The sequence below is a fragment of the Nuphar pumila genome, chromosome 5, assembly GCF_984573655.1.
Source record: "Nuphar pumila chromosome 5, dmNupPumi1.hap1.1, whole genome shotgun sequence".
Classification (NCBI taxonomy): domain Eukaryota; kingdom Viridiplantae; phylum Streptophyta; class Magnoliopsida; order Nymphaeales; family Nymphaeaceae; genus Nuphar; species Nuphar pumila.
The window spans coordinates 3,626,429-3,744,399 of record NC_143253.1 but is presented as its reverse complement, the minus strand read 5'-3'; the positions used below and the strand labels follow the sequence as shown (position 1 = coordinate 3,744,399).

General features: G+C 36.6%; 2 protein-coding genes and 2 pseudogenes across 8 annotated transcripts; 1 reads left to right on the top strand and 3 right to left on the bottom strand.

Moving 5' to 3' along the window:
- Positions 1 to 22,560: 22,560 nt before the first annotated feature.
- On the top strand, positions 22,561 to 46,727 carry LOC149836511 (protein DGS1, mitochondrial-like). 5 transcript variants are annotated; one of them, XR_016431799.1, is made up of 15 exons: positions 22,561 to 22,869; positions 24,869 to 24,983; positions 25,116 to 25,319; positions 25,762 to 25,893; positions 26,027 to 26,200; positions 27,676 to 27,855; positions 28,627 to 28,727; positions 41,296 to 41,385; positions 41,686 to 41,758; positions 41,844 to 41,872; positions 41,974 to 42,097; positions 43,661 to 43,771; positions 45,948 to 46,048; positions 46,268 to 46,457; positions 46,567 to 46,727. XR_016431799.1 is itself a non-coding variant. In XM_090005389.1 (14 exons), the coding sequence occupies exons 3-14, from the start codon at positions 25,143 to 25,145 to the stop codon at positions 46,389 to 46,391; spliced, it is 1,431 nt and encodes a 476-aa protein (XP_089861515.1). In that variant the 5' UTR covers positions 22,561 to 22,869; positions 24,869 to 24,983; positions 25,116 to 25,142; the 3' UTR covers positions 46,392 to 46,727. The 5 variants fall into 5 exon arrangements, 1 of the variants encoding a protein (XP_089861515.1); XR_016431798.1 differs by having other exon boundaries at positions 27,661 to 27,855; positions 46,576 to 46,727; XR_016431797.1 differs by having other exon boundaries at positions 27,661 to 27,855.
- Positions 46,728 to 62,732: 16,005 nt separating this feature from the next.
- On the bottom strand, positions 62,733 to 69,675 carry LOC149836510 (protein NRT1/ PTR FAMILY 3.1-like). The gene is made up of 4 exons (XM_090007027.1): positions 69,479 to 69,675; positions 69,142 to 69,359; positions 64,332 to 64,897; positions 62,733 to 63,792 (listed from the first exon to the last, which is right to left on the bottom strand). The coding sequence occupies exons 1-4, from the start codon at positions 69,594 to 69,596 to the stop codon at positions 62,877 to 62,879; spliced, it is 1,818 nt and encodes a 605-aa protein (XP_089863153.1). The 5' UTR covers positions 69,597 to 69,675; the 3' UTR covers positions 62,733 to 62,876.
- Positions 69,676 to 79,021: 9,346 nt separating this feature from the next.
- On the bottom strand, positions 79,022 to 83,972 carry LOC149836509 (exocyst complex component SEC15A pseudogene; annotated as a pseudogene). The gene is made up of 2 exons (XR_016432027.1): positions 83,687 to 83,972; positions 79,022 to 81,408 (listed from the first exon to the last, which is right to left on the bottom strand). The product of XR_016432027.1 is annotated as an exocyst complex component SEC15A pseudogene (transcript).
- An 11,950-nt stretch (positions 83,973 to 95,922) lies between these two features.
- LOC149836508 (transcription factor MYBC1 pseudogene) lies at positions 95,923 to 99,113 on the bottom strand (annotated as a pseudogene). The gene has a single exon (XR_016432026.1). The product of XR_016432026.1 is annotated as a transcription factor MYBC1 pseudogene (transcript).
- Positions 99,114 to 117,971: the final 18,858 nt, after the last annotated feature.

Genomic DNA, 117,971 nt, shown 5'->3' with positions numbered 1-117,971 from the left:
TTTTGGGGACATTCACATTTATGAGTTGCGAAGTTCATTTCTTACACATTTGCAAATGTCCTACACATTTTGGGAACATTCACATGTATTCTCCAGCCTATGTCATTTTCTTAGTGAGAGGTGGTGCACACATTTTGAGGGCATTTGCAAATATAAACATAGAATCAAAATTTTAGATACGTGGGAGATTTGGTCAAATTGCTAGGTATTTTGAGAAGCGCATCATTTTGCAAAGACAATAGGGGTTTGAACCAGCTTCGTCAACCTTGTGGCAAGAGACATCCCCGCGGGTTTTGAACTCCTCGCGTTAGGGGTGGGCAATGGGCCGGGCTGCCCGATGGGCCAGGCTTGGCCCAAGGTTTTATGCTTGGGGCCATTAGGCACCGGGGTGAAACCCAGCCAGTTATATATGTGGGCCGGGCTTGGGCCAGCTCGCGGGCTACCGAACCGGTTCGATGAGCCTGAATTATTTATTAATTTTTAATATTATAAAAAATAAAAAAATTTAAATATTTCATAGTAACTTGGTAACTATTACTATTTACTTAATTATTTACATTAATTTTATGAAAACTAAAAAGATAATTAATTCATTGCATGAAAAGTTGAGAACTTGTTAATTATTACTATTTACAAATGGATTTGGGTCGGGTCAAGCTGAACCCAGCCCGCTTCACAGCCGAGCCATGGGCTTCTCTTCAAAGCCACTTGTTACGAATAGGGCCAAAACCCGACCCATTAGTAAACGGGCTGGGCCATCTCCAGGCGGGGCCGTACTTAAACGGGCCCAGGCTGGCCCGATGCCCACCCTACCTGGCGTCCGGTACGTTAACTTGGTGACATTCATAATTGTTCCTACTAGATTAGCAAAGCCCTTGCCAATGTCCATTTTCTTATTAAGAGTGCATTTGTGGATCAAGAAAAACATGAGGTTAACTGTAATAACAGATATGAAGATTACCAAAAGTGCAAATCATAAAAAACTGTCCAACTTTTGGGTTAATTTGTTTAACAGCCTACTCTTTTTAATATTTTTTACAAGAGACACTCTTCGTCCTAAACGAACTAATTATATTTAGATTTATGTTGTAAAAATAAATAAATTACTTAAATGCCATAAAAATATTCACTTATTATTTTAACAGTGAAAGACAAAAAAGTAATTTAACATTTTAGGAATGTATTTAAAAATAAAAAAGGAGGTTAATCGTAATAACGGATAAATGTTGTCATGGTCTCAAGAGCTTCAATTAGCGTCGGATCTCGTTTTTGTCCTTATCACTAAATTAACTTTTCGCTTTGTTCAAGGAATGCACCTTTAAATGCAATTATGCCTTGGACAAAAATGCCCTAGTTTAGGTCTCACAAAGTGCTACCAGTTAGGGGGTATTTTTGTCACTTTGTCTTAGGTCCCACAATGATGTTATTGACCACAAAAAGGGGGTTATGCTAATTAAACCATCATTCAAAAGGCTGCTCAAAAGGTTTTTTGTGTGTGTGTGTGTGTGCATAATAAGGCATTAAGGCCCCTCAAAAATTTAGACAGTGAAAGTGTTTGTGTGGTGAAAGCCTTCCCACAGGGCATGGCTCACAGTATAATGTATCAAGAGAACCAATGTCACATGGACACGCTATTTCTTGCTGTGTGTCCTTAGTGACACGTGCGAGTGGACGTGTGGAGGCATTGATTCAGATATGGATCGATAAGGTTATTATTTTAATAATTTTCAATAGCATTTGTTTTTAATAATATTTCAGTAAAAAATCATTGTTAAATATTAAAATATTAAAGAATGTCTTTTATTGATTAAAAATTAAAAGTTTGTGTGTCTTTGTGTCCCAATTTTGAAAAAAAAATTGAAATTGCAAGACCAGCCCGCATCCCGTACGCTCGAGTTCATGAATCTTTGTGACATAAAAGAGAACACATGACCATCCATCATCTGCATTTTACATACATGGCCCATGTGATCATCCATACATGGCCATCCTACCGTATACAACTTAACACTTCTCTCCATTAATCGAGTGCCCTCTATCAAGAAAATTATTATAGATGGACGGCTACAGGAATCCCTCAGTAATGGAATATAAAAGCATTTCTCTATATCACGATTCCTCTTTTTGATCTAATTAGGGCATTGATGCTTATGTCAAAGGGCTGTGTGGGGCCACACATTGGGAGGTGGAGCACCGATGTAGAATGGCAATCTACTCACCCTTGAACATTTCTCAGCTTTAAAGCTTGAAACAAAACCATGTCATCATGGGACCCACAAATTTTCCACCTTAATTTTGGCTTAAAAAAAAACAAAAAAGAAAAGAGACTGCTTTTCTTGGGTCAATGATGGGGGATTGATATGCTTATTTATGGGATAAAGTAGAGGGATGATTTGCTTGTTGCCCTAAACATACAAAGACCTGTCCTACAAACAAAATGGAAGGTGGGCCAGGGGAGAGCAGATTCTGTCAAACGCTGGGTGAGATTATCATTCTCACCCACAGTTTACACCCACCAACCCCATTTTACATTTTGAGTGTTGCCATGCACCTGGCTACCATCCATCTACCTGAGCAGGTTGTATGTTCTCCCCGGAACACGGTGCCGCGTGTTTGGGGTTCCGAATGAGTGCCACGTTGGCACTCATTCGGCTGTTTATGTACAAAGGAATATCTTGGGATCCGCAATATTTCTTCGTACACATAAACAGCCGAATGAGTGCCAACGTGCCACTCATTCGGACCCCGAACACGCAGCCCCGTGTTCCGGAAGAACATACAACCTGCTCTCTCCATCTACTGTTGGGCTCCGCAACTGAGAGGCTAATAGTCAAAGATGGAGGGCGACCAGGTGCAGCATCACACTCGAAATGTGCAATGTCTTTTTTTTATGGGTAAGCTGGGGTTAGGCAGACCTCTACCAGATATCTCTTAAGCCCCATGTGGCAGAGTGAGGGATTCGAACCTAGGCCTTAAACTTGGCACAGGACCCCACTTACCACATGTGATATCACCTCGGTGGTGCAATGTCAATGCACCTTATTCGCCTTCCAAAGAACAGCAGTTAGGTCTATAGTTGCTGAGTTTTACTGATTAAACACAAAAGGACATTCATTTAGCTATGTTCATGCCAAAATGTTCTCTCTCACACTCTCGCTATTTATCTGACATTTAAGCCTTTTATATTAGCGTTCGCAAGGCTGAACCGAATAAAATGAGCCAAACTTTTTTAAAAGCAATAGCATTTCTTCAGAAAAACAATATCATTCATAAAAGATTTTTTTTTTTTGAAAGGCAGGCAGACCCCTACTAGTTATTATTCAACATACCACTTGGGTTTTGAACCTGCAAAATCCCACCACAAAGAGACGTGCGCTGAAGGCTCCTACCAACCATGCGGAGCCCCTGTTGGTATCCATAAAAGTAATTATGTGTAAAAAAAATGCATTTTTTTAAGAGTGTTTTAGATAGAAATTGTCTGTCTAAGATTGTCCCTTGGCATTTTAATTAGTTGAACGTGCTAATGTTAATGTAAAAGGTTCAACAACACACACACACACACACACACATATATATATATATATATATATGAGCCACTAGAATACCATGACTGAAAATATGAAAACTAAAGCGTACGTGAATGCGAATTTCATAGGTTTTTTTTTTTATCCTTTTCTTAAATCAGACCGTATGAATGTGATTTAATACTTGGTTTTAAAGGGAATGGCTCTTGAATCATCTAATTGCGATGTATATATAAGTAGGATTTTTTAAGGCTTGAAATTTGACAGCTTAGAATTTTTTTAAATATTCAAGCATCCACAAAATCATGTTTTCTCATCCAAAAAGCATGATCCAACAATAGATCCCTAGCAAATAGATCATATTGAATGCATCTACATGGTCGGATTTACAAAAAAAAACATGGAAAACGCCTAGTTCATACTCTAGTTCTCATATTTCCAGTGACTCTCTCTCTCTCTCTCTCTCTCTCTCTATATATATATATATATATATATATATATATATAGAGAGAGAGAGAGAGAGAGAGAGAGAGATGCGGGGGGGGGATTAGTCGGAGATACTCCTAAGCACATAAGCAAAATGTTGCGTGGGTGCACTTTCATTCAAAACACAGCGTCGGCATGCAACTTAACAAGCACAGCACATGCACCCACATGAATCACAAACAAACATGATAATAAAAGCTTGCAAACAGAAATGTGATATGCATATCACACATTCGATCGCATGCATAAGCAATGCCAGATATTATAGGGCGGTTCTGTGTCTTTTCCAATCTGCCAAGTGTTCCACTTGCACAACTCCCTCTCTCAGTTCAGGTGCAATCACATTGCGTGTGCCGCTGCACCTGATCTGCCTTCCATCTTCTGTTGGGCCCCACAGCTTACAAGATGTATCTCAGAGATGGACGGCAGTCAGTTGCAACAGCACACTCAAAGTGTGCAATGTGATTGCACCTGTTACTCTCTTTCGCGATATATGCCCATAATTTGTTGGAACTTGGAAGCAATTACGTGTCTTTGTCTTCGTGTCCTTGGTTGGCCTAAAACGTTGCCCTAAAAATATCTTAAATTAGTGAATCTCCTCTTTCTTTAACTTTAAAAACTACAACATTAGTTATATAGTCTTTTTTTTTTATTTAAGTCTAACACTGGACCAAGATATCATAATTGAAATGAAAAGAAACACTTCCACAAATCGTTATCATATCTTACCAACGGGGCTCCCACTGATTGGTAGGAGCGGTCAGTGCACGTCTCCTTGTGGTGAGACGTTGCAGGTTCAAACTCAAGTGGTACGTTGAATAATAACTGGTGGGGTCTGCCCGACAAAAGTTTAAGACGGCAAAATCTCGACAGGAAAAAAACTCGGGAGATTTTGAAAATTTTCATAATTCTTGCTCTTTTTTTTTGGCAAAATCTCGGGAATAAAAAATAAATTAAAAAACATAAAAATTATTTTTTATAAGAAAATATAAATAAAACACATTTAAAAATAGAAATCTCGGGTTTTTCATGATAAATATCTTTTAAAAATATAAATATCGTGATATTTGTCATCGTTTGAAAATCTCGCAAGAAATTTTCTTTTTAAACTTTCAGGCAATTTCTCGCGATATATGGGTAAATCTCACAGTATTTGTCACAGAGAGTCTGCCTAACCCCATCTTGCCTTAAAAAAAAAAATCGTTACTATATCCTAGTTGTCGTGAAACGACAAAATGGGGCCCTTGCTACAATCATGGTACTAAAGGCCACTGACTTGTTTCTTTCAAAGTAACAAGGCACCGCTTAGTTTAGAGTGTCCTGGAGAACTCTAAAACTTTGTAAATTACAGTGAATTTTCCTCTGACCGTCAACATTTTATGTCATATACTACATTAGATCATGCTCAATTTCTTTTGTTTGATTAGAAGTAGTTATCTAAAAAGGATGGGTATCTATCTTTCACCTCAATGTTGATGACATCTCTTTATCTTTCATTTTTATTCATTGTATCTTGTTACAAAACATTGGCAGGGCAGCCCCTCTCAGCTCGATCACATATAATGCTACCAGTCTTATCAGAGTGAAGAATCTAAAAGAGAAGAAAAGGACAAGTGTCCTTCTCACCTTAGCATGTAGATTCCATGAATTCTTGAATTTATTTCACGATCCATGGTTGGCCTTTAGATGGTCAAGGAAGCAATACTGTTGGTCAAAGATTCAATTTCCCCCACCTTAGGAAAGGATTTTTTCTCCCAATCATGTATGCCTTTTCCCCTCATAATTGTCAAAACAAGTATGAGCTCTAAGCTGTAAGTTGGTCTCTTGCGTCTCACTTTTGCATATTCCATTAGAGCAGTACGTGCAGTGTCACTTATGAGCCTTTATTCAGCTTGATTGTTTTGTTAATGGACGTAACTACATTGTTCTTTTTCTGTTTGAGTGCTCAAAGAGATTTGAATGGTGATCATATTGAATTCCTTTGGGAAACACCAAGTAGTGGCTGTTAAAAAGAAGAGAATAGATCAAAAGTTTAGTCCATTAATCTATTAAAAATAACTATTAAAAGAACCCTTGCTTTTGCTCCAACTTTGGGTATCTGGGCTCACTGATGGGGATACCTTTTTCTAATACACTTTATAAAAAGCTTTGAAGAAAGATGGAATATACTTTAGAGAGCTTTTTATTTTTAACAAGGATGGAGTGTACAATTGTTTGCCTGTCCTTAAAAGCACTGTTTTTATGTACTTTATTTGCTTAGGAGAAGGAAAACACGAATTAAATGGATCCTCAGTGGATCCCATATAAAACCTCAATGATCGAGAGAGAGAGAGTCCTGATTATTATGATTGCACCATTTGCCCGGAGTGCAGATACAGTCTTATTATATTATGGGTGAGAAACTTCTATAATATAGCAATATAATGGGAAAGTGCATGTTAATTATGCCACATTTTGTGTAATTAATTGTATATCCAAGAGTTTTCAAAGGAATTAGTTCTTTAATTTGTACTAGCTAATCAGGTGATGCCTAATTAATAAAGTAGTGCATGAGTTGCTAGGTAAAGGAGAAAGGTCCACTTCGGCTATAGAATTAGATGCAAACTTGGAAAGATGTTACTCAGAAAAACGACACCCTTTATAACCATCAGGTGATACAAAGAATCTGAACCTGACTCCTTTGTGGAAGTTTACACGCTTCCAACTCTTGTTGATATTTGATCTGCTTTTTTGTAGAGGAAACTAGAGGATAATCCTCACGGGATTCGAATACGAGGCTTACACCATCAGAACAGCGAACGTAAGTATAGCAGGCTTACCCAGCGTGATTAGGTCTCTGATCCAGAGGGTGGTTTCCCTGTCATTCATGGTAAAAACCTAACCATCCAGCTATCTCATTCGATCATGGTATTCCATCTGCTTATGTTTAAGAGTATACAGCTGCTTTCACTCTCACAAATCAATATAAAACCCCTACAACTTTTGCATGATAATTAGAAGAAATTGAGATCAGGTGCAACACTTTAACTGTGCTGCTGCACCTGATCACCCACCATCTGCTGTTGGGCCCCACAGCTGACAGGATGTACACCAAAGATGGTGGGCGATCAGGTGCAACAGCACACTAAAGGTGTGCAATCACATTGCACCTGATCCTCCCTCAAATAGAATACCAGTTCTATATATGTCACAGAGTCATGCCGTTTTGTGTGTGTTTAGGGACACCACCTAGCATGACATGTCCTGCCCTGGCACATGCGCACAATATTTTATTATATTTTAAATAAATTTGAATATTTTTAGTGCTGTTTTCAATTTTTATACAGTAAAATATCAAAATTCTGCAAAAAAAAATCCAACTTGCATCATGAACTCGTATTGAGTGGCGGTTCGTGTCCGTGTCTTTGTGACATAAGTTCATGTCGACATAGGATACAAAACGTGAAATGTAATTTAGCTCATCAAACTTGAAATAAGTGAAAGGTCTGTACATTCTTCCTGATGTGCTCTAATTGTTTAAACTCTTTTGGTTGTGTTGGCTGATGGTGATTATTTGGGAATTGCCTATTTGCTTGCCATCCATCAGCATCTTATCGTCTTTTGAATTTTAGTGTAAGTCAATGTCATAGGCTTTAGCAATAGATTGTGGGGTCTTTAAAAAGTCATTATATGCCTGCGTAGAGAGAGAGAGAGAGAGAGAGAGAGAGAGAGAGAGAGAGATTCATTATTGCACAACAACGAGTGAGGGTCCCATAATGCTAGTGATTGCTCAGTGTCCATGACCATTTTCAAATAATGGAATTGGACTTCTCAATTCCAAATCACGAAAGCCACAAACTGCAAATTGGTGCCGCTACCCTGATGTCTGTGCGCCACGTCTACTTCTCAGCATTTTTCTAAACATATATAAACAAGCCAGAATGGGATTAGCTGATCAACCGAAGACTACAGTGAGCATGATAAGGACCTAAAGCTTTTTTTTCAACAGAGAAAGCTGGGGTTAGGCAGACCCTACCAGTTATACAACCATATACCATTGGGATTTGAACTTGCAACCTCCCAGCACAAGGTGGTGTGCACTAACTGCTCCTGCCAGGCAAGCGGAGCCCCCGTTTGTAAGATAAGGACCTAAAGCTACCATACACCAAAGCATACCCATATATCATAAAATGAGTCTCAAGCTCACTAACAACTTTTCTTTTTAACCAACACTAAAAAATTGTGTGTATGAGGGAGATAAGGGGGTGGGTAGCTGAGTGCGTATACATAGAGAACTTACGCCATATAAAAGAATGATTACAATCCAATAGTTGCAAGGATGCCCTAGAATTTTCCAAAATAACAGTAAACGACGACAAAGCAACCAGGTGTTTCTGCCGGGTGCGGTTTCTTCGGGTTATAAATCCAAAAAAAAGGTGGGAGGAGAAGAGTGGTATGGTGACTCTTTTCGGCTAAATTACTCCATGTAACTCTGATATTTGAAAAGATGTTGATTTTATCATGATATTAAAGAAAAAGAGTTTTTTTTTCACTTCTCTCTCTCTCTTCACTAGAGAAGGGAGGAGAGGAGTATGATATTGGGACTCATTTTAGCAAAATTGCTCCACGAAACAAATATCAATACCTTGGAAGCAAAGGCGTAGCTAGGGGGTAGCCCAGTCCTGCCTCCCGAAACAGTTAATTTTTTTTTTTAAAAGCCCTGTCCTAGCCCAGCCCTGATTCCATATGAAATAGATTTTTATCCATTTTTGTAGCCCAGCCCAGCCCTGACTGCAGCAAATAGTTTGATTTGTCCATATGAAATAGATTTTTATTAATAATTGTAGCCATTTTTTATTTTATCTCAAAAAAAATTTTTCGGGGGCGCTGCCCCCGAACCCCCGACTATCGCACAAATAAATTTTTTTTTACTACACCCCTGGTTGCTCCCCCCCCTCACATGAATCCTAGCTACGCCCCTGCTTGGAAGTATCTTGATTTTATTATGATACTTTTTTAAAAGATGAGATGTTATGGTTCTTTTCTTTCTTTCTTGTTTTCTTCATTAAGAAAAGGTGAAAATATCATATTTTTATCCTGATATTAACATGATAAAAAAAATATAAAAATTTTATCATTTCTTTTAGTCATATATATGTTTTTATAGTTTTAAACTTTTATACATGCCAATATTTTCTGAGATTTCAGAAGACATTTTTTTTTGCATTTATCATGACATATTCCTCATCTTTCTTTTTTCTTCGTGGGATCAACACCTGAAAGTGGCCCCACAATAATTTTTCCTTAAGACTCTGTACTTATCGACTCGATGTGACCTCATGGACTTCCCTTTGAGCTCTGAAGTTTTCAAATATTGCGGGCCATTGATTTTTCATGCCATCGAAAAACCTGCTTACATAATAGCACATTTTTAAATCCTGTTCACACTAAAAAGGCCTTGTAGATCACATCTATAGAGTTTAATCTACAAAAAAGAAAGTAAAAAAAAACTTGTGAAAAAATGGTGATCTTTTCTGCTCATTATGGCATAATGGATCTATGACCAGATCTCCATTTAGACCCTACAAAAAATCACAGTTGAAGACGTTTTTTTTTTTTTGCTTAATCTTAACCTGTAGATGTGTTTGTTGGTAATTTTTGCCTACAATGATGACAACTCATGGATTAGCTGCAGTTTGGTACCACAAGAGGGCTTATCACGAGAAAATATTGGCGACACTCCAGAGTTAGGTATTCTCTAGTTGAATCTCATAGGTGTTGGCTTTATTTGATCAATTTGACCACAAGAATGCGTTCAACATGGTCCACCTATTAGGAAATGTGCTTTCTATTGGATGGTTTCCACGTAAAAATATTATTTTCTTAATAGTGAAATTTTCATGCATTGTAGACCGTTGAATTTTGCAACCTTTAGAACAGCTTGTACAATGAGATAAAACGATCTAAAATATGTTTTTGATTAAACAAACAGTATAAATCATATCCATAGGGATTGATCCACAAAAAAGCCAAAAAAAATGCGAAGGAATAAGCGTTTTCTATTAGAGGGTACAGTACAGTCGAGGGTAGCAATATTTTCTCATTTATGAGAAAGGATGTGAATGCCTCGTGATGGTACATTATTACTATTAGTAAACATAGAGTGATGACACAGCCAAAATTTTGGTACTGCAGAGGCTTACAGAGGGAATACAGAACACGGATCTGAAATAGGATGGGCTCCATCGTACATTCAATCCTAGCCATACAAGGATGGCTAGGATTGAATGTACGATGGAACCCATCCTATTTCAAATCATGGGATCCGTGTTCGGGAATACAGACGATAATATGAATGAGACTGTATGACCAAGATGGTGCAAATGATGATGGAAGCAGTGACCGATTCAGGTGCAGCAGTACACTTAAAGGTGTACAATCACATTGCGCCTGATCTCAATTCGGTAGTTTCAGTTAGTGATACATAAACATGACTGTCACAGGTTGGTGGATAATGATGACACTCTGCAAATGAGGAAAGGACGACGCGTGATGCCGATGGTGATGGTGGTGGTGGTGCAGATGAAGGACAAGTTTGATGATGCTGATGATGAAGGGGAAGAGCGCGTTCATGTTGCCCTAGGCTGTATATATATACTTTTCACCGAGAAAGATGAGGTCTAAACATCCACATTCGTTTCATCTATAGGAATCCTTCACTATGTCAAAGAATATGCCAAAGGTTTGTACATAGGCACGTTCAGCTTGCAGATTTGTTTAATCTCCAAGCATATATCCTTCACTATGTCAAAGAATATGCCTTTCTGATAGTAGAGCAGTGACTCAGCTTAGCAAAAAAGAGGGTCATGTTTTGGTGGCTTGGAAGTCTCACAGAAAGTCATTATTGCAGGTATGGCTGACATGGCTAAAAGAAAAGAGACTAGCCATTTACCTCATTACAATGTTTGTACACTGGCTTAGAGAAGTCGGAATTACCCAACTCATTCTGGGGATATTTCTACCTCGAATAAGGTGAGTCAGCCAACTGATTCATAGTGGCTTCTATCCAAAGATGCACAATTGGTTCAGATGAGTTATGGTGCAACAATGAGAGGATACAACAAAATGGCTCACGTTTCATCATTAACGGGTCAGATAAACATACCCTTGGATGAATTGTATCTCAATGAATACCTGGCCTGTCATGGTTGACAATCAACAGAAAAGTTCTCATATCTAATTGAGGTGCAATCCAAGTGAATCATTCAAAACAGCAATATGTGCAATTTTCTCTCTCAAAAAAAATCTCTCAATCTCTTCAGTCCATCGCATTAAGAAAAATAAAAGCACAAGAGAACCTCCAGAGATTATAAGCATCAACACTGACATCTGATCAGTCTCAGGTAGCTCCATTCATGCTCAAGAGAAACAGCACTAGAAAGTGAGACCACTGTATCCTTGGGCTTACCATGACGTGCAATGAGGCCATCTACATGCTGATTTCAAGAATCAGTTAAGAGTTCTCGTATTTTCTCTTTATATGCAAACAGAATATTACTGAAACCTAGTGTTCTGTTAATTTTGCCCTAATTTTTATATTTTTCACATTAAATGCCAAGATTTGGTTGATCAGAAAACCTATGCTATCTTAAGATTTCGTGTGCTGAGATACAGCCAAGACCAATATATATGACTATGATGCATATATGCACTATCATCATTATCACCATCATGTCTATACGTATGAGAGAGAGAGAGAGAGTCTGCATGTAATTGTAATGTGTACAATGAAATGCCCTTGAGGAGTCTTCCCAAAATTATCTTATGACCCCGCTGGGATACTCAAGATAAAAAGCTGACATAAATGCTAACCATTAAATGCATACAAGAATTCTTCTCTTTATGCCATGTGCAATGCATCTATATTTCTTTAAATTCAATTTGATACCGATTTTTTGCTCTAATTCAAAATCTCATTGTTAATCAAACGAGTACTTTATTATGACAAAGACCATTTTACCTTTTAAACGAATAGGACATCTCTCTCACTCTCTCTCTAAACTGTGCTACCCACCTGTCCAACGTCTTTGCAACTTTAACACATATCTCCCTATCTTTTTCTTTTCTTTTCCTCCCCTCCCGATCCTGTCATATTCTATTGCATACTTTTATACACTTTATTTCTATATATATTCATCGTTATCCATGCTTTTCACTGAAAATTTAAGGTTTAGAGTACTTCGTACCTTTTCTAACATTTGCTCTCATGATTTCCTTTTATCTATTTCTGGTCTACTGGAAATACTTAATTCATGATTTTAAGTTGTACTGTACAGGTAATTTGTCATGATTCCTTAAAAACTATAACGCCACCCAATTTAAGAGAGAGAATGAGAGGAGTCCCTCTCTCTCTTTCCCTCGGACCCAAGGATTTTGGGGGAGGAAGAGGGAAAAAAACACACCTCTTAATGCCTCAAGTGAGAAGCCTCTTCCTCTCACCCACGATCTCAATAATGGGGAGATGGAAGGGCCTCCATTAAGGAGGGAAGTTACAAGTGGGCCTCTATATAAAAGGCCCACAAGCCCCTCAACTCTCTAGCTTTGTTGTGGGAAGGTTGAGAAAGAAGAGAGAGAAAGAGGAAAGGAGGGAGACGATAGTAGAAGATGAAGGCAACATGGGAGATCGTGTTCCAATGACTGATGAGTCACCTCTAATTCTCCTTCTTGATTCTTTTTCCTTCTTTTTGAAATATGACGAGACATAATGAATTCTCTATTGTTGTGTTTGCGGCCTGACCTAGTCAGCCCTTAGCCAGGTTAGAGTCCGACCAAGCGGGGATGAGATAGAAAGTTTGCCCTCTCTGTCTCAGCAGACTGATGACCGACCACCAGTCCAGTCGATCTAGGTGAGCCCATTCGATCTGGTGAGAATCGAGACAGAGAGTCAGGGCTCTCCACCATGTTTGTATGGACATCACCTAGCTGACTCAGTCTGGGTGAACCCAGACCGAGCTCGAGTGGAGATGATAGAAAAAATATATATATACCAGACAAAGAGCTAAATATGTCTTTGTTGCAGACCGACTCAGGTTCGAAAGGTTGGGAAAGAGAGGATTTTCTCTCTATCTCGACCCTATTTTAAGCATGAAGACTTACTCGATCTGGGTTCACCTAGACCGAGCCTGGTTATTGGCACCAAGTTTGGTCAAGGTTGGGATGAGACACTCTTTGTCTCAACACTTGGTTCAGACCAACTCGGTTTGGAATTTTCCAGACCGAGTCCGGTCACTGGTGAAGTGAGACAGAGAGCATTAGCCTCTATCTCAGTTCACCCCAGACCAACTCGGTCTGGATAAAAACCAGGCCAAGCATGATCTTGGTTAGGGCCTCACTAGCCACTTAAGTAGGTTCAGGACAGACTCAGTTTGATCAGACTGAGTCAGTCCTGAAGGAAACATCCACGAGAACAATATGCAGGTCAGGTTTGGGTCATGATTGTTGTTGGGTATCCAACCCAATCCAAATATTTCATATGTACTTTTAATAAAAATATTTTTCTAAAATTAAGAGATTTCGGGTTTGGGATTTCATTTTCATGACCAGACAAAACCTGAACCCAAAAATTTGTTATTTGAGTGGGTTCAGGTGTACCCTAATCGGTCAGGTACCCGAGATGTTGACAGCGATAAGTAGGGTTTTCAATAGGTCCAATTTGTATTGGGTACCCAACCGACCCGAGCCCAAATTCCCGGGTATGGGCATGGAAAGTGCTAACCAAAAAAATATTTAGGCTGGGTTTGGGTCATGATTTTTGTTAGGTACCCGACCCAAACCAAACTTGAGTATTATATATGAACTCGAGACTGGAGAGTTGAACACCATCATGATTGTTTGTATGGAAAACTAAGAAAAATAACTTTTTTCGTAAGTACATGATGAGAATGGAACACATGACTTCATGTTTAACGTACAAAAAAGATCGTATTGTACAAATAATTTGACCCAATTCTCTAAAAATCGTACAATTTCTTATATGCTTTCAATGTCCAAAATCAGAAATATCCGACATCATTAGGACCCTTTTACCCTTCACAATTGCGTATTTAGGCATTATTACGATAAAATTGTACCGCCCGTCAGTTAGGTTCAAGTCCCAGTTAAATATAGAATCATAGGTTTCTTTATGCGGACCTCACGAACTCATATGAATTTATTTAGACCTAGCTTTCCTTTCGACATCTATTTCCAACTCATTTGCATACATGTGTTTCAAAATCTCATGAAGTATATTTGCAAAAATTCTACTAATCGGTAAAAACCTGACAGTTTTGCAAAACTGTTTTTCCATATATAAACAAGTCAATATGATTAATATAGAATTAAATATAGTTGGTTTACAAGAAATCAGATAACTTGAAGTTTAGTAATTACAAAGTTACAATCAATACATGGGTTTCATTACAAAGTTATGAGTCAAAGTTTAACTTAAAGTTTAACTTGATCCATCCAATTACAAATATAAGTTTAACTTGATCTATCACAGAGGTGCATAATTGTCAACAACTCATCTAGCTGGATAGACTATTTCGGCATCTCTATAACCAATGTCTTTACCTTTTCATTGTCTTTCATAACCTTGGAAGCTTTTTCCTTCACGTGCTTGTAGAACTTGATCATATGATTTCTTATATATGTGACATCTTGTTGAAAACAAGCCTTTATTAGTACTAACTAACTACAACAAACATCTCAAACTAGTGAACAACTGACATATAAATGCATACCTGTATGAAATTCAATCTTCAGTTTTTGCCTAAGTATTGCATATATTGTATAATAAATATATCATAGTCAAACCTATAAAATGAGAAAATACCAAGTAAAAATATATACATGTACGAAATGAGTTAACTAACAAAAGCAAAGTAATTACTCGTTCTCTTGTTGAGGAATACCTTTTATCCTCTACGTCGTCCAATCTTTATAACAATCAAACACAAAATGCGCTAAAAAAATAAACTTGCAACACATATGCACAAAGATGAGATAACAAACATATACACAAAAGCAAATACATTATTGAGTAAGTTGTGTTATCATACTATTTGTTTGAGATTTTTATTTGTTAAATATATGTTCGGCATAAATTTGTACAACCTAAAGTCCTTTTCTTTCATGTCCATTTTCCAATGAACCTAGTGCTTGTTGCCCTAGTTGAATTAAGAGTTGTATCATAAATCTAGTGTAACGTCATTATGCATGTCAAAATTTATTTGTAAGTATGAAAAGTTATGTAAAAACATACTTTGTTAGCATTAAGAAAATGATATAGCAAATTGTTGTTTTCCAAGCATTCAACTGCCTCACCTAGCTGCCCTTTAGTTGCGACCATTTATTATGAACATACAAGGTTTACCAGTTAGTTTGTATTAATCGAGAATAAAACAATATAAATATCATTTTTTAGACACATAAAAATATGAGGTATGGTAAAGGTCTTCGACAAGTTGTCTCTTTCTCCATCCTCATTATGAGTCACTTGAAGTATTTTTATGAATCTTGCTATGCTACATAGTAAATCCAATGTGATAATAAAAGAATAAACAAAATAATGTGCAAACGTAATAAAAAACAAACAAACAAACATGCAAAGTTAACACTTATGTCGCTTTCCAAGAGATTGCTAAACTCATACTCTTTCAACTCTAGAGTGTTCTCTTCTACAGTTTTTCCTTTCTCATTAACTTGTTTTTAATAAAAAAATAAATTATATACGATTAATATAAAATATACATACATAATTCGAGATATTGCTTATACATGATGTACGATCGGTTGTTCATTGTTGTTCGAATCTCGAGGTTGTGTGAATTCCTTTGTAGTGCAATAACGTATATGGCTATACATCTCAAACTACCTAGATATACACACAAAGAAGCAATTAATAAAAAAACACTAGATATATACACAAATAAGCAATGAATTAAACAACATTGGATATACATACAAAGAAACAATTAATTAAACAACACTACATGCATATAGATATTATTATCCGTGCTTTCGCCTGTTGTAGCAAACATCACCTCATACATTGCACATGTATGACACAACATACTTGTGTTATGTTCTTTGTCTAATAACTTTAGGTAACTCTGTTTTGCGAACCACTTTTGGTGGATAGACATCTATAAGAGTAGATGAAGTGATGTGTCAAACATTATTCACCATAAGGAAGAAAAAATATTGATTATATGTAGCTCAATATGATACAACTGTGAAGAACTTATCGCAATAATTCTCTGATAAGTGGCCCTCATACAAAATGCATGTGATCGCATGTTCGCAAGGAATTGCACTAACATACCATTATTAATAAGAGCACAAGTGTCCCTGAAGATCAACACTATAACTGTGATATCAATCATGGGCTTCATACCATTGTCAGAGGCAATACACTACTTGTACATGTATTTGTTGTGCATTTTTCTTCAGTTCCTCTAGCGTTTCTTTTCCCTTCGGCACCACAACACCCATCATATATTGCCCCATAATCTAGTTTTTGTCAAAAAGTTTCATCAATATGAGATGAAACTTTTGCTGACCCCAATTGTTTTGGGATGAAGGCGTAGTTGTTGTTGTTGTTGTTTGTAATATGAGATGAAACTTTTCAATAAGTGAAATTAGGGGCTTGTCATGTATGACAAGAGAATCCACGAATTGAAGAAAACTGTTATATTAGATGTTAAGCAACTGGTAGAAAGTGACAATCAACCCAATGTTTCAGATGCATATCAGTGACAATATAATTGTATGTATCTATGCTTTGTTCCTTAATTTTGTCAAGAAAATAATTATATTATTCTTTCATGGTTGCTCGAGCTGCACTACACCAAAGTGCACTGAGTGGTTAACCATTTTTTTTTGAAAAGCTTTTCGTCAAATGCTTCATGCAAAATCCAATACGACATGTAGGTCATGTATAGGGGACATCATACTTTAATCCTATATACGTATCTAAGACAACTGTCAATATTCCTCTATCTCTAAACTCGTCAAAGTGTATGATTTTATGCTTTAGACGCTCTAGAAACCATGCCTATGAATCATTGAATTTCTTATCAATAATTGCAAGTGTTATAAAAAATATCTCACTACAAGGATCAATAGTATGAGCCCACAATAATATATCCGCGTATCTTCTTTTTCGGAACATATCATCTATCATAAGAACTGGAAGATATCCTTTCAAAAACCCATCGATGCTTAGCTAGAAGGATAAAAATATATACTAAAATTGATCTTTCTAATCGGTCTTAATATGCCCTAGTGATCACTGGTTAGCCTTCATTAGATGATTCAAATAGGCTCGAAGCATCTTGAAAGACTCTTTAAATAAACTATATAATACAATCTTAGTGTGTTCTCGTCCACACTATGCTTATTTGTAAGTATCCTCTACACCTTCATCGTGACTGATGTCATTCATTATTTCTCTTAGAGTTATTTTTGAGTTATCATATATGTGTTCGTGAATAACACTTAAAATCTACTTTGAAGGTATTTTCTCTACTACAAGATTGCCCAATGATCTACCACATGTATGCTCGTTATCATACAACTTTACTTGAAATATACATGTTTCACGTACCTTCTTGCGATGGATCTTTCAGGGACAATCAACCATCCTATGGGTGTTCTTCATTATGCATATGACAGTGGTTCTGTTATTGCAGCTCTTTAAGAATTTTATTTTATAGTTATTCCTGATCACATGATATTTCAGAAACTCGCAGCAGTGATGAAGATCGTTAAACCTTTTGCCCAAAGCAATTTTTTGATCGTTTGAGTATATTGATAGCTATTGAAATTGTTCATAATCATTAAGTTTTTTATTACACAATTGCTCATACAAATCATATGTCTCTACTATAATGCTTTTTAATTGCTCTTCATTGCATGAGAACCTATTGAACGAGAACCAAGGGTTTACATTCTTAAATGCATTGGTATATTGCTTTCACCCACCCTTATTTGCCCCATGTCATCACTGTTTTCATCCTCTCTTATCGACATGATATACTCATCATCATTGATATCATCCGATCATTCATTGTCAACATGATCGTTGCTATCACTAATTGACTGTTTGGTTGCACCAACTAAATCAAAATTCATTGTATCTATAACTTAATTTTCTTCCATGTATTTTCAATGTTCAAGATTAACTATTAAAATATCACATTCATCATCACACCTACATCCCAACCATAAATTACATCAAAATTATCACTTATACTTAGCATTGTCGTATGTTCAAAAAGGTTGCATGTCATTCAAATTATTATGATGAAGATCAGTGACACTTCTGTGTCCATGTGGTTTCATATCTTTTGCAGTGATCTGTTGATCACGTATAATATCAACATCGTCCATTGTTTGGGACAATTGGATAATCAGCAAATGACTCAACTCGATAGATGGTTCCTAAGATATATGTACATTCTCCATGAGATTTACATCATTCCATTGATCAATTACTCCTTATTTAATTGCCCATTCATTGACTTTGCATACTTTCAAGTAAACATCACTACTAAATAACATCGATTCTACATCCTCCTCCTCAACATCTATTCATATTTCTTGGTTATTTAAGTTTGAAGAATAACTATACCGAAGGCTCAATAAGTCTGTTGTATATCCGGTTTTATGAGACATCAAAACCATACATTTTTTAAAAGTAATATTTTTGGAGACCAATATAAATTTTCAATTAGTGTAATTAGACCTACAATATTGTACTTTAGCCCTTTCAGACACCATCATTGCTTGCCTATAACGACCATGATGGTGTACTTTAACCCTTTCAATGCTTGTGCACAGTGAACCCTAGCCTCATTACACCAACACAAGAATAACAAATATTAACTAAAGGACAAATAAACAATCATAAATTATATACAAAACATATATTTCTATTAAAAACCTGTAAACATAGTAAACCCCAAACAGTAAATCCGGTGGCTGGGGAAGACGATGAGAACATAATGAAATATACAAAATATATCTATAGCAACAACTAAACACAAATGTGCATGTGAATATTCAATGATCATGAGCTGGATCTGTTCACACCCCTGATTGTAGGCTACCATATTAAATAAAAATATGCATGCATATATTGTATGGAACTCACCTTTCAAACCTGTAGATGGGAAAGTCAATCACAAGGATGATACTGCAACATTCTCAGAATGCAAGAATCACCCCAATTAGGGTTCTACAGAAAAGTTCTTTACAGATACAAACGAGAAGAAGAAGCCCTTGAATAAAAAACGAGTATATATATGATTCAACAAAATAAAAAATATTAAAAAAATTCACATATAATAAAAATTTCATAAATATTTAAGTAGGATATTTACAATTTTGTTGTTTTCCTTTAAGTGGAGTTTCACACATAAATTTATATAATTTTGAAAAGTATATGAGAAAAACTAGGATATTTGCGAGAGGTATTTCACAAATATATTTATGTGAAATATTGATGTATATGCAGAAGAGTAAGATATTTATGATTTTAGTGGTTTCAGTTTTATTAAAAATTTGCAAATAAATTTATGTGAGTTCGTGAGGTCTGCATAAAAAAATTTGCGATCCTGAATTTAAGTGTGAGTTGGACCTAGCTGATGGGAGGTACAATTTTAGCGCAATAAGGCCTAAATTTATAATTATGAAAGGTAAAATGGTCCTAACGATGTCAAATATTTGCAATTTTGAATATAAAATAAATAAATAAAAAATTATAAGGCTTTTAAAAAATTGAGTCAAATTATCTGTATAGTACGATCATTTTCGATTTAATGTATACCCATCAAACCATTTTTACTTAAGATGCACAATTTTTAGTAAACTCATAAATGAGTCGAGGAGCTAAGGGAAGCATCCATCATTTCATATTCCGCTGGCTAACATACATGAGCTCCTTGTAGCTCATTTAAAGAGTCAAACCGGGCTTTAGGTGAGCCCTCTTTATTGATGGTCAAATGTGCGTATAAATGATCAAGTTGAATTATATTAACCAAACTCAAACCCCACCCAGTGCCCAACCAAGGGCAAAATGAAGTGTGTCAACGCTTCAAACGAGAGGTTTTACAAGACGCGTAAGCGGCCATTTCGGGTTTTCTTGGATGTGATTGTGGATCAAATCCAAGTATTAGGCCCAAGATCCCTAGCCAATATAAATCAGGTTTGAGTTGTTATTTCAGACCCGTATTTTTTTTTTTAAATTTATAACTCGAAGAAACCGCACCCGGCACAAAGATCTGTTCACGCTAGCTCAGCCTGCCATACCTATAATCATTGTGCAGGCAGCCCAAAACTCCGAAGCTAGGACCCCCTGCCCCTGGGGCCTATGGTATGCATTGACTTGCGCAGAGGGGCAACACTCATGAGGATCAAACCTAGAATATCCATCTAGCAGCCAAAGCCCCCACCCCACTACGCCAACCCCACTTGGGTGGCTTCAGACCCGTATTTGTTATCAGGTATTATGCACTAAATTATGTGCGAATCAGCTAAGGTATATATGAAGTGGAATTGGTTAAGATGTAAATAAAAAAAATGTCTACATAGGTTTGGTTTGGAACTGGTTGATGCCATAAACAATCAGGCTTTCAGTTGGATGAGTGTGACAAATATCGACGATATTTTGAAAAGTTTAAAACAAATGATAATTTAGTTGTAACTTTAAATGGCCAAAAGTACATGGCATTTTCAAAATACCGTGAATTGTCATTTAGGTGGGAATATCACAGCTTTATCTCAATATGCGTGTTTATATCAGCGTGAATAATTGAAATTATAACTACATTTTGTTGTGTATTACTTAATGTGCTGGCAACTTTTTTTTTTCCTATAATATCGTCTATTTTCAGTTTATTTGTTGTTATTGAGGCGTTGCTGATAAAAATTAGGGATGGCAGTGGACTAGGGCGGGTGCGAGGGACAAGCTCAAATCTCCACGGCCGCCCCATCTCAAATTTTTTTTCTCCATCCCCAGTACATTCCCGTGGCGGGTGATTTTCACCTCCATTCCTTGGTTCTTTCTCAGTTTCATGTCCTCCATCCCCTCCCTAACAGGGATCCCTGTTTATTTACATATATGGTCCTTCTTTAGAGCCGTTGGAGGAAGAAAGGAGAGCAAAGAGACCCATTTTTAAGGTTAGAAAGTAGGGATGACAGTGGACCCGGGGAAAGCGGGGCCCCGCCTCACCCCGTTTGGACCGGGGATGAAGGGTATGAAACGGGGCGGGGACGAAGGTTAAAATCCATCCCCATCCGGGGGTGGAGGCGGTGATGGACATGCACTTTTCCCCACCCCGCCCCATCCCCACCACGATCCCCGCCTCATCCCCGCCCCGACCACTTTTCCCTGCAATATCCCTGCCCTGCCTCATCCCCGTTTGAACCGGGGATGGAGGACATGAAACAAGGATGAAGGCAGGGATGGAGGATAAAATCCATTCCCCGCCGGGGATGGAGGCGGGGGTGGAGGATAAAATCTTGAGGCGGGGCGGGGGTAGACCTTGTCCCCCGCCCCGCGCCACTGCCATTCCTATTAGAAAGTAAGAAATTAGGGTTAGAAATATAAATCTAAAAATATGTATGATGCAAATATTATTTTATAATATAATAAGGGTATATTAGTAATTTCATTAATGGGGATCAAAGATGGAGCAGATGGGGGCGGGGGCAAACATAAGTCCATCCCCGCACGGGTTTTGATTTTCACCTCCATTCCCCATTTTGTGCCCTACTGACCCAGCAAAACCAGATCTGGTTAGTCATTTGGTTATGTTTTATAAGCAATGGGGTTGGATTGTCCATCAGATTCAGATTCAGATTCAATCCATACTGGAACGGATGTTTCTTTGTTTACCAAATTTAACTAATCCGATTTAAATTTGATATATATCTGACCCAAACCTGATCCATTGACATCCCTAGCATTCAACAAAGGGACATCACACCTGATTGATAATTGGATTCAGGTTCAATTATAAAGATTACATATGATCGAATATGGGACCAAATCGGGTCTAACGAATTGATCCGACCTTTGACACATAAACAGTAACTTTCACCTGACTCTACCACAGATCCTGCTCAGATCCGGAGTTTCACTGAGTCAGTCGGGTCGGTTCAGGATCCCAATACGGGTGCACACTTCCAAAAAACAGATACAATATTGGTATAAACTTGATCGGACCCGTATCCGACCCGTTTTTATCGGAGGACGAGATAGCGTCAAAAAGCAGCGACCGCGTGAAATCGAGTTCCATATCCGATCCGTTCAGGGGTGTTTCGGTAATAATTGGGAAGACTACATCCCATGTGACCACGTTTTGAAACCACCATCGTCCGTCACTTCAATCGCCACCGTTCATTGTAAAATGATGACATCAGCACATTTAGAGGACCCCACTGCCTGCACAACGAATGCTGGTGACTGGTGATTTCAAATTTTCATAAAACATAACAAATAAAAACGTGTTTTTTCAAATCATTTTGATCGCGTCCTCTACAATTTGCCCTAAATTCAAACATCCGGATTCCCACCCGACGGGGGCGGGCACTCTTCGGAAACTATGGCGTCTTCGCCGGAAAATCACCCAAGCGGCTTGAATTCCGTCAAGGATATAGTCTCCCTATACGCGAGCAACGCCATAACGAGGATCTACGGCTTCCTCCCGTCATCCGATTCGAGACTCTTGCCCGTGATCCAACGCCTCTACCGCCCGACGAGATCGCGCCGGAGGAGGAGGACTCCCGGCCTCCCTCTCCCACTGCCGTCCAGATCGCTCGAACAGCTCAGGTAATGATTTCATCACTTCTTGTTTTCGGCTTCGAATCGGAACGCTGCATTTCTTCCTTGATTCCATGGGGTTTGGATCGTTGAGTTCTTGGGTTAGGGCTTGGCCTTCTAGTCCGTTTCATTGTATCGTGATCGTGTCTCGGATTTTGTTGCAAAACGTTTAGGGTTTTGGGTTTTCATAGGGAATTCTGAAGCTGCTGCAGTCGTAATGCCGTGTAATACCAACTGATGCATGTTGGAAAGTGTCCAAGTTTAGTTGTTCTGCAATTATGACTGGATTTCTTGAGGAATTCTGAATCTTCTGAGGCAATGATGATTTGTAATACTAACTGCTAAATATTATGAAGGTTTCTGATTTTAGGTCGTCAGTGATATATATATATATATATATATATATATATATATATATATATATATATATAGAGAGAGAGAGAGAGAGAGAGAGAGAGAGAGAGAGAGAGAGAGAGAGAGAGAGAGAGAGAGAGATGCCATATTGATAATTGATAAGTGATAAATGATACGTGCTAAATGGGGTTTTCTGCCCTTCGGTGTTTTTTTTGCAGTTCCTACCCCATAAATGTGTTGGGCATGGTAGATTTACGAGGAATCCACACCTGGATCATGTGTTTTCTATGAAAAAAAAATGATATTTGGAGCCTCAAAAGTTTACAAAGTTTCGAACCTTATAAAAATCCACGTATGTGTCATGTGTCGGAATAGAACACTTCAAGAGCTGATCCATATAAAATCAAGTACATAGATCACATCTGTACAGTCAGAATTTAAAAATAAAACGAAAACCCCCTGAAAAACTCATTTAGCACTTATCATTTAACACCTATCATTTCGCACCTACCCATTCCTCTCTCTCTCTCTCTCTCTATATATATATATAGATGTATGTATGCATGCAAGCTACCCTCGTGAGTAAGGATCCTCCTAGTTGGAACTCATAGAGAGAGGTTATTTTGACCAAATCTGACCCTATGGATATGTTCAACATGGCCAAAATAGTAAGAAACTAGGAAGTGTCACTTAAATTGTATTTTTTTTGACGTAAAACATGTTCTTTGAAGGTTAAAATTTCAGTTCATTGTAGACCATTGAGTTTTCAACCCCTGAGAAGTCCGACATGTACGTCAGAAAAGCATTATCTAAGAGCTGATTTTTGTTAAACCAAAAAATGTGTATCAGATTTAGAGGGTCAGATGTGAAAAAAAAGAGTTTCTCACTAGTGGGTTCCTTACCCCCATGAGGGTAGCAAACGTTGTCCATCTCTAGAAAACACAGTTGTAGGTGTTGCTTGATCCAAACTGCAGACATGTGTGCTGCTGCACAAAGGCCCTGCATAATTTAAAGCATGGCCTGCTTTTCGTTGGCCTAAATTGGTATTACTAAGGCTTTGTTTAGTTGCTGTAATTTTGGAAGATAGAGGTAGTCATGATAGACTCCTACAGTTGCTGCTGAATCTTATAACGCTGATCAAAATTAACTAAGTGATTAGTGATTTGATCAAGCATTGAGAGAATCAGTTGAATCCTGGTGGATTTGGCTTATTTTTCTTAATTCTATGACTGGGTTTATCAAGTCTAATGATTCCTGAGTCAACTCTGGTTGTGGTTATGTGTGATAGAGATTCACTTGTCTGACCCTTCTGATGATTCCTGAGACAACTTTGATTGTGGTTATGTGTGATAAAGTGCAACTTGTCTGACCTGGAGACATTCTGTTAATTATATGACAAAAATCTTTAGAATGAAACTTTAAGATCTAATCTATGTCAAAACTATCTTTCAGTTATTAATATTAGAGTTGTAAGAGGTGCTTATTAGACACAAGGGCATTATCATGGGAAAAGAGAGGAAAACACCTTTAACAATGTAATTAACTATGAGACATGAATAATAAAATGAACTAGGTGATCTAGTGTGTAAGGAACATGCTATATAGTGCATAACTAAACTAAAATAAAGAAATGATCCTTTGTTGTTTACTTTAGGATCCAGACGGAAACATGAAGAGCCTTGCAACTTCTAGAGGAAATTCAAGAGCGCATGCTTTCATTCTTACACTGCATTCGGAAGAGCTGATGTTTTTGGCAGTCACGTGCTGAGGTGCTTTTTTTAACACCCCTACTTGAGTTCCTTGTTTAAGGGATTTATGGATTGTTTTTTCTTTATTTTTTGTGGTATAACTATGTTGCTAGGATTTCATATTGGATGTCAATCATTTCCCTTATTTTTCAGGGGACAGATGCTCAAAAATCATACTTTATGGTCTTTGAGAGGGGACCATGGGCTTTTGCTGAAGAAACAATTAAGTTGATACGTGGATGCATGACAAAGGGACCAACTATAAAACATCTTGCATTTTCTGCCTCTGTTAGAATTTCTGAAAGAGTTTCTATCTTAACACATTTGCAGCATTGGCTCGCTATGTTTTTAGCTCTGGTTTGTTTGACTCTATTTATATACTAATACTATCATTTTATTATTATTATTATTATTATTATTATTTGTTCTTTATGCTTACTTCTGGTTTATATGACTAACCTTGACATTTTGAGTAGTGCAATTTTATTTTAGTTATTTTATTTCTCTAATTTACAGTTTAGATCATACAACCTCTTTGATGTTCTTCTCTTAACTAAAATGAGTAAATTCTTTGGTCTTTCTTGCTCAGTTCTTCTCTATAGGATTTATTTTTTGTAGTTTCCTAAAATTTATTGTTGCAACCTGGTTCTCTTGAATCATATATTTTAAGAGAATCATATATTTAGAAACTCATATAAGTTGCATTTTTACATTACAAGACCACAGAGTTGAACTAGTTCTTTTATTAGATAGGATTAATTATGTGTATGTATGATTCATTGTATTGATTTACTTGCAGTTTTACATGGAAATTGACTCATTCGGGGAAGCATTGACAAGGGATCTTGACGAGTCATTGCCTTCATTGCTAGTTACTATCAATAACCTATTTGCAGATCTACATCAATATTCTTTACATGGAATTGAAAAGGTTTGAGTGAAATTTTTATGTTTTTCATTGTGGATTGATTAAAATACGGGACAATTTTTTAATAGCTTTATTGCATTATGATGGGTAAATTCTTGCTTTAAATGCTTAATTTTGTTTTATATCATTTTTGCAGAGAGATTATCCAACATATATGGAGAGGGTTGATGGTAGTTCACTTGCTCCAGAATTTGCTAGACTACCTCAGGTTTTGCAAGAGAAGTCTCAGTGGACAGATGTTGAATTAAGAGATGCTATTGATATAATACATTTAAATCTTGATAAACTTGATGCCTATGTGTCTCTACTTGTAAGTTATCAGTTCCTGCTGTCTGTAAATCGTTCAAGAAGTCCTTTTTCTTTTTGAAAAGTAACAAATTGCCACTTTTAAAAATGACTATTTGACATTCTTGTTTGGTACCTTGTGCATAGTATTCTTGATCCCTTTGTTAATATAATTAGTATATGAAGTTGTTTTCACTTTTTTTTCCTTCATCCATGAGTTTCTACATATTAATGGTTCAAATGCCAAGTTTTATTGTTATGCATCATGGATGTTTTTCATGCTATAAGTTTCGCTTGGAATTATTTTCTTCAAGTACTTTAAGATGAATCCTACTACTTTGATTAATGATAATTTTCATGCTTGGATGTGAATTTGTATAATATATATTTGCACAAAGAAATTTTATATGTTTGCAAGATGAAAAATTTCTATTAGCACTAGCAGTCCCATTTTGGTCTTTTATAGTGGAAGTCATATTGTTAACTAAGCTTCACCCCTTTGTATTTTCCTTTTCTTTCTTTATTTTATTGGCAGCCTGCTTTGATTTATGCACTGTAATTGTTTCTTGTCATTTTGAGTTCTGACTCAAGCCGAAATGCCAAAGAAGGAAAACCATTAAAGGGCCAACATTGTTTCTTCAATTCTTCCCTCTATTTGCAGCTTGAATTTTTTCCCCTCCATTAAGTGAAGGGTAAACAAGATACATAAAGCCGAAGAAAAATAATAAATGCTAGTGAAATCTTTATTATCAATGAAATCTGGTAGGACCCTTTTCTACTATACCATCATGTCAAGGACAAGCATGAAAATGAGATCTGGTGGGTTTTTTTTGCTCCTAGATCACCATATCAAAGGCAACCATGAAAATAATTGATGGCATGAACAAGAGTGAATGCAAGGAACAACAAACTGTGAGAGGGAACTAAAGAGATTGGAGGTCAATTAAGCTTCTTTTATACCCTAAGCAGATCATGTTTCTAAGATTTAATTTTTCATCATTATTTCTCTATAAGCTTGTTGACATCTTGATTGTTTTATATTATTTGTCACATATTGCATTAGTTACTCCTGGCTTGTTTGCAAGTTTTGATCTGTGTGGATCTTCTTTTATGCTTATGCTTCAGAATGAGAATTGCTTCTGTTATAAAGTTTGTGATTGGATGTCTTCCTTTCTTTAAAAGCGGGTGATATAAGAAAATATAAAATAAGAACTATTGAACTATATTGAAGCAATATCTTAAAACTCAACTTTGAAAAGCTACCCATATATAGTGGCATGTTGTTGAAGTTTGTTTGGAATCCCAATGCCTTTTCTTTGTCATAGTGTTGAGCTATTCACTAAATTAATATTCACTGGATACATGTTAGCAACATTTTGTACTCTCTATTAACTATCACTTGGCTTTAAAAGACATGATAGGTTTCATCACCTCTTATTCCATTTTGAAGCATGAACTAAATTGCTTTTTTCTTTTGCTTTGAAGATTTCAAAACATCAGAAGCCAAAGAGAGTAACTTTATATTGGCTACGTTATACATGTGGAACGGTTGGGTTATCCTTATGTTCAGCATGGCTTTTGAAGCATAGTAGTTTAATGGGAAGTTCTGATATTGATAATTGGATTCGTGATGCAAAGGAATCAACTACTGCATTTTGGAAAGATCATGTAGAGTTTCCAGTATGTTTATTAACCTCCTTTTCTCTTTGTTTATGTCCTAATGTTTAAGTTTGCTAATTGTTAAGATGAGTTTGCAATTTCTGACAAAATATGTTACAAGATTTGGATGGTTGTGGGAAGCTTATATTTCACTGTTGAAACTTTTGATATGTGATAAAATGATTTCTTGTACGTTATTATTGCTTTGCCTCTTAAGTGGTACCTTATTCTTCTGTTATTTTTTTTACATAAAGGTAATTATTGCCAGTTTTTTCTTTTGCACAATTTTTACATTACCTCAAACTGTTCACTTGCTATATTATATGTATAGGATTCTGGTTAAAAGGTTCAAGTATCTATTTTATGTTGTCTGACGGCATGCTTGGTTAATACATGTCTATCAGACAAGTTGTATGTTCAGCTGTAGATCAATATTGCTCTGTTCCCAAAAGTGTAAATCTTTCTAGATAATGTTGTGCGAAGAAGATTGACTATAAGCTTTCTAGATTTTACATAAATGGTGTCCATTGCTAAGAAGATTACTTTATGCGATTATTGACTACAAGCTTGTCAGTTGTTGGTTTATTTTTTCTCAAAAGTGTTTCTTATTATGAAAAAAATGATGTGTTACTAGTGCAATATTTAAACATTCTTTATTATTATATATGTTCTGTCCTTCGCATCATTTCCTTTTTCTTGATTAATCTGCATTTTACACTATTGAAATAATTAAATTTAGGCTCTTGTTTTATTGTATTACTTATGCTAAGTATGCCAAATGCCACTTGCCAGCTTTTGTCTATTAGAGATGAACTTTTTGAAACATTCAAAAGGCGGCACAAAGGTGTAATGGAGTTTGAAGAAGTGCAAATGACTGCAGATACTCTTCATAGGTGGGTTCTTATATTTCTTGTGCAATTTTGGTTCCATGGATGTTGAACTTGCTCTTTTTTATCTTGATCGTGTGTCTTCACTTCGAAATTGCTGATAAAATATCAAAGTTTTGTTAAACCTGTTGGAAATCCTCTTCTTGTTTTGGTCTCAAGTTTCTATTAACATGATTTTTAAAGGCTGTGGATCCACATGTTACTAATGGATCCTCGTTTGGTCCTCATGGATGTCTCTGTCATGAAATACAAGAAATAACAATACGTTGCCACTTATGGGCTTTACAAATACTCAAAAGTGTGTAAAAACATGGAGCACTCATGGGTCAAGTACAAGCATACAAGCATAAACCCACAAATGGGCAAGAGACAAAGTAAAAAATATAAACTTGTTATTGAGAGAGTGCTTAAGACAAGCATAACTATTACAAAGGGATTCAGACCCTATATATACACAACACACACACACATAGAGCCTTGGGGCTATCCCTTATGGCTAGAAATAGAGCCGTAGGGGAGGTCTCGACGACTCTATGGAACAAAGTGTGAAGACGCCTCAGAAATAAGTTTCATGCATAAGCAACAAACAAGAGAGGAGAGGAAGAGAGAAAAGAGAAAATGTAATTCCAAAGTGACATCTTACCCATTGTGGGTGATGTTTTTTGTATTTATTTACTTAGGTATGAGAAAATACAAGAATACCCTTGATTGGATTGAGTATTTATAATATGTTACATCATGTTGTGATACAAGCTGAAGAGATCCCGATCAGATCCAAAACCCTATTCTTAACATGCCCCCTCATACTGAACATGGTGTAGAACCATGAATATTTTGGATTTTAAATGCCAATATCGATTCACTGGAAGTGCTTTGGTAAACAAATCTGCCACTTGATCTTCTCCCCGAATAAATATAGGATGAATCTCCTTAGATTCAAGTTTTTCTCTGACAAAGTGTTGATCTATCTCCACGTGTTTCATGTTTCTATGCTGAACTGAATTAGTGAAAATGAAAACTGCATTGCGGTTGTCACAATATATCAAAGAGCTGAAAATGCATTGATGTAAACTGCATAAAATATGTTTGATCCAGGTAACTTCGGTAGTGACAGCTGTCATAGCCTGATACTCGTCCTCGATGCTAGATTGAGCAATTGTTTTTTGTTTCCTGCTTGCTCAACAGACGAGGTGAGAACCTAAATAAACGCCATAACCTGTAACAATTCTCCTTGTCGTTAGATCATGTACGCAATCAATATCCGAATATGCAATCACTTTAACAAAATGATGAGTATTCACATGAACCGGTTTCATATAAATAAGTCCATCAGAAAGAGTACCTTTGATATACCGAAGAATTTGTTTCACTGCTTCCATGTGCTTTGTTTGAGGCTTATACATATACTGAGATACCTGATTTGCAACAAAGATTAAATCGGGTCTAGTGAAAGTCAGGTACTGGAGAGACAACTATACTTCCGTATTTTTCAGGGTCTTCTAAATAAGTATCATTTGCTGAATATGCAGTGAAATGCATGTGAACAACCATCAAAGTATTCACTGACTTACATTGTAACATCCTATTACCCTACAAAATATCACGAGCATACTTTTGTTGAGAAAGAATAAGACGATCTAATTGTTGATCCACCTGCACTCCAAGAAAAAATTAAAGAGGTCCCAAGTCCTTCATATGAAACTTCCCATGCAATAACTACTTTAACTGATTAATTCTTTCAACACTATTTCCCATAATAATGAGGTCATTAACATATACTAGGATAATAATGACGTCGGATTGTACCCTCTGCACGAATAAAGAATAATCACAATGGCTTCTCTCAAAACCAAGAGTTCTCACAACAATACTAAAAGTGTCAAACAATGCTCGAGAAGCTTGTTTAAAGCCATAAATAGCCTTTCTCAATCTCAGCATACAGGTGTTTTGGTCTCCTTCTGAATACTTAGGTGGATGCTCCATATACACTTCTTCACACAAGTCTCGTGTAGGAATGCAATTTTAACATCTAGCTAAAATAGACTCCACCCATACAACACGACTAATGATAGGACAATCCATATCACAGGATTGGAGGTTTTATCAAAGTCCAAGCTATGCTCCTGTGTGTAACCCTTAGCTACAAGCCTGACTTTAAATCGTTCAATGTTGCCATCTGATTTCTGTTTTATCTTATATACCCAATGACATTAAACAACATTCTTTGTTTGCTGGTCTAGGAACAACCTCCCATGTATGACACTCATGAAGTAGAGTGATTTCATCATTCATTGCTTCTATCTAGTGAGAATCTTGACCGTCTTAACAAAAGATCTGGGTTCTTGTACATGTTCAAGAGCTGCAGCATGTGTAAAAATCCATAGAGAATGATTCATAGCTTACCTATCTAGATGGTGGATTTCTCACTCGAGTAGACATATGAATAGGAGCATCGACTTAAGGGCCTGTGGTTGAACTATTGTGAATTTGGGATTGAACTGCAACCAAAACACTCACATTTAAAAGTGCATCTGCTATATGATTAAAGGTTGTTTCTGTGGGCTATTGTGGCTGATCTAAAACAGGAGTAATGTCAGACACACTTTGCTGCACAAGTACAACATCTTGTGGCTGCAACGTGGTGGCATTGCTGGCTGTTGTATTATGATATATAGTTGACTGCTGTATCGGTTTGCTTCTAGCATAAACCTAACCAAAAGAGGAAAACTGGTCTGCCGTTAGTTTGTGAGAAGTAGAAGCAGCAGTTGTGTTGAACGAAGGTAGTACAATAACATCACGATTTCCTGCACTTGATACTTTATGTGAAGAAGGCCAAAACAACTGCAACAAATTGGGGTTAGACGATTTCTGCTGGCTGTCATATATATGCTCATTGAAAACATGTCGTGAGATGACAACTTTGTTAGAGGCATGATCAAAACAACCTTCGTTATCGTTGTTTTGATGATGAATTTATCTCTCAGGACATCTTGAATAGCAACGAACTTCGAAGAAGTGAACAAAGCAGGACTAGCTGAAAAAGTAGCAGATGACTTTAGGGCTTCATCAAGCAGGTACAGATTCCCACATCGCCTTTCGTCAACGAGCGTTTGATTCATGTGAATGCCCTTCACAGAAACAAAAGATAGAAAAGTAGACAAAGGAATTAATATCTTGACATAACTCGAAAACAAAAATTAGATTTTTCTGAAGATTAAAAATGTTCGATAAAAGAAGATGACCGCTATTAGTAGGAATAGTGTGAAAAGTCTTACACACGTTCAAGTTTCCAAATAACTTGATATTCAAAACATATGCCAACACAAAATAGCATAAAAAAGCTTCACACCACAAAAGAGAACAAACACATCAAATGCATTGTGTCATTAATATGAGGGGATAAAACCCCTTCTTGAATTAACTATTACAATAGGCTCATTGCCCTTATTTATAATGCATTACACCTTGAAAGAGTCGTTGGGCTATTCCCAATGGCTCTAATTAGAGCTGTTGGGAATCAGCCTAACGACTCTTATTTGACAGATTGCTTACAGAAAGGGGACAAAAAAGAGAAAAAGAAAAATAAATAAAATGATAAATTACAGAAATAAGTAAATAAATATTACAAGAATATACATATATATTTTAAATATGTATTTATATAAATATACTTGGATTCATGTGGAAGACCCAGAATGATTTTCTTTTTTGGTTCATATCGCCGACCCAATTGTTTTGGGATGAAGGCGTAGTTGTTGTTGTATTTATATAAATATACTTATACATATACATACTCTTGTATTATGAAGAGTATGTATATGTATATATATATATATATATATTCAAGTATATACATATATGTATTATTTTCTAACAGTCTCCCTCAAACTTACGGTGAAATCACTGAAAGTTTGTCAAGTAAAAAGTTGAATCTTGGTGAGCACAATGCCTTGGTGAATAAATTCGCAAGTTGTTATTATGATGTCACATAGGAAAGATCAATAGTCTTCTTTAAATATTCTTCATGAACAAAATGATAATCCATCTCTATATGCTTAGTTCTTTCATGAAACATATGATTTCGAGCAATGTATATGGAGCTCTTGTTATCACATCATAATCTTGCAGGGTTTTGAAGATGAATTCTCATATCTGAAATTAGTTGTTGGAGCCACACGATTTTCATGGTAGTAGTTGTCATTGCTCTATATTCAGCTTCTGTAGATGATAGTGACACCTTCTATTGTTTCTTCCACCTCCATAAAATTAAAGATTCACCTAGAAACACACAAAAACTAGTTGTTGATCGCCTATTATTTGGATCCCCTCCCCAATCAGCATCAGAATATGCAATATGATCTAAGGAGGAAGAAGATGATAGAAAAACTCTCTTATTTATTGTGCCTCTAATGTATTTGATAATTCTCGTCGCTGCACTCATATGAGCTGATGTTGGAGTGTGTTGAAATTGACTGGCTACATATATGCTATGTCTGGTCTTGTAATACTCAAATACATAAGAGATCCCACGATTTGTTTGAAGGGAGTTGGATTGTCTAAAGGAACTCCATCATCAGCTCGTATCTTCATTCAAACAGTCTCTGGGGTGTCAACAACTTTATCATCTGATTGTCATGACCTGTCAATAATATCTGAAGCAAACTTTGTTTGTGACAATATGTACCCTCTGTTAGAGTATGATACTTCTATACCAAGAAAGTATGTTAGGAACCTAAGATCTGTCATTTCAAAAGAATTTTTTAAAAACTGTTTTACTTTCTTGATTCTTTCTTTGTCACTCCCTGTAATCAACATATCATAAACATATAAAAGTAAAATTATAATACCTGCAGAAGAATTCTTGATAAATAAAGCTGTATCAGTATAGTATGATTTAAAACCATATCTTGTAATAACATTATTAAAAGTATTAAACCAAGCTTTAGGTGCTTGTTTGAGACCATACAATGCCTTTTTTAATTTAAGCACTTTATGTGAAGGAATTATCAATCTAGGTGAAATATCCATGTATACTTCCTCATTAAGATTCTCATTCAAAAAGGCATTTTTAACATCCATTTGAAATATATTCCAATTTTTAATAGCTGAAATAGCTACAAACATTCGAACAGTGGTCATCCTCGCAACAAGAGCAAAACTTTCTTCGTAATCCACTCCATATTCTTGAGAATATCCTTTGGCAACTAGCCTGACTTTATGCCTTTTCAATGATCCATGACTTTTGGTTTTTACTTTAAAAACCCATCTACATCCTATGGTCTTCTTTCCAATGGATAAATTTAGAATTTCCCAAGTGTTAGCTTCTTTAAGAGCGTCTAATTCTATATGCATAGCTTTTATCTATTCGTGTAAATTTTTTGCTTCATTGTAACATGAAGGCTCAAAATATGAATGAATAGCTATAAGACATGCTCTATGTCTAGGGGAGAATGAGTCATAAGACACAAATTTATTTGGAATTCTTGAGGTTTGTTCAGATCTATTAATGATTGTTTGTTCTGAAGGAATTTCTAATGCTTCATTGTTACTTTGATTTACACTTTCATTGGTTGCATTTTGATTTCTTCTAGCTATCTTTAATAGGAGATTCTACATCACTATTTTCATCATTAGACAATAAGTTTAAATAAGAAAGAATAATCAAAATTTATGTCTTGTGACATGTTTTCTTCAAATCCACTTTCATTTTCAACAAAATTAACATTTCTTGAGACAAGAAGTTTATCATTTTTGATATCGTAGCATTTGAATCCTTTTTTGTTTCAGAGTAACCAATGAACACACAAGGGATAGCCTTAGAGGATAGTTTATCTCCTTTATCATTTAAAACATAACATTTACAACCAAAGATTTTCGGTCTTTGATAGTCAGTTTGATATTTGAATAAATTTTCAAAGGAAATTTTATTTGACAAAGTTTTTAAAGACATCTTGTTTATGTGGTATACTGCTGTTAATGCAGTTTCAACCCAAAGATTTTTAGAAACATTTCTAGCAATAAGAAGGGTTCTTGTAGTTTCCATAATATGTCTGTGTTTTCTTTCTAAAATTTCATTTTGTTGTGGGGTTCTAGGACATAATTTTTGATGTAAAATCCCTTCATTTTCTAAAAATTGTTTAAACTCATTTGACAAATATTTTCCTCCAGAGTCAGTTCTGAGAATTTTGAGCTTACTTTCAAATCAATTTTTAATCATGTTATTAAAATGTTTTGAAGGTTGCAAATACATCTGATTTAAACTTAAGAAAGTAAATCCAACAATATCTATTGAAGTCATCGATAAATACAACGTAGTAGGAGAATCATCCTTTAGAAGCAATAGGAGCATGACCCCACACATCCGAATGAACTAATTCAAAAGGCTGTAAAGGGTAAAAAGTTCTTTGACCATAAGGCAAGGCTGTCATTTTACCAAATAAACATTCTTTACATTCAAAATTATCTTTACAAAGATTCTTGGTAATCGGTACAAAATTTAATTTCCTTATATTTGGATGCCCAAGTCTATGATGCCAAGTCTGTATATCTTTTATTTGAACAATGTTACAAAACGATTCCTTTGAAATACAAAAGAAATTTATATAATAGAGATCTCCTTGCCTAAAACCTTTCCCAATCAATTTTTCGGACTGACGATCCTGCACTCAACATTTACTTGATGAGAAAATGACATCATATCCATGATCAGATATTTGAGAAACTGAAAGTAGGTTAAGATGAAATTTTGGTTTAAGTCTTATTTTTGGAATGTAAAATTTGTTATATTTTGACAAATCATTTTTAAAAGTTTCAACACCCTTTATTTTCAAGGCAGTGCCATCGGCAGTGAAAACAAAAGATGCATTCGAATTAGGTTGACATTCGGATAATATAGACTTATGTGGGGTCATATAAAAAGAAGCTCCTGAATCAAGAAGCCAAGAGCACATACCACGAGTAGAAGAGGATGTAATGGTTGCTCCTGAGGTAGATCATTTGAGTAATGATTGCAATGCTTCTGTTAGTTGAGATAATGATTCGGTGAGGTCTTTGAGATTCAGAGTATCCTCATCTTGTTTTGATGATGCAACGACAATACGTTTTTCTTGAGGCCTATATTTGTATCTAGGACATTGAGGCCTAATATGATCAGGTTTATTACAGTTATGGCAAATGATTTTTGATTCTTCTATATTCTTGGTAAAATAAAGAGGTTTATATTGCTTGATATGATGCTCTGGTTTTGATGCGGCAAGTGCGCAATCCTATTCTTGGCCATTGCTAGAAGTAGCAAGTACACTAGCATTTTTACTCATATTTAGTTTAGTTTCTTCTCCACTAAGCTTAGTGAGAATCTCATGAATAGGAGGAGGAGATGAAGATAATAGCAAGGAGGCCCTTGTTTGTTCAAACTCGAGTTTCAAACCATAGAGAAAAGCGAAGAGTCTATCTTCTTCAACTTGAACTCTTCACATTTCTATACACTTGCCTTCCCATTTGGGTTGGGCAAGTTGGGTCCATATGGAAGATAACTCTATAAAGTAATCCCTTACATTTTTATCTCCTTGTTTGATATTTCTAACTTTTTCTTGGAGATAATACTTGTGGGCCATATCTTTTTCGGTAAACATACCTCTAAGATATTCCCATGCTTTATTTGCCTTTTTGTAGCATAATAGGTTTGAGGCAATTTTTGTCACAACTCCACTTAGCATCCATGAAAGAATTTTTGCGTTTTTCATTTTTCATTCATCAAATTTCTTGTAGTATTCTTTCATGACTTTGTTTCTTTCGTCATGACTAGTCTCAATCCCATTTTCACCTAATGTAATTTTGGGAGTATGTTCAAGAATACTACCTCTTATGAATCCCTACAAACCTTGACCCTTGATGAATGTTCCCAAGTGTCCCGCCCAAATGTTATAGTTGCTTCCTTCAAGTTTGAATGGCGGAATAAAGTTGGAGTTGCTTGTATTGCGTGAGAAAAATTCACCCATAGTGAATTAGAAGAGAAAAACTAATCACCACCACGAAGGAGAATAAGTATGATTTTCGAGGCAACCCACCAATGCACGGTTGTGGAGAATAGGTACGCTTTTCGAGTCAACCCACCAATGCACGGCTTGATCATACACCAAGCTCTGATACCATGTGAAAAGTCTTACACACATTCAAGTTTCCAAATAACTTGATATTCAAAACATATGCCAACACAAAATAGCATAAAAAAACTTCACACCACAAAAGAGAATAAGTGCATCAAATGTACTTTGTCATTAATATGAGGGGATAAAACCCCTTCTTGAATTGACTATTACAATGGGATCATTGCAATTATTTATAATGCATTACACCTTGAAAGAGTCGGGCTATTCCCAACGACTCTAATTAGAGCTGTTGGGAATCAGCCCAACGACTCTTATTTGAGAGACTGTGTACACAGTCAGCTATAGAAAGGGGACAAAAAAGTGAAAAAGAAAAATAAATAAAATAAAAAATTACATAAATAAGTAAATAAATATTACAAGAATATATGTATATACTTTAAATATGCATTTATATAAATATACTTATGCATATACATAATCTTGTATTATGAAAAGTATGTGTATATATATATATATATATATATATATATATATATATATTATTTTCTAACAAATAGTGGCAGTGCCCACACGAGTGATATGGTTATGTGTAGGTTTGTTTGATAAAAACCAATGTTTCGTTGACCATTTCAAATTCCAAAATATTTTTACAAGGTTCTTCACACGCATGACCAACTTCCCATTCTTTAAAGGCCTTTTTGTAGTCCAAAAGAACCTTCTTTCTCTTTTTTCCTTAAGAGTTTCTTCCTTGGTTACTCTTCTTCCCCACAAATGGATTTAGTGAGAATAGGTTGAGGTTCCAGCAAGGAACCATTAATATATTCCCACAAATCCTTGCCAATCAAGATTCTTTTAATAGCAGTAGCCCACCTATTATAGTTATTTTCATCAAATTTAATGGGAACAACTGTAACCACTTCCTTTTCAGCCATAGTACCAAGAGAGAATGAAAAGAGAGATAAAAGAGGAGGTAGAAAGAAGTGTTGAAGACTAGGGGTGTCAACGGGTCGGATCTGGTTCAGACCCATGCATATCCGTATCCAAACTTGACTAAAGAGTACCTGGACCAGACTCAGACCCGGGTCCTAACGGGTATCTAAGGATAAGAACCATACCCATTTCCATATATAAAATGAGATACCATATCCGGATTTGGTTCGAAACCCGATTACCTGGATCCAATTAAAAATAAAACATGGTAACCAAACCCGAATCACTTAAAAATTATCAATAACCAAACCCGCCCAATAAAACAAAGATGGATCCGATCCACAAACTGAAGATTCAGTGGGTGGAGCAGGTTAGCCCAGTGACTGACCTCCTACTCCACGATCTTCACTGGATTCAAGTGTGTTAGGTAAAGCATTGGGAGAAGAGGGGAGTTGAAGGGTTTCTCTGATTCTCTCCAACTTTGCAGAGAGAAAGGGAGAAGAAGATTGGGAGGCAGGAGAGGGTTCTCTCAAACTTTGAGAGAGAGAGACTCACCTGATGTTGTGGCCCATGGGCTTGTGAGATGTCGTCTGACAATGGCGTCCAACCAGCTTGATGATGAGCGCATAAGCCAGAGAGAGAGGGTCCGAGCAGGGGATCTCCCTGCGTGGTTGAAACGAGAGAGAGTGAAGGTCCGAACGGGCAGCAGAGGCATCTCTGTGTGGTTGAAAAGAGAGAGAGAGAGAGAGAGAGAGAGAGAGAGAGAGAGAGAGAGAGAGAGAGAGAGAGAGAGAGAGTCCAAGCATGGGATTCTCGATTTCTCCCAGCGTGGTTGAAACCTGATCATGTCATTGTATTGTTAAACTGTAGAAGGGTAAATAAAGAAGCGTAAAACTGGTATTTCATAATAGTTTGAAATGGCTGTACTGTGAAAGTTCACACAAGAAATTGCAAAATGCTTAAATGGCAACTCATCATAATATTTTCACTATTCTTTCTTCCCAAAATAAGCTGTTATCTTTTTTTCTCATTTTTCTCTTCTCAAAAGGTCACACCTAGGAAATAATAAAATGCTTAAATGACAACTCATCATAATCTTTTCACTATTCTCTCTTCCCAAATAAGCAGTCATCTTTTTTTATGTCTCTCTTTCCAAAAGAAACAACTATTAAAAATGTTACCTATTGACATGTCAAACTGATGCTACACCCTCCCACGACTTGACATGTTAAAAATGCAAAGTAGACAATAATGAAGACCCGATCGGGTCTTCATTAGGCACCAAACCTGGACCCGGATCCAGTCGGGGTTCTTTTAATGCATTCCAGACCTGTTTATTTGTAAGTATTAGGGTCCAATTATTTATATTGTTAGTTTACTAGCCGAACCATAATGAATCCGACCCGGTTTAAAATCAGACCTAATGTTAGAGGTCCATACCCTGACTCTATGGGTCAAACCCGACCCGTTCACACCCCTATGATGACTCGCTTTTCTGAAGCAATAAAGTTCATGATCACTCGTTCCTCCTTCACATATCCTTGATGAATGCTCCTTCACTTCAAATATGCCATACACTCTGATACCATGTCATGAAATACAATAAATAACAATAGGATGCCACTTATGGGCTTTACAAACACTCAAAAGTGTGTAAAAACAAGGACCACTTATGGGTCACGTACAAGCATACTAGCATAAACCCACAAATAGGCAAGAGACAAAGTAAAAAATATAAACTTGTCATTGAGAGAGTGCTTAAGACAATCTTAACTATTACAAAGGGATTTAGCCCCTATATATACACAACACACACACAGAGCCTTGGGACCATCCCCAACGGCTAGAAATAGAGCTCTTGGGGAGGTCCCAACGACTCTATGGAACAAAGTCCATAATGTCCTTTAGCTTTTAGCTAAAGGACATTATGTAAAAACACAAAAGAAAAATAAAATAAAGGACAAATGTGCCCATAATGGGAACAACATATTACAAGTAGGGAAAAGACTAAAATACCCTTAATGGGTATTACCGATTACAACATTATAAATACCTAAGTCACATGGACTCGGCTATAAGGTCGACGCACCAGCGTCGACATGCCCCGACACGGGTGCGGCTTCGGACACGGGGCGGACACGGTCAACCAAGTGTCGGATTCGGTCAACGCACTGGGGCCGAGTCCGTCTACATTTTGGACTTGGTCAACTTTGACCGAGTCTATTTTGTTCATTTTTTAGGGCAAAAGACGTATAAAACTAAAAAAATTAATCTTTTTTATATATATAGATTTTTAAATATATTTATATAGCCGAGTCTTATTATTGTTATATATATATATATACATATATATAGCCGTGTCCCCGTGTCCAAATTTTTTGAAATTGATCCACACCCGCACCCATGTGACATAGATAAATACATATATATGTATACACAATAAGTATATATATTTTCAAAAAAAAATATATATATATATATATATATATATATATACTTTAACAGTCTCACTCTCTTATATTTTGTGAGATCAATGTATCGTGTAATAAAATGTTTTACTGTCTTTATAGTTTGTTCAGAGTGATAACAATGATAATGTCTTATGATGATGATGATGCTTAGTGGGATACTTGCATAGGGAATATCTGATGCATTTTCTGCTTGAGAACCTTGTGTGATATAATTACTGGTTCTCTTTAAAGGTTAACATACTAGTTGCTAATGTTATTCAGCAGCAGCAGCCATCAGGTACTTTGATGTCTAGCTTTCTCTTTAAGATTATTCCTGACTGTGACCTGGTGTAATATAACAATACTTTATAAAAGAAAATTTTGTTGTTTTCTTTTGGCTTCAACAATTTTACCATGAATTCATGTAACATCTCATGTATTACCTTTTTCATTTTTTTATAATGTCAGAAACTATGGGTTGCATTGTAAGGATTGCTCTTGTGACCCTACATGATTTCATTTTCCTTTAGTATTTATAAAAATAAAGGTCTTTACAGAATGTCTTTTACACTATGGGTATATGTTTTCAATCTTGCTTCAGATGTTATAAAAACAATATTTGCTTCTTGCTGCAATGCTAAGTAGAGAAAGGGTGAATCTAAAAGAAAATAAATTTTAGTTGTTGTTTGATAAGGAAAATTTTGTTAGCTGATTTGATGTGAATACACCTGCAGTCTTGCACCAGTAATCATTGAGATTATAAATTTTTTTTCAGAAGTGTTTATGATCTGCTTTGTATTATAGTATGATTATAATTGTGCATTTGAGCAATAAGTTTACATCATTAATGTATGTGTGTTACCGGTAATGTGTTTCAAGATTATTGGGTTTTATACACATTATGTAATTATTCAAGAGCTGCTAATATCCTTTCATTAGATAAGCATTATTTTCACAAACTTTAGTTTGATTACAAATTTCATGTGCATCTAGTGCATGGCACACACATGTATATGCACTAACATATAATGTAAAACTAAAGATAGATCCCATCATCTTATTATCTTTTTTGTGGCTGACTTGCAGAATGTTGTTGGCTTTCTGTGAGAAAACAAAAGGTCAAAAGCTTCCAGAGGATGCTTCTGATCATGAGATGATGGAAATTGTGATGACCAGGTGAATGTCTTTTTGTATAGAAATCCTCTAACAAATACTTAGGCTGTTCTGCACCTCTTTTGATGTTGTGCATTTGAAATAGCATGCACTTGATTTTACATTGTACTTTTGAAAATAATGTGGAATCATTGCCTATACTTTTTTTTTGCTTATATAACTTTTGAAAATATCCTGATCCAGTCACTTATTATTATGTCTTTGTATTGGTTTTCTCTCTAATAGTCTAATGAGAATGGCTATTAGAAGATGTAGGTTGACATGTTTTTTGATAAAAGGCTAACAGGTAGTAGTGCAGTACAGGTATGAGAATGAGCTCATGCATCCAATTCAAAATCTTTTGGGTGGAGAGCTTGCTGAAGCTTTGCTAATTCAGGTAAACTTCTTTCGTTGTGCGACTAAGACTATGTTTTACATTTTTATGCATTCTCTAATATTTCACTTTTTTCTTTGCAGATCAGATACAAAAGCTAAAACTTGATATTTATACGTAAGGCTAAACAACGTTTTTTGTCCTTTTCTTTTGTGATATTATTAGCAATTCATTAAAAATTTTAATGGTTTGTTGCTTCTCAATACTTCTCCAAACAGGGCAAATCTTGAGATAAATCAGATTCTTAGAGCCAATGAAATGAATTTTGCCATCCTTGCTGCTCTGCCAGCCTTCTTTTTTGTACTCATTTTGGTCATGGTGGTGCAACCTTTGTTCACTCAGGTTAGTGAAAGTTTAGTCACAAGTTTGATACAAATGAAATTGAAGTCTCAACTTGTTGGTTATAAGTGAAACTATGTTACATGTAGGCAGAAGCGGACAAGGGCTTAATATGAGCATGAAACTTGAACATACAATTTTTAAAAACTAAGACACGCGAACACCAGAAAAATTATTATTTAATTAATAAAACATATAAAACATATTTATATTATTGAAAAGTTATTACAAATTATTAAAAACCATTAAGAATATAAAATAATGTTCATACTTGTCATAGCGTGTTCACATGGCATGTCCATGTGTCATGTCCCTTTGGACATGGGGCCCTAAATGACATGTTTTTATGAGATGGATATGAAGGTGTTTAAGTAACCTGAACAAATGTTGTGGAATATGAAAAAATAGTCTGCTAGTGCATGCATATATAATATGGACAGGCGTATGCATGCAAAGATACCTGTTAGTTGCAGATTTGTTAGGCGTATTCACACAAAGTTGATACCTATTAGCTGCAGAATTATTAAGCATATTCACGCAAAGTTGATACCTGTTAGTTGCAGATTTGTTATATATCCATCCAAGAATAGGCGTATGAAAACTTGTAATTTATCATGCTCTGCTGGCGCCATCCTTTAGTGGTTGACATTCACAGCGTTTTTACTTTTTAGCAGTATGCTTGTAATTATGTTGTATTATGTAACAGCCTATGTCACAGGGATTCGGCTAGGAGGGTGCCGCACCCGCGTCGACGCGACTCGACGCGGGTGCGGGTGCCGCACCGGGTGCGGTCAACTCGATCCTGGGTGCGTTGACCGCACCCAGGATCATTAATGTCCATTTTAAAAAAAAAAAAAATTGCCCAAATGGGCTTCGAATTTTTTTTTAAAAAACTTTATGCTAGTCTGTCAGCTGCCTAGCATAAAGTAAGTTTTTCAGTTTTCACGCACAGCTGTGCTGTCAGCACAGCTGCTGACAGCAGCTGTCAGCACAGCTGCAAAGTTTAAAAAAAAAAACCCCGCCTATTCCCCAACCCCCTTTATATATATATATATATATATATTACTTATTACTTATTACATTTTTGCCCCTGCCGCACCCCCGCACCCGGGTTTTTTGGAAGTGCCGAATCCCCGCACCCGCACCCGCGCCCGCACCCGCACCCGCACCCGCACCCATGTGACATAGGTAACAGCCCTAATTATGGCTCTGTTCTAGGTGAGATCATTATGTGATGCCCAACACATTAGAGCAAAGCACTTACTGTTTGTGTCGGGTCCCTCTCCTTCCTCCTCATTGTCTCTTTTACGAAGTTGTTAGCACATGCACAAACACTATAAAAAATGTGCTGGAAAATATTAGTTATATGTATGTCAAATTTGGCAGTTATGCTCAATGTACTGTTGTATAATACAACAATACATGTAAATGATTGGTCACATAAAGGTGAACACGCATAATTTTTCTGACCTTTTTAATGCAAAAGATATAGGCTGATGTTGTTGGATGGCTTATCTGATGTTCTTCATTTTCTAATCTTTAGAACTTTATTTTTGAATTCATCAGGGCAAAGGGGCAGAGGGTAGAGGAAGAGTTGCTAGACTTCAACGCAGGCTTCTTGTGGTGGAGGTTGAAAACTGGATTATGCAACATCAAAGGTGTCTTGATGAAGAACTGGTAAAATTTTAAACTTTTCTTTTGCTGTTAAGTATTTCAATTGAGGGAAATGATGTATTGATGCAGTTACAATTGTGATAATAGTGAAATTTAGCAAATGTGAAGTTTGCCTTTCCCTACATACACATACACATACACATACACATACACATACACATACACATACACATACACATACACATACACATACACATAGTGACTTGAAAATCTAAGAAAAGAAAAAGCTCATTGCTTATCACTAGTTCGATTCTTTAGTTATAGTTCTAGTCTTCTAGATCCATTTGTTCGTTATCATTTCCTTGTGTGGTACTTTTTCTTATAATTCACACATAATTTGAATATCCTGTTTATAGGTATAGAAGAACAATTTAAACTCTTATTTTATATCTTTGCTTTAACTTTCAATTGTACATGGTAAATATTATTGTGGGAAAAAAAATGCTTAGAGCAGAGATTAATTGAGAAAAATATTTAATTAACATTAATTGAAGGCATACGATAGAGTACCTAGAGAAGTTCTTTGGTGAACAATGATGAAGAAAGGTGTTTCTCTCAAGTACATTAGTATAATTAAGGATATGTATGAAGAAGTAGTAACCAATGTCCGCACTTGTGGAGGGGTGACAACCAATTTTCCTATAACGGTTGGGTTACATCAAGGATCTGCTTTAAGCCCTTTCCTATTTGCTATAGTGATGGATGAGCTTACGAGATCAATTCAAGAAAATGTGCCGTGGTGTATGTTGTTTGCTGATGATATTGTTTTGATTGATGAGTCTAGAGCTGGGGTTAATGCTAAGTTAGAATTATGGAGACAGACATTGGAAGCAAAATGTTTTAAGTTGAGTAAGAGTAAGACAGAATACATGGAATGTCGGTTTAGTAAGCAACGAAGTAGTGATGGGAGTGTAGTGAAGCTTGGTGAGCAAGAAGTACCAGTGGATGATTGTTTCAAATATTTGGGATCTATCATTCAAAAGTATGAAGAAATTGATGGAGATGTAAATCATAGGATAAAGGTTGGGTGGATGAAATGGAAAAGTGCAACTGGAGTATTGTGCGATCGTAGAATGCCATTCCGGTTGAAGGGAAAGTTTTATAGGACGACTATTAGGCCCGCTTTACTATATGGTACGGAATGTTGGGCTGCCAAGAGACATCATATTCAAAAAATGAGTGTAGCTGAGATGCGTATGCTGAGATGGATGTGGAAATACAATAAAAGATAAGATTCAGAACAAGGAGATACGTAAGAAGGTAGGCGTTGCACCCATTGAAAATAAGATGAGAGAGAATCGTTTACGGTGGTTTGGACATATTCGGCGAAGGCCTAATGATGCTTCAGTTAGAAGGATGGAGAAATGGGAAAATATATTAGTTAAAAGAGGTCGGGGTAGGCCTAGGAAGACATGGATGGAGGTGATAGGAAAGGATATGAATGCTTTGAACCTCACCGAGGACATGGCATTGGATAGAAATGATTGGAGGAGAAGGATTCATGTGGAAGACCCAGAATGATTTTCTTTTTTGGTTCATATTGCCGACCCCAATTGTTTTGGGATGAAGGCGTAGTTGTTGTTGTTGTTGTATTTCTTTACCCCAACTGCAATCATCTTATACCTAGAAGAATTGCCAATGAGACTTCAGGTTCTGTCTGCATGCTGATTGACTACAGGAGGTAGCTTCAAATTGTCATCCCTATCTGCCACACAAGCAAAATGAGGAAGGACAACAACAAATGGCTGTTGCTTGAACGTGCGTACATTGTCTAAGTAGAATATACTCTGAATATTTATTGAAAACAGATATCATATCATCAACTACAACTTCTTTCGGGTGTTTGATGGCCTTCTCATTGCCAAATAAAGCCATTCTGACTAATGAATGACTTATTTGTGCATCCATATAATTTTCCTTGTTGAAATCCAAATTCTTCCTCTTTATCTTGTATAAAACCATCCTTAATTTCTAAATGATTGGTGAATGTAAGTTCAAATTTTAACGGGCAATTCCACGCTTCTCATTATGAAACCAACAATTGAGAACACCACTCTTGATGTTGCACAGCAGGCCTATCAATAGTTTGCATTATGTTACTCTTTAATTTGGTGATTTACATGCTGGAGATGGCGTATGTGATGTGATTATCCTTATTGATGATTGCTTTTCTGTGTAGGATAAAGATGCTCGATGGACATACGGCCTTGTTTTATATTCTTTGGATCACCTTTATAAAGTTGTTGAGAGGCATGCAAAGAAAACTGGAGAATGGGTCTGGTAAGTGCAAAGTCATAGGTAAAAGATTTTATCAACCTTTGGGATTCACAAGTGCTTTGTATCCAGTGACCGATATGATCTAGTCATCATGCTACTTGGCTAGTGACTTACCCATTTTGGTTACGGGTAATGCTTTGCACGCCTGCGTATTGTGAAAGTCTAACCCTTTGGTGTCTTAAGTTGAGGCTATTAGGTAAAGCTGATTTTCTGGCATTTCAGTTTGAGACAGGATATTGTGGATTTAGGGAAGCCTAGATTTCACAAGGTTGACAAACTTGCAATAACCTCGCGCATGTTTCAAGTATACGACTGCCTTCTCCCTTCATCAAGGAGCCTCCGATGACCTAATTGGTTGCTGCCTCAACATGCATTTTTTCCAGCCCCAGTTTGGGATCATTGTATGAGACAGGTAAAATTTCAAATAGAATAGTACATGTTCAATTTTCTTCGGTTCTCTTCTTCCACATGAAGAGCCTTGAAGTATTTCCTTTTACTTCTCTTCATTCACTTTATTGTAGCTGCTGCAGACAATATATTTTTCTGGCTCCAGTTCAAAGTTGCAGCACAGATCCATTGGCTTTATTGTAATTTTGATAGTCTTGTTAGCTGCAATACTTTGCTCCTTGTATATGGGTTAAAGACATCAATCAATGATTAGATGTGATTTAAGAGCCCGAAATTCATTCTTGTCTGACTAGAGCTGTATGGACCCTGAACAGGACACGAAGCAACCTGAGTGTGGGCTGTATACCAAATCATTTAACCAGAGTCACCAATACATGTCCAAGTATATATAGTTTTTTTGTTTTGAAAGGCAAGCCCCATGTGTCAGAGGGATTCGAATCTGGGCCTTCAGCTTGGCACAGGACCCCGCTTACCACATGGGGTACCACCTCGGTTAATTATATATAGTTTTGCTTGGGAGTAATGCCGTCGATGGGTTACAACCCAACTACGTCAGCAACATACTCCGTTCAAATAAAAGCTAGAGCTCCAAATACAATTCCCAAACATCATATTATTTGATAAAGTATAGCAACATGTCATTATACAGCACAAGATTAAACAATAATTAAACTTTGAAGAAACACTTAAACTAAAATGCAACCTAAACTACACGTCATTCCATAATTTAAACTGTAAAAAGGAGGCACTTAAACAGAAAGTAGTGATCACACAATGAGTTCACACATACGGTTTTGATAGAACTCAATTTGTTGAGTTTCACATGAACTAAATAAAAATTCAATCAAAGTGGTTATAATTACATTTGAGGAAGCATTGAAAGGCATTCGTTTTCACACTTTTAAGCTATTTAATAAAAGAAAAGAACAGAAAAGAGTATACTTTGGAGGAAAAATAATACTGAATTCAAAGATCTTTTTTCTTTATCATAGTTCTGATGTCCTAAAGTTTCTGGCAACATGATCAGTTTCACGGACCAATTCTCGTGTGGGAACTCCAGAACTTTGTTTACCTTAGTCATAGTGTATATGACTTTGTATTCCATCACCACTACTAGTCTCACTTGATGAAGGTGTGCGTAGGCCCCAATATACCATAACTCATGGCTCCTGTGTGAGATGTGCGATGAGGATTGGCTGTAACTGACGATCGGTTGCATACAATATGATCGTAACTGCTCTCACCATTCTTCATGCTACATGCTTCTTTTTTAGTGCAGCTTTGATCAATAGCAAAAGTATTTTACCAATGGGGGCTCCGACTGTTTGGTAGGAGCAGTTTGTGCAAGTCACCATGTGATGGGACGATGCAACTTTAAACCCACTGGTGTGGGTAGTTGAATAACTGCCTGGTTGTATAGCCACCATTAGGGCTTGTCTAGTAGAAAGGAGGGAGGACAATCCCCCAGCTTGATCATAAAAAAATAGCAGAAGTATTTTGTACTTTATTGAATGCATTGCATGTTATTCTCTTAAATAAGTTATTCAAGATTTCACACATATTGCTTCTATGACATTAAAAGTTTGAAAAATGATGGTATTGTCCTTGCAAAAGGGCATGCTTTTAGAAATGCCTAATAATTTGATAAAATTTTCTGCATATTTGAAATCTTGATGCTCGACTTTTTAGGATATTTGTGTCATTCACACATACGAATTTGCTACGGTTCCTGAGACATGTAGGTACACTGTAGAAAGTTTGTAACCTTTCAAGGAGATTCTGCGAATTATGACTTTCACGAGTATAACCTAAAGACCTTAAGTAAATACTTCTCAAGGAGCTTTGCTAATGTGTGTGACATTTTCTGGTACTTGTTGCGAATGTCCCTGGCATACTCTGATGAGACTTGCACAAATATAATATGACATATGCAAATGCAATACAACCGTCATGAATATAACTAGTGAACCTCTTTTAATTAAATACTCCTCAAGGAGGTCCTCAAGTGTCTTTTGACATTTGCAAATACCTATTGCGAATGATCCTGACATCGCACTCTAATGAGACCTTTGAAAATATGGTACGACCTTCGCAAATATAACCTATAAACATCCTTTAACTAAATACTCCTCAAGGAGGTCCGCAAATGTATGTTAACATTTACAAATACCTGTTGCGAATGTTTTTGACTTTCACATGCTTGTTGATTAATATATAAAGTCATTGCAATGTTGTTGTTTTTTCGTTAGAACCTTAACTCTTTTCTCTCTAGAATCCTAACCCTTTTTCCTTTTTACCTCTCCTCTTTGCAGCTATTCCTATGAAATCATCTTGCAATATTTCGATGAAGTTGCAACATCTTTTTGGTCAACTTTCATATCTTTTCGTTAGGTCTTAAAATAAGTTATATATATTGTTATCTTGCATTTTTAATTTGTTTTTTTTATAAATATATGTATTTAATACAGCCTGTAGTATTTATTTTTACTTGTTGCCATATGTTTGCTTGTATTTTCTTTAATATTTGATACCCGGTTTTTTGTTTAGGATTTACTATTTTATTATATTGTTAAGAATTATTTAGTTTTATGTACTTATCAAGAGTTTTTTAATGAAATGTTCTAATATCTTATGTCTTCTATGTGTATCTTTGGTCTTTCACGATATGTCATCTAAAGAGAAATGTCGTAACAGAAAGAAAACCAAACTCTCAACCTAAAGTAAGGACTCAATTATGGTAAGATGTATAATGAAACAAGTTGTGGGTGTATATAATCAGTTATATTACATGTATGTGTTTATATTCAATTGCAATTAGCTATGAAAACATGTTGATGGCAACCAACCACATGGATGTGAAGCTTTAGATCTGTTCAAAAATGATTTTTTTATGAACACTTTGTTGGTCAATGATGTAAGTGTTAGGTTTGCATGTTTATTTGTTTGTTTGTTACGTTTGTATGTAGACTTATTTGAATCTAATATGAATGTATCACATATGACGACTATATATCACCTGTTTAGATTCATAGAAAGACTTATTTGAAATCACAATCAGGACATGACAAAAGAAAATGAACAAACAAATATCATTTACCTTAGTGAGTCTCTAAAGTGACAGTCCTCATAGTTTTCTACCGACTAAGAGAAACTAACAAATTAACAATTTTCACAGCAAATGGTCTGATGTCCCAATACAAAAGAAGGGGCTCATTCTTTCTTGGAAAACCAAAACATGTTGTATCCTTTTGAGGAATGTCACAATGTATCCTTTGAGTAACATTGCATGCTTATATTTACGTTTGCACCATATACGTGTGTGTTTATATTTTGAACTCGATTTATGTTGCATATCTTAATTTCTCTCAACTGGAGCAATCAACACTGGGTTTTGTGAAAGATGACCATGAAAGAAAATAAGTTCAGGCTCTACAATGCCATAGAGACAACATATAATACAGATAAGGACATAAAAAATGTAGTATGAACTCACTAATTCAATAATATTTTTATTTTTCTCTCATATTAAATACGGTTAATGTTGGTTAAATTTTTTGCAGAGTGCTTTTGCTACGATACTTTGATTGAATAGCCTATCTCGTGGATGGTATTCCTCAACAAAAAAACTAAGTAATTTCTTTGCAGTTGTATCCAAACTCAATATGTATGTGTACATGTTGACTTTGTAAATGATTGTTACATGATTGATTGCGGTATATTTGTCTTGATGTACATGCTATACTTGGGTAGAAACATAAAACTCAGTTTCACACACATGCATATTTATATGTCATATTTTGTTGTGTTCTTACCATGTAAGATAATTAGTTGTTTGCTAATAACTTTTTTTAGGCTAATGCAATAAAGTGCAAGGAGCGTATGATCAAATACTATGAGAAATTGAGGAAGAAGAAAAAAGAGAATGCTCAAAAGAGGCAGATTATGCGGCGACGAAGCAAAAATGACTGCAATACAAAACAAAGGCAGAGGAAGTCAAACCAATTACCACAAAATGTTAAAAGGCCAAACAAAAGGCAAAGAATCAAAAACAAAAGGAAGCAAAAGAAGAGGCACCAAAGAACCTTTATGAAAAAATTGACATGAAGGAAATATGAGCTTTTCTAAGTTGTTGACAACATTGTAATTTGATGCTTTATAAATTATTTTATAAATTACTTTGATTATAAAGTTATACACTTTTACTGTTCATTGTTACCTTTATATAAAATTTATTTTGATTACAAAGTTATACACTTGTAAAACCTATAAGTTTTGGATATTATTAATAAATAAATAATTCATATTTATCTTTGAGTTAGAAATGCGTTTCTATCATTTAAATCTCATTTATTGGTGTTTAAATGCTCAATTACTCATTTCTGGCTAACAAGGATAAAATTGATATTTTTAAAACTATTTAAGATATTTAATAATCAATTATATTACTTCTAATTAAAACCATGTTTTTGAGAGTTTTATAAAATATTGGTGTGATATCATTGAAATTTAGAATTTACTAGATGAATTTAGCAAGTTAAAAATCTTAATTTTTAATCAAAAGTACTATTTAAAATATTTAACCTATATTTTACGGTAACCAAATTTGGTGAGATGGAGATGTTGGTATATGTAGCATTTTCTGCTCAGCAGTTAATATTTATTGGTTGTTCACCACATCTTTCTGGATTTTTTAGGATTTCATATTTTTAGAGCTTTTGGCATTTTTTATCACGCACCAAGTGTTTGGTGCATCGTTGCTTGAGCGGTATTTGCAAATTTTAAAACACCTCGGTCTTTTGGATTTCAATTTGTTGTTCTTCATATTATTAAAGTAAAACACCTTAACTGAACTTGTAGAGAGCATGTTTAGACACTAATTATGTAAGCATGATATTTTTGCGTTAAATATTTAAATGAATTATAAATACAAGTTATGTGGACACGTCGTACTTAGTTATGGATATCTAGGGTTGCTATGTATGCATAAGTTGCTCTATATGTTTAACTGATTTGAGTGTAGGATATACCAAAAAATGTGATACTTATGCTAAGTATCAAAACATCTATAAGTCAGTGTGCATTGAATGCAGTGCAATGCAAAATGCAAATCAGGTAAATGCCCATGGTAAGTACGTGTTGCAAATACATCACCCAATAAATTTATTTTATAGTATGCAACACCTTCATGCTCACACACTTCACTTAGTTGTGAATATCTAGGACTTGTGATTGTAGTTCAGAGATCATTCTTGTCATGATTGTAGTTAGCAGAATATGGAGTATGTTTGCTACAGGTAGACTTGTCTATGGGTTTGAATGCCCATGCACTTATAAATATATAATATGTAGGCAGTGTGTGCCATCATACTTTGGTTCGCGTATACTTTGTTGCTTTGTGTGTTTGTATGAATTTGATACATGGTGCACATATAACTATTATGAATATGTGCAAGTTATGTTCAATGCATATTGTGAATATTATATATATTGTCTTGTCATATGATGAACTCATTTATTATTGTATGGAAGAATGCATGTAAATGTTATAAATTGTTTTGAACTTGTATGTTTTCTTTGCTTGAGAAACATGTGTGTATGATGTACGGTGAGATCATCAATAAGATTTTGACCTACCTTTCTTATACAATTATATCTAAAGTGATACATCGATTCATGTAGTTTAAAATGTATATATGACTTTTATCTCGTGTGCATAACTCAAACTATATAGGAGTTACATATGTTGAGGTTTAGTTGCTTCGTATTATGAAATATGCATATTCACGTATGCATGCATATAACTCATGTTTTGTTTATGCATGCTTCGAGGTTAAATTTATGAAATGCAATATTTTTTGTGGCGATGATATGATGCGTAGGATAATATGCTTTTGTATGATATGATTTAAATGCCACATGATATAAAATTATGAATGCATACGATAAATGTTTAAGTTCAATAGTGAACTATGGTTCATGAAGCCTTATTGGTTAAATATGTGATTTTATGATTTAAGTGTCATATGAAGTGATGTATGATGTGATGCATATTGATTGTATATATGCTTATGCTCATGTTGGTGGCTATTGACACTAAGAGTGATCAATTGTATTAATGCATGTATCATAATAGTTTTCACTAAATATGGTACTCATTGAGGAACTGTTCCCAAAAGATTCTCTGTGAGGGTGTGCATGACTAGATCATGTAATCTGGCTAGAGCGGTAAGTCTCTGTGAGGAAGTACATTATCCAACAACGGGTAGCATGTGAAGCCAGTATATTTCTGTGAGGAAGTGCATTGCCCAAGATCCGGTAGATCATCCGTCTAGGGCGGTAACTCTTTGTGAAGTTGTACACTTTCCAGACCAGGCAATCCGACATGAATCTTGTGAATATTTATATGATTAAATAAAATGTTATGATGAATTATGATGACAACCAGAACACATCTACAAATGGAAGACTATGCTCGCAAATATATGTTATAGTTAGCAAAAGAAGTACATCTACAAATAAAAACTATGTTCGCAAAAGAAGTATATCTACAAATATAAGCATGTGTTTGCAAAAAAAGTACATTTGCAAATGGAAGCCTATGTTCATAAGAAAATATATCATAGTTTGCAAGAAAAATATATTCGCAAATATAAGCCTATGTTCACAAATATAAGTCATAGTTCTCAAAAGGAGTACATACTCAAATACAAACCTATGTTTGCAAATATAGGTTATAGTTCGTAAAAAGAGTATATTAAAAAATACAAGTGTATATTTGCAAACATATGATTTGAATGCTCCGACCTTTAAAAGTCTGCGATGAGGATAAGGTTTGCATGTTTGCATCATATATTTATAGATATAATGACCTTTGCATGTTTGAAAAATGGCATCTGTAAATACATGTAGTTCATAAATATTTTATGCGAACTTTTCGACCTTCGTAACTCTCGAAGATGGACATCTTTAAATACGTGTCTACATTTGTAAATATGGTTTCAGGTTCACAAATGTGTGTTGATTCTATGTGAACCTTTTATTTGTTAAAAAATAACTTTTACACAGTCTTATGTACAAAATTCTTGAGGTTTGCACACTCTAATACGTGAATGTCATCCAATTGATATGGTTAAGTCCTCAATTGTGAATATCCTGAGGTTCACACATTTTAATGTGCAAATGATGTTCAATTGATAAGGTTGTTCTTAATTGTAAATGTTGTGAGGTTCATACGTTTTGATGTATGAATGTCATCAAATTGTTAAGGTTGTCCTCAATTGCGAATGACTTGATATTTGTAACTCTGATATGCGAATGTCCATGGTTTCACACACTTTGATGTGTATTTACATTTATACATTCATTAAAAAATGAACATGTTCTTACATATATTCTTTCCATTCATTCAAAAATGAACTTGTGCATCCATAAAATTATTTATTCATTTAGTTAAAATGAACTTGTTCATCCATATATTAAAAAATGAACTTGTACATCCATACAATCATGTATTCCTTTATTCAAAATAAACCTGCTCATCCATACATTTATTCAAAAATTTACAGTATATATATTTCTATTACAAACATTCATAGTATATACATTTTTGTTATAATTTGTATATACATTCATACATTAGAACTCATCCACACATTCATAATATATATATTTAAACAATCAAACAAAAGTTTTTACAAACAAAAGAATATACAAATTATATATGTTTGTTAATGTATCTATATAATAGATATAAATAGGTGTAACTATTGTGGATGTTGCAGCTACTTCCCTCATTCTCTTAACTCAAGCTCTTTATCCTTGCTATAGAGCAGTGTTGCCTAAGTTTGCGAAAGCTCTTGTAGACTATGTATAATGACGTCTTTGCAAGAGCGCTAGTTATCCTTTGCTTCAAGCAGTTCCTACAACTTAAGGATTTCAGTTATTGCAAGAGCTAAGTTTGTACTCTCTTCACTTGCAGTCCTTTGATGCTTTTTTCTTCTTGCCCATATTTGTTTTTTCCTCGTTTCATATTATATATATAAGTGTACAAGGTAATAAATTTTCATTGAAAGTAAATTTATAAATAAAGTTAATATATGTATAAGTGCATTATCATCTCGACAACCATCTTTATCATGAAATTGTTTGGCAACTGATAGTGTTAGTAAGTACATTCTAATGGCGATGGAGTCTCATGGAATACAATTTGATGTCATAATTTTCGGCGTGCCCATTTTTAAGTTCGAAAGAGAATAACATGGGGTAATTATTCAACATATCATTTAAACATGTTGACTCTTATGCTAACGACAGGAGGGTGACAAGTTTGCTACTGAGCAGGGCCGTACCTGTGTTTTATGGGGCCTAAGGCGGAGGGAAAAAATGGTCCCCCTATTAATAGTAGGAGTTCTGGGGGCAGGGCCTCGAAATTTTGGAGCCCCTATTAAAAATGGGCGCCCTAAAAAGAAGCCCCCTATTAATAGTAGGAGTTCGGGGGCAGCGCCTCAGAATTTTTTGAGCCCTCTATTAATAGTAGGAGTTTGAGGGCAACGCCTCCAATTTTTTGAGGGCTCCTATTGAAAATGGAATCCCTATTAAAAATGGGCCCCTAATTTTTTTTTGGCCCAGGGGCCCTGAGGCCCAAGTCTCATTGGCCTCTTGACATGTCCGGCTTTGCTACTGAGCATACCCAAACTGTCAGACAACTCGGTTGGCTATTTGGCATTGAAGTTTATTCATATTGTGCAACCAAATGTCCTTCTGTACGAGGTTTGTAGCTTGGATAACCACATCCATCTCTACATATTTTTTATAAGCGCACCACGTTACCTACAAAATAAAGTTTCATTCAAGATTAGTCTTATATTGTAATATTTATAAAAATGTAACCACTTTTTCAACATATACTTACGTGTTCTTTGGTCAGCATGTGAAACTTTTTTTCCTCTTTCTCTCCAACACATGACTGGTTCACTTAGCAATATGTGAAAATTGAGAGGTTGGGTCACGTCCAAGGGGCCTTCTAATGGATATGTGCCCCCACATCAAAACTTGCAATGATCAATACACAAAGATACTAAAATCATGTTTTCATATTAATCAAATCAAATCAGTATTCATACCTCCAACAACACCAACATGCTGGTCAAGTTTTTTTTTCATAATGCTTTGGCTCAATGTTGCTTACAAGTTCACAAGTGAAGCTGCTCTCCATACAAATTCATTGACGTGATCCAGATATTGTAGCAATTGCACATATGATACATGGATCAACTTTCCACCTTTGTCGATGAATAATTATATGCCGAAGTAGAGCAAGTTAACTCATTCTCTGTCCTAAGACTGACCTTCCCTTTAATACATGGTATCTTGTCATTTATTCTCATGGTCTTGCTGTTGTCATGTCTTCCTCAGCTATGACAATTTTGGCCTTTCACCATCAAATGCATTCTTAGGTGCTCTCAAAAAAACTTTACATTAATACTTCAAATATTCAAACTGAGGTGCATTCACTGGCTCCCCATAGCACTATAATTCAGAGATGCATGTCACATCTTTCAAGGTGATGGTCATCTCAAAAGCAAAGATCTTAAAGGTGTTAGTTGTCAAATTCAATAACTACACCATAGAATATACAATACTATGACAAGTTTGTCATGGTGTGACCTCTAAGAATTTTTGAATATGCATTTCAGCCAGTCCTTCGCTTTCTCTGATAATGTTAAAAACCATGAATTTACTTGGAAGCAGTAGAACCAATGCACAAGGCATGTTGGATCATCTGACTCATGAGCTTATGAATCCTGTAATCTCAATAAAATTTGTATGAAATCAGTCAAATATTATAATTCATAAGAAACCATATAACTTAAAATTAAAATTTTGATATAAATTGACATTTCAAATTCAAAACGAAGCACACAATTGAAATTCAAATTTGCATCCAAATCTAAACTCATCATTCAAATTTTGTTTGAAGTTTAAAATTCACAATATAAAATTCAAGTAGTAAGTCTTCAAAATACAAATTTAAACTTAAAATTTTAATTTAAAGATAAATAAAAATTCAAATTTAAAGTCACAATTTAATTTTAAATGCAACTTTAAAATTCGAAAATAACATCTTCAAATCCAAACCTACAATTCAAATTTAAATTCAAATGTAGCCTTATAATTCAAATTATAATCTAAGCAAAAAATTAAATTTGAAATTTAAAGTCAATTTCAAAATTAAAATATAAATTCTATATTAAAATATAAATTTAAATTCAAGTTTCATATGAAAATCTAAACTCATAACCAAAATCAAATTTAAATTCAAAAATGAATTTGAATTCATCTTCTAAATTCTAGTCCAAGCCCATAATTACAATTCAAATTTTATTCAAAGTTTAAAATTTAAATGAAAATCAAATTCAAACTCAAATGAGTTAAAAGTCCAAATTTAAAGCTTAAAATTTAAAATCCAAATTTAAGTAGAAACTCTTCAAAATAAAAAGTTTGTAATCTAGATATCTTTTTTGTAAAATTTAGTTGTAATTTCAAAGCCAAACTCATAATTCAATTCCAAGTCTAACTTTAAATTATAATCTTACAAAATAGTTATCTTACACATTCAATTTATAGTATAGAATTCATTTGAAATTCAAATTCAAATTTAAATTCATGCACAAATTAATCAATGATTTGCAAGAATTAAATTGGTCATCTTACAAACATGCTTTACACATACATACATATATGTTAATTTAATGAATATATGTCTATAATCACACTAGTTATCCTAAAAAGGTGCTTCACATGTATATGATAAATTAATCAATGTAATTAATGAATTGCTTATTGAAACTAGTAAACTTACATACATGCTTCACACTCACACATTTAATATTTTAAATATTGAATTATAAAAATTAACACAAACACATATATATAATAATTTAATGAATGACTGAATATAACATTGAAATTGATCGCAAACACCTTACAAGCATATTGCACACAATAACTAATAAGGAAAACACCTGTCCACAAGCACCAAACCTTGTTTGCCGCTTTGACCTTTTTCTTTTCCCAAACTTTTTTGTTCTTTAATTTTAACTTATATATTATTTCAATTATTCAAAGTGAAACTAACTTAGCCAACATAAATCTAGTGATCACCAGAATAAAAGAATGCCATGGAGTTTGGATATTCTAATATCCAACTAATTAGACCTCATAGAGTAACCTCATCATTAATAAGGTTTTGATTCAATTTAGAGCATCTCAACTCCAAAACTGGATCTAAATTAGAAATTGGGCACATGATTTCTCAATATCTCATGTAATCGTACTCAATAAGGCCTACATTGAATTGAATCTTGTCAGATTAGCATATATAGCTAGCAGGATCTAAATTTGATATTAGCTTTTTCTATTTGAATTTAAATCTGATCAGGTTGGCTTCAATGATGCCTACAATTGAACAAAATTTAACTTGATTAAAACGTACCTTCATATGTAGGCAAAAGAAGCAACTTAGATTTTTTTTATAATTTATTAAATTTTAAGCCATGAAACACATTGAGGCTTACGCCTTGGTACGCCTCAAGTCTTATGCCTCGTTCGTATTTTTTAGAAACACCTTAATACGCCCCACGCCTTTAAAAACCTTGTTTACACCATACTCAGATTTAATTAACAAAAAAAAAGGACTTGATTATTCTATTGACACCAAGAGCATGTGATTTTTCTTTTGTTTTAATGGCGAGAAATCCACCATGATAAAGCCTTAATTAGTAATGGTAAGGTTCGATGTAGTGAACCAATTCTATAGTGCTGCTCCATACCTGTTAGTTTGATTACAAGGAGAATCGAACTCGTGTCGACTTTCGGGACATCTGAACATCCCAATGCTCACCCTAACCAACTGATCAACCTCGCGGAGGATTATGGGGTTTTCTACTTTTTCTTGGGGAATCTACTTTTTGTTTTTTAATGTAATCTCTAAACACAAACTTTCCCATTTTGCAAAATGGATTTTAGATCTCTTGAACCGAGCACCAATTCCCTAATTCAAGGAACCAAATAGTGTCAATGGGTCGAGTACGATTTAATTCTGAATCATACCGGATTGGTAGGGTAAGGGTTTGGTAACAAAGAAGGGTTTCAATTAACTATCTAAGTTGGACCCCTGCGGTCAAAATATCATCCAGAGCCGAGCATGGTTGTGAAATTCTATACCCGACCCAGGTTGGACCCAAGTTCTAATTAAGATCCACAAATTTTCAGTGTCAAAAATACAAAAATTATATTATTTTACCAGGCATCGCCTGTTTATGTTTTATGTAATCCTTATAGGACACATATATGTATGTCTTTGTTATCGTAGATGTGATTGGACCCAGTTCCATACCTAGTACTATTTCTTCAGAATTGGATTCGGTTTTAGATTCATCCGGGTCTAGTGAAGATCCTACCTATTTACACACCCATATAACCAAAGCAGTTAGCTCTTTTACTGGGGGCGAAATTGGAGTTGGGTCTTAAACAAAAGACCATTACATTTCGGTGCAACCTGACCCATATTGGTGACCTTATTTATACGTAAGTCAACCACCTGCACAAATCAACCTGTTCGACAGCAACTCATCTGAAGTACGCTTGGACGGTCTTAGGCATCGATACGCTTCACCCTTGAATCGGCTATTTTTAATAAATATAAAAAAATACTAAAGATTATTTTTTATTATTATTTTAAGATAATTTTAATGGCTTTAACATGTGTGATTGATGCATAATAAATTTTTATTATTTTTTGGGCCGATACAGAATGATTCATCACTTGAGTATCAGTATGGGTCGATACAGCTGAATCGGTGGCCAAACGATTCAGGGCTGATACCGATACTGACAAAATTGGTCTTAGGCGATTCGAACTTAGTTTATTCAACTAGATCAAGTAAGAGGCAATGGAATTCAAACCCGCGACAGGTACGGAGCAATATTGGGACGGTCCACTCTCCCGAGTTTAACACTATGGGGTTATTCGACTGCAAGAAGTTATCTTGTAGACACAGCAACTTTTTTCTCCTAAAAAAAATGCTGGAAATAAAACTTCCAGCCAATGCAAAAGAAGGAAGTTCTTCTCGCACCTTGCTGCCCTCCATCAGTTGTTAGGCCTTACAACTAACAAGCTATCTGACAATGATGTATGGCAACCGGACGCAGCGGCATACTCAAAGTAGAGGTAGACAATGGGTCGTGCTTAGGCCTATAAATTAGGCACAGTATTGACCTCAACCGGGTTTTTGGCCTGGCCCGACTCGAAGCAGGCCGACACGGGCCAGCCTGACTTAGCCGGTGTGTATATATATATATATATATATATATATATATATATATATATATATATATATATATATATATATATATATATATATATATATATAGAGAGAGAGAGAGAGAGAGAGAGAGAGAGATCAACATTAGGGATGGCAGTGGACCGGGGGAAAGCGGGGCCCCGCCCCGTTTGGACCGGGGATGAAGGGTATGAAACGGGGATGGTGGCAGGGGTGGAGGATAAAATCCATCCCCGCCGCGGAGGCGGGGCGGGGGTGGACGTGCACTTTTCCCTGCCTTGCCCCGTCCCCGCCACGATCCCCACCCCAACCCCGCCCCGACCACTTTTCCCCGCAATATCCCCGCCTCGCCCCGCCTCATCCCCGTTTGGACCGGGGATGAAGGGTATGAAACGGGGATGGAGGCGGGGGTGGAGGATAAAATCCATCCCCGCCACGGAGGCGGGGCGGGGGTGGAGGATAAAATCCATCCCCGCCGCGGAGGCGGGGCGGGGGTGGAGGATAAAATTTTGAGGCGGGGCGGGGGTGGAAACCTTGTCCCCCGCCCCGCCCCGCCCCACTGCCATCCCTAATCAACATTACCACTCATGAAGATCAACAAAATGTTGAACCCATGAACCGAACAAGAAAGAAAACAGAAATAAAAAATAAAAAAATAAAAAGCTAAAGAAAAAGAAACTACAAAGAGATAGCAGCAAACAACAAAGCCGAGCTCAATCAGGATCGGCTGAACTAGAAGGCACCACCAATGAGTGAACGTTGATCAGATGGAAGGAAAGGTCTCTAAGATACATACACAGAATCACATATGCATCAACCAAGATTTTATGGACAAGAGAGAGAGAGAAATGCAACCATCCTACTCCCACGTACTAGAAAACATGGTTGTAGGTTGTACCTTATCAATTAAAACTTATGGATGTACTCAACATAGTTTATTTGATAGGAATCATGTATTTTAAGTCATGTAATTTTGATACATTGTGAGCCGTTGATGAGACAACATTTTATAGCCAATTAGGGTCTGTGATAAGACCCAATATGGGTAGAGGGCATCACCCTTTAAGATGGTATTCACTTGGCCAGTTTTTGGTCACATAATGACCAGAAAATGGTAGAGTATATAGGGCTGCCTATACACATGAGTGTACAGAACCATCTCTCTCTCTCTCTCTCTCTCTCTCTATATATATATATATATATATATATATATATATATATATATATATATATATATATATATATATTCAGTGCAGTCTGCTTGCTAGAGATGACACTCTGGATCCTGTTTCTTGAATGTAAGATCACGATCTTTTTTTGTCATGAAATTTTTGTATATTGTAGGTTATCGATCTTTAAATCACTTGAACATGTCACAGTCGCATGATCCAAAGTTCATTTGTTTACTAAACATCTATTTAAATAATCTTTATAAGGTTTCATTGATAAGAATTACTTAAAAAAAAGTTTCATTGATAAGAAACTTAAAAATATTAAAATCTGTGGTCTCTAGTACATGGAAACAGATGCACGTACTCGGTGCACCGATCATTACTATCTCGAGCTGATACTCTTTTACCAAATCAGACCAAAGTGCCCTGTTAGGGCATATATCACTGTCATCGTTTAGTAGGCTATCAATGGGTCATATAACCAACCCACAATCCATATTCTTGGGTTTGGATCAGGTACCCAAACAATATTAAGAATGTAGACCCTATAGAAGCAACCCAGCCCACTAAACATACTAACTCTTGAGACTTGTCACGTATTGTATGTTTGGATTCGTGGAATCTGATGGAATTGGATTCTGAATATTTCATCAAAATTCATTGTTTTCCTCTTTTTAGTTAGACATTTTGATAGAACTGAATCTTGATAAGATCCCCACCCCAATGCAAACACACCCTAGGGGTTATTTGAAAGCCTCTGTTTTCAGATCCGGGAGATTGATCACAGATCATTTGATCTGAAAATTGATTCCTCCCATTCTCCCCCTTCGGTTCTCAGATCACCTCCCTCTCTTGTTTCCCTTAAATTAAACTCGGCATCTAAGAGAGGAGGTCAGGTCCAAGGGGCCTGTCGACCAAGGCACCTTGGATGCCGTCGATCAAAAAAATGAATGGCACCCAAACTCTGGATGAGCCCACAAAATTTTTTGATGCCGTTCACTTCCTAGTTGAACAACATCAGTGACTGAAAAATGGATGGTTGAATTTCGTCCAAAACAAAGACATTTTGAGACACCCTTAACCTCATTTTTTGTGATTTTTGGTATAAAATATAAATAATTATAAAGAAAAAAATAGAATATGAGTGTTCTTTGTATTGCAAACCAAATATTTGGACATGCCCACAAGGGCTCCACCTTCCTGGTTAGGGACAATTGTGGTTTGTCACCTGACATGGGATGACCACAGTTCAAAATCCATGAGGGGCATCTCTTGCTGCGAAGTCGAAGATGAGTGTACTTGTTGGTGGACATGGGAGACCTTAAAGGTTTTACCAACCAGAGGCCTGCTAATATGTGGTCAGTAATTGCCCATGGGAGAGTTTTTCCCTTGATCTAGGCCAAAAAAAACTATTTGGCGACCCGGGGCCATTAATTACATGTGCCCATCATGGTTCCAACTTTTTACAGAATCAATCTACATGTAAATTAACCATAAATCCCCTCATTAGGAGCAGCTAGTGCACGTCACCAGCTTGTGTTGGGACGTTGCAAGTTCGAATCCCAACGGTATCGTTGTATAACTGGTAGGGGTCTGCCTAATCCTAGCTTGCCTTTCAAAACAAAAAAATAAATAAATCCCCTAATTATACTGGGTTTTCAATATCTTAACCTTTTTTCTTCTTCTAATTTTAGGTGGATGTAACAAAAAGACAAACCCAATCATTGAAGCTTAATCTGCCAAACCAAACAAAAAATCAAGCAATTTTCTTATCTCCGTCTCTCATTGTCTGCTTGAATTTACCAAGCCCATGCATATCATTACATGTACATCATTGTAAGCTAGGATCATCCATGATGTTACTCAGGCCGAACTGCACCAGCCTCAGGGTCCTCACTCGATGGCTCTCTACACGTGTCGGTCATCGCGAGCGAGCTCGACATGTCCATTATGGCCCACCCTGTTGACCGGCACAACGGCCTGGTTCTCAGGATTCACCACCTCTAAGGGCTTATACCTATAAAACAATGCGCATACTATGTAATATCCCAAGTTAACAATCTGGATCACTGTTACTAACCAGTAGTAGTACTCCAATTTACCCCTATTAAGGTTATAGTTGGGTAGCCAATTCCGCGTCTTACTAGTATACTTGTGAACTAATGTTACTAATAGCGTACTTAAGTAATTTCCAGCCGAATACGAGATCCAAAACAGCGCGATCCCGATACTTCTCATACTTTCCGGCGACTGGTCGTATAGAAATTCCATGTGACCTACCATCAAGAAAGCTTCAGCTATACCATGAAGGCTATACTGAGGTACCAACCAAAATACACTAATTGGTATGGTTGAGTGTGGCTGGTCTACTAGCCCAGCCTCAGCTGCAGCTGCTTTGCGCTTGACCTCGACAAATCCGGCCACACCGGTGCTCAGAATGGACAAGGTCATGCCTATCCCCATTCGCCAGAAGTACGACAGTCGGCCGGATTTGCCAAAAAACTTATGCATGATTGGGAGTATGATCCGGTCATAGGTGGCAAGGGTCAGTACCAAAGAGAGTATGTTGAAGATGTTCATAGAGGCTGGGGGGGTCTTGAAGGACCCGGACATGTGGCGGTCCATGGTTCGCGCCTGTTGGATTGAAAATGTAGTTTGGTGAGAAGAGGCAGTGATGATCAAGATGGTAGCTGCCCAGATGGGAAGTGTTCGGACGATCGATTTTAGCTCTTCGACACGATGGACGGTGGAGATTCGCCATGGCTTGGGCTTGCCAGCTTCAATGAAGTCGCCTTCAGTTATTATGGCGGCTCTATCAAAGAACCTGCATATATTGCATGGGCCAAAAGATCATTGGCACTAATGTGGTTCCCGGAAACAAGTAATAATCCTGATTTTTACTTTTCCATAATTTTTTATTATAAAATAAAAGTTATAAAATTATTAAATATTGGAAATTTTGAAAAGCAAAACCTTTTTCCCAACAAAAACACAATATTATGATATTTTCACAAATGATAATATTGTAATATGAGAAAAAGCAAAATGTTTTTTTTGGCAATATTTTTACCAATAAAAAGTAATAAAATTGTGAGATGCACATTTAAACGATCATTTTGTGGTAATTTATAAAAATATCATGAAATTTTATATGTTTAAACAATCCATGAAAATATAAACTTTTTTGCGTTGTTTTCAAAATATTTCATATATTAGTCACTACGTTTGTAGCCAAGGCCCAAGTTGATCATCTTTAAAATGAACACTGGCCTGTCCAACCCAATTGGATCCAGATCCACACACAATATGTAGTCGGATCCAAACCATCATTTACCCCCATATAGGCTACACCCTCATGCTTACTTGTACTGGTCAGAGTGAAGGAGCCTTCCATTGACCGAGATTGCAGCATCCAGCTCCCTGTTCTCATACAACTCACCAGGGTAGCTTGGCTTGGTCAAACTCCTCTTTTTTATGGCTGCGACGATCACTTGGGTGACCCGCATCAACGGGCTGCCAGACGGCCGGTAGAACACATACAGAGGGTAGCCAAGCAGAAAGATGAACACAGAGATGGTCATGACAATGGTTGGCACACCTAGGCCCCAACCCCAGCCCACATTGTCTTGGATGTAGACCACAAGGGTCAAAGCCAACATGCTAGCCAGGCCCATACAAAGGAAATACCAATTGAAGAAATCAGAGGTCTTGTCCTTCTTTTTCTTTGACTGGGTCAAGTCAAACTGATCAGCCCCAAATGCTACCACACAAGGTCTGAGCCCACCCGAGCCTATGTTGGTCAAGAGGAGGGAGGTGTATAGGACCCACAGTTGCCATGTGGATGCCTCTTGGCACGTTTGTTGATCCGAACTGCAGGGTGGAGGCCTGAACCCGGGCAGGATAGCAGACAGTGTGAGGAATAGCATTCCCTGCAAAGAAGTTGCCAAGTTTGAGTGGTTCGGTTCAAGCTGACTTGAGACCATTGTCACATATATCCTGATATTTTGAATATATCGTTATATTATCACGATATATTTAAAATATCAGCAAAACCAAGTGTACCATGATCATCATTGTGATAATATCGTGATGTTGTTACTATATGTTCATTGTTTTGCATATTTGCATATTTTTGTGAATTTTTATATGTTTTCTTTAATTTCTATTTTTATGACGTAAAACTATTTTATTTTTGCATTTCTAAAAAATAAAAATATATTTATTTGATTTTGTATTATTTTCATAATTTTTAATTTTTAATTGCCCAGAATTTCTCAAAAATTATAGAAAACCCAACAAATTACATTGTTGAATAATTGCTAATTAGACGTCTGCCACAGAGACGTTGACACCAACTACGACTCAATATGAGTATGAGACACGAATTAGGCATTTTTTTAAAAGAAAATAGGACACATGTTTTTTAATTATGTAATTGATCAATTTTTCTAATATTTTAATATATATGTAAAAGTATTACCATTAAAAATATAATTAAAATGTGCTAATAACAATTATAAAGGAACAATGGTACTTGTAATTATAGCATGTTTTGAAGCGTGTCCACGTGTCGTGTCCCCCCATAGATGCAGGACCCTAAATGGCATGTCTATGTGACATATACTGAGACCGATATATGTGTCTATATATGCGCTGCGGAAGTATGTGTAACTATTCCCGTCCATCTTTGAGATGAAGGGTGCTGGTCAGTGGTCAGACCCTGTAAGGGAAGACATATATATGATGCCTTGGAGATATGCACCAAATTAAAGCCCACCAATTAAAAGGTTTTAGCACCAATCAACATATATACAAGCATGACAAGGAAATACTACGTAGCAAATCTGGTGGTCATGCATGTGAAGGTCCATGCATGGATCTTATACAAACTTACATGGATCCAAACTTGAACTGATCATGAGGCCCATTAATTACTAGATCCAAATCTAATTAGCTCCCTACCCATTATTGGATCCATGTAAGAAGCCAACTGTCCTGCCACAATTGAATGTTGCTAGCTACTAGCCACGATACTTTGATGGCTGTAGGACCACGCCCAGACTGGGATATGGTGACCTCCTTTAATGACTCAGAAAATAGTCAAATACGATCAGTCTGTTCATACCCATAGGAATATACGTATTGAAGCTTTCTTAAATCAAGACTTAATTGGTCCCATATATCGCATGGAGTCAACCAGAAGAGGTCGACCTGCAATAAAACTCCATCCTACTGAGATTGGGTAGTTGGCATGTCTTTGTTTAGTTTATTGATAATAACAAATAATTTTTTTTCTTTTCGACAGAGAAAGCTGGGGTTAGGCATACCCTACCTACCAGTTATACAACTACACCATTGGGATTCGAACTTACAAAGCGACGTGCACTAACTGCTCCTGCCAGACAAGCTGGTCCCCCTAATAACAATCCTTGAATAACGTGTTCATGTGAATTTTCTTGCGTACCACCTTTCATTTGGGATCATTTTTAGTTAACATTTGTTGTTTGATAGTCCAGAAGATGAATAATTAGGGTGACAATCACAGTCCATCTGCCTATGTTTTCTAATATTTCTAGTCCATAATATTTGATCTTAAGGATGCTGCAATTAAACCTGCTTAGCATGTAATTAATAGAATATAAGTTTAAATGACAACGGAAACAATGGGCTTCAAAACCAAGTTCCATGACATTAGCATGGAAAAGTTACAATAGTTTAATCCATGAAATCCTCAAGCCAAGTCAACAGTAGTCCACAAGATCATTAATTAAGGGCTTGACTTAGTGAGCGTTAATTAGCTAGAACCATAAGCAATGACCAAGTTGGAGCAGCCTCAAATTCATGAACCTGTACCTGTTACATTAATTTGAAGTCCGCTTTGCCACCAACTGTCAAAGTTTTCTGTCAAAACGTACCAAAAATCCTTTTCATTACATTGGTAGTGGTCAACACATATCACTCATCTGATAAGTATGGGTCATGATTAGGGGTGTCAACGGGTCGGGTTAATTAGTTTGGACTCAGAAAAAATCAGACTTCGTCTAGATTTTTGAGTATGGTATCAGGTTTGGACTCGAGTCTAATCAGATCTACCATAAGAAAAATCATACCCAGATCTAATAAAAACTAAATAAACTAGACCCGGACCATATAACCCAGTAAAATAATATTTTTTATCATCGATCTTTACATTAAAAATTATATATGGGTCTTAATTAATTGAAACTCTGGTCGGGATTAATTAATTAGTTCTGGTATAAAATTTTACAAACTATACCCGACCGGATCCATGTATTAATCGGACCTTCAGGTCCCAACCCGGGTCTTAATCAGATATTCTTATTTATCACCATACCCGGACCCTATAAGGTTTGGTACTGGTCAGGTCCAGGTCCGGGTAAACCCAACCTGTTGACCCCTATTCATGATGGGAACACCGATTTTTTTTTTTCAAAATTCATAAACTTGGTCGTGATGGACAGACGTTTCATGACCACAGAAATGTTTGAGATTATCCCAGTTAGAAAAAAAAGTATGTTAGTGGGGGAAATTTTAAAGGCTTGGGGGTTCGAAATTTCTTAGTGCTGATCACATTATATGCAGCTGCGCTGCATGATGCAGCACTACTGACAGCCACCCATCTTGGCATTTCTCGAGATGGGTGTGGTCTCTATCTCGAGAAATGTTGAGACGGGTGGGTGGCTGTCAGCAGTGGCCGAGGTGCAGCGGCACTGCATAAAAAAATCCTTCTTTTCTGAATTGTCTGAAAATTTTCCCAGGCTTTTCGAAGTCATGAGTTGCACTAACTTGCAGATAGGAAAAGCTGTCTTAAGATAATCCAACGGGTCGACAAGGACTTTACCAAGTTGCACCTTGTCCTGTCTGCTGTACAAGTTGCACCTTGTACTGTCTTGTTGTAAGGGATGCACATAACGTGTCGATGATGGGACTTAGGTTGAGCAGTAAGGACATGAAGTCCAAGCTGATCCATGTTTCCACTGTGGGGTTTGTGTTAATAGAATAGAAGTCGGCGTCAACCATAGCCACAAATATTGCTGATATTATACCCCAAAACACGATATTTTCAAAAATATCTTGTCTTTAAAATATCGCATTTTAAACCTAATATTACATGAAAAGGCTCAGTTTTTTGTCTCTCTCTCTCACACACACACACATCAATATTTTCTTGAGAAAACTATTTTCCAAAATATCTCAAGAATTGTACTTGTGATTATTTTCCTAAGAACGAGTTTGGTGACTATGGTGTCGGCCAATGTTGACAAAATCAGTTCACGTTGTGTTTCAAAACGATTCAGAGAATCAGCCTGAGTCGAAGCAAATCGGATTGTTTTGAATCAGCCTTTCTAAAATTTTCGATTTTAAAACCAATTCAAAATGCAGAAAAATCAGGAAATCTGTCTAAACTAAGGAAAATAAAGAAATAAAACAGGTGATGACTTATAGGGTCCACGAAAATTTAAAACATGCATTAAATACCTAAACGATATAATTAATAGCCAATAAATATCATAGAAATAAAAAAATAACTGATTCAGCCAATTTTCAAGAAAACCAAGTAAAGGACAGATTCAATTCCAATTGGAACCAGCCAATTCAGGCCCAATCAAGGTGTTGCAGATCACGATGATCAGTAGGGACCCTCAATAATTCATGAAGTTCTTTGCTTTTAGGTGGACATGAGGAGAAGGGGCTGACATGGTATTTTGCGCTCTCAAATAACTAGGCCGATATATTACCCCCAAAATAACGATATTTTCAAAATGTCGCATATTTTAAAAATATCATGTTTTTAATTCTTAATGTTATTTTCTAAATGCTTATATTTTTATTTATGTGTTATACATGTTTTAATCCTTATATATAACAATATCTTCTCCGAATCAAAACCAAAGACTCTTAACCTGAGCTTATTATGCTTATGCCATAGCCTAAACTAGCCAAATCATTGATTTAAGACAAAACCATGTGATACTAGATTTTGTGAACCATGAACTAGATCTAGACCATCCACACGTGTAGGATTAACGGCATAGATCATCGCATGGCCCACCATTTTTTGCGGGCCCGCAACTCGCACAAATTTCTTTTATGAAAGAAAACCACAACTCACAGAATTAAAGTCACTAATTCTTTTGATACTTGTAATTACCAGTTGATAGAAGACGGATGCAACGGCTATGGTCCAAAATCTTCCAGCAAAGGAATCGGCGATCAAACCGCCGATCAACGGTGTTAAGCCGGCCGTGCCCGCAAAATTTGTGAGTGTATTGGAAGCTTGAACCATGGGCATGTGTAGCACTTGAGTCAAGTATGTGATCATATTAGCATAGAACCCGGTTGCAGCAAATCTATCACATATATCAGTAGCTGTATAACAAAACCAAAAACCAACAACAAGGTGTCAATCACATACTTTCTTCTAATGAAAACTTAAAAATTCATGTGAAAAATCAAATGAAATAATTATGCCAAGAAAATGCTCTTACCTAAAATAAAAGGCATTGTCCTAAGTCCCCCTTTCTTCTTCTCCTTGTGATCCATATCATTCTCAGCCTGATTTTCCGGCGAAGTTCTCCGGCTTTTGCAAGGAAAACAAGGGAACATTGTAGCCGATTCTTGTCTAGAAGTTGGAACAGTATGTGGAATATGATAAAGTAGGAGGGAGGGGGAGGAGAAGGTGAAGGCTCTACTTTATAGTTTATACTGTGGAGGCGTGATTATAAGGACAAATTTCATTTATCCCACGGTGCCACCCTTTGCGGTCCCACCCTTTGCCTGACGACGAGGTCAAGGGGAGAGAGAGAGAGAGAGAGAGAGAGAGAGAGGTATATTAATAAAATTGATTAAATTATTATTTTCTGATATAATAAAAGTTTAAAGTTATTTAAATATATTACAAAAACAAAAAATGCATAATAAAATATTTCATTTATATCCAACTTTTTACAAAGTAATATTTAATTTAACAAACTCAATAACGTGAATTTAAAATTAGTTTACGATTTTATTGTTTAATAAAATTAAATGGATCAATAAATGTGTTTTTTTTTTAATTTATAACCCAAAGAAACCGCACCCGGCATGAAGACCTGGTTGCGCTGGCTCAGCCTGCCATACCTACGGTCGTTGTGCTGGCTGTGTAAAACTCTGAGGTTATAGAACCCCTGTCCCCTAAACAAATGTGCAATTGAATGAGTTTTTATGTATTTATATATTTTATAATTAGTTATTAACATGTAGCTAGGCATGATTTTGCCAATTAATCTTGATTTATGATTTTACTGATTAATCACGATTTGTTGAGGCGTTTGAATGCCTAGGATGACCTGAGGACGAGTTTGACTACGATATTTATTACTGTTTGGGGGTAATAAAAGAGAGAGAGAATCTTTAAATTCCAATTAAACCATCCAAACGTGTGAAAATTTAAAAATTATTTATTTTCACTAGCTTTTTTAGTGCACCCAAACACTATCTTTATCCAGAGTTTAAAAACCTAAACTTTAAAAAGTTTAAAAAATAAAAAAATAAATTTCTGAATTTACAACCAACCAGGGCCCTAAGTCACTCACTTTCTATTCATTACGTGAACCGTATGGAAATTTTATCAACCCAAGTGCAAATGGATAGAATGCAAGAAACAACTATAAGAGGATTCGACCCGCTTTCCTTTAATTTCTTCCAAAAATCCATCAAGTCATCAACGGGGGCTTGGCTTTCCTTTCCTTTTGGATTATGAATGTCCTATGTTTAGATGTGTTTTTTGAAGTTTAAAAAATCAATGGCCCACAATAAAGTTTTAAATGCATTATGAGTCATCTTACTAAATAAATTATAAAAAGCAAATGTATGAGGTCCGATCGATGAGATGCTCAATCATTAGAGAAAGAGAGTCATCCGATCGTCGACGGTTGGACCCCTTCCCTATATATATATATATATATATAATGTGCTAAATGGAGTTTTCGGTCTTTTTCATTTTATTTTTAAATCCTGATCGAACTGATGTGATCTATGTACTTAATTTTATAGGGATCAGCTCTTAAGCATTCTATTCCGACACATGGATGGGTTTTTATAAGGTTCAAAAAATCAACGGTCCAAAATCTTTGTAAAATTTTGAGGTTTCAAATATCATTTTTTTTCATAAAAAACACATGATCCAGGTGTGGATTCCTCATAAATCGACCATGCCCAATACATTTATTAGGTCAAAACTGTGAAAAAAATTTTGAAAGAGCAGAAAAAACTATTTAGCAAGTCTCATTTCGCACCTAACATGTGAACAACTACCAATTTCTCTCTCTCTCTCTCTCTCTCTATATATATATATATAGAAATTGGTAGCTGCTCACTGCTAAATGATACGTGCTAAATGGGTGTTTTACCCTTTTTGGTATTTTTTTCTGCAGTTTTGATCCCATAAATTTGTTGGGCATGGTCGATAATCTAAACCCTGAATCATGTGTTTTCAATGAAAAAATGATATTTAGAGTCTCAAAAATTTACAAAGATTTTGGACTGTTGATTTTTTGAACCTTATAAAAAACATACCCATATGTGAGAATCAAATGCTCCCTATCAAATCAGGGTCAAATTTTATAAATAAAATGAAAAAGACTGAAAGCCCCATTTAACACGCTCATTTAGCATCTAGCATGTGAGCAGCTACCAATCCCTTTATATATAATATATTATAACTCTGAAGTTGACCAAGCAAGTTAATAAGTGAAGCAGCGTTTGGTAAGGGTAGTTGTGTTATTTCGTCATAATGTGCTTGGTGTAGTTCTTCCTAGCATTGATTTTTTTTTGTTCTGGGTTGTTGGGGGAAGGAACAAATCTGTGGACTATTGAGGGTTGATGAAAAGTCTATTGTGCAAATTGAGGACTTACACACAAGAAGTTACCTGCACTAGAACTTTACCCCATAAAGAGCCAGAATCAAGTGTTATGGCACACATTGAGTGTGCCTATGTACCTGGCTGCCTTCCATCTGCTTTTGGGCACCCACAACTGAAACTCAGTCAAAGATGGAGGGCATCAGGTGCAGCGGCACACTTCAAAGTGTGCCATGTTGATGGCACTTGATCCTGGCTCCCAGGATGGTACTTGCCTTTGAGGGTGGAATTGCATGTAAGTGTTAGCATGTGTGTTATGAAGAAAAAGAGAGTATATATCAGGTCAGAGGCGCGTTAGATGATGTTCATGCAAGGAAAACAAGGGAACATGGTGGGAGATTCTTGTCTAGAAGTTGGAACAGTATGTAGAATATGAGAAAGGAGGGAGGAGAAGGTGAAGGCTCCACTTTATGCCTATAAGGAAAATTTTCATTTAAGAGAGAGAGAGAGAGAGAGGTATATTAATATAATTGATTAGATTATTATTTTATGATATAATAAAAGTTTTAAGTTACTTAAATATATTACAAAAACAAAAACAAAAACAAAAAGCAAAAAATGCATAATAAAATATTTCATTTATATCCAACTTTTTACAAAGTAATATTTAATTTAACAAACTCAATAACGTGATTTTAAAATTAGTTTACAATTTTATTGTTTAATAAAATTAAATGGATCAACAAATGTGTAATTTTTTTGAATTTATAACCCAAAGAAACCACACCCGGCATGAAGACCTGGTTGCGCTGGCTCAGCCTGCCATACCTACGGTCGTTGTGCTGGCTGTATAAAACTCTGAGGTTATAGGACCCCTGCCCCCGAAACAAATGTGCAATTGAATGAGTTTTTATGTATTTATATATTTTATAATTAGCTGCATATAGTTATTAACATGTAGGCATGATTTTGCCAATTAATCTTGATTTATGATTTTACTGATGCGTTTGCATGCCTAGGATGACCTGAGGACGAGTTTGTTTATTACTGTTTTTGGGTAACAAAAGAGAAAGAATCTTCAAATTCCCATTAAACAATCCAAACGTGTGAAAAATTAAAAATTAGATATCTTTACTAGATTTTTTAGTGCATCCAAACACTATATTTATGCAGAATTTAAAAACCTGAACTTTTAAAAGTATTAGAAATAAAAAATAAATTTCTGAATTTACAACCAAACAGGCACTCACTTTCTATTCATTACGTGAACCGTATAGAAATTTATCAACCTAAGTGCAAATGGATAGAATGCAAGAAACAACATCCAACCTGCTTTACTTTAATTTCTTCCAAAAATTCATCAAGACATCAACGGGGGCTCCGCTTTCCTTTCCTTTCCTTTCCTTTTGGATTATGAATGTTGGATGTGTAGATGTGTTTTTGAAAGTGCTAAAAATCAACGACTCACAGTAAAGTTTTAAATGCATTGAGAGACATCTTACTAAATAAATTATAAAGAGCAAATATATGAGGTCCGATCATGAGATGCTCAATCATTAGAGAAGAAGGGTCATCCGGATCCGATCCTCATTGGTTGGACCCCTTCCCTATATATATATATATATATATATATATATATATATATATATATATATATATATATATATATATATATATATATATATATATATTTATATATATATATATATATACATCATATGCACAATCCGACGAATTTACGTCGCTGATTGAGCACTATCAGGGCGCCAAAGAGTTTTTTTTTACTACACACGCACATCTTGCGTGCATGCTATTTGTGTCCGACAAAAGGGCGTCTGTTGTTACACTGTATATATATATATATATATATATATATATATATATATAACTTGCTAAATGGGGTTTTCAGCCTTTTTGTTTTATTTTTAAATTATTACGGAACAGATGTGATCTATGTACTTGATTTTATAGATATCAGCTCTTGAAGGGTTCGATTCCAACACATGGATAGGTTTTTATAAAATTCAAAAAATCAACGGGTCAAAAACTTTGTAAATTTTTTAGCCTTCAAATATTATTTTTTCATCGAAAACACATGATCCAAGTGTGGATTCCTCATTGCCCGACACATTTATGGGGTCAAAACTGTGAAAAACACACACACACACACCAAATTTTGTAGTTGCTCACACATTAGGTGCTAAATGATACATTCTAAATGGGTTTTCCTGCTCGTTTGGTAATTTTTTTTTTTTGCAGTTTTGACCCTATAAAAGTGTCGGTCATGATCGATTTACGAGAAATCCACACATGGATCATGTGTTTTCAATGAAAAAATTGATATTTAGAGCCTAAAAATCTTACGAAGATTTTGGACAGTTGGTTTTTTTAACCTTATAAAAACTTTCTCATATGTGGGAATCGAATGCTCCCTATAAAATCAAATACATAGATCACATCTGTAACTAAGAATTAAAAATAATTCCATCCAACCACCCTTATAACTAGGAATTTGGATCAGGTGCAATCACATTGCACAAAGTGCATGTGCTGCTGCACTTGACTGCCACCCATCAGCTGTTTGGTCCCACAGCTCACAGGCTGTGTCAGAAAAACGAGTGGTGGTCAGGTGCAGTGGCACACGCACTTTGTGCAATGTGATTGCACCTGATCCAGCCTCCAAAATGAATTTGCCCATTTGTTAGTAACGTGAACATCATTGAGTTATTCATTGTGGCTTTTTTTTTTATAAAACCCAAGAAACCGCACCCAGCAGAAATACCTGGTTGCGATGGCTCAGCCTGCTATACTTACCGTCGTCGTGCCAACAGCATAAAACTCTGTGGCTAGGACTCCTGCCCCCGAGGCCTATGCTATGCGTTGGCTTGCGCACAGAGACGATACCCATAGGAAATGGTGGCTTCATAAATTGGCAGGCTACAAAATTGAAGATTTTTTTTTTTTTACTTTTTACTAAATGAAGGTGGTTTACAAAAAAAATGGAAAAAATAACGGTAGAAGATGAAAAAGTTGCATTGCATTACGTTATTCCAAATAAAGGTTTGATTACCATCTATAAACCAAGAAAATTTGACCTCAATTCATCATCCAAACAATATGTTTAATGTTGCAAGAACACAGGAAACCTTGGGTGTATTTCTGTCTAATGCTTCAAATTTCATTGAATGATTTTTTCACAATCGAATATGATAAGTGAGAGGTTTAATGATATCGATGAGATTGACATTCAAATCTTTCTTCTTAAAATGCATTTGGGATCGCTGGTGTTATCATGAAAAGAAAGCCTGAAACTTCACACACCGGAACCCAGAAATGTTTCTGCACAAAACCATTTTCATGTGATTCCGGTAGACCATGTGACTTGGAATCACATGAAAAGCAAGTAAAATGTCCTGAAAATGTGACTTTGAATCTCATTGCGTTAGCACTTTTGACTGCATATGAGAAATGAGGAAAATGATAATCATTCTCCGACAATTCCCTCACAGCTATGGGAGAACAATTCTCATTTAGGGTAAAGCAAATGGAGCCACATGTTTGAAAGCGAGAAAGATGTAGGAAAAGTGATGCAAAATGAAAAATCCACAAACCCTTTCAAATGAGAAATATTTTTTTGCTGAGAAAGTTTTTCTAAAAAGTACACTTTTTGATAGAAAACATTCTTTTATTAAAGAGATGGAGGAATGTTTCCAACCAAGAGAAAATTTATTTTTACACTCTCCACCACCCATCTCACCACCACGACCACCGTCCATCTCACCACCACCCTCTTCTTCTCTCATTTTTTCACACTGTTTTTTTCATGCCACACAAACAAGCAAAAAACTTCTCATATCAAAAGCTCTCATAGGCAAAACTTTATTTTCCTATGAAAGTTTTTATCTCTTCCAAACATGCCCTTAAGTGTTATCCTAAAAGAAAGCCGGTCCAGGTTCTTTCGGGAAGCATATCAGGTCATGCTGACATCGTGGCCGTCCGATTTGCATTTTAAAAAGCTGCATTCACCCAAAATGCAAACAGACGGCCACAATGTCGGCATGAGCAAAAACACTCATGTTCAGCATGACCTGATCTGCTTCCGGTTCTAGCTGTTGTTTTTGGGGGCAACTTTTATTGAAAAAAAGTCATTTTCTGTTGTCTGCTCCCCCCATATGCTTGATGCAAACATCGTGCGGGATACCCGGAACAAGGCATCCCACTGTGCATATAGGGTGTCCTGTGGTGTTCCACCCCACCCCCAGGAGCAGTGGTGTCCAGAACACATTCAACAAAAAGCTAAAAAAAAAGGAGTGAAACACCTGAGACAAAAACTCAACTTGTGCATATCACCTCTGCGCCTAGCTAGCAGTGTCCAGATAAGATTGTTTTATACAGTCTTGTCCAGGCAGTCAAACACCCCCTTGAGTGCATTCATCTTATGTGAAAGAGAGATCCACAGAGTATTCAAGATCTTCTCATTTTTGCAGTGAGTCAAGCCGAGCTCAAACTAAACAAGTCTGAGTTTGAGTAAGGATGGCAGTGGACCGGGGGAAAACAGGGCCCCTGCCTTGCCCTGTTTGGACTAGGGATGGAGGACAGGAAACGGGGAATGTACCGGGGATGAAGGTTAAAATCAAAACCTGTGGATGGATGGATGCAGGGATGGACTTACTCTTACCCTCGCCTCGTCCCCGATCTCCTGTTAAGAAAAATACTATTATACCCTTATACATATTATATATTCTTAATCCTAACATAGAACCTTTCTCGAATCTCTCCTCTCTCCTTCCTCTAACGAGCCACGCAAGCTCTCATCTCTCTCCTCTCCCTATTCTAATGATGGAAGGTGGCAGCAGCGGAAAGACCGAAGAAACGGGGTCCAGCCCTGCCTCGCCCCCGTTTGAACCGAGAATGGAGGACATGAAACGGAAAATGAACCTGGAATGAAGGTTAAAATCAAAACCTGTGAGGAGATAGAGGCAGGGATGGAGGGCAAATTTTTGAGATGGGGCAGGGGTGGAGACCTTGTCGCCTGCTCCAGTCCACTGCCATCCCTAAGTTTGAGCTGGCTGAATTACTAAAAAGTACATTTCTTCAAAGTTCAAAGTAATAAAATTTGAACTCTAACCTATCCAGTGAAGCTTATACTTATTTACAGAAAAAAAAAATTGTTTAAAGTTGGAAGCAATAGTATTTTCTAAATTCTATGGTAAAATATATCTAGAAGCTTGTACGAGCTGAGCCAAACGCCTATTAATTGTGTCCAACTTGCTGAACTTATTTTACGATTTTAAACAGTTATTTACGAGCCGAGCCACGAGCGGCTGGGTTAGCTTTCCCCGCTCTATCAGCGAAAGCAAAGTTGGGCCGAGGCCAGCTTTTGGGGGTCCAGTCCGGCCTGTCCTGTCCAAGTGGGTGAGCTACTTTGACCCGGCTATGATCTGGTCAAAAAAATGGGCTGAGCTGGGCCAGCCCGCTGTCCAACCCTAGACGTCTCACTCTCTACAACAAACAAAGGCAGATGGTGAAGATGTGTTGAAATGCAGTCATAAAATACAAAAACATTGATTAGAAAAAAACAAGGACAATAATAAGGGACACTAGGACAAACGAGGAGGTTGTCGGTCTTAATCAAGATAGGTGAAGGGTTAAAAATATTATTAGCGTGTCACATGGTGTGATGTGTTCGTATGTCATGTCATGACACATAGACACAGGATCCCATGTAACGAGTCCCTGTGACAGATTTTATGTTCGCATATACATGTCTTCGTTATCCATGATTCCCACGTTCATGGGCCACTATAACGTTAATAGTAGTGAATTCACCCATAGCACGTGAAAGGGCAAAAATTCGTTAAACAACGAATACATGATTAAAATAATTTATATTAAAAAAGACTGGACTCTCTCTCTCTCTCTCTCTGTAGTTTACATTCAGCTAGTACTAAGCTCTCAACACAAATAGGAGAAAAATAAATACTTTATGCAATAAACTTTTTGGAAGAAAGAGAGAACTTTGTGATGAACAATTCTTTTGGAACTTTTTTTTTTTGGCTAAGCCAAGGGAAAAGCCCAATCACTGACCATGCATTAGCAGGCCTCTGGTTGGTAAAACACTTGAGGTCCCCTTGGCCACCACAGAGTACACCCAGCTTAGGCCTTGCGGCAAGTTTAGAAATGCATAAGATAAATTTTATATACAAAGTTGAAAAGGAAAACTCAATTGGAATATATTTGAATCTAAAACATAATCTAGGTAAAAAATAAAAAAAATAAATTCAGATATTCAAATAAAAATGAGCTTTAAAATGAAAATTTTGGAAGGACTAATGGATATTGTTCTATTCTCTGATACTTCAGTTCCCATTTTCTCCTTAGTTTCTCTTTTCAATTTCCCTCTTCTGTACTAGTTCTTTAAAAGTTCAAATTTATTCTTTCTGCCAATGGAAAACCAGAGGCTGACTTGGTTTCAAAGGAGAAACTTAAAGCTAAATACTGACCCTATCTCAATAAGATACTTTCCTTGTGTACACATTCTTCTATCATTGCTGTTTTATTTTGATCTCCCATAGGATAAACACAAAATGCAGGATGTTTAGAGTTGGCACATTTTGAAGAGAACCTGGTTATTCTTGCTATTCATTTCTACTCCCTTATGCATGCATGTGATTCACTGTGCATGCTTACAACAGTGCAGATGGGATGTTAGAGGAACCATATCGATTATTTTACAGCAAAATTGCACAGTTAAGCCGAGTATTTGGCTTTTTAATCTTACAACTTTGTATGGTTCTCCAACAGCTTTCAATCTCCTGTTTCGTAGCTTGACCTTGATGGGTTTTGGGAAATTGACTGCTAATAGTTGAACGCAAATAGAGTCAACTAAAGAGGTCATACTAGAAAGAGAAAAATGGCATTAGGAAACATTTGACCCTGTTAAACACCATCTTATCTGCAACTAATTCTACAGGCACCCAAAACCAAAGCAACAGTGCAAATAGAACAACAATAATATTTCAAATGATCAATCCAGTTCTAAATCAGCTCCAAGAACAAAAATAACCCATAAGTTGTTCGTCAGTTCCACTTCCATGATATTCCATCCATCTATAGAAGAAAAAGCTGGAGAAATGTAGGGTGTGGGGTGAAGCAAAATGATAGTAAAAAATAGCCATATTTTTCATTCAAATAGCATGTCAACCAAGATCCTTTAGTCTCTTTTTCAATATTTCCAGTGACTTCTTGCGGGCATCTTGCTTTGAAGCCCGACTAGCCAAGCTTCCAAAAAGCCTATCTGGGGAATCCTTAAATTTCTCACATATTGTTGCCACCTTCTTATGGTCCAAGGAGCTGTAGCTTCTCTCCCTTATAACTGGATTCATAAAGTTTTCTGGTTGACTGCTAAGCAGAAGGTTCACCAGTTGTCGTGCTTCAATCAAGCAGTCTCTTAAGCTCCCCTCTATGTTTATCTCACTCAAGCCAGAGCTCTCAAACCTCTCATCTGAAAAAGATTCCAAGATCTTCAAATCATTTTCAATGCTCATGACAGCATTCACATTGAATCTCTTCACATTATCACTAAGAAATGATGACATAATAGAATCAGAAATGTGCTTCAAAGCACCACTTCCAACCTTATACAATGCTTCCATAGGCAAAATTTCTTGGGCTGTGGACAATATCGTATCAAGATAAATGATGACTTCATTTGTATACTCATTCTGCAGGACTTCCTCGGAAGTCCAATTGAAGTTCTCTGTTAGACCCATAAACTCATCTACTTTCGAGTTAACCAGCTTCAATAATGCATTATAGGCAGCATCCTGTGATGTCTTAAGAACAGTTCTAGCCATTAAAGAGGCATGAGCTTTTTCTAGTATATGTACAGGGAGGCCACATAGTTGGGCAGCCTGCTTAAGGAAAAGATCACATGCCTGCTCTAAAACAGTCAAATTTGCTGCAATTTGCATTGCCTGGGACACAGTTGAGGTGCAAGTATTTACCATCTTTAGCAAAGCTTCATTCAAAACTTCAATCAATAGTTTGTCTAGATATTTCTTCAGGACATCATAGAAGTCCATACGTCCTCCATAAGATGAGTAGCTAACAGAACCCTCAATGAACGACCTCACTATACGACAACAATCAGGGACAGCTGCAGAGAAGGGTGAAGTATATGGAAAAGCTGGCACTATATCTGAAGTTTGAAGATTGAAAGCCAACACATTCATATTGTACTCATACTCCTTCTTCATCACCATTTGCTCATATGTGTCGTGTGCAAGGACCTCATCTATCTGCTTCTGGCACTCTTGAAGGAGGAGCTCATGGTATTTGTCTCTATTATTACCCAACGCCTCAAGTAAACTACTGACAGGGTATCCATATCTTTTCAGGGTTAAGCCAAGAAGAGTTACATTATCTTTTATCACTAAAAGATGATTAGCTGAATCAATCTGTGAAAATTGTTCCTCTAAAATTGAAGAAACCTTTGAAACAGCAGTATCCAATGCTGTTTCCACTTGATTAGCTGAGAGCAGGCTTCCTGCAGTCTGTAAGACTCTATCTTCGACAATAATGTAACCAACTATCTGAGAGAAAAAGGTCTGGTGGGATTCAAGAAAAGGCTGTGCTGGGGAGATCTGCAAGTCCAAATTGAGTTGCATCAATCGGTTTTTATAATAATAATTCTGAAACTGATCTCGAAGGCCAAGACAAGTATGGATATGATAAGCACGATACACAGGAGTGAGATCAAGTTTCAAATCAACATCTTCATCCATGTCTTCTATGTCAAGACCATACTCACAATCCCCCACACCTGATCGGCTTTGCTCCTCTGCTTTTCGCTGACGAGTGCGTAAATCCTCTTCCCTCTGTCGCAGCAATACAGTCTGTCGAGTTGCTTGCTGCCCAATCTCCTTAGCTGTGCTCCTGATAGTGACAAGCCAGTCATTAAACTCATTGACTACTTTCTTCTCAATATGGGATTTTAAAACAGGGATCTGCTTCTCAATCACTCGTGAAAGAGCCTTCACAGGTATCTTCTGTAAATAGTTTCTCTCAATAAGATCCAGACTCTTGAGGGCAGGATAAAGTCGATCTTTTGAAATATCATGGTTACATTTAGCACAAAGTTGTACAACCTCCATGCAGAACTTGGACATCTTGATTGCCACTGTGACATTAGTCTTGATAGAATGCAATTCAAGAAGCTCCTCAAGCTTCAAGAGGAGAGAAGTTGAGGCCCCCTGAAGCCTAAAATTCTCATTCATCAACACATTTTTCAGTTCATCGGCATCTGTTAGAACTCCATGAAGCTCATCTACAGCATGGATGAAGTCCTTATAGTGCAGCTTGCACAATTCCTCGATCTCGAGCTCCTTCTTCTTCACCACATTCTTAAGTTGGTGCAAGAGAACTTCAGGGTTCCCAACCTCAAATGCATGCCCGACAATGGGTCCCAAGTCCTCCCCGTTTATAATCACAGTTGCTAAGCCTAATTCATCCCTGCTATCCCCATTCTCCACAACAGTTCTTTTCTTGGCTTTCACATGCATTGTTCCAATCAATATCTGGAAGGAAAAAACAAGAGAGCAAATCAAATGAAGAACCCATGACCATTTAATTTAACTATACAGACATTTCAAACAACCTGTACCTGGTTTCATAAAAAAAACATTAGGCATTGTACAACCATAAGGCATTGATGCTCATACCAAAGGGCAGAAAAAAAAATGAATACATAAAAACATTTCAAGAATGCAGCATTAAGGAAGACAGACATTAGCTCATGAAGCACAACTAGAAGTAACCTTTTTCAAATAAAAGACATATATCTAAAAGAATATTATATCCCATGCTGGTTTTCCAATGAGACTCTTCTTAAATGCAGGAGTGCTTCACCCGGGTTAACTAAGATGGAAAATACTAAATAGGCAAATAAACACAAAGGCATCAAAACCATTTTCAGAACAATCGTGTGGGATAGGATTTGGCTGCTGTTTACTTTTTCTTTTCTTTTTTCCCTTTTCTGAAAATAGTCTGCCGTGCAACTAGAGTCTATTGTCATATCTAAAGGATTTCATCAATTTATAATCAGAAAATACGGAGAAGATCAAGACAAATATCCATCAATTATGGTGCAGAAAAAGTAAATATTTCCTGCAAAAAAAGTATCTAGCAATAAGGGTCTTTGCTTTCCACCAAATTCTCCATTAAACACTGCATTCCCATGTCACGACCCATGCTGATTTGCTGAGATATTGATTTTTCCCTTGTTAGTTGTTTCTTTTTGTTGCTTGTTTATGTTGTTAGATGTCCAATTGTCCATTTAAGAGGAAAGGATCTTGTAACTTAGGTAAGTTTCTACGTTGATTAGGAAACTACAGTAGGGTATGGACGTGGGATGTAGTTTGCAAGGCAACATATATTTTGGATCAACTACTCTCTCTGCACTGATGGATCTAGGGGCGGCTATGACACTAGCATTGCTCATGGAACTCGAACCAGACTGGGTATCAATCTCTCTCCATAACCGTCCATTAGGCTGGATGCTATAGTGTTCCAGATGCCCTGGCTAGAACAAAGACGACCTATGAAGTTCGACCGCCTACCTTCAAGCTAGCGAAAAACTAAGTTGGACCGCCTACCTTCAAGCTAGTGAAAAACTATGGAAATGGATTTTCTTGCTCGCTCGTTGGTTGGTTTATCCCTTCCAGAACCATTTCTTCATTGCATTTCCCCACTGCTAGGCCCCCTGCCATGTCAGGGATCCCTGTGCATGGTCCCAAGGCTAACGGGGCAATCAATGGGTCTGGGTCTTTGGTGATCATAAGAACAGAAAGTACTTTATTGGTATAGTGTCACACGTCAGAGGACTCTCTCCCTTAGAATTGGGCAAATCCATATTCAACAGACCATCTTCTTAAGGATTATAAACCCTAACGTTTGGTATCATAGCAAGTCCCTGTCATGCCAAGAAGACCTAGCAAGATAGAAGAATGAGTGGAAAAATTAGCAAATGAGGTTGCACAAGTTTCTGTTGCTCTTGTGGAACTTGAAGAATCTATGAATTAACACGATTGATAGTATTGCCGTGTCACAAGTAATCCTCATACACCTTCAGGTTTAGTTTCGGTAGGGGATAAGGAACGAGACGCCAATATAAGATGGAAGCATCCATTCGCGCTTAGCACTTATAGATTTCATTTTCCCAGTCTTGATAAGTAGAGATCAAGGATCCAGCCTCATGTATTGCTAACTATGGGTAAGTGCTCATGATGATTAGGAAACTACACCAGCAAATGGACGTAGGTTGTAGCTTGCCGATGCAATATCTACCTTGGTTGGTTTTCTTTTATTAGTAGAAGAAAGAAGTATTTTATTGGAATAGTGCTCCCATACCAGAGGATTCGCTTCCCCTCTAAAAATTTTGGGAACCCATATTCAAGGATTGAGCCCTAACAGCCAACCAACTTGAGGAGTAAACATAGAACATTTTTTTCGAGTTTCATGAAACAGAAAGGTGTTCCATCAGCACACAGCATAGGTAACTGATCCACCAAACTACAACCATAAAATTGAAATATAGAGATCTAAACGAATAGTTCACTTCTTAACAAAACGGTTTTCAGTAGACCTCCGTTGCCCATTTTCAGATGGGTTTCTCTTCGCACAGATCTCCCATCAAATGGTAGATTCAAATAGACGAGCCGATGAAACATAGAATGCAAGATCTCTAGTAACAACAACACAATGTGGGTCTTTTGAATATCAATTCCATCAATAACTGCCATCGACGCGCCATTGTATCTCGCAGAGAGAGAGAGAGAGAGAGAGAGAGAGACTCACAAGGATCTGCAGAAGTTGTTTGTGGGATTCTTGAGGGCAATGACCATTTGCTTTCTTTTGGTACTCTTCTCTACGTCATCCTCGACAAGAACTTCCAGAAAACGAAGATGAGAAGAGGAAATCCAAGCGAGAGTTAAAGGATCAGAAGCAGGCAGCAGGCTAGCAGCCCTCTACCTCATACTAAGCTTTTTGCTCGGATCGCATTAAAAAACGATGAGCACGAATCAAAAAATGAAGGTGTGTGTGTGTCTCTCCCTGTCTCACAGGCGCACCGAGACCGTGCCTCGACTTTTGGAGAGGGAGAAAAAACATTCTATATCATCACCTTTTTGCAAAACTCTGATAATGGATTAGAAAAGACAAGCCACAAGGATACTCCAATATAATATCGTGTCGTGTCCTATTGTAACTTACTCCTGATAGAAAATTGGCCAAGAATGGCGTGTTTTCATCTTGTCCTTGTGATGAAAATTCTTCTGTATGGGCTTGAGTCCAATATCCGACCCGAGTCAATCAGTTTAGAAGAGTTGGTAGTCGGTACCTGCGCCCAGCATGAGCTTTCAAAATTAAGTCCGGACATTTGTTTAGGGCAATATTTGTCATTATTGGAAAAATCTCATTATATATTGAAAACTATGCTTTTTTTTGTAAAAATGTTGGGCAAATATCGACAGATATAAAAAATATATAAATATTAATGTGAAAATATAATAAAAGATAAGATTCGAAACGAGGAGATACGTAAGAATGTAGGTGTTGCACCCATTGAAAATAAGATGAGAGAGAATCGTTTACGGTGGTCTGAACATATTCGGCGAAGACCTAATGATGCTCGTTAGAATGATGAAGAAATGGGAAAATATATTAGTTAAAAGAGGTCGGGGTAGGCCTAAGAAGACTTGGATGAAGATGATAGGAAAGGATATGAATGCTTTGAACCTCACCGAGGACATGGCATTGGATAAAAATGATTGGAGAAGGATTCATGTGGAAGACCCAGAATGATTTTTTTTGTTGGTTCGTATCGCCGACCCCAATTGTTTTGGGATGAAGGCGTGATTGTTGTTGTTGTTGTTGTTGTTGTATTAACATATATATACATATCGAAAAATTATTTTTAATGCACTAATATCACAGTGAAACATGATATTTTAAAAATGTCACATTTTTAGAGAATGTGCTGGCTTTTGCAAATATCATGATAAAATCATGATATCATTAGAATGAATCGCTGATTTTTGTTACATAGGCTTGTGGCCGCTTGCCAAATTAGAGTTTCTCTCCAAGATCTCATTCATCCTTTCTGTTGAATATAACCCTAAAACATCTGGTTAGTATCTTGATCCGATGAGAGGAAGCTAATTGGATTTGGTTGGTAATGGATCTTCCATCGCAGGTTTTATAGGATTAGGATTGATCATATCAGATAGGTTTTTTTTTTATACTCGTAGAAACGGCTGCAGGCGCAAAGACCTAGCCACGCTGGCTCAGCCTGTCGTACTTACAGTCTCTGTTCATGTCAGCGTAAAAACTCCGAGGATTTATGGCTGAGATATCTGACTAGGAGATTAGATTGGTAGTTTTTAGCATGGGTGGGTCTAGTGCGCCTAGCCCTGATGGCTTCTCAGGGTCATTTTTCTAAGCTTTATGGGAGATGGTATACAAGGATGTAAGATTAGCAGTCAAGGACTTTTTTGTGTAGATAGACTCACCCAATTTTGACCTATTAGTCTTTACAACTTCATCTATAAGATCTTGACTAATATTATGGTGGAACAAATGAGACCTATCCAATAGCACATTATCTCTCATAACCAAAGACCCTTTCTTAGGGGTCGCACCATTCAAGAAAGCATCATTGTGGCTCATGAGCTAGTGGATATACTCTACCATTCTATGTCTTCCAATGCAATGATTAAGACAGACTTATTAAAGGCATATAGCAGAGTGGATTGGACCTTCTTGAAAGATCCCTCTATCGTTGCCTAGAGGGATAGGGTAGTCAGCTTATTTCGATATTCGGAAGAATCACACCTATTAAGTTGATTCTTACTGCATTCTCGTCTCATTGGATGAGTTGTTTCTTATTACCAACTGCTATTTTGAAGCAACTAAAGAAAATCATCAACAAATTTTTATGGTACGACTCGAGTGAGAGTTTTCATATTCACCTATGCAATTTGTATGCCCACTCGAGGAGGGTTGGTCATTCATTCTCTTTACTACATCAACGAATCTAGTTTGGCAAAATTGGTGTAGGCAGTGGTGCAAAGGCATAACACTCCTTGGGTGTAAATCATTAGCATTAAATCTCTCTAGGGATTCTTTGTGGTTCAGTCGGCCTTCCTTTAGAGGATCCCATGGGTGGAAAAGCATGAAGGTGGGAGCTTCAGTTGTCTTCCAGGGTAGTGAGTGGAGGTTGGGTAATTGATGCAAATGGAATCCTTGATTCACGAAGAAAAACTATGTTGCACTACACCTAGGCATGAAAATCAAAAGAAAATAGGAAATACCTAAAGAAATTATTAGGGTTCACATATATATATATTGATCCCACGATATTCGATCCCACGAATATCGTGAGCCAAGATCAGCAACGATTGAGTCTCACGATATCTTAAAATTCACATATATTGGTCCCACGATATTCAGTCCCATGAATATTGTGAGCCAGCGTCAAATGTGACTCGGGATCAACAACTATCCAACGTAGAATGCTAAGGCTCGTAGGATCAGGCTGTTCAGCATCAAATATGACTCAGGATCAGCAATTGTCCAACGTCAAATATGGAGAAGGATCTTGTTTGTAGCAGTCGGTTATTTTAAAAATGGTGTACATATGTAACTCAAAAAAAATTGTATTGTAATTTTTATATATATCATTCAAGAAAAAAAAACCTTTAGAGATTTTTCCTCCTAAGTGTCGCTCTTCTCATGGTATCAGAGCAGGTTGTATTTCCTTGCTCAAATTGATTTGCTGAGTACGTTGTTTGTTGAGCAACACCTTTGTCGATGTTTCCAGCATTTCCTGTTCAACCAGGCATTACTTCACTGCTTCAGAATACACTCAGCTGATCCATTCCCGGTGTGTCATTTCTTTTAATTTTCACTATACTACCAATAGATCTGTTGGTGACAGGATGCTACAGAAATTTTCCATAGTTCCTACATCATATTTTTTTTGTTCTCATGGCTTGTGAAAGTCTACCAACCAATGTTCAGAACCACACTAGAGATGCAGATTCATCTTCATATTATATTCATCATTCTGACAATCCCGACGCGGTCTTAGTATCAGCCCAGTTAAATGGCGACAACTATTCATTGTGGAAGCGAGCCATGAAAATGGCATTAAGTACAAAAAATAAGTGTGGGTTTGTAGATGGAAGCATCTCTCAACCCCCCACATCCTCTCCTGAATGGCCACAATGGAGTCACTACAATGACATGATTCTGTCATGGCTACTCAATACATTAACAAAAGACATTGCAAGTAGTGTCATCTATGCCGAGACAGCAAGAGACATATGGGTCGATCTTAAGGAAAGGTTCTCTCAAGGTAATGCTACCTGTATATTTCATTTAAAAAAATTAATTGCGGAACATCGACAAGAACAATTGTCCTTGTCTACCTATTTCACCGGCCTAAAAGCCTCATGGGATGAACTTACATCCTAAGTTGGAGTTTCCATATGCATGTGGTGCATTTAAAGAACAAAGCATTACCCAACAAGAGAGTATTTCAGTTCCTCATGGGTCTGAACAAAGTTTCACCAACATTCAAAGTTAAATTCTCACCATTCAACCCTTACCAAACATCAATAAGGTGTATTTTATGGGTTTTCAAGAAGAAAAACAACGCTTACTTCAGCCTGTGAGTAATCCATCTGAATCTGCAGCGTTTTGTGTCAGAAGTAACACTCATACTCAAACCAAGTTTGTCCCTAATGGTCGCAAACCCTGAAAGAAAAAATCAAATTGGCCCAAATGTGATCATTGTGGCATGCTTGGACATTACAAATCCAAATGCTATGCCCTACATGATTATTCGTCAAATCATCTTAAAGGAGGAAGCTCATCCAATGCGACACTTATTCAAGGACCAAAACAACTGATCAAAAGTTTGGATCTCCTCTTGTTGCTACCAATGGGTCGACACAAGGTGCTATATCCACACCTAATATTGACCACAATATGTCACAGATATCCAAGGAGCAATTCAAGCAGTTCCTTGCTTTCGTCAATAGGGACAATACACCAGCTTCTGCTAATCTTGCAATTACTGTCTCTCTCAATTTTGTTAACAATATGACCTCTTGAATCATAGACATTGGCGCTTCTGATCGCATGACCTCACATCTTCATTCTTTTAGTAATGTGAAGATCGTAGCAAAAGCAAAACCGATTAACCTCTCAAATGGTCAAAGTTTGATGGTTTCTCATATAGGTGACACCTTAGTGTCACCCAATCTCAAACTTTCAAATGTCCTTTGCATTCCAAAGTTCTATTTTAATCTTCTTTCCATAAGCAAACTAACTCAATTGTTGTAATGTGCTGCAATATTTTTTTCAATCTTTTGTGTTTTTTAGTCGAAGAAGCTGATTAGAGCAGGTAGAATGCGGGACGAGTTATACCATCTTTCAAATGTCCCAAATAGCCAAGCCCTATATGCTAGATCTCCTTCTGACTCTCGCATTTGGCATATGCGACTTGGACACACTGCCAAAGACCATATTCTTTTATTATCATGTGATGATTCTAATATTACTCCCCATTTGAACCATTTTGTGATGCATGTCATAGAGCAAAATAAACTTGTTTACCATTTTTAAATAGCACAAATAAAAGTGATTCACCTTTTGATTTAATTCATTGTGACATATGGGGTGGTTATCCTACACCATAACACACAGGTGCACATTATTTTCTTACCATAGTAGATGATTTTTTGCATTACACTTAGACATTTAATGAGGTACAAATCAGAAACATGTTATTTTATAACCAAATTCATTGCCATGGTCAAAACCTAATTCAACAAACAAGTAAAAAAATTTGTACCGATAACGAAGCAAAAATTCTTTCACATGTGACTCAAAATTATTTTCACCAAAATGGTATGGACCATCAACGAACCTGTGTTGGAACCCCCCAACAAAATGCTAGAGTTGAATGCAAACATTGTCATCTCCTTGAAGTTGCACGGGCATTGCAAATCCATGCCAACTTACCTATTTCTTTTTTAGGAGAATGTGTTCTTACTGCCACTTACCTTATTAACCGCATGCCTACTCACATTTTGCACAACAAAATGCCCCATGAAACTCTTTTTCAAAACAAAACAAAATATAATCACTTGTGTGTTTTTGGATGTCTATGTTATGCTCATAATCTAAATGCATCCAAGGACAACTTTTCCTCAAGAGCTAACCATTGTATTTTCATTGGTTAACCATTTGAGCAGCGTGGATATCGCCTTTATGACCTAGACGATCATGACATCTTTACTAGTTGTGACATTACTTTTCATGATGACATGTTTCCATTTCAAACATTCACTCCTAATGAACCTTCAAAGGAACCCGTCATACTCGTACCAGTTATGACACCCATCACTGATTTCCATCCACCACCTGACACACCCCTTGATCTAGTTAATGAGTCTCCCGAAGACACAACTCCCCCAACTTCCCTTATTCCCAGTCCAAGTCCTACACCAGTCTGTTTTTGTGTGTAGATCTGTCCATACACACCAACATCCCAACTATCTCTCCGAATATGTATGTTCTTCCGCCTATACCCGTCCCATGTGCACTTTACCCGGCTCCAACGGTCAGCTCTCTTCAGGTACACCATACCCCATTGCTAATTTTTTACCTACTCACAAATTTACTCCTAATTTTACATTCATTTGTGTTATCCTTTCTGAGAGAAAACCTCACAACTTCAACAAGGCAGTAAAGAGTCCATATTGGAAAAATGCAATGTCTGCAAAAATCAAAGCCCGTGAAGACAATGCCACTTGGACAATTATGTCCCTACCACCAGATAAGCGACCCATTGGGTGCAAATAGGTCTATAAGGTGAAACATCAGGCGGACGGATCTGTCGAGCAGTATAAAGCCCGCTTGGTGGCCAAAGATTACACCCAAATCGAAGGATTTGACTATCACAAGACATTTGCCCCAATGGCAAAACTTGTTACTATGCATTGTTTACTAGCATATGCTGCCATCAAAGGCTAGAACTTACATCAACTTGACGTAAGCAACACATTTTTACATGGAGACCTTGATGAGAAAGTGTATATGCACCTTCCACCAGGATTCCAAAGTGAGGGGCGCATCAAGTGTGTCAGCTTCAAAAATCAATCTATGGCTTGAAACAATCATCCCGCAATTGATTTAGCAAGTTGTCTCTTACATTAAAAACTGTTGGGTTTTTACAATCCAAGGCGGGCTATTCCCTCTTTACTCAAAAAAATGGGGACTCGATTTTCAGCAGTTTGGGTATATGTTGATGATATTGTCATCATAGGAAATGATGAATCATTCATTTCTCACTTGAAGAAATTTCTACACACATAATTTCATCTCAAAGACCTAGGCAACTTGAAATATTTTTTGGGCATTGAAGTTGCACGTGCCCCTGAGGGCATCTTTTTAAGCCAATAAAAATATACTCTGGACATCTTGGACGATGTGGGCCTTCTTGGAGCTCAACCCACAAATTTTTCTATGGATCAAAAGCTTCAATTGGATATCAATCAAGGCAAACCATTGGAATATCCCACCCGATATTGTCGCTTAGTGGGCAGATTGATATATCTCATCATCACAAGACCTGATATTGTTTATTTAGTTCACATTCTTAGTCAATTCATGCACCAACCATGTATTCCTCATTATGATGCAACCATTCGGGTCCTATGTTATCTAAAATCCACTCTTGGCAAAGGCATCCTCTTATCCTCTCACAGTGATATTCAATTGGTGGCATATTGTGACTTTGACTGGGCAAGCTGCTCTATGACTCAGAGATCCAACACCGACTATTTTACCATGTTGGGGAACATCCCACTTTCTTGGAAGTCTAAAAAGTAGCCTACTGTGTCAAGATCGCCTGTAGAGGCCGAATATCGGTCTATGGGTGCTGCAACATGTGAACTTATGTGGCTACAAGCACTTCTATATGATCTTGGATTTTCTCATCATCAACCCATGTAATTACACTGTGATAATCAAGCCGCACTTCATATTGTGTCTAACCCGGTCTTTCACGAACGTCAAATGTGACTCAGGATCAACAATTGTCCAACATCAAATGTGGATAAGGCTAAGGCTCATAGGATCAGATCCTCATCTGATAACATAAGGCAAATGTCTAGCGTAAAATGTGAAGAAGGATCATGTTTGTAGCATTTGATTATTTTAAAAACGGTGTACATATGTAACTTGAAAATTTTGTATTGTAATTTTTATATATATCATCTAAGAAATAAAACCTGTAGAGAATTTTCTTCCTGAGCGTCACTTTTCTCAAAAAATGCATAAATTCAATAAAAATAAAAATAATCAATCATCCAACTCTAAATCCCCTCATAGGAACTCCATAACAATTATATATATCAAAAAATATAAACCCTACTCTATGTAGAATCTTGGATAGGATCTGAATATTCTAATGAACTGAAAAAATCCAAATATAAAAAACAACTATAGTTCCCATTGGATCTCCTCTCACTAGATCCATCAGATCTAATCACCCTTTGTTCCACTTCTTCTTCTTGCCTTTTGTTGGAGTTGGATCCAACTCTGGATCTATGACTGCATCATCCTCTCTAGGTTGGAAAGGATTCATCTTCGATGAATCATATGTAGTGACATCTGCATCTCTAAATGTGGGCCCACACAAAAGGGTTGCACCATAAAAAATAATGGTTTCTCTATCCTGCTATAACTCTTGACCCTCTTCTTTAGTATTTGGATCTATTTTGCCATCCTCTATATGTTTAACCACCTAAACTTGCTTGCTAAAAGTGGGACATTAAGCTGCTAGATACCCAACTCCATCATAATGGAAGCATCTTGGTCCACTCTCAAAGGCCTTAGCATGTGACATCGTGTTGTGTGCAGGCCCTAAATCCTCATATCATGTTGGATACTTGTCGGCCTTAGTATCATGTTGGTCTGAACTCGCTTCCTAGGTTGGGAATGCGTTATTGAGCTGCAAGGATGATGCTCATAAATCACTTCTTGACTTAAATTTTTCCTTAATAGATATGACATGTTGGGTTGCTTGATCAACATTTGACACTATAGAGCAAATCATCTCATCATAAATAGTAGAATAAAGGCTTGTGATGTACCTGGTAACTTGTTGATCCTCGAGAAGCTGACTCCAAAGGTTTAAGCGATGGAACTCCGCAGTGTATTTGGCTACGAACTTCAAACCTTGTCGAAGCAAAAGACATTGTTGATAAGCTTGTTGAGCATAACTGAGGGGTATGAACTTGGCCTCCATGATTTGTTGTATCTCAATCTATGTCTCTATATATCCTAGTCTCTGACCTTCATGGATTTGACGCAAATCAGTCCACCATAATAGTGTAAACCCTCGTAAGCAGGTTGTGGCCAATGTGACATGGCAGTGATTGAAGCTTACTGGAAAGTGAAGTATGTGTCCATTGCCAACCTCCAATCCAAGAAGATGTCTACATCAAGTTGTCCAAAGAATTATGGGTGGTCCAGCTTGACACCATAGATCTCCATGCACTCTATCTATCGCCCCTTATGAGGTACAACTGGTCCTGGTGGATGCTCATACCAAAACTCTGCATCGTCATTTAGACCCAAAAATGGATCCTCTAGATCTCCTCAAACTATGTGCCTAAGACAAAGCCTCTCTGATGGACGAATAAGAGGCACCTCATGTGGCTTTTGATCTCGATGTGTTGCTCTTGGTACTTCTGCATATTTCCTAAATTGAGTGCCCATTAGACCAACATTCATGTCGTTTTGAGTCTTTTTCAAAAAAAAGTTTGTCCAAAAATAAAAAGGTCAAAAGCAAATGATATGATCCTCTATATCATTATTCTAAAAGCTTTAGGCCAACCTTCATGTCGCTCTATACATTTATCTTTCATGCATATGGGCTCTCTACAATTTTCATATATACTCTATGTTTGTTATGTATGTATACATGATCATAATCTTTATGCATTCTTCATGCATTTCTCCATGTGCATTTTATGCATTATATCATGAAGCATCTACTTGCATATTTTGAAGCATATGCTACTAACATATTTTTCTTACAGTTAACATAGCTAGCAACCCAATTATACCATTAGGCAACTTATTTAGTCATATCTTAATATCATCTTGTAGATAAATGAATATTAGGTCCATAAATTGTCCCACGAATTGATCGATCAATCTAATACCCATTTGACAACTTTATAACCATCTTTATCTCCAAGCATGTTTGGGTCAAAAGTGTCTTTGACGTATCCTGATGTCTTTGTTATAAAAGTTTATATTTGTCTGTCTTTTCAAGAAATATATATTTTTTGAAAAGCTTGTCAATCATTTTTTGTGCAATCTTACTCGACAAGACACTTGTTTCGTCTTTCATTTGACCTTGCTCAAGAAGACCTTTCGCTCACCAAACAGAGTTCAAGAGAAAGCCCTCGTGTGAAACAAAGTATTAACTTAGTCTTCAGCCCAAAGTCGTACGACCAAGACCTCTATGCCGATATAAAAAGGCATCATAGAGAGACATTTATGTGAAACTACGTGCATGCCTTTAGCTATGAAATGCATATTTTGCGGTCATGTTATTGTCTTTCACAAGATTTTTTCGAAAAGCTTTTTGTCAAAGTCAATTCTTTGTATTTAAAATTTGGTGTTTACTTCTTTGTTTTTTACTAAGCTTCACACGCTCGATAGGGATGTCAGTGGACCAGAGAAAATGGGGCCCGCTCCATTTATACTAGGGATAGAGGACATGAAATGGGAAATAGACCGGGGGTGAAGGTTAAAATCAAAACCCATGCAAGGATGGAGGGCAAATTTTTGAGACAGGGTGGGCGTGGAGAGCTTGTCCCCCAATCCACTGCCATCCCTAATGCTCGACAACAAAGATGGCCCATCTATAGACACCCTAGTTTTGACCAAATAATTTTCTACTATCTCCAGAGAATCTGAGTCTTTGAAAACAAGGTGTTTTAAGTCATTTTCAAGTCAAAATTAGGTTAAGGTGCATTTTTTACCTTAAAAACGACATTCTCAAGGGTTTTTGACCAAAAGATTAATTAAATTAGAGAGTCTTAGCTTTCAAATAAGATGAAAATCAGGTCAAGTCCGACATTTGAGTAAAGAGTTATGATAAAAAATTAGGTGACTTGTCTGACCAAAATTTTGGTCTTAGGTAGGCCCTCCTTTGAGTCTATTTTTACTAATAAAAACTATAGAATTTGGTTTTGTATTTAAAAATTGAATTAAAGTATAAGATGTTAGCCTTTCAACACATCAATATGTATCTCAATATGACACTCAAATAGAGAGTTATAATCAAAACAATATAGTCAATCATAATATATTTGAAGTTCAACCCAATTAAAAATATAGAAATTTGAAATTCCTATATCTAGTTCCTAGAAAACTTTTGGAAGTCCCAGCAATGCCCTTAAATTATTTTCTTAGAAAACTCTAAAAGTCACCCATAAGCTTCTCTCATTCTCTTAGAGATAAGTCTTTATTATCTCTTAGGTATTGCTCTCACCTTAGATTCATTGAACTTGACCAGTTTCGGGTTGCTTATCCGTTAAGCTAAGTAACTCCAACAAATATCATTCAATCTAGTAGCAAGAAACAATAAAAATGAGACTTCAAAATTTTCAACCAATATGATTGCGCCACATCATCGAAAGTCTGGTCTGAATTTTTGAACCCAAAATCTTCAAGATCGAGACCCAAATCCATTTCAAAATCTATAAATAAGGATTTATTCTTCTAGTCCAGCCATATAGAATTAGAGTAAGGAAGCCATGTCATATTGAGAGCCTAACTCAAGAAGAGTGTTGTCACTCTATCGAACTTACCTGTCAAATCTAAGTCTAGATCACCTATCCTAAGATTCATTATGCTGGTTCTGAACCTCCATAAGCTCATGCCCTATGAAGGTGTCATATTTGTCGCTCATCGAAGTCAATGTCTTAAGAAGGCTACATAAGCTCGTGGTGAGTTCACTTCTCTTATATTTATTTATTTATTTATTTATTTTATTTAGAGTGTATTTATCTTTAATTTTCATATATTTGTTTTTGTCTATGGTTTTTTGAGCGTTGGTAGTGTCCACACCATCAACCTCACCTTTTTTAATTAGATCCGCGTACAAGGTGTTAATCACTTGCAAGCTAAAGCGAAGATTCTAAAGTTCCTAGAGCGGTTAATCCCTGCTCATCGAAAGAAAAAATGTGTGGCACTTAAAGAACAAACCCCACAATTATCATGTGCCATTCTTAAATTTGGATCCATTTTTCAAATCCAAACTCTTTTTTGAATAACCAGCGTTTTGGTTTTCAAATTTGGAAATCCACATTAGGTGGCCCACACTTTTATTGGAAATACCATTACTAACTACAAGCTAGAAAATATAACAAACATGACCAATTTCCGTTAGGCGTTTGATTTTTTAGGAGACAATTTAGATGGTGACTGGTTTTTTCATGCGACTACTTGGACCCCAATGTGTCTAATTTTTTAAGCGACAAAAGTGTAAAACCGTCAACAAAAAAATCAAGTGACAATGTTAACATATTCTGAGTACTGAATTGGCCATGTTTGACATATTTCTCTAGTCTCGGCCAAAACAAGGAATGGTGGCAAAAGTGAGTACCTTCTACGCCATTGTCTGAAAACAGAAAACAAGTAGTTCATTGGATCTGTTAAATCAAGCTCTTGCAAATGGATAAGTATAAATGAGCATAAGGAATGCGCATGATGAACAGTCGTGGGGTCATTCATCACAATGGTAGTAACAACAATAACAGCGAAAAGGAAGCCCTGAAGGCGAATTTCCAGACTGCAGTTTCTAGAAACTCCATGGTTCACAAAGCCTATAACTTATCCAGACTGCAGAACAAAGTTTCAACAATGTCGGTGTAATTCAAGTCCATGAATCAGGCACCAGCAACACGGTGGAAAGATTGAGAGCATATGTAGGAGTCATCTTTTGAGTCCTTAAGAAATAATGCAGAAATATCATAATTAAGAAAGTAAGTTTATATGCAGGGAAAAGTGAAATCTTAAAATAAGAGGAAGAAGAAGCAACTCCAAGTAGTGTATACAACTGAACTCGCAGAATTGAAGCCAAGATGCAACACGGATGAACTAGCAAACCAAAGCCATCACGCAACACTGGTCCATCTGCTTAGGAAATGAAGAATCAAGGTGCGTGTACTGTTTGAGACTATTATATATAATCTGGCTTGCCATGCATCATTTTCACTATCAAGTTGGATGATAGTCCTATGGTAGAAAGGACTAATAGCAGCCTCTGTTTTACACGGGAAGTCAGTCATCAGTTTGCAGAAGAATTTCTTGCAGAAAAATAAGTATATCAGAATGGATGCATCCAAGTTGTTTAGTAAACTATTTTTCATTGTAGATTTAGCTTTTAATTAAGGGAGGCACATACAATTTCAGAAATAAACAAGGGCACATTGGTCTTACCGCATTACAGTGTCCACCAGAACTGAAAACAATTCGATGACCATTCATCCTCCAGCTCAGCAGGTGGATTAGAACAAAACCAGATATGGACAAAACCCTCCAAACACAAAGGTTTAGAGACAGACCTAGGAACACCCACTCATCATATTGACAACACCAACCTTCTATAAAAATCCAATATACAATAGCTAAAATGTATGTCAAAGACACATAACTAGGAGTCACTAACAACTCTATGAAACAAAGGATCCAAACCAGAAACTCCGAGAAGCCATATCTAGAGTCTCATGTACAAAATGCTGCAAGACAGTTTCCAAATAAAAAAAACTATATTTAAAACACCTAGAAAATAAAAATGGTGGTAGTCAGATGAAGTAGAAATTCACCTATTCACAATTTTGAGAAATTAGACATGGCCGCATATCCACAGGCATTCATACAGTATGTGCATACATATACTGTGTATCTGTGTGGTCTACCATGATAGATGTATATATAAATAAGTTATATATGCGTGCATCAGACATCAGTGCAAATAAATTTGCAAGCACATACATGCATCAGTCAATAGACATCAACAACCTTAACCCAAGAGGTAAAGCCAAAGTTCCTAAAGATGAAAATATACACTTAGAATTGTGGCAACAGATAATCACCCCTATCTAAGATTTATTATCATCTCTGAATGTCGGAAACCAAACAGCTAAGATCTATGTAACGATTCTATATGCCATGCACCAACTTATTATCTAGCAGTTCCAAGTTACTAATTCCCGTTCTCCACTGAAGATTGTTCTGCTCTAAATTCAAGAAACCATGAGGAAAAAAATCAAAGAGAAAAGCCAAGGAGAAACAAACCTCGAAGCATATTATATTTGAAATATGAACAGAGAAAACACAAGAGGTAGCATAAATGACAGAATTGAGAAGAAAAGAAGGTCCACGTAAACCACACTCAAACATACTTCCAAGGTAGAAGCAAAACAGTCCAAATGATTCACAAAAGCAACCTCCAATAAAAACATGGGCCATTTGTTGAATTGATTAAACAAAAAGCTGCGTTTCAACCAATTTTGACAAAAAAAGAGCATCATTCACTCAACTTCCACTTCTATTTCAGAGCACACGATTAAGCCAACTTTCAATTGATGGGAACATGTCTAATGCTAAACCAACAAGTTTCACCCTCATAGATAACTATAAATCCAGTAATAGAAAGAAAAGAAAAGAAACAGAAAAAAGAGCGCAATTCTGAGAATCATTGGGAACAACTAATGAGCGGCTTCATCTATTTCAAATCTACCCACAAAGGGATAGAAGAAACTATGAACAGCTACAACATCAAAAGAAAAAGGGAAATCATGAATCGGAACCCGATTTACTTTCACCCTGACGATCAACACCCAATTCCCTAAACTGAAAACCCAATTGACTTACTCTCTGTTCATCAATTCCTTACTCCCCAAATTGAAAACCCAACTCAATTAATCCTCAATCATGAATACCCAAATCAAATACCGAATGCAATCCCCTTCCGATCAACAACACCCAATTCCCACCTTGCTCCGATTCAGTCGAAGAGAAAAGGAGAAAAAAAGAAAAAGGAAGGTGAGCTCAATTTGCACTAGGAACCAACATACCAAGCTACCAACACCACCAATGAACCTCCCCCCTCGGCCACACCCAATTTGATCAATCATGTTCCGTCGGGAACAAAGTGAGCACCTTCCTCGTCTCCATCCCCGTTGTCGTCGTTGTCGAGTCCGACCGCAATTCATCCACCACGCTCCCAAACTCCCTCGCCTTCCCCATCACCGCCCCGGCTCCAGGCGGCACCACCCTGTGGACAGGCTGGTGCCGAGCCAAGTACCTATGATCGAACGCCGGGAAGCCAGCGGGGGGAGGCGGGCCCGTGAAAAAATGGTGGTGGTGGGCGGCAGCCGCCGCAGCAGCAGAAGGGTTGAAACCGATGGGCACGAAGGGGAGAAGGTGGTGGTTCTCGTAATGGTGGTGGGGGGGAATCGGGGTGGAGGCGAAGAGGTGGTCGCAGGCGGAGGTCGGGCCGGGGGGCGCGCCACCGCCGCTGCCTCCGGAGTCCACACCGGACATGCCCTGCACCCTCTTGAGGTAGAGTCGGTACTTCTGGAGGTGGCTGGCGACGTTCTCCCTGGTGAGGCCGTCGACGTTCATCAATTGCATGATGGTCTTGGGGACGGCGTTCTTGATGCCGAGGTGGCCGACGGCTTCGACGAATCTCTTGTGCAGCTGGGGAGTCCAGACGAGGCGGGGTCGCTTCAAGGTGCGGGCGGGCTCGTCGCCGGCTCCGGCCGACGGGTCGAAATCGTCGGCCGACGACGAGGCCGGCTGGGTGGGAGGCGCCAGTGACGGAGGCGGTGGAGGGGAGCCGTTGTGGTTGTTGTTGTTGGTGGTGGTGGAGATGTCGAAGGCGGCGGCGAGGTCGGGCGTGATGAGGGTCTGGGTGAGGGGCATGAGCTCGTCCGGGGAGGGGAGCTCCTCATCCCAGTGAGCGAACCAGGAAGCGTCGTCTCTCATGGGTGGGCTCGATCGGGGGGTTCTGGTCCGAGTTAGAGGCGCAGGTGGTGGTGGTGGTGGTGGCCGGAGTAGTGGTGGTGGAGCACCATAAGAGTGGGGGAGGAGGGAGCAGATTTCGGAAGACGTCTGTTTTGTTTTTCTTGGGGAGAGAAGGGAATCTGGGGTGACTTTTATATTGTCTAAACCATCCTCATGGTTTTCAGACAACGACTGACTCTTGGATTTTGGGGTTCTGAGATCTTACCTTACCTTATTGCCCCCCTCATATTCAAGTTGGTCAACTGGATCACATATGTTTCGCAGAAGCTAGATCAAGATCTGATTCGGTTTGGCTGCAAACTCAGGGAACTCAGAGATAATCTCATGGGATTCCAACCCCAGACCACTTAATTATGATAGTGAAACCTAACCATCCATCTATCTTAGTCAACCCTTTCTTGAGATCATAGTTACCAAACTAAGAAATGGGTGCAACCGTGAAAGAAGTAGCGTGAAGTGTATACATTTAAGAGTAGAGGGTTGCTGTTGACTCTGATCCATGCATGCCTACCACAGCTTACTGGGGTTTTTTAAGGGTCCTTTTTCGTATTTTTCCCAAATCTGATTAAACAGATGTATTCTACGTACTTGATTTTATAGGGATCGACCCATGCATCTTTGGATTCTGACGTGCGGATAAGTTTTTATAAGTATCATAAATATTCAAAGCTTAAAAATATATATTTTCTTATCAAAAAAACACAGTCCAAGTATTGTTCATTAGCAAACGCACACATCTGCGGGGTCAGATTTAAAAAAAAAAACAACCTAAAAACCCCTTGTTCGCGGGGTCAAGTATTGTGGTAGGCTGCAGTAAGCATGAAACGAGGTAGGCAGCTTCCTCTACTATATATTTAAAATATAAAACAATTTGTTTTAACATATATAAAAAGTTAATTTCTAACATCAGCAAAGTTTGATTTCATATCAGGGCAAGCGAGTTTTCTATTAAAGTTTATGAAATCATAAGAAAGCATGTTGTTTTTGTGCTTTGAAAACGAGCTTTCGAGGATTTCAAATGTTGATCATGGCCAAATCAAGGTTTGATATGCAATCTTAAACGAGCCTTCAATATTCAAGTCAAATAGCAAGGAGGAATGTGCGCGTCTAACTCGTGCTATATATACTTGCAATGAGTCATCAGTTAACCTTCTTAATTGTTTTGGCACACTGTGAACATGTACTTGGTGATGCTTGCTATGAGTGTAGTCGATCAAATTACTTGCAGAATCAAAGCTAGCTAAACCGTGTTTATGTGACAATTATTGGTCTAAGACAACTCTTTAATTTGTGATTATTTCAATTCAATTGCATGAGCCTAAGCCCAGCTTGCCTTTCAAAAAATTCAATTGCATGAGATGAACCAACCTAAGCCAACCCAGTTTTAACTTGAGACGGACCAAGTTCATAAACTCCCACATTTTCATCAAATACACTTGTATCACCCTGATCTCATTGGCTTCACCCAAGTAAGGAAGTCTTAATGGGTGTTTTAAGGGGCATTATTGGTCAATAAATTTATCAGTTGAGGCCTTCACTGAAGCCGTTCAAGGGTAGACTAGTCACTTGAAAAAAATGACAACTAGGCATAACATCTTCCTCGAAAATGAGTCTGCTTTTCTTTAATTTATTATGCGTTGTTGATTGGGTATATTTTTTGTATTTTAGTTGCAATAAAATAAATGGAAAGTGTGAGAGGGACTGCGAGAGATCCGAGGAGTGGAGAGAAAAGGAGGAAGGGGGAAATTATACCTTCTTTTGGACATTTATGCTGTTAAAAGGATTTTTTAGTTAGGTCTGGCATTCAATGACATGTATGTCCTTAAACAACTTGAATTTGACATTTATGCCTCTTTCTGTGAAAATGACCATCTCAACTAGGGGTGTCAACGGGTCGGGTTTGGTTCAGACCCAGGTGAAACCAGACCTGACCCAGATTCAAGTCTAATAAGAGAAACCATACCTGGACTCGAAAAGAACTACATGAACCAGACCCGATAAAATACTATTTTTTATCATTTTTACATTGAAAAATTGTGGGTCATCACAGACACTGGGTCAGCCCTCAGCTGGTATAAAATTTCACAAACTATACCTGGATCCATATATTAATCGGATAAGAACTGCAGGTCTTAATCGGAACTAGGGTCAGGCCCGAGTCTGGTATAAAATTTCACAAAGTATACCTGGATCCATATATTAATCGGACCTTTGGGTCTGGACTCGGGTCTTCTTATTTATCACCATTTTTGGATCCTATAGGGTTTGGTCTAGGTAAACCCGACTCGTTGACAACCCTAATCTCAACCCTTCTAGGACTTTTGTTTTCAGAAGACCATGACCTAGGTTGACTGGGCCTACTAGCTAGTGCAAGGTGGTGTTAAGCCTCATCTCCAAAGACTGATTTGCAAAGTTGATTCAATTAGGGTGCGTTTGAGTGCCTCAGATCTTACAGCCATGTGAAACCCGTGCCAAGATTCAAGGTAAACAAATTTTAGATCTCTCTCAAAGCGATGATCTAAAATTCATATTTTGCTAGAGATACGTGTATTTCAAGTGCTTAGATCTTAAATCCAAGTATGAAGATTGAGCATTCAAGCTAGGGGTGTCAATGAATCGGATTTTATTTTCCATTTTGTTGCATTTGGTAAGTCAAAATCATATCCGATTATAATACTGATGTGCGAATATGATTTTGATTTTTTTATACCAGATCCGACAAATATTCGAATTTGACAGATATTTGAATTTGTTTAAATGTAAAATAGTTGACCTAGGACGAGCTTTTCACCATCCATATCTGAATCCGAATTCGAGTCTGTTTAGCTAACATCCAATTAGTCGAACATGGTATTGACCACATCCAATCCGAAATCAAACAGCTTACATCCCTAATTCAAGCACACCCTTAAAACTGGTCAAATAGCACAGTGATCAGTCCATCCTACACCACTACATGGCAAAACAAAGAGATTCAAATTAAATTTGAATTGCATTAGGGATGTAAATGGGTCAGATCCAGGATGAAGGTTCTGCAAATTTTGGCTGTTTCGGATCAGACTCTCCCATGTATTTAGCTGTTTCAGATCCAAACCGTTGTGCATACATTCTAGCAACCTTTGGGTCATGTCCACTATAAATCCACAACTCAAACCAAAAACCCCACTACATCCTTTTTTTTCATTTGACAATTTCCTCCTTAGCTCAGTTGGTAGACTTGTGCTCTTGTAATTGGGCCATGGCAAGTTACGGGTTGGATGCCTAATTGTCCAGTCCAATAATGATTCACCCTAAATTATCTTATGGTCTTTTTGTTAAATAAATCAAAGGAGGGCGTTTTAGTCACCTTTTTTAATAAACAAGGTCAACTGAATTATTTTAGGATCAAGAGTGTCCTAGAAACATAATTTATATATAAATAAAAATGACTAAATGCAATAATAAAAGTGTCAGATGACTTTGTAAATTACTCTTTCTTTTGCATTTATATATATGTCCATACCTTTAGTAAATGCAATGCTTTCTCGAGGTTTCTTAAGAAAAATAAATTTTGCAAATTTCCATATGATTTTCCCTTCCTACGAAAATCCTGATAACAAGATTTCTAAGATTGTGTAAAGGGTAGCTTGTATGTCATTGGCTTTGCTGGATCTGTTAACTCTAACCCTTGCAAATTATTTGGAAAATAAGACACAAGGGCACATTTTTTTTATAGTTCTAAACAATAAAAAAACTATTTTTTTATATTTTAATGTTAAAATACATTTTTAATTAAAATAATACTTATAAATTAAAATTTACTAAAATAATATAAAATTATTGTATGTACATGTCAATGTCAATGTCAATGTCTGTGTCCATGTGTCTGAGCATGTCACTTTGTGTCGCGAGGGGAACACGTCACCAAAATAGCATGTCCTTGTGACAGATCTAAAGAGTTTTACGCTGCGAGTTCAGTGATAATAAGTACAACAGGCAGAGCCAGCGCGGGTAGGTCTATATCATACCCAGGGCGGTTACTCCCTGTAAATATCAAACAAACAGAAAACCCTAAAGTTTGGCACTGAATAAAACTAGACTTGTCAACATGATGGTTTTGCAGAATTTTATGATGGGATAAGATTGGTAGGCCCCAGTTTTTATTTCATAACGCAACACCAAGCATATGAGTGGGTCTAGATTTGTCATGGCCCAGAGTGGGACCCAAATTGTAGTACATCTCAAAGCAACCTTACTTTGTTGACTGAAGATCAGGATAATCTTTTTAAATATGAGAGGGGCTAATATCGCTTTCTATAGAACCTAATATGCTAATAAAAGCATAATCTGGGATTAGTAGCTATAAGCAAGGCCTTAGCCGAGTCATTATCAACTATAATCAAAAGGTTGAACGCTTAAGCTTTTCCGTTAATACCCAATAATCAATCATCTTAATCAGATCTCATTTTTGAAGCGTCATTCTTAAAAGCTTAAGAGCTCGTGTCTTTTTGAAATGTTAAAAGGACATTTTATGCCATTCTTAAAACAAAAAAGCAAGGAAGGCATGAACCTGTTTGGACACAACGCGAAAGTCATTTTATTTTATTTTATTTTTCATTTTGTCGCGGAGAAGGGCATGATAATTACTTTTGTTTAAGACACCTAAAGCAAACGTGGAATTACTAAAAACCACTAGATGGAGACATTTGGGAGGGGAAAAAACGATGCTTAACCAATTAAAAAAGCAATATACAGAAGAAAAAAAACCTTTCATGTAAGAAATAACGTCATTCTAAATCAAATTTACATTTACTTTACTGTCGTCCTGGTAGTGTTTGATAGGATTCAGCGAAACGGCGGGCTGGCATGTATTTTTTTTTAAAGTGTATTACACATTTAACCGACGGCCGCTAAAAGTGTAAAAATCACAGTGTCTATATATATATATATATAAAGAGAGAGAGAGAGACTAATGTGTTCGTTCGGCCTCGTTAGGTCCCTTCAAAAATTGTAGTTTTTGCTATTTTTTTTCACATCTAACACCATAGATGTGATCTATAGGTTTTGTTTAGTGGGAACCAGCTTTTGGATCACTGGAATCTCACCTGTATACAGGATTTTTTGGTGATCCACAATCAATGGCTATGAAGTTATGAATTTTTTTTGGCTCATAAAAATACATTTTTTCATCGAAAAAACATGATCCAATAGTCTATTCACACTAAATTGAGCATGTTAAACACATCTAACAATTCAGATCTATAATAAAACACTTCAAACTATGGGCCTAATGTGGGTAGAATGAAAAAAGAGGGCCAATATGTTCAGTTCTCATATAAAGTAATGCGCTGGTTCTACCCTGTTTTCTCGTTATGCTCCCAGAGGCCCCTTCAAAAAGCATAGTTTTTGGTATTTTTTCTCTCATCTAACATGATAGATGTGATTTATAGTTTTTTTTTAGTGGGAACTTGCTTTTGGAGCACCGAAATGTGACATGTTTATAGGTTTTTTCAATGATCCAAAATCAATGGCTATGAAGGCATCAATTTTTTTGGCTCATAAAATTACATTTTTTTGTTGAAAAAACATGATTCAAGAGTCCATTCTCACTGAATTGAGCATGTTAAACACATCTAATAATTCAGATCTATAATAAAACACTTCAAACTATTGGGCCTAACCAGGCAAAACTAGAAAAGAGGGCCTAATATGTTCAGTTTTCATATATATACGTGTGTGTTGTTTATATAATGCATTCCTTAGGCTCTCTTTTTGTTAGGTCTCCTTAGGCCCCTTAAAAAATCACAGTTTTAAGTATTTTTTTCTCATGTCTAACACCATAGATGTGATCTGTAGATTTTTTAGTGAAAACTGACTTTTATCGGAATCTGAACTTTATATAGTTTTTTTTGGTGATCCAAAATCAATGATTATAAAGGTAACATTTTTTCCCAGCTCATACAACATATATTTTCATCAAAAAAACATTATCCAAGAGCTGATTCCCACTAAATTAAGCATGCTAAATACATCTAACGGTTCAGATCTATCATAAAACACTTAAAACCTACTGGGCAGAACAGGGCATAACGAGAAACAGGGCCTAATATGTTCATCTCTCTCTCTCTCTCTCTCTCTCTCTCTCTCTCTCTCTCTCTCTCTCTCTATATATATATATATATATATATATATATATATATATATATATAAGTGGCAGCTGCCTACTGCAAGTTAACATGCATTTTTTTAGTTCTTTTTCGCAAATCTGACCCCACAGATGTGTTTGGCGTGATTAATTTGCTAGGAAACAACACTTGGAACATGTTTTTTCGTCAAATGACATGATTTTTAAGCCTTGAATGTTTATGAAACTCTTATACTTTAAAATTTTAAATCTTATAAAAACCTACTGCATATCAAAATCAAATGATTCAAGAGTCAATACCTATAAAATTGAGCATTAGAACACATCTCTATGAACTTAAAAAGCTAACAGGTAGAATATGAGAACTAAAAACATAAGCATTTCCAACACTTTTTTTGCAAATTCAACCATGTGGATGTACTTGGCATGGTAAATTCGCTAGGAATAAACCATTGGACCGTGTATTTTCTATGAAAAATGCAAGTTTTGAATGCTTGAATATTTATGAATATTACTAGCCATTGATTTTAAAGCCTTAAAAAAATCTCATATACGCATCAAAATCAAATGATTCAAAAGCGGGATCTTCTAAAACCAAACATGTAGATCACATCCTTATGGTCAGATTCAAGATAAAAGAACAAAAAAATCATATGAAAATCGCGGCTCACACATTAGTTCTCATATTTCTAATTTTCATATTCTAGTGACTATATATATATATATATATATATATATATATATATATATATATATATATATATATATATATATATGAGTTATTAGAATATGTTTACTGAAAGTATGTTTATCGGAATCTGAACTAGGTATTTTCAGCACTTCTTACCGGGACTGACCACGTAGATGCATTCAGCATGGTTCGTTTGTTAAGAATTGATTGTCGGATCGTGTATTTTTTATGAAAAATATGATTTTTTGATGCTCGAATATTTATAAAAAATTTGAGTTGATTTTTTAAGCCATAAAAGATCTTGCTTATGTGTTGTAATTCGCTGATCCGAGAGTAGGTCTCCATAAAACCTAGCATGTAGATTGCATCCGTACAGTGAAATTTAAGAAAAAACAACAATGAAAATCTCCATTCATATTCTACTCTCTCTATCTATCTATATATATATATATATATATATATATATATATATATATATATATATATATGTGTGTGTGTATGAAATTACTTTTTAAGCAGATCATACCTTAAGGATCTTATCTGCATGGTTTGTTTAATAGAAAATATCTTGGGGATTATATGTTTGCAACATGCAAGAAAAATTTTCCAGGAATGTATTAAAATTTTAGTGAATATGCCTGCCAGAATTAGTTCTGAAAAGGGGTGCTCACATGGCAACTCAAACTTGGGATAGGGGATATCTCGAGTAGGGATCTCATCATTTGATATAGGATGGGTTTTATCCTACATTCAATCCTAACCATCTAGTCAACTGCTAGAATTGGTCCATATTTTCACTTAGATGTGGAACGATCCCATCTGTGCAAATGCTTCAGCTGGATGGTAATGATCATCCTATGTCAAAAGATGGGATCCTCATATCTCCCTGTTTACAAGCTCGAGACTATGTGAGCAACCTCTTGGGGGCCGTTTAGAAAAGAAACTTACAACTTATTAGCTAAGAAAATACCATTTTGAACATACGGAAAACTGAAATATGTTTACCAACCAAATATGTTTGCTAGTATGAATCAAGATTTTCATAGGGTTTTTTGCAAATATAATCCTGCAGATGTACTCGGTGTGGTCCATTTGCTAGAAATTGACTATTGGATCATCGTAATCAGATCAAGAAATATGATTTTTTATGCTTGAATATTTTTAAAAATTCTAAGTCATTGATTTTCAACCCTTAAAAGATCCTTCTTCCAAGAGTCTATTTCTATAAAATTAAACATCTAGATCATATCCGTACCATGAAAATTTCAAAAAAAACTGTGAATATCTTGGTTCATACCCGGAAATATATTTGGTTGGTAAACATATTTCAGTTACCTAATTTGAACATACTAAACCGAAGAGCATCGCAGTATGATAATATCGCCATTCTGAGCCGTTGTATGTGCTTTCTTTCAACAACAACAACAACTACGCCTTCATCCCAAAATACGCCATTATGAGCCGTTGTATGTGCTTTCTTTCATCAAAACAAAATTCTTATATTTTTAACCATTACTATCATCATGTTCAGCCATTTTTAGTTTAGCAATTGAGAATATTCCTAACCCACAAGGGCTTTGCTCCCCTGGTAGGGGCGATTTGTGAATATCACCAAGTCAACAGGGCATCACAAGTTCGAAACCCACAGGTGGCATCCCTTGCCACAAGGTAGAAGCTGGGCGAACTCCCCAGTGGGCACTGTCGGAAGAGAGCATCAAAAGGGTTTTATCAACCAGCCGTTAGCCAATGTGCAGTTGATGATGGAGGGTTTTCCCTTGGATTATCCAAAACAAATTGAAAAGATACCAGCTACCAAGATTGCTCTGGAAGCTCTTCAACAATATTAAAAATCCCTACATTGGAAAATCCTATGCTCTCTCACTCAATGTTGTCAGTATCGGTATCTCGGCCCGGAATCGTTTCAAATGAATCATTCTGTATCAGCCAAAAAACAATAAAAAAACATTACATGTTAGAACCATTAAAATAATATTTAAAAATTTAACTTTAATTTTTTTTACATTTATTAAAAATAGCCAATTCAGGGGTGATGTGTATCGATTTTCGGACTATACAATAGCCAATTCAGGGGTGATCGATTTTCACGATAATGACAACATTGCTCTCACCTAGCTGTGACATTGACACTTTAACAACTTAACAAAGCAGATTTGCTTATGCAATGCAATCTTGTCAGTTCCATTTGAAAGTTCACTAAATGTGGGAGATTTTCTTAAGAAAAGTGAGATCAATGGGCCAATCTATGCATTCCTCATACAATTCACATGCTAGAAATTAAAAAGACTAGTAGTATGAAAAAGATCTCTAAACTTGTTGTAATCCCGATAGGAACACATGGTGGTCGGCTATAACATCTAAATAAGCAAAACCATTAATCTTTTAAATTTGATTAAATTGCAAAAAAACACCCAACTTATCAGTTATTTAAAAAAACAACGGAACTTTTTTTATTATTAAAATGAACCACTTATGCACATTTGGGGCACGTTTGGAAGTGAGAAAGATGTAGAAAAAGTGATGCAAAATGGAAATTTAGTATGAATTTTTTGACCCTCCCAAATGCGAGAGACTTTTTCGCTGAGAGTTTTTCTAAAAGAGTACAATTTTTTATAGAAAACATTTCTCCATTGGGAGAGTGGAGGATTGTTCTCTAGCAAGAAAAAAATTATTTTTACACTCCCCACCACCCATCTTCCACCACCACACCCATCATCTCACCATCACGACCCTCCTCTCTCATTTTTTCACATTTTCTCACTCTGTTTTTCTCATGCTACACAAACAAGCGAAAAGCTTTTTTTTGGAAAACCTCTCATATAAAAAAACTCTCGTAGGGAAAACTTTGTTTTTCTATGAGAGTTTTTCTCTCTTCCAAATGTGCCCTTAAGGTGCATTTGCTTCGCACATAAGTGGACTCTACGGCAACACTTATTGAGGAGCCTCCTTCTGCGGAACATGAATCCAACCACCCACCCAGCAGCTCGAGGCATCATGCTTTGAGCATTTTTGCATAAAGTACTGACTTCTACAGCATTCAAACGTTTTTTTTTTTTTTTTCACGGAGAAACCCTTACTTTGGTAGCAGGTAAATCATAGATCGACCTCCAAGAGGTAGCAGGAAAATTAAAGCTATAATTTTTCCAGTGGATTGTATTAATAAAATAAAATGACTAAAATGCCACCAAAGTCTAATCTTAACTGCACAGTTTATGATGGGCTATTTTACCCATAGTTACGAGAAGCGATGTGTGAAGTGGAAACAGGGAAGCCAGTGCTAAAAAGTAATATGAAGCATGAAGTGATTCATTTTGGAAGCAATTGTGAAAACACATGAGAAGCGAAAAAGCAAACATGAAGAAAACGAGGGAGAAACAAGTGAAAAGCGAAAAAAAATAATAATAACATAAAAAACATAATAAACAAGAGAGAAGTGAAGAGAAACCGAGTTGAAATCGAAGTAAAAACTAATGAGAAACGAAAGAGATGCGAGAGGAAAGCGATTTGAAAAGTGAATTTCCCCCACGTTTCCCTTAAAAGAGAGAAGCATAGTGTGGCGCTTTGCACTTTGAAAGCATGCTTCCCCACAGGGAAACGCTGCTGGTAACTATGATTTTACCACTGGTTGCATGTAACAAAGAAAAGTTAGACCTGTTTTTTGTAAATAGCTGATAAGTTGGGTGGATTTTTATGATTTTTAGAGCTGTTATGTGAAGTGCCAAATAAGAGTGGTACGGTAACTTCTCCATTTTACTGCTAGGTGCCGAATGTAATTTATGATTTCACTTTTAAACAAGGGCTGCTAGCAAAACCGATGAGCCGTGCAATATCAAGACCTGACAAGATCAGGTGCAACATGATTGCACAAATATTTGTGCACCTGATCATCCTCCATCTTGGGGACAGGGCCTCTTAGTTGTAGGGTTCTGATGAAGGTCAATCAGGTGCTTAGTGAACCAATTTTGTGCCATGTGATTGCACCCCATCAAGACATAGGGACACCGTTAGCGCAGACAAAAAGGAGGGAACACTTGATATTATGAGCTCTGTACACTGTTAATTTTACCTTAAAGTCATGCCATTAGTCAGGGTAAAAAAAGTATCTGACCAATCATCAATCTATGGGAAAAGGAAAGATGTGACCCTGAATCATAATACGTTTATGTCATTTGGCAACGATGTGACGTGAGATCTATCATGGGAAACACTTGTCAATCAATGAGAGTATATAAGCTCTTGTACCCTACTATCTTTTTCTTATATTTAAACGGATAAATCTCCAAGAACACCAACGTAATCGGGCTGATTCTGCCTGTTGTACTTACAATCATTGTTCTGGCAAGTGAGCTTAGTGCCACCCTTCGGCTTCTGCTTAGCCCGCTTAGGCCCCATCCCCACTATGCCAGAACCCCTTTGGAGCTATTACTCAAGAATCTTTGAACCAATAATTTTTGCAAATATAAAAAACAAATATTTATATGTTTATATAATGAGAGTAACCAATACCATTCTTGTAAAAAAAAAATTTTGAGAGGATAGGAGTTTGTCCAGGTTCTTTTTTCCTTTGGTAAACATAAAAACTGTTTTAATAAGGTTTTCAGTTTTACTTTTTAATTCTGAAATTTCTACTTGAAGATTTTTAGTCTTGGAGCTAGTAGAAGAGATTTCAGAAGTAAGCATAATTTTTTTTTTAACTCTGAATTTTCAATACTGAGTTTTTCATTTTTCTGGGAAAGCTCTAAATTCTTGAATTTTAAAACCTTGTTTTTTTAAAATTATTTTTCTAAATTCTTCAAAAAGTTTTTGAAAAGCATTTAGAAGTTCTTCAAAATAAAAGTTAGAAGTTTCACTTATAAAGTTTTCTTCTGCCATGAAGCACATGTTTGCAGTTTCGGCTTCATCATCACTTGACACTTCACTGGTGGATGATTCTGAATCATCTCATTGAGCATGTAGAGCCTTTTTCTTGAAAAACATTTTCTTTGGTTCCTCGATTTTGGATCTTCTTTTTAGGAGAGGACAGTCACGTCTTACGTGACCTGGCTTATTGATGAGTTGTGGAGCCTGATTCACTGTTTTTGCCCTTGCAGGAAGGTGGGTCTGGGGGCTCCCCCCGGCGCGGGTCCCGCTGGCGGGGGTCCAGGGGGGGCCGCCCCTGGCGGGGGGTTATAGGGGGGCAGCGCCCCCCCCCCCCCCCCCCCGAAGAAATTTTTTCTGGGGCTTATGTTTGGGACCCGGTTTTCAGTGGATCCGACCCGATTTGGTTAGGGTTAGGGTTGTCGCCCTTGCCTTGTTTATATTCTCGCTTTTCTTTCCCGAGCTGTAACTATCGATTAAGAGCAATAATATTTCTCTCTGGGCAGCCGTGGTTTTTTACTCTCTCTCGGATTTGAGGAGAGGTTTTTCCACGTAAAATTTGTGTTCTTCTTGTGTTTAGTTTGATCGTTCTTATTCTTCGTTTCCTTTTGATTGTCTCTTGCTCGTGGTTTTTCCTAACACTTATTGCATTGATAGTACATGGTATCTTCTTTAGAATCTTTCTTTTCTTTGTGCTTATTTGACAGCCTGTTCTTTTTCATGAAGCATTGAAATCTCCGAGTAAGTAGCGCGCAATTTCAGATTCTTTTTCTGAGTACTCATTCTCAAAAATGGCTGGGAATGCTAGATTTTTCTTTGGAGGTTGTTCTTCTTCCCTTTTTTCTTTCATATGGACTTCATAGGCCATAAGATTTCCTATTAAGTTGTCCAAAGTGAGCTTGGAAAGATCTTGGGCTTCTTCAATAGTTGTGGTCTTTCTCTCCCAGTCAGTTGTAAGGGATCTCAAGATCTTTTCTACCTTATTGGTATGGGAATAGGTTTCTCCCAAGGATTTAAGATAATTGGTGATATTGGTGAATCTGGTAAACATCTCTCTGATGGATTCATCTTTATTCATTTTGAATAGCTCGTATTTTCGAACTAGAGATGAGATTTTTGCTTATTTTACTTTGTTAGTTCCTTCACGGATAACCTCTAGAGAGTGCCATATATCATATGCATATTCACAGACTGATATTTTGTTAAACTCATTTTGATCAATGGCGCAGTATAATGCATTCATAGCTTTTGCATTTAGGTTTGGCATCTTTTTTTCTTCATCAGACCATAAAGTATAGTCTGAAAATGGAGATGTGTATGGACATTCTATAATTTTTCATACAGCAAAGTCTATAGATTTTAGGAATATGGTCATCCTGCATTTCCAATATCCATAGTTCGTGCCATTGAAAAAAGGAGGGTGAGACGAGTGTTAACCTTCGATATCACGAGCATAAGAGGTTGATGTCATTATGTTGGAAGACTTGTTATGTCGAAACCAACAGAACCTGCTCTGATACCAAATAAAATTCCACTAGAGGGGGGTGAATAGTGAAATACGATGCAGATTGATAAAATAAAAAATAATGCACAACACAATAAACACGGGATTTATACTGACCTACGTTCAGTTCCCAAGTAAAACACTTGAGCCTTTCACTATAAAATCTGTGTTACAGGATAAATAGTACAACACCATCTTCCTCAGAGGTCTACTTCTCTCAACAGAGAAGGAAAACACCCACTTTCATAGAGGTCTACTTCTCTCAACAGAGAAGAAAAATATCATCTTTCACAAAGATCTACTTCTCTCAAAAGAGAAGAGATACAACAGTAAACAGAAAATTACAATACTTTCCTATAGAACCTTCAGAATGATATGTTGAGTATGAATGCACGTATGAAGATTCTCAGAATGTTCTCTCTTTTGAACATAGGCAGAATAATCTCCCAGGAGAACAAAATGTTCTTTTTCTTTTTCTTCACACACTTGATTCTTTTGTCATAGAGCTTTTCTTGTCTTTTTCTCTTTCTTTTTCTCTTTCTTTTTCTAAGCACTTTTTCAGTGTGTCGAGTAAAAAATTTTCTCTTTGAAAGCTCACATGTGTCTTATTTGAAATATTATTTTGTTTGTATATATAGGTCTTAAAAAATAGTCGTTGCTTTTTGAAATGCTTTTGAAATAATTATCCTTTTGTGATGTGAGATGCAAGGTTATCTCAAAAATAACTTTCTATGAGAAAAGGTGTGAAATGATGTGTACTATATGTTGCTTTTTCAAAAAGTCATCATTTCATAAATTAAAGAATTGTTAAGTATTAAATATTTGGTGTATTTAAATAATGATACTTTCTATAAGTCATCATTTCTAAATTTAAATATTTGAGGTACATTATACGTTGGGGTATTATAAATGAGTTTTTAATTTGTAATGTGTCTTTTCTTAAATTAATGTTTTGTAGTACATTAGACGTTGAGTTTATTTTTATTACAAATCGTCACTTCTTTGTTTAAATGTATGTAAGTATAATAAATGTTTGTTTAGTACTTTATTTTACAAATGGTCATTTCTTAAGTAAATGCTTTTGAAGTACCATTTAATGCTTACAAAAAGAATGATGGTTTCAAATATAAGTCGTCATTTTTTTAGTGTTTTTGAAATTCTATTTAATAATTAAAGAATTAAATGGTCATTTCTTAATTTAATTGTTTTGTAGTACATTAGACGTTGAGTTTATTTTTATTACAAATCATCATTTCTTTGTTTAAATGTATATAAGTATAATAAATGCTTGTTTAGTACTTTATTTTACAAATGGTCATTTCTTGAGTAAATGCTTTTCAAGTACCATTTAATGCTTACAAAAAGAATGATGGCTTCAAATATAAGTCGTCACTTTTTGAGTGTTTTTGAAATTGTATTTAATAATTAAAGAATTAAATGGTCATTTCTTTATTTAATTGTTTTGTTCAACAATGAATATTTATATATAAAATAATAGTTATTTTCTTAAATTGTCATTTCTAAAATGAATGATTTGAAGTTCAATAAATGCTTTGAGTAATATTTATATTACAAATAGTCATTTCTCAAATGAACCAAAATTTCTTACGTAAATGTTTGTGTATTATGAATCAATGCATTTTGTTTTTTCTTACATAAATGCTTTTGAAATCATGAGCTTGTATATCTTGTCAAATTGTTTTTTTCATAAATGCTTTTGAAATCATGAGCTATTATATCTTGTCAATTTGTCTTTTTCATAAATGTTTTTAGGAAGTACAATGATTTGTTTCAAAAAGGTATTTTTGAAATATTATAATATACATAATGTATCTTTTTATGAAAGCTTTTACCTTTTGTAAATGAATGGCTTGTATGATTTCAAAGCATATACTCTAATGTGAAATATCCATGCTTCTGAAGGTTCTGTTATATATGACTATAAAGAAGAAGAAAATCTTCATCTTGAAGTGGCCGGTCTTCTTGGATAATCTTTATGAATGCATGGTCCATCAAGCTTTTTCTTCAGAGTAGTATGATTGCATCAAATTGTTGCACTTGATCAAGTTGACTTCACTCTTCTTAGGTGAAATGACCTTACATCAAATACACGTTAAATACATAGCACATCATATTTAGTCATAATATAACATATCCAGTTTCAAATGTGAAAGCATATATATATTTATCATGTATCATATATATGCATCATGAAAGCATATCATATTTATCATGTATCATCAAAACATAGTTTCTCAACAAAACCAACCCAAAGGAACAAAATTGGAACTGACAACACAAAGGATACCCCTTGTTGTCCCGCAACAACAACCCTGCATGATTCCCAATGTTGGAAATTGACACACAAACGAGGCATTCACCAAAACATAGAAGCAAAAATAAACTCAAAAGAGGTTTAAAGTAGTCAAACAGTAAACAATAATTCAAAACTAGCGCATACATGCAGTTCAGCTCGAAAAGAAAATGATCCTGATCGATTAGGGACTCAGGTTTTCTAAGAGAGTAACATGCAAACATTCGAGAAAACCCTGATTAGGGTTATGCGGCTAAGGAAAGAAGGACAATCTAAATGACATTTTGTGAAGCAATGAAATCCCTGGCTGGGGCCATTCTTCCAGCAAAAACAAAGGTCAAGCTACCTACGGTGGCTCAGGTTCTACCCAGGTCAGTGAAATCTCCCCCAAAAAACGAAAATTATGATTAACTGGTTTGCTTACGATCACGGATGGAATGAACAACAAGATGGATTTCGTAAATTGCTTATACCCTGGTTCTCAGAAATCGAAAGGAAAAAGGGGCCCAGTATCCCCAATGTGTAAACCCTATCAAAAGTTTAAGGAACTCCATATGCAATGCATAGAGAGAGGACGAGTTATCTGACAAAAGTTGGGCCTCCTGATGGTGTGGCACTGATGTCCGGCAAGCAAAGGAACTAGTAGCGAGGGTGGTCAGCGATGACACAGAACCGTTGCCATGCACCAAAAGCAGGGAAGGCAATGAGGGTTACAATGGTGGCGTCGAGAGAAATGAGGGAAGAGTGAAGGAGAAAGGAAGGGAAGGTCAGTGACGACCTGCAATGGTGTTTCCCTTCAGCAAGCAGGGGTGTCGGCGGTGGCATACGGCTGTGGATGGGAAGGGAAGAAGGCGTGACGATAACGTTACGATGGTGCCGACCTCCAGTCAGCACTTGGACAGAGGGGAGACACAGGAAAGAAAAGGGGAAATGGAAACAAAGGAGGAGACGGTGGTGGTCACGGCGGTGTTGCGGCTCCAGCCGATCGGCAAACGGGGAAGGAAGGAGGAGGAGGTCACGACGGTGATAGCCGCGCTGGTCTCCGGCAGGCGCCCAAACTAACACTTCACGGTGGTGGCTCACCCGACTTTCGGTGTCAGCGGTGGAGGGTTTCAGAAGAGAGGGTATCGCCGAAATGGTGAGGCGATGTCGCAGGTTCCGGCAACGACATGGCTTGCAACTGAGGTGCCCTCAAGTCGGCTCTCAAATGGAGAAGGAACAAAGGAGAAAAGGATGTGAGAAGAGGGGTTGGTTGGGGGTGTTAGCGACGACGCTGCTCCGACGAGGCCGCAGATGGGGAAAGGCAAAAGAGTGCTCTCGGTGGCGAGAGAGATGGAGTGAGGGAAGGAGGAGGTGAAGGAGAGAACTCGGGCGGCGGGCAGCGGGCGGCGGGCAGCGACTGCGTGCGAGGGATGTAACAGAAAGGGAATGAAAGGGGCTCGCATTAGGGTTTTACGGGGGGTATATCAGGTCCGATTCGAACCCAGTTTGGGTCCAGTTCAGGCCCAACCAGAAGAGCACAAGAAAAAATAGCAATATGTATATATATATATTAAAAAATTATGAACAAAAAGTCATTTAAAATTTAAATCAGGATTTTCACGGTGAAATGGGTCAAGTATAAAATATTATAAATTTAATTCAATTAAAGGTTAATAATCCTATTTTAGACAAAATCTTGATTTTAAAGTTGATATTCTATTAAATTAAAATGTTTTCAAACCAATTTATGAACCAAAAATATTTTGAGAACCATTAAAAATCTTTCGTTAAGTTTGAAACACCTCACAAATGCTTAAATGAGTTTGTGAATCATTAAAATGATTAAATTGAATATTTTTATAATATTTTATTTATGTAAATTATTAAAATGGCCATTTTACCCTTTTTTGTTAGAAAGATCAATTTAAGCAAGCATATAAAACATGTCAAATTTACAATAAAGGATTAAAATACATTTTTAATTTGAATTAAAGTGATTTCTATATTTATTTTCTCTTAAAAATTTACAGGTTTTACAGTGCAGGCCGCCCTCTTCCCTGTCGGGAAGCCGTTTTGGGGGTAATAAGAGAGAGAGGGAGGGAGGGAGAATTTTGTGCCCTAGTTGGCCGTTTTATATCAAAAAGTAGAGACGGAGTCACAAAGTTGTGATGGAGTTTGAGACGAAATGTTTCTGTAGCTAATTAGCGACGGATTTTGAGATAGAATTTTTTCGTCGCTAATTCCACAACTAATCCATCACAAATTTATGACATATTATTTTCGTCGCAAATTTTCGTCGCTAATTAACATTTTTCTTGTAATGAACAATCAAGATCTCTGGTGTTCAGTTAATTGATCTGCATAATTGAAGTTTTAATTACTGATGTATATAAATTTTTCCACAATAAAAAACTTTCAACTTTTCAAACCTAATAATGGAGAAACTCTGGAACAATGTCACAAATCTCGGTTCCTAGATTTTCATGGCAAGGGATAAATTTCTAGGAAATTCTTGGAAAAATATTGGGTTTAAGGTGATAGTTCATGATATTTTTCAAGATTATGAGTTTCTGAAAATATCAGCAATATTTGTTACATAGCCTTTGGAACAAATATCAGCGAGAGATTTTGAGATAGAATTTTTTCGTCGCTAATTCCACAACTAATCCATCACAAATTTACGATAGATTATTTTCGTCGCAAATTTTCGTCGCTAATTAACATTTTTCTTGTAATGAACAATCAAGATCTCTGGTGTTAAGTTAATTGATCTGCATAATTGAAGTTTTAATTACTAATGTATATAAATTTTTCCACAATAAAAAACTTTCAACTTTTCAAACCTAATAATGGAGAAACTTTGGAACAATGACACAAATCTCGGTTCCTAGATTTTCATGGCAAGGGATAAATTTCTAGGAAATTCTTGGAAAAATATTGGGTTTATGGTGATAGTTCATGATATTTTTCAAGATTATGAGTTTCTGAAAATATCAGCAATATTTGTTACATAGCCTTTGGAACAAATATCAGCGACGGATTTTGAGATAGAATTTTTTCGTCGCTAATTCCACAACTAATCCATCACAAATTTACGACAGATTATTTTTGTCGCAAATTTTCGTCACTAATTAACATTTTTCTTGTAATGAACAATCAAGATCTCTGGTGTTCAGTTAATTGATTTGCATAATTGAAGTTTTAATTACTGATGTATATAAATTTTTCCACAATAAAAAACTTTCAACTTTTCAAACCTAATAATGGAGAAACTCTGGAATAATGTCACAAATCTCGGTTCCTAGATTTTTATGGCAAGGGATAAATTTGTAGGAAATTCTTGGAAAAATATTGGGTTTATGGTGATAGTTCATGATATTTTTCAAGATTATGAGTTTCTGAAAATATCAGCAATATTTGTTATATAGCCTTTGGAACAAATATCAGCGACGGATTTTGAGATAG

Excerpts from the sequence above, each read along its gene's own strand:
- LOC149836511 (XM_090005389.1), top strand. The coding sequence starts at position 25,143 with ATGGTCTTTGAGAGGGGACCATGGGCTTTTGCTGAAGAAACAATTAAG. Across the intron at positions 28,728-41,295 it reads ACTGCAGATACTCTTCATAG|AATGTTGTTGGCTTTCTGTG; the intron begins GTGGGTTCTTAT and ends GCTGACTTGCAG. Across the intron at positions 41,873-41,973 it reads CTAAAACTTGATATTTATAC|GGCAAATCTTGAGATAAATC; the intron begins GTAAGGCTAAAC and ends TTCTCCAAACAG.
- LOC149836510 (XM_090007027.1), bottom strand. The coding sequence starts at position 69,596 with ATGTTCCCTTGTTTTCCTTGCAAAAGCCGGAGAACTTCGCCGGAAAAT. Across the intron at positions 69,360-69,478 it reads GACAATGCCTTTTATTTTAG|CTACTGATATATGTGATAGA; the intron begins GTAAGAGCATTT and ends TTTGTTATACAG. Across the intron at positions 64,898-69,141 it reads CATCCGTCTTCTATCAACTG|GGAATGCTATTCCTCACACT; the intron begins GTAATTACAAGT and ends ACTTCTTTGCAG.